Source organism: Phascolarctos cinereus, unplaced genomic scaffold (genome assembly GCF_003287225.1).
Source record: "Phascolarctos cinereus isolate Bilbo 61053 unplaced genomic scaffold, phaCin_HiC Scaffold_2;HRSCAF=192, whole genome shotgun sequence".
Taxonomy (NCBI): Eukaryota; Metazoa; Chordata; class Mammalia; order Diprotodontia; family Phascolarctidae; genus Phascolarctos; species Phascolarctos cinereus.
Genome location: NW_027555625.1, coordinates 159,832,766 through 159,965,291, shown reverse-complemented (window position 1 = coordinate 159,965,291; position 132,526 = coordinate 159,832,766). Strand labels below are relative to the sequence as shown.

At 40.0% G+C, this 132,526-nt stretch overlaps 1 protein-coding gene across 3 annotated transcripts; it reads right to left on the bottom strand.

Moving 5' to 3' along the window:
* Positions 1-30,455: 30,455 nt before the first annotated feature.
* On the bottom strand, positions 30,456-80,503 carry OVOL2 (ovo like zinc finger 2). 3 transcript variants are annotated; one of them, XM_020986525.2, is made up of 5 exons: positions 80,424-80,503; positions 79,863-79,952; positions 78,711-78,982; positions 60,392-60,581; positions 30,456-31,553 (listed from the first exon to the last, which is right to left on the bottom strand). In XM_020986525.2, exons 3-5 carry the CDS (start codon positions 78,966-78,968, stop codon positions 31,243-31,245), a joined length of 759 nt encoding a protein of 252 aa, XP_020842184.1. In that variant the 5' UTR covers positions 78,969-78,982; positions 79,863-79,952; positions 80,424-80,503; the 3' UTR covers positions 30,456-31,242. The 3 variants fall into 3 exon arrangements, with proteins under 3 accessions (XP_020842184.1, XP_020842177.1, XP_020842190.1); XM_020986518.2 differs by lacking the exon at positions 80,424-80,503 and having other exon boundaries at positions 79,863-80,397; XM_020986531.2 differs by lacking the exons at positions 78,711-78,982; positions 79,863-79,952; positions 80,424-80,503 and adding an exon at positions 78,394-78,509.
* Between the last annotated feature and the right edge of the window lie 52,023 nt (positions 80,504-132,526).

Below are 132,526 nucleotides of genomic sequence, written 5' to 3'. Positions count from 1 at the left end.
ATGAGGGACAGCCAGAGAAAATGCCTGATCCAAGAGATGAGTGTCTTGTACATAGATCAATTAAAAAGCCAGTGTCACTAGTTCAATGATAATTCTTCCATAGAATTGAGAGAGGATCCACCCAATGCCTGGAGGCCTTTCTCTAAATTTTTTTTTTTTGCTTTTTGTTGAATGATATATCCTGGGAAAATTACTGAAAAGGCTAACTGGTTCAAGTACTCATTTAACAAATAATATGTACTCACTTTAAAAAAAATGTGTGTTTCAAAACAATACCAAAATGGAGTTGCTTCTGAATTATCTTATCCCGTGAGTGCATGTATCTTACATTTTGAAACGTTTCCTTTGGCAATAGGCAAGGAACTGCATTAAGGACTGCTGCTGGTGCTCTTTTAAAGGAACAATACCTTTATACTTATGGCTGAGGACTTTTGAGAAACTGCAACCATTATACCTTAATATACAAAAGCTAACAAAAAAATGTATGGTGCCTTGTTTGGGTACGGTTTATATACAGAAAAGTTTGGGTCTGCATTTTTTCTTCACTATTTTTTTGGGTCTCCTTTAGCAAGCTGTTAACTAGATTTGTATGATTTTCGTGCATCCCTCGCTCATTTCTCTTCCCAGTTTTTCCTCTGCTTCTCTTGCTTCTCAAAAACCTTTTTGAGCTCTTACATGGCTTGGGACTCATTCATATTTCTCTTGGAGGCTTTGGATGTAGGAGCTTTGACTTTGTTGTCTTCTGATTGTGTGTTTTGATCTTCTTTGTCACCAAAGAAAGATTCTAGGTCTGACTTTTTTTGTGCAGTTTGCTCATGATCCCATCCAATTACTTGAGTTATAAACTCTTTGTTAAGGTAGGGGTCTGCTTCCAGTGTGGAGAATGTATTATCCCAAGCTTCAGGGGTTTTGTGCAGCTGTTTTCAGAGATACCTCTAGGGACCTGTAAGTTTCAGTTTTTCCAAGGTAGTATGATTAAGAGCAAGGTGTTTACTCCTTTCCTGGCCTGTGCTCTGGTCTATGAGTGACCACAAGCACTCTTCTGCCTTGGTACTATGAGGAGGATTCTTCCTCACCACCACCACACAAGCTCCACTACACCAGCAACTCCTCCTCACCCAGGACTGCCACTCAGAACTGTGACCCAGATCCAAGCACAGGCAAAGCAAGAGAATCCTGCCTCAGCACCAGCAAAGAGATCCCTGCAATCCCCCTCTGATCAGCCACTCAATTATTCCCCCTAAGACTGTGGGCCAGAAGCTCTAGAAGCAGCTGCTGCCCTGGGGCTGCACACAGGGACTGGGGCTGGGACTGAGCTTCTACCTCACCACCATAGTCACAGACTTTTCCTACTGACCTTCCAAGTTGTCTTTGGTGTTTGTGGGTTGAGAAGTCTGGAAACCTCCACAGCTGCCTGTGACACAGTACTCTAAGCTCCTTGCTCCAGGTTCACTGAGGCCTGGTCTTTAACTGCATGCCCATGCTGAACTGCGTTTCTCTCTCAGCAGGTATGACAGACCTTTCTAATCAACCATCCAGGTTTTCTTGGGCTAGAGATTTGTTTCACTCTGTCTTTTTGTGGATTCTGCTGCTCTAGAATTTGTTTATAGCCATTTTTTACAAGTATTTGAAAGGGTTTGGGGGAGAGCTCAAGCCAGTCACTGCTTTTACTCTGCCTCCGGGTCTGCATTTTTTGAAGATAGTTTAGAACAGTATCTACAACTTTACAATGATAGGAGTTTTTTAAAAATCTCAGTTTATAATACTTGTAGACACCTTTTTATTTTTGTGATATAAGATTCCAAAATAAGAGCTTCAGAATGAAACTTTGGCAATGAAAAAAAAAAAAGGCTACTGGTCTCAAGGAAATCTAGATAGCAACTGTGGCCCTATGAGCTTATCCTCTTTGGGGCAAATCTAGCATTTTTGTTTATGTCAGTTTTGCAAACATTTTAATAGGTACAAAATCAGAAACCACACAGACGTTCTCTAACCTGAATGGCTCCAATGACTAAAATTGATTTGCCAATTAAAGGGAGGTTACCAAAGAAATATGAGCAAATTGTTCCATGATCCTATTAGAACCTTACTTCTTAGAGTTCTAAAACTACACCCAAAAGGAAATAAATTATGTGAGTTTCATCACAAACTCACCTTTAGACACCATCATTTAATACCAGTATATAGTCCTGTAAACTATAATCCTGACAACTCTGAAGCTTAATGGTGGCAAACTGAGTTGTTTTTTTTTTAAATATGAGAACTTCATAGAATAATAATGTCCTTGCCAAAAAAAGTCCTAAGAAAAAGATAAATTTCTATCTCTAAAGTTTTTTGAAACCCCTTTCCTATAAAATCCTATCTACAATTGTTTATATAAATAGAATTTCTATATAGCTCATTCACAGCTTTTTTGGAGTTGGCACATTTATGTCACTGATTTGGGACACAGCCACCTCTATTAAGCATAGAATGAAAAAAAAAGCATAGAATGTGAGTTTTACAAAAGCTCACGAATTGGTAATCTGTGGCACTAGGAGCTTTATTTTCCATTTTTAAACACAGACTTTTCTACAAGCCTATTGGCCAGGCCATTGTTATCATGCATGGCTTTATTTAAATCATGCTTCACATCCCATCCAGCCATCTCTCTTGCTGGTATCCCACATCTCCCCACCTAGAATAGCACATCTAGACCAAACATCCCTGAGGGAGTTACCCACTCATCTGAGATTCTCATGCCAGGCTGAGCTGTCTTATTGCATGACTGAGTGAGTACATATCCAACTAGCCTACTTTTATTAGCCAATCCAGACCAGACTGCCTTCACATGCCATCCATCAGTCCATGCTGGCCAGGTTGCCATCCACCCTATTCTGTGATCATCTCCTCCTCCCCTCTTGTTCAAGTCAATTCTACTTCATTATCATTGGACCTTATTGATTTTCCTGTGGATCAACTCACCCTTGGTGTTCCTCCCCAGCCTATTTCCTGCCCAACTCCCCTAGATAAAATGGTCTTCTTTAATTAGAATAGAAGATCCTTGAAGGCAGAAACTATCTCATTAGTATCTCATTAGTATCTCATTAGTGCTAATGCTTAGCACGGGGCTTGGCATATAGTAAAGACAAATAATTTTTCATTCATTTATTAGGACCTGAGGATATTTCTTTCCATAAGCATATTATTATGCAGAGAAAAATTATGCTATTTATGTCTTTCCAGTTAACTAATTTGCATGTCAGATCCAAAAGTGGCAGAGATTGATAAATTCATGCATTATGAAAATCAGAGCAGCTGCAGTTTATGGGACATCTAGGTGTCATAGTGGATAGAGTGCCAGGCTTGAAGTCAGGAAGACTCATCTTCCTGTTAAGTGTGACCCTGGACAAGCCACTTAACTCTGTTTGCCTCAGTTTCCTCATCTGTAAAATGAGCTGGAGCAGGAAATTGCAAACCACTTTACTGTCTTTGCCAAGAAAACCCAAACAGGTTCCCCAAAGGTCAGACACAAGTGAAACTGCACCAACAAAACAAGATTAACAAAGTTGCAGTTTAGCTAGGCATGCAGTTGGCAGTCCAGTTCTCCAGAGGACACACCTACTTTCAGTCCCTCGTGATCAGGCGAGGGGGGGGGGATCAAGGGAATAGCCATGTTCTACAATTGCTTTGAGATGGGATTCTGAGAAGATAAAAATGAAAACTACAGCTGCCTTACGCAAATTAGATGGTAACAGCAGGGACTTTAAGACAAAAGACCAATTAGCTAAATGAAATGTAAAATGTAATTCTCACCATACACTCAGAAAACTTACCTGCAGAAACCAATCATTGTAAATAAATGAGGGAATGTCAGAGAATGTGTTTTTGGAGTGCCTTAGATAAATAAGGCCTTGTACCCAATATCAGAGGGCTCAAAAGAACTCAGAAGACTGGCTTAAATCTTACCTCTATCACTTATTACTGAAATAAGTAGGTCCTAGCTTTCCTTTTCCACAAAAAAAAGGGGGGGAGTATAGATCAGCTGCACTCTTAGTCTCTAAAGCTATACTTTGAAGTGGGCTAAGTGACTTACCCAAGGTCTCACACAAATAGGCAGTGTTAGAGAGGTGAGTTTTGAACCTGAGTCTTCTGAATCCAGGTCCCTTGCTTTTTCTAATGTATCCCACTGCCTTCTCAGAGTGGGCACTCAAACAGTTGTCAAATGAAGATGTTTCTCTCTGCAATCACCAAAAATGTGTTTAAAGTCAGTCAATAAACATTAAGAGCCTACTAGGTGCCAGGCACTGTGTTAATCAGTAGAGATTAAAAAAAAAAAAAGGAAGATAAAAGGCAGGCTTTACCCAGAGGAACTCACAGTCTAATGGGGGAGGACCACATACAAACAACAATGATGTACAATCTACATACAGGATAAATAGGAAATAACAGAGGGAAGGCACTACAATTAAGAGGGATTGGGAAAGGCTTCCTGTAGAAGATGGGACTTTAATTGGGACTCAAAGAACCCAGGGAAGCCAGGAGGTAGAGACGAGAAGAGTGAGCGTTCCAGGCATGGGGCGGGGTCAGAGGAAATGCCGGGATGCAAGAGACAGAATGCCTTGTTTGAGGAAGAGCAACTGGGCCAGTTTCACTGGATTGAAGAGTACCTAATTTGAGTCGATTGCTCTGGAAAAAATGATAAACTCCTTAAATTCTCTATATATACCCACTTTCTTAAAAAAGAATAAGCCTTTATTAAAAACTTCAAAGACTCTTGTGTGCCATCTAGTGGTAAAATAAGCACAATGTAGATTAAAGGATGGTCGTTACAAAAAACTATCATTAGGTGTAGGTCATTCAGACGTTCAAGTTGCAGTAGTCATTTTAATTAAAGTACAGATTTTATGGACTGGGTTGAATTAGTTGTAAGAACCTATATGATCTATTTCCCATCCTCAATCAGTAGTTTCTAGGTTTATTCTATCCTTATATGGTAATATCCCTGGCTAATTTTTTAAAGGGAAAGGTCAGTGAATGTTAGAACTACAAGAAATCTTGGAAGTCATTTAGTATACACACCTTTTGCTTTAAATAAATAATGAATTAATGAAAAGAAATGCAAGGGAAGGTGGCCTAGCCATACCAGATCTAAAACTGTATAATAAAGCAGTAATCATCAAAACTACTTGGTACTGGCTAAGAAATAGAGTAGTATATCAGTGGAATAGGTTAGGTACACAAGACGCAGTAGTCAATGACTATAGTAATCTACTGTAAACCCAAAGACTCCAGCTTCTGGGAAAAGAACTCGATATTTAACAAACACTGCTGGGAACACTGGAAAATAGTATGGCAGAAACTAGGCCTAGATCGGCACCTGACACCATATACCAAGACAAAGTCAAAATGGATGTACAATTTAGACATAATGGTGATACTATAAGCAAATTAGGAGATTGAGGAATAGTTTATCTGTCAGATTTATGGAGAACAAAAGAATTTATGACCAAACAAGAGATAAAGAACATTATGAAATGAAAAATGGATCATTTTGATTACCTTAAATTAAAAAGGTTTTGCACAAACAAAGCCAATGCAGCCAAGAGTAGAAGAGAAGCAGAAAGCTGGGGAAACAATTTTTACAGCCAGTATCTCTAATAAAGGCTTCATTTCTAAAACATAAAGAGAACTGAGTCAAATGTGTAAGAGTACAAGTCATTCCCCAATTGATAAATGGCCAAAAGATATGGACAGTTTTCAGACGAAGAAAATTAAAGCTATCTATAGTCATATGAAAAAATGCTCCAAATAACTATTAATTAGAGAAACAGAAACCCTGAGGTACCATATCACATCTATCAGATTGGCTAACATGACAAAACAGGAAAACAATAAATGTTGGAGAAGATGTGGGAAAATTGGAATACTAATACATTGTTGGTGGAGTTGTAAATTGATCCAACTATTCTGGAGAGCAATTTGGAACTATGCCCAAAGCACTATAAAACTGTCCCTTTGGCCCAGCAATACCACTACTAGGTCTGTATCCCAAAGAGATCATAAAAAAGGGAAAAGGATCCACATGTACAAAAATATTTGTAGCAGTTCTTTTTGTGGTAGAACTGGAAATTGAGGGGATGTCCATCAATTGGGGAATGGCTGAACAAGTTGTGGTTGTAATGGAATACTATTGTTCCAGAAGGAATGATGAGCAAGTGGACTTCGGAAAAACCTGGAAAGACTTACATAACCTGATACTGAGTGAAGTGAGCAGAACCTGAAGAACATTGTACACAGTAACAGCAACATTGTACAATAACCAACTTTGATGGACTTAGCTTTTCTCAGCAATGCAAGGATCTAAGACAATTCCAAAAGACTCATGATGGACAATGCTGTCCACATCCAAAGAAAGAACTATGGAGTCTGAATGTAGATCAAAGCATATTGTTTTCTCTCTCTTTTTTTTTTTGTTTCTTCTTTCTCGTGGTTTTTACCTTGGGTTTTAATTCTTCTTTAAAACATAACTATGTGGAAATATCTTTAATATGTTGTACATTTATAGCTGATATCAGATTATATACTGTCTTGGGGAGGGGGGAGGGGAGGGAAGGGGAGAAAATTTAGACCTCAAAATCTTATAGAAGTGAAAGTTGAAAACTACACATATATTATATATACATATATAGATATAATAAAATAAACAAGGAAATTGAAGTACAGAAAATGAAAGGTGTAACGGGAAGAGCACTGGATTTGGAATTAGAGGATCTGGCTCTATCACTTATTATCTGAGTGACCTTGGGCAAAATCACTTAATCTCTCTGGGCCTAAATTTCCTCATTTGTAAAACAGAAGGGGGATAGGAGGAAGTGAATGAACTCCCAGGTACTTTTAGCATGAAATCTATAGCTCTAGGAACTAACTAGTAAGTGACTGCTAGGACTAGCCCGTAGCTCTTTTTTTAAAAAAGTTTTTCTTCCTATTATCATGAACTTGATAAACATCAACAAACATGAACATCTGTCTCTGCAAAGAACAAAGAGGACTGAACATGAAGTTGTGAATCTACGCCATATACATCTCTCATGTTCGGCTTTTTTTGGATATACTTCCAATTTAATATGGTATTAGAACCAGGTTCTTGACTCAGTCCAGGGAATTTTCCTCCACACCAGAGGTGTCAAATACCCTGCCTGCATGGAAGCCCCGGCTTTGAAATACAGCCCAAACCAGTTTAAAATTTGATTGGGAAATATTTCACAAAGTAAAAAATGCAATAAAACACAGATGATGTTAATTTGTGGTTTTCTAAGTCAGTATTTAGCCCCCAGGATCCTTATATAGGGTTTGGTGGGCTCTATTTCTGTTTGAGAGTGCTCTACAATGCATTACACTGAGTCTTCTGAAAGAAAGTCTCCTGTGAGGAAAACTGTGCCCTTAGAACCCTGATCATTTCAAGTTGTACATGGTAGATTTGCAGTTTTATGTATAATCATCTTTTTTATTGTACTATGCTATGGAAAGCTTGCTTTATTCCATACATTAAAAATAAATTTTAAAAAAATTTTTAAACTGATAGGGAAGGTAAACTAGGAGTTAAAACCAATCCAGACCAACAAACATTGTGTATTAAGCATTGTATACAAAAAGAAAGTGAAAACCTGTCCTCAATGGGCTTACTGGGGGTTGGCAGGGTCCAGATGGGAGGAAACTCTCCCAATGCTCATCCACAAGAGAGTTTCCTATGGTGAAGAGCAGAGTCACATAGCCGTGATTTATTAGAGTTAGAATTTCAACCCCTCTTCCTAATTCCAAGTCCAGCTCTCTCTATGCTGCCTTTCCTGAGCCAGGACTGCCACCTGTAAATAGGGGATTATGTACATGATAATTTGAGGGAGATTAAGAACACTAACAGTTAAGGGCATTAAGAAAGACATCACCACCAGAGATGATGTCTGAGCAGAGTCTTGAAGGAAATAAGAAATTTTAGGAGGCAGAAGTGATGAGGGAGGGCATTGCAGGCAGGAAGGAGAACCCGTTCAAAGATGCCACGGCAAAAGATGAAATGTTTAGTACTGACAACAGCAAATAAGACAATTTGTCAGACTGTAGGTTGCATGAAGGGAAATAATGCGCAATAATCCTATAAAGCAGGCTGGGGCCAAGTTGTGAAAGACTGCACACCAAGCTCTTTTTTCATCCTAGAGGTAACAGGCAGCAAGGGATAGTTAATAAACATTATTAAGCATTTAGTAAGTGCTAGGTAGCCTGCTAGCCCCTGGAGATACAAAGGCAAAGAAAGACAAGGTCACTGCCCTCAAGGAGTCAGCGAAAATCTCCCTTCTTGCCTATGATATGCTAGTGCTAAGTGCTACAAAGAAAGGCAAAAACACAGTCCCTCATCTCAAGGAACTCATATTCTAATAGGAGAGACAATATACCTACAAATGACATACTTATATGTAAGTACAAGATATATACAGAGTAAATGAGAGGTAATCTCAGAAAGAAGGCACGAGAAGTGGTGGAGATTGGGAAAGTCCTCTTGCAGAAAATGGAATTTCAGTTGAGTCTTGAAGGAAACCAGGGAAGGTGGGGAGAAAGCATTCTAGGCATGGGGAATCACCAGGGAAAATGCGGAGGTTGCCTAAGTCTTCCCTGACCATCTCACAGATCTTTCTATTCCCCCAAATACTTTTTAAAAATCCATTATTTATTTATTTATTAAATTTTGAGTTCCAAGTTCTGAGTTCTCCCTCTCTCTCACCCTTCCCCCAACCAACGAGAAGGCAAGCAATATGATATCAATTAAACATGTGAGAAATCATGCAAAAGATATTTCCATATCAGTCATATCAAAAAACAAAATAAGAAAAATTAAGAAAGTGAGAAAATTATACTTCAATTTGTACCCAAGTTCATCAGTTCTCTCTCTCTGGAGGTGGATAGCATTTTTTCATTAAGAGTCCTCTGAGGGGTAGCTATGTGGCTCAGTGGATAAAGCATCAGCCCTGGATGCAGGAGGACCTGAGTTCAAATCTGGTCTCAGACACATAACACTTACTAGCTGTGTGACCCTGGGCAAGTCATTTAACCCCATTGCCTAGCCAAAAAAAAAAAAAGTCCTTTAAAATTGTCCTGGATCATTCATTGTACTGATCAGAGTAGCCAAGTCTTTCATAGCTGATCATCATTACAACGTTGCTGTTACTGTGCTCAATGAACTCCCAGTCCTTCTCACTTCACTTTGTATCAGTCCATATAACTCTTGACATGTTTTTTCTGAAACCACTCCTCTTATCATATCTTACAGCACAATAGTATTCTATCACAATCAATGACACGACTTGTTCAGCCATTCCCCAATTGATGAGCATTCCCTCAGTTCAAATTCTTTGCCAATGTAAAACAAGCTATTATAAATATTTCTGTACGTATAGGTCCTTTTCCTTTTTTTCTTTTAATTTTCTTTGGAGTACAGACCTAGTAATGGGATTGCTAAGTCAAAGGGTATGCAATCCTTTGGTCATAGTTCCAGAACACTTAGATCAGTGCATTAATGTGCCTGTTTTCTGCTATTTATCCCTACCCAGACTACCACGGCCTAGAGCAATCTAAACAAAAGGGGTCCATCTCCATTCAGATCTATCTGACTAGAAAACAGTGGGCCAGAATTCACCTAGACTAGAAATCTCTTTACCTTTTGATCAGATCTAAGCTTTCTCAGTTGAGTAAGTCTCACCCAAGATTTCATCTGATCATTAGCCCCACCGTTCAGGGAACTAAGCTTTGACCTAATCTCCAAATGAGGAAATAGGAAGGGGAAAAATCCTGGACCTCCCTAATATTAACAACTGGTTTTTTAATAATTATGTCTCTCATTGGACACATATTTTAAGCCCTCCATTCCTTTAACATGGAAGCAGCTAAATCTTGTGTGATATTGACTGTGGCTCGACAATATTTGAATGGTTTCCTTCTGGCCGCTTGCAATATTTTCTCCTTGATTTGGGAGCTCTATGGAATTTAGCTATACTGTTTCTGAGAGTTTTCATTTTGGGCTGTCTTTCAGGAGGCAATTGGTGGATTCTTTCAGTTTCTATTTTATCCTCTGGATCTAAGATACCAAGTAAATCTTCCTTGATAATTTCTTGAAATGATTTCAAGGCTCTTTCTTTGATCATGGCTTTCAGGTAGTCTAATAATTCTTAAATTATCTCTGCTTGATCTATTTTCAAGGTCAGTTGATTTTCCAATGAGGTGTTTCATATTTTCTTCTATTTTTTCATTCGTTTGACTTTGTTTTATTGTTTCTTGAAGTCTTGTGGAGTCATTAGTTTCCACTTGCCCAATTCTAATTTTAAAGAAATTATTTTCTTCAATGAGCTTTTGTACCTTTTCCTTTTTGGCCAATTTTACTTTTTAAGGTATTATTTTCTTCAGTATTTTCTGTGCCTCTTTTACCAAGCTATTGATTCTCTTTTTATGATTTTCTTGTATCATTCTCATTTCTTTTCCCAATTTTTATTCTCCATTCATCTTTTTCTTTAACTCTTCCAGACATTCTTGTTGGTTTGTGTCCAATTATCATTTTTCTTTGAGACTTTGCTTGTAGCTGTTTTTACATTGTTTATGTCTTTGTCTTTTATACTGTTACTTTTACAGTCTTTGTCTTCCATCCTGGTGTCATAGACCTTTCCTGCTGACCTCCTAAGTTTTCTCAGGCTGGAAAAATTTCTCACCCTGACCTTTTGTTTGTTCTATTGCTCTAAAATTTCATTCGAGGTATTACTTTAAAGTTGTCTGGAGGGAAATGTTAAGAGAGTTCAGGTTTACTGCTGCCATTAATCTACCATCTTGGCTCTGCCTCCTATCCCCCAAATATTATAGCATTCGTTGTCTAGAAGAAACTATTATGCCCTTAAAGGACAAGAATTATGATAAACTTGATTAAATACATTGTTTTCTCAGTGTTTCTTGCCTGTTCATCTTATTTTTCCAAATAGATTATCAGAAGGAGCCATATCTTTTCCTTTTTTGACCTCCATTGCACAGAAGTGGGTCTACAGGGGCAGCTAGGTGGCGCAGTGGATAGAGCACTGGCCCTGAAATAAGGAGGACCTGAGTTCCAATCCAGCCTCAGACCAAACACTTGACACTCACCAGCTGTGTGACCCTGGGCAAATCACTTAACCCCAACTGCCTTAACAAAATAAAATAAAATAAAAAAGAAATGGGTCTATAGAAGGTGCTCAGTAAATGAGGCAGGATTGAGCAGTGGATAGTTCTTTCATCTCATATCATATGGTAACCCCATACGACCAGGGTGGGTTTCTCAGACTTATGGGGGAAGGTAGCTAGTGGAATATAGAAGCAGCAGCAGTAACATGTAAATAGTACCCTCAAAAGGCTGTAAGGTCCAGAATTCCCCTGGCTAGGGAACCCTGTACCTCCCCCATAACTATGGGGTGAGTCTGATACCAAAGGAAGGGGCCAAGAAGCTCCAGATGGATTATAGGAGTTTAATCAATCATTATAAAACTTACAAACAGGGGCAATCTGGGATGGTTGCCAGGTGATTCAATGGATCCCCACCAAAGACCCTAGAAAAGCCCAGTGATAATTATAAAAATCAGACAAAGGGAGTCATAGGGTGCTTCACTGCAGATTGGTGGGTATGTTGAGTTTTTCTGTTTAGTAATGAGCTTGGGCATTAAGCCAATTTTTTTGTTTATTTGTTTATTTGTTGTTGTTGGGTTTTTTTAGGCAATTGGGGTTAAGTGACTTGCCCAGGGTCACAGAGCTAGTAAGCATCAAGTGTTTGGTCTGAGGCCAGATTTGAACTCAAGTACTCCTGACTTCAGGGCCAGTGCTCTATCCACTGCACCACCTAGCTGCCCCTATTAAGCCAATGTTATGCCCAAAGACAGGTTTTGTGTCCTGATCGTGTACTGGTCACATATGGGTTATGATATTCTTGTTATGGCTTTCATCAGTTATAGTATCTAAGCTATAATGCAGTGTCAAAATTATTTGATTTATTTAGATTCAGTGTCTAAGTTATGATTTTTGACAGGTCACCATGTCCAGGCTTCCACCTTTCACAGAATTTAAGTTAATGGCTTTTACTCGTTATTGTATATTATGGCTTTTCCCTAATCAGAACCCCACAAGGGCCTACATTCTACTTGGTGGGGAATAGGAATGGGATGAAGGGGTCCAGACATAAGAACACTCCCTCTCCCAAAGTAGATCTACGAGAATTCTGTAATTTACAGTCTTAGAGTTACCTGGGGTAACTTTTTTTTTTTAGCTTCAAAATACTTAATATAACATACCAGTTCCTTTTGATTATGAAAGCAACAAATTGGATAAAAATACTTTTGCAGCAATACTTTCTGCTTATAAGCTAAAATCAAGAAAGAAAACGTTGAAAAGCTCTAATGTTGAAAAATCAATAGCAAATTGTCAAATTATTCCATTATTTTAAAATAAATCCCAGTAACTGAATATTCTAACAGAATAAAAAAGAATAACATGCTTCTATTGAGAAGCTAAATGAAAGCTGGATATTAAATCCCCCCTGCCTCCCCTTCAAAATCTTAACCCAAAAGAGACCCCAAGGAGTGACTGCTTTGTCACTGGCAGATAGGTGTGCTGTGCAGACCCGACAGCAATGGTCCTCCTCTGAGGCTGGTTTCTGGTGAAAAAAAAAACAACTTGACACTCAAAAGACAAAACCAGCAAATTATGGGTAAATGTGTCTAAATGGCATAACTCCTCTTGTGAGTGTCTGATAGACAGCGGAAACACTGAGCATTACAAATGCTGTCACTGTGCTGGGAGCAGAAGGAGCCTTGTGTGTTAACACTTCACAAAAGTATCTTTTGCAAACTGCAAACCATATTCCAGTGCAATGGTCATGGGGCCTTTTGGAGTGACAGCTGTGCAGTTTGGGGTTACATCTCCAAGTCACATCATCCTTGCAAACAGAACACCTACTTAAACTGCCAAGGTTAAGTTTAAAAGGACTACTCTTTATTTAATTGCCCAGTCGTTGGCTTAGTTTCAGGACCACCACATACACCTGACCTGACTCTGCATTTCTCTTGCTACCTAAATTTTTTTTTTTAACTAACCATCTCACTTCCTGAAACTTCTTGGATGACAGTGGCGAAGATGACTGCAAAACACATTCATGTGCAGCTTTTGTACAGCTCTTGTGAGCTAGGATGGTTGCAAATGTGTGATTTTGTGTGGGAAAAGCCCACAAGGCTAATTTTAAGCGTGCAGGCAAAGCACTGAAAGCAGCCCAAGCAAACAGATGCCCGTGAAATAATAAAGGATCAAGCTCAGTCTAGACGCAAGCCATCAGGCTGTGCTGGTATTGCTGTGTGTGTGAAGAGCAGCATCACACTAGTGCTACAAGCTGAAGCGTCAGGGCCAATTAGACTTTGTAATCACGTCAGTGGTGACCTCTTCCTGATTCTGTGGGTTAGAATGAACAGCTAATTAGTTTGCATGACTGTCTTGTGGCTGCAGGCCTGGATTATATATAGCAGGAGATTTGTTTATATGAAATCAGAATCCAAGAAAGCTGGTGATGCAGAACTGGAGGTCCAGAGAGAGTTTAAGCCTAAATAAATAGATCTGAGAATCATCTATGTAGAGAAGATAATTGAATTCATGGGTGCTAATGAGATTGCCAAATGAAAAAATGTAGAAGGAGAAGAAAAAGTGACAAAGATAGACACTAAGTGGTGACGACTCGGGCAGAAGATCCGGCAAAGGAGACTGAGAATCGTCAGAGAGAGAGGAGGAAAAGAGCTCAGTGTCACAAAAAAAAGAGAGGAGGGAGCATCCAGGAGAAAAGGATGATTGATAGTCAAAGGTTACAGAGAGATCAATAAGGATGAGGACTGAGAAAGGCCAGTAGATGTGGCAACTAAGACATCATTTTTAACTTTAGAGAGAATAATTTCAGTTGAATGACTTGATCTTAAGCCAGATTACAGGGAGTTAAGAAGAGATTGAGGAGGAGAGGAAGTGGAGGCAGCAAATGTAGATAGCTTTCTTATGGAGTTTATCCATGAAATAGAGGGATATAGAATGACAGCTGACAGGGATAGATGAAATAAGGATTTTGGAGGGTGGGGAAGATACAAGTATGTTTGTAGACAGCAAGGAAGCAGCCAGCAGACAGAGATTGCAGATTAGTGAGAAAGTGGTAACGACAGAGGGGGCAATCTGCCTGAGAAGGCGAGATGTAATGGGATCGAAGGTTCACGTAGAGGGGCTTGCCTCAGCAAGGTGAAAGGATACCTCTTCATGTGAGACAAGGGTGGAGGAGGAGATGATGGGTGGAAACATCTGAACGACATAAGATGAGGAGGAAAAAAGAGGCAGCTTCTGGCCTCAATTTTTTCTGTGAAGTACAGGGCGAAGTTTTCAGCTGAGATAGTGGATCAAATGTAAAATCTTCATAACCTGGCCCTGGCCCATGTTTGTAGTCTTCTGGCACACAATTCTCTCTCCTCTCCTGACTCCAAGTGTTTTCACTGGATGTCCCTCATATTTAGAACACTCCTACTCCTCTACCTCCTGGCTTGCTTGGCTTCCTTCAGTTCTCAGCTAAAATTCTGCCTTCGCCAAGAAGCCTTTCCTGGTCCTCCTTCATCTTAAATCCTTTCCTCTGAGACTTCCCCCAACTGATCCTGTACATAGCTTGGTTGTACATAGTTGTTTCACGTTGTCCTCCCCATTAGACAATGAGCTCCTTGAAAGTAAGTCTTTGCTTTTTTGCTTTCCTTTGTATCCCCAGTGCCTGACACATAGTAGGAGCTTAATAAATTCAAGCTGACTGACTGACTGAGTGGGGGGGGGAGGAGTGGCAGGCTTTAGAAGGGAGAGAAAGGTTTGGAATGGCTAGTGTATTGAATGGGATGGTGAATCAATTACAGAGGCATAACATCAAATATATAGGCAACAGGTTTGCTGCAGTGAGGAGAACCCAGTTGATATTATACATCGTAAATTTATAGTGGACCCAATCAGTTGGCTTTATGATCTTCTCTGGCTCCATTGTACAAGTGGAATCTTCAAGAATTGTAAGTAAGGGGGAAAAGCATTAAGGTTACAAACCTGCATGATAGGAAGGATCGTGGTGCTTTCAACATAAAGAGGGAAGCTTAGAGAAGTGGGTTTAAGGAGGAAATAACGAGTTCCATTTTAGACATTGTGAATTTAAAAGACCTATGGAACATCCATCTGGAGATGCCCAAAAATCTTTTGGTGAGGTGGAACTGAAGAATGAGAGAAACTAGGGTTGGATATTATTAAACATGGGAGCTTTCTGTGTAAAAATAATAATTGAACCTATGGGAACTACTGAGATCACCAAGACGGGTGTAAAAAGAAAAAAAAATAGGGTCTTGGATAGAGCTTTAGAGAACATTCACTGGTAGGAGCTGGGACATTACTAACAGTTCAGCAAAGGAGAGTAAGAAGGATCAGTTAGACAGATGGGAGGAGAATCAGAAAAGAGCATTGTCAGGAAAATTCATGGAGGAGGAGCATGCTTAAGTGTTTCAGATGCTGCAGAGAAGTCAAGAAAGGGCCAGGACTGAGAAAAGGCCATTAGGCTGAGCAAACAAACAAGAGGTTTTTAAAATTGTAAAGAGCAGTTTCAGTTGAGTGATGAACTTCCATACTGGAACAGGTTGAGAAATTAGTGGGAGGAGGGGAAATAGAAATAACCAGGACTAAGGTTCTTTTTCACTTAATATAATTGTAGTCAGAAATCTGAAGGAGATTTTCTTAAGCATTTTTCTTAATATTCCAATGGGAAAAGCTGTGCAAAATATGCATTAGTCCAAGGCCTTCTATTATATACCTTTAATAGGAATTAAACTGTTAAAATAATCTACCCTTTTTAATTCTTTATTATAAGAAATGTTTCTCTGGGTAGGGCAAAGAGCAGGTATGTATTGGGAAATGAAGGTGTAAAAATAAAAGATAGCAATAAAAATTAGGTCTAAAAACTCTGCCATACCTATTATATTTTAAAAAAATAATCTGCTTACATAGATAGGATTACTGTGCCAATGGTACTGATTTGGGTCATGTACCTATTATTTTTTTTTAACTTTTTTTTTTTGGCTAGGCAATGGGGTTAAGTGACTTGCCCAGGGTCACACAGCTAGTAAGTGTTATGTGTCTGAGGCCACATTTGAACTCAGGTCCTCCTGGATCCAGGGCCAGTGCTCTATTCACTGCGCCACCTAGCTGCCCCATACCTATTATATTTTTTAAAAAATAATCTGCTTACATAGATAGGATTGCTGTTCCAGTGGTACTGATTTGAGTCATGTTACTATAGCTCTGGAGTCAGAGGACTTGGGTTCAAATTCTGCCTCTGAGGCTTCCTACTTGTGTGACTTTGGGTGGATGTCCTAGTCATCCATCCATCCATCCATCCATCCATCCATCTATCCGGATATCCATCAATGGTCTTTGATTGGCTCTAGATCTCTGATCCTACAGTTGAGTAGCTGTGATTAAAGCCCTCACCCTTCAGGCAAGCTTGGTACATCACTGTCCAAAACACCAGATTCATTCTTGAATCCAAGGCTTTGCTAATACCCTCCCTTCTTCCCTCTGCCTATCATTCCAACCTACCCATTCTTCAAGACTCAGCCCAAGCCGAGTCTAGATCTTCTCCATCTCTGGACACTTTTGTCTATACCATTCATCTTGGTAGTTAATCACATACTTCAGAGGTTCATAACATTTAAAGCTAGGAGGCACATTCGTGTACATCTAGTCTAACACCCTCATTTTACAGAGAAGAAACTGAAGTCCAGAGAAGTTAAAGGATTTGCTTTAAGTCACACAGGTAGTAATATAGAAAGTCACTGGAAAAGCCAGGGTTCCAATAGAGGTCCATGATTTTTTCCTACTGGACTTCCATTACTTCCCTTTCATGGGTGATATGTGATAGTTCTTCAAATGTATTATAAATACTGAGATAATATCTAAGTTCTTTGCATCCCTCTCAACCCTTCTAGCACAGTACCGTGCACAAAGGAACACTCAATAAAATATGGCGTCTGTTGAATAAATTTTCCAATATTTTAATAATTAATTTCCCTGAACCCTAATACCATTGATAATCAAGACCTGCTAGATTTTTATTCATGACCTGGGTAGTAATGACAAGGAACGCTTATTGAGTTTATCAAAAATTCTTTAGCATCATTATAGATTAGAGTTTAATCCCAAGCCCTCATTTTACAAATGAGAAAATTTAGGTCTAGAGAAACTGGACTTAAAACTAGTTCTTAAAATGATTTACTCAAGGTCACACAGATAGTAAATGAAAGAACTGGAATTTGAACCCAAGTATTCTGACTTCAATTTTAGTGTTTTCTTCTGTATCATATTGCCTATTTAGATTAGAATTCAAAGACTATGAAAAGTGGGAAAAATCAGGCAGTTAGGTGGCACAGTGGATAGAGCTCTGGCCTTGGAGTCAGGAGGATGTGAGTTCAAATCCAGTCTCAGACACATGACACTTACTAGCTGTGTGACCCTGGGCAAGTCACTTAACCCTGATTGCCTCACCAAAAAGCAAAAAAAAAAAAAGTGGGAAAAATCACAGAAGCAAAAAGAATGAGGTTTCCGTTGGATGGAAGTATAGTAAGATAGCAAAATAGGGGAAAAGGGTGGGGGGTTTCTTGATCAGTTCTTCTGGAATGTTCTGAGAATCGTGTCCTAGGCTGTCACTGTTTAGGATTAGAAAAACAGGGGAGCTGTGTGAGATTGTATAATGTGGATAGAATCTAGTCCTCTTAGCTCAGTGTGATGAGCGTTCCTGATCTTCAAAGTGATGAGATTAGATCTGTTATATTTCAAATCACTTCCATCTCCCGCATGCTATGACTAACACCCAGCTAGGCACATGCTACAATTTCACAGAACATGCCTGAAATTGTGTTTAGAACACGTGGATGTATGGCCACCACATAAGTCTCCCAATGGTACAGGAAAAAGCAGTTCTCAGCTTTAACCACCATCCTGCTATTTGTCATCCCATCCATCTGCTGCCCCCATGAAATGCTCACCCACGTCAACTAAAATGGTAAGTAAGTGGTACCCAGAATCTGTCTGGTAAATGTCAGGCCAGCCAACTAACAAGATGTATACAATAAAGAAAACCAAAATAGCAATTGGGCAGAAGAGTGGGGCTACAGATCTGTCCGTTCATGGGAAAGCCATAGAGCCTCAGTTTATTGAACCATTATCTGATGAGGTCCTTAGTATTAGGAATTAGTCAGAGAATCCCATATATTGGTTTCCATTTCCTCTCTCCTATATAGAGGCCTCTTGATGGATGTACATCTGTTGTTCCTACCTCTAATTGGCTTTAAATCAGGCTACCGTGTAACAGCCCTGACCTATGGGGCACAAGGACAAAAGCAGTGGTTTTTGTACAAAGATTTGGACCCCTTGACTTCCCAATAGTACTTTGCTCAGTAGAAAGGCAACCTGGCAGAGGTTTTCAGCACTTTCATGCCAGACCTATAGTCAAATTTAACTCATACCTTCTATTAACAAGTGTTAATTGGGAAACGCTGGGTGAAGTGACTTTATCTCTAAGCCTCACTTTCTCCAACTGAAATATGTGCATACTTCACAGAGTGGCTGTGATGATCCAGGATATTTGTAAACCAATATGTAAAAGTATAAGTCTGATCTCTCAACCCCCTATTCAAAAAGCTTCAGTTTTTCCCCATTGACTTAAAGATGAAATACAAACTTCACAATATGGCTCCAACCTATCTTTCCAGACCGATTTCACCCACTACGCCTTCTAGCCAAACTTGCAGTTTACTGTCCAAGGCATTCCACTCTCTGCCTCTACTTTTGCTCAGGACTATAATGGGTTCTCTCCTCCCCTTCACCTCTTCTAACTCTAAACTCCTTTAAATTCTCAACTTGCGTAGCAACTCCTACAAGAAGCCATTGCTCATGCCCACCACCTCAGCTCATGTTACTTTGTAAACATTTCATATTTAGTAAGGCAGCATGGTTGAATAGAGAGCTGGCTCTAAGTCAGGAAGACCTAGGTTCAAATCTTGTCTCCGAGTACACTAGGTGCACTCAACTCTCTAAGACTATGCATTGAAAGTAGTTGATTTGGGGGCAGCTAGGTGGCACAGTGGATAGAGCACCGGCCCTGAAGTCAGGAGAACCTGAGTTCAAATCTGGTCTCAGACTAAACACTTCACACTTATGAGCTGTGTGACCCTGGGCAAGTCACTTAACCCCAATTGCCTTTAAAAAAAAAAAAGAAAGAAAAGAAAAGAAAAGAAAATAGTTGATTTGCCCTGGTAGAGAGAGTTTCCTCCTGGGAACTTTCAGTGGTAAGGGGTTGACAATGATGGGCCAACAGATTAGCACTGAAAATTCTTTAATGGTGCCTTAAGGAATAAATAATTGCAGAATATTATGAGTAGTATATTAAATTACACTTTTGTCATGGTTGTTGTAAAGGGTTCAAAAAACAAAAAAACACTGAGAAACACTGTAACTTACATCAGTGAAATCTCTAGTCTGAGACTATATTTTCAAAGGACTCCAGATGAAGTATCCCATCCATCTTCTGAAAAGACATGATGGACTCAGGGAGCAGATTGAAGCATACATTTTTTGGACTTGACTGACATAGGAATTGGTTTTACTTAATTACGCATATTTATCACGAGAATTTTTTTTTAATGGAAAGAGGTGAGAGATAGTGAAAGTAGGTTTTCTGTTCATTAAAAATAAATGAAATTTTGAGGCAGCTAGGTGGCCCAGTAGATAGAGCACCAGCCTTGGAGTCAGGAGGACCTGAGTTTAAATCTGGCCTCAGACACATAACAGAAGTGACTCTGGGCAAGTCACTTAACTCCAATTGCCTCACCCAAAAATGAAAAAAAAAATTTCAAAAAAAGAAATCACAGAGGCAGAGCCAAGATGGCAGAGTGAAAGCAGTGACTTGCTTGAGCTCTCCCCCAAACCCCTCCAAATACTCGTAAAAAATGGCTCTAAACAAATTCTGAAGCAGCAGAACCCACAAAAAGACAGAGTGAAACAAATTTCCAGCCCAAGACAACCTGGATGATTGATCAGAAAGGTGTATCATGCCAGGCAGGGAGCGCAGGCCACAGCAAACCTGGAGCAGGCCTCAGAGGACTGAATCGTGGGCAGCTGTGGAGGTTTCCAGACTCCTCAATCCACCAATGCCAAAGACAACTTACAAGGTCAGTGGGAAAAGTCTGTTTCTGCGCTGCTCAGAGAGGAAGGTGGGGTTTCAGCTCCATTCCCCAAGAGCATGGCCCTGGGTGGGGCAGCTGCTTCCCCAGCTTCAGGCCCATAGACTGAGGGGCAATCCAGTGGCTGATCAGAGAGGGATTGCAGGGATCTCTTTGCCAGTGCTCAGGCAGGAATCTCTTGCTTTGCCCGTGTGTGGATCTGGGTCACAGTTCTGGGCGGCAGGGCTGGGGTGAGGAGGAGTGCTGGCCTGGTGGAGCTTGGAGTGGCTGTGGAGAGGAACCCCTCCTCACAGTTACAGGACAGAAAGGAGCACTTGTAGTCACAGGCCAGGAAAGGAGTAAGCACCTCACCCCTTATCATACCACCTTGGAAGAACTGAAAATTTACAGGTCCCTACAGGTATCTCTGAAAACAGCTGTACAAATCCCCGAAGCTTGGGACAGTACATTCGCCACATTGGAAGCAGATTCGTACGTTAACAAAGAATTTAAAACTCAAGTAATTGGCCAGGATCATGAGCAAGCAGCGCAAAAAGAGTCAGACTATATTATCTTACTTTGGTAAAGAAGATCAAAATATACAACCAGAAGAAGACAACAAAGTCAAAGCTCCTACATCCAAAGCCTCCAAGAAAAATATGAATCAGTCCCAGGCCTTGGAAGAGCTCAAAAGGGATCTTGAGAAGCAAGTAAGGGAAGTAGAGGAAAAACTGAGAGTGATGCAAGAAAATCATGAAAAACAAGTCAACAGCTTGCTAAAGGAGACCCAAAAAAATACTGAAGAAAATAACACCTTAAAAAATAGCCTAACCCAAATGGCAAAAGAGGTCCAAAAAGCCAATGAGGAGAAAAATGCCCTAAAAAGAAAAATTGGCCAAATGGAAAAGGAAGTCCAAAAGATTACTGAAGAAAATACTTCCTTAAAAATTAGAATAGAGCAATTGGAAGATAGTGACTTTATGAGAAATCAGACACAGTAAACAAATCCAAAAGAATGAAAAATTAGAAAACAATGTGAAATATCTCATTGGAAAAACAACTGACCTGGAAAATAGATCCAGGAGAGAGAATTTAAAAATTATTGGACTATCTGAAAGCCATGATCAAAAAAGAGCCTAGACATCATCTTTCAAGAAATTATCAAGGAAAACTGCCCTGATATATTAGAACCAGAGGGCAAAATAGAAATTGAAAGAATCCACAGATCTCCTCCTGAAAGAGATCCCCAAAGGAAAACTCCTAGGAATATTATAGCCAAATTCCAGAGTTCCCAGGTCAAGGAGAAAATATTACAAGCTGCCAGAAGGAAACATTCAAGTACTGTGGAAACACAATCAGGATAACACAAGATTTAGCAGCTTCTACATTAAAGGACAGGGCATGGAATATAATATTCCAGAGGGCAAAGGAGATAGGATTACAACCAAGAATCACCTACCCAGCAAAACTGAGTATAATCCTTCAGGGGAAAAAATGGTCATTCAGTGAAATAGAGGACTTTCAAGCATTCCTGATGAAAAGACCAGAGCTGAATAGAAAATTTGACTTTCAAATACAGGACTCAGTGGAACATGAAGAGATAAACAGGAAAGAGAAATTATAAGAGACTTATTAAGATTGAACTGTTTACATTCCTGCATGGAAAGATGATATTTATAACTCATGAGACCTTTGTCAGTATTAGGGTAGTTGGAGGAAAAAAATTATATGTATGTAGATAGATAGATGGCACAGGGTGAGTTGAAGATTAAGGGGTCATATCTGGAGAATAAAATTAAGGGATGAGAGGATTATACTCAGAGAAGAAGAAAGGGAGAGGTAGAATGGGGTAAATTATCTCACAAAAAAAACAGAAAAGAAAAGTCTCTTACAGTGGAGGGGAAACGGGGGAAGGTGAGAGGGAATGAGTGAATCTTATTCTCATAGGATTTGGCTTAAGGGGAATAACATACACATTCAATTGGGTATGGAAATTTGTCTTATCCTACAAGAAAATAGGGGGAGAAGGGGACAAGAGAGCAGGGGGATGATAGAGAGGAGGGCAGATTGGGAAAGAATAATCAGAAGTAAATACTTCTGAGGAGGACAGGGTCAAAAGAAAGAATAGAATAAATGGGAGGGCAATAGGATTAAGGGAAATAGAGTTAGTTTTTCATAACATGTCTACTATGGAAGTGTTTTGCATAACTGCACATGTACCACTTATATTGAGTTGCTTGCCTTTTCAATGAGGGTGGGTGGGGAGGGAGGAAGAGAGAAAATTTGAAACCTAAAGTTTTAAAAAACATATGTTTAAAAAAATGTTTTCACATGCTACTGGGAAATAAGAAATACAGGAAATGGGTACAGAAGTCTATCCTGCCCTACAGGAAAATAGAAGGGAAGGGATAAGAGAAGGGGGAGAATAGAAAGAGGACAGACTGGGGAAGGGATATTCAGAATGCATGCCATCTTGGGGTGGGGGGACAGTGAGATGGGGTGAAAATTTGGAACTCGAAAACTTGTGGAAATGAATGTTGAAAACTACAAATAAATAAATTTACATTTAAAAAAAAAGAAATCACGCATCTGAAAAAAATCACTTTGTATGGAATTTACCTACCAACATGTAGTTTCCACTCAATTGAGTTTAAGATCCTTTAAGGCAAAGAATGTTCAACCTTTGTATCCCCAGTACCAAGCATAGGGGACACTTGAATTGTAGGCTCTAATTTTATGTGCCCCATGAATATTTTTTTATTTGACTTCCTGAGGGTAACTGTAGGACGAATTTTTTAGTAGACAAGGACCTGGAAGTTCTTCCTCTTACAAATAAATGCTCCAAAGTTTGGAGCAGATGTTCTCCCTATTGATGCAGTTTACAAACATCTAACCTGGGAGGTGGTTTTGAAAGTTGCTATGGCTGAAAAATGTATCCCCCTGAGGCTAACCTGATGCTGAGCTTCTGTGATTAGCCAGACAGCTGATGGAGAGCCCAGCATCTCCACTTCAGGGTGTGTCTTAAGTTCTTCTGGCTGACTCTAGGATGTCCTTCTGGGCTATGTTCTACTGATACATCAGCAGCCTTTGGGAGGCCAGGTTCCCCTCCACACCATGATAGGCTTCAGAGTGATTGCCTCGGGAAAATGAGGATAAAAGTTTAGCTGCTTGGCAGGTGTCCAAAATGCTTTGGGTTTAGAAAGTCATTTAAATACCATGAGTTACTCCTTCATCTTTTCAAAATCACAAACTTAGAACTTGGAAGATCTTAGAGAACCCCTAGTCCAACCTCCTCATTTTTGAGATGAAGGAATTATTGATTAATCAATTATTAAGACCCAGGGAGGTTAAGTGATTTGTCCATGTCACACAGTTTGAATCTAGGTCCTCTGACCCTCACAATGCCTCCCTTAGTCCACTCCCTCTCATGTCTAGCCCACTGCTCACCATAGTCCACTTTCTCCTCTTTAAAAGGTCTTGGCTCCACCGGACAAAGTCCCATCAGTGGGCACGGTGGTCCCCAACAGCATGTCCCTTGGAAACCTTTCTTCTCATTTAACCCTGATATAACCCTTCTCTCCCAAGTGCTACAACTATCATTGAACTTTTTGCCTTCATGTTATACTAAGTGCTCTCTTCATTCCTCATATGTGTCACTGGGGCTGAGGCAACCCCCAGTGTCTCCAATCCCCCGAGGCCAAGGTGCCCCAAACAGGAGAGGGTGGCATGGGCTGAATGAAACCTCACTAATCGGCTAAGGATTCCACAAGCTGACAGCACAACTGTCGGACTCTCAAACCACCTACAGTGATTGCCTCAGTCTCATTCAGCTCAGTCTGACGACTGTCCAGGAAAGAAGGAAAATAAGCATTTATTAAGTGCCTCCTATGTACTAATCACTATGCTAAATGCTTTACAGATATCTCATTTAATCCTCGCAACTCTGAGAGGTAGGTGCAATTGTTATCCACATTTTACAATCCAGGAAACTGAGGCAGACAGTAGTTGGGTGGCTTGCCCAGGGTTACATGCATGGCTTTGGATTTGAACTTGATGGTTTTGCTGACTCCAGGTTCAGTGCTCCACGTATCACTTAGCTGTCTTTCTAGCTCCTCACGAATTTTTTGTTTAGTTGTTTTTTTAGGGGGATGGGGGGAGACAGTTAATGGTAGGGAAGGAAGAACAGAGAAAAAAAGACTTTAGCTGGGGTTACTGCAACAGGAGTAGAAGAAAACATACGTAAAACCAAAGAAGGGATATTGTCTGTGAGAGGAGAACAACTTACCTCACCCAGTGATCAAAGGCTACATCTCCATGGGACCTCCCCCAGCTCCCAAAGCTCCTATAGCACTTCAGTTCCTCGGCTCACGTGGGTGCACGCCCATGAATCGGGAGCACCTGTGGCCCCTTCAGCCCGAGCCTCTGCCCTCTTCTCTGACACACAGCTCTGACCGTCCCGGTCATTCCACAGTCTGAGCTCACTAAGGCTTAGCATCAGGTAAGTAGAAAATAGGGGGACGGCGAGTTAGGCACGTTGACAGCAGTGAAAATAATACACGACAGACCAGCAGAAAATAAGGCAAGAGATGAGAAAGCAGTAAGGAACAGAAGACCTCAAGAAGCGGAGAAATCTGAGGATGTTTTACGTAGGAGAAAGCTAGAGGGCACCATAATCACTGAGGGCATTCCTCCAGGCCTTGGAGTCAGGAGCCTTCTCAGCTGTGTGACCATGGGCAGTCACCGCCGTTTTTTACCCGTTTCCTCATCTGTGCAAGCGAGATAAGTATAGTATTTACCTAGCAAGAATCAAATGAGAATGTCTATGTGAAATGCTTTGCAAGTCTGCTCTCTTTATGTAAAGTCCTGGTATTCATAATTAAGGTCCTAAGCTGTAATGAATTAGGATCTGAACCCGGGTCTTCTGAGTCCCGAACCAGTACTTACTCATCATCACGTTAGTGCTTCAAGGTTTACAAAAGCCAGAAAGAGGTTAAATTATAACTATAAATTGCTTGGAGTGTAACTTAATTTTTGTTGATGGGGTTTTTTTTTTAACAATTATTTTATTTAAAAGAAAAGGTCAGGTTTTGTTCAGTGCACTGTCTCAGGAGGAAAGGGAGAGGCTGACGTATTTTAGAATGATTTCCATTTCCAGTAGGAGAAGCAGGGTGGAGCGGATGGAGCCGGTCCTGGAGCCATTTTGAGGAAGGGCCCCGACCAGCCATACACCCTCTCTGGACTTTGATATCGTGTTTCTGCTGCCTTCTCCCTCCTCCCAGATTAGCCTTCCTTCACTCGCTGCACTTTGCCACCGGGCGCCTGAAGGTTTCTCCTTCCCAGTCCTACCCTCAAAACTCCCTTTCTTTTGTTGCCATCTCCATTAAAATGTAGGGCCTTTGAGGATAAGGCCTGCCTTTCTGTTTGTATTTGTATCGGCAGGCAATGCTTAGCACTAACACCTGGTTCGCAGTAAGTGCTTAATAAATGCTTAACTTGACTTGGAGCCAGGAAGACCTGGGTTCAAGTCCCACTTACCTCTGAGGGAAGCCAAATCACAACTTTTCAGTACCCTAGGCCAGCGATGTCGAACTCAAATAGAAAGGCCTCCCCCTCCCCCCACACTAATCAGTACGGGATTCCTCAAGGTCACATATTGGCTTAGTTTAAAAATATGACATTCGATATATTTTATTGAATCTTCATTTATTTTGCCAAATACTTCCCTATTACATTTTAATCTGGCTCCCAAGGTTGGCGGCCTTATCTTTGATGCCAAAGTTGCCTCTGGACGACTCTTCGAAATTATCCTTTGAAAAGGTGCTCAAGTGTTCCTTGGGAAGAGTTCCCTCTGATGAAATCACATCACAGGTCCAGTCTCTATCTTTCCACCCAAAATAATGTTCTTTCTGAATGTTGCTGAGGCCATTTTTTTTCTGATTTCCAGTCTAGTGCTGTATCCAACAGCAGCAGTCCAAACATCTCCTTCCAACAACACCCCTCTCATTTCCATATTTACAAAGAGATTCTTAGATTTGTGTTCTCAAGTCTGGTCTTGATTAAAATACAAAAAAGAAAAAAAAAGAAAAAAAACCCCACATCCCTAAGAAGCTTAACCTGAACCAGCTTAACTGATCCCTAAGAAGTTAGGAGGAAGGAGACAGGAGGAAGACTACTGTAGAACAGGAGATAGCCCTAAAGATAAACTTGCAGACTGCACGATTTTGCCCTATGTCAATACTTCCCTTTCCCTAAGTTACTGTCCCACTGTTCTGCATTATTTGGTGTTACCTATTGCCCCAAATCTCTTCCTCTTCCCAATTTTCCTATTTCATGGAGGGCACCACCGTTTTCCACATCCCATTCATATTACCTCCCAATATCCAACTGTTGCCAAGTGTTCTCATTTCTACCTTCAAACCACATCCCCTTTTACTTCACTACAGCCACAACCTTGGTGTAGACAGTCCTCAGACATCATCTCTCCTGCTAGAATGCATACTCTTTGTGATCAGGAATTATTTTAATCCCCTGCACCTAGCGTTCTCTGGCACATAGTAGGCAGTTAATAAATATATTGATCAATAAATCCCTTCAGTCCTACTTCCTCCATTTAACTAGTTGTGTTACTTCGTATTAGCATCTTGACCTCTCTGGGCCTGTTTCCTTAGCTAAAATATTAAGGAGCTGGATTAAGTTTCCTTTCTAGCTCTAAAATTCTGTGACTTATAAGGTAAAATTAATTTATGAAGGTTAAATAACTCTACCTCATCTTAGATGTTGGGGAAAGGGAGGCAAAATAGAAGTCAATCAACCAACCATATAAAAATCTGTTGCTTTTGCTGGAATTGACCCAATCGTAAATAAAACAAGGTTTGGCTTAATTATCCATCATCTTACCAGTTCTTCCACTTTGTACTATCAAGATCTGACCATATTTTATAGTGTTCTGACCCACAGTACCCTTAACCTGCAGATAGAGAGACAACCAAGCAATGTGCCCAGGAAAAGATGATCAGTCTTATGGAGCCATGAGCTACAGTTCAAGGATTACCAGGAGCTCCCAGTCATCCCACCATTGGCCTAGGGCCTCTGCTGCTGACCTAGGTATATTTAGGCTGCAACAAGTTTCAGCTTTCAGCCCTAGACTGACTTCTGAGGTTCTTGGAAACTTCTGTGGGCTCAGATGAGGATAGGCAGATGTGAGAGGACCTTAAGTTAACCCACAGGTTCACTCTGACTTGTGGACTGGCATTAACAATACAGAAAAGCTAGAGGGAGGATGGGAGGGCTCCTGGGAAGCCTACCCTTCATTCAAGTCAATAAGCCTTTATTATTACTGTGTGCCAAGCCCTATACTAAATGCCAGGGAAAACAAAGAATGGGGTGGGGGGAGCCTTTTCTCCAAGAAGCTCACAATCTATTGGGGGAGATAACATACAAACGGCTATTTACAAACAAGGTCCACACAGGATAAACTCAAGGTAGTCTCCAATGACATTAAGGAGGATCAGGAAAGTCTTCTTTCAGAAGGTTGGATTATATGGTGGGGAGTCAGATGTAAAAATACAAGAAAGGTAGGAAATGCAGGGCCACCAGGTCTTAAAGAACTTTCAAAGCCAAAGAGATTTTTCAGGGAGCCAAGGAAGTCCTCAAAAAGTGTAAAGGACGGAGGCAGCTAAGTGGCACAGTGGATAGAGTACCGGCCCTGGAGTCAGGAGGACCTGAGTTCAAATCCAACCTCAGACACATAACACTCATTAGCTGTGTGATCCTGAGTAAGTTATTTAACCCCAATGCCTAGCCAAAAAAACAACAAAAAAAGTCCCTAAGGGTAAAGGGGAAAAAATGGTGTTATTATTGATACCAAAATTCAATAGCAGCTCTTGATAAACAAGACAGCAAGATAGAGTAGAAAGGGCAGTGGTTTTAGAGTCTGAGGCCTGGCCCTTAGCCTCAAATCATTAATCTAGAGGCAGCTGGTGGTATAGTGGAGAGAGTGCTGGGTCTGCAGACAGAAAGACCTGAGTTTAAATCCAGCCTCAGTTAGCTGAGTTAGTCAGTCAATAAATTTTTAGTAAGCACCTACTATGAACCAGGCACTGTGCTATGCACTATGGATATTAAAAGAGGCAAAAGACAGTCACTGCCCTCAAGGAGCTCACAATCTAATGGGGAAGACAACAAACAAATACATAGCAACAAGCCATATGCAGGAGAAATAGGAAATAAGAGAGGGAAGACACTAGATAGATTTAAGAAGGATTGAGAAGGGCTTTCTATAGAAGATGGGGTTTTAGTTGGGTCTCAAAGGAAGCCAGAGAAGGCAGTAGACAGAGGAGAAAAGGAAAAATAGGGGAGATAGCCAGAGAAAATACCCAGACCGGAGAGACTGGAGTGTCCCGTTTGTGGAACAAGAAGACCAGTGTCACTGGATCAGAGTATGTGACAGGGAGTAAGGCAGGGGTGGGCAATCTGTAGCCTTCTAGGTCCTTGGGTGCAGCCTTTTGACTGAGGCAGTTTTACAGAACAAATCTTTTTATGAAGGAGATTTCATCTGTGAAATTTGGATTCAGTCAAAGGGCCAAACTTGAGGACCTAGAGGGCCACGTGTGGCCTCCTAGGTTTCCCACCCCTAAAGTTAGGTATAAGACTGTATGACCCTAGGCAAGTCATACAACCTGTTTTCCTCAGTTGTAAAACAGGAATCATAATAGTACCTACCTCCTAGGGTTGCTGTGAGGATCAAATGAGATATGTGTAAAGTTCTTATTAGCACAGTGACTGGCACATAGTAGGTGCTTTCCACCCCTTCCCTCTATAAAACAGTTACTATTTGTAAAGTACTTTGAAACTTTAAAGCACTATATAAATGCTAGTTAATCATTATTCACTCTGAGTGTGATCTTGGGTAAGTCATCTTACTTCTCTGGGTCTTACCATTCCTTCTCTATAAAATGATGGGGTTGGACTAGAAACCAGACGATGCCAAAGGCTTCTTTTAACTCTAAATCTGATGCTTTTCTTCCACCAGTTTCTTTCTCAAGTCATGAATTCCAGAGATTTCCAAAGATTTGCATTCTGGTTCCACACTATTGCCCAACAAGTATAGTGGGAGATTGAGACCACACAGCCTGAGGCCACTAGCACCTCTCACTCTGTCTTGGTCAAGAAAGGCTTAATTTGTTTTTCTTCCCAACGTGGGTTGGCCTCATTCCAGGCACAGAAAAAGATGTACACAAAGGTCAATTAACACACTTGCTAGTGGTAAGACTGCTAACCACGTGTGGATTCTCCCTCCCCCCCCTTATTTGTTTAGTCATATAAATAGGCTTTACAAACGGAACTTTTGAACTTTCTTAGAAAAACGCTAGCTTTTGAGCTGGAGGAAATCTCAGGGATCATAAAGTCCACCTCCTATCTCCCCAGATCTCAGCGGGGCGCCAGAGGGCCCTACCACAGCTCTTCTCCCCAACCTTCCAGCCAATGCTCTCTTTTCCAACCCTGTGGAAGGGAACCCCGAGTTTCCTTTCCATTCTGACATTCAGATGCACTCCTTCCCTCCCCGTAGAGGTGGCCTGGATCCCTCCCCATTCCCCTACCATGATGGCCACAAAAGACCACTCATAGCAGTTGTACAAACAAGAATCTCCTATCTACCATCCCTCAGGCAAAATGGAGGCCCACCAAGCCTAACCATCTGCCCTGCTATTGAAGGCTCCAGACCTCTGAAGACTGTCTCCCTCAATAAGAATATGAATTTCACGAGAATAGGGATTGTCTCAATTTTCTTTTTGTAACTCTGGAATTTTGCATGTAATAAGCACTTAAATGCTTTTTCATTCATTCCTCCTTTTCCAGATGAAGAAACTGGGGCATAGGAAGAATAAGTCAGTTACCCAAGTCACATAGGAAATATCAGACTTTAGTCATTAGGGATCGGGAATTAGGAAACTAGCAACACAGCGCAATGGAAAGAGCTGGACTAGATGGGCCCTAAGGTCCATTCCAACCCTAAATCTAAGAACTCAGACACCCTGGCCTCCGTAACAGGTACAGAATTACGACCCATTCTGCCTACCTGTGGGATAGTACAGACAGTGAGACTGTTAAGTCGCAGCAGTGCCTTATGTACAGTGTGGAGCTGCTTCCATGACAATAAAGCAAAATGAAGGGTTTGTGAATTTACCTTCCTTTATTTTATTTTATTTTTTTTTACAGCTGCAGCAGCACCTTGCCAGCATGACAATAAGGTGTGCACACGACTGTCAAGACAAGGTGGGGGAACGGATGCTGCACATTTAGCTCTGATTTTTTTGCCCCAGCTCTCAACTCCCTCAATTTTTTTTTAAAAAAAACTCCCTTCCCAAACAATCACAAAAACAATCAAAACATAATCTTAAGTCAAAGTTCACACCATAAAGCCTGACATGAAAATATAGTTGGCCTCTTCTTAGAAAAAAAAGGTTCATGGGGCCATTTCATTTATTAAAATAATTTCTGTAAACTTGGTTAGAAAGGAAATAATCCCATTCTCATCTTAACAACATTAGAGTGAGGATACTTTCCTTCAAGGTACCAGCAACTCAGGATCTTGTAGAATAAAACTGGTAATGTCTTCAAGAAGACCTTTAACCCCTTTTACTGAGTCCTAACAATGACTGTACAAAACACAAAAGCGGCCCCTGTTTAAAAAAACAAAAAACTAGCTTTTTGCAAGTCTTTCCTCAATTTCTCTCAGTTTCAAGACTAGACACCAACATCACAAGTGGTGGTATCACAAAGGATCAAAAATGAATGAGGCCACTATCTTGAGGGAAGCAGAAGAGACAGAGAGATCTCTGAACTTTTCTTAATTTAAAACAAAAAACTATAAAGAGAGGGGGGACAAAACCAGCATATGAACTTATCAAACATGTAAACTTCAGAACATCAGTCCCTCTCTTTTTCTCCTCCTTTCCCCTCATTTGTCCTCCTCGTTTAGTTTAGCATTTCTCTGGAGAACAGAGGTTAGCTTCGTCTGTAAAATGGCAGCCAGTTTTTTCGATGTCTTTTTGAGGAAAGCACTTCCTGGGTGGGCACTGTTCACATGCAGGTACAAGTCCTCTTGTGTAGGGCCTGTATAGCCGCAGTCCTCACAGACGTACAGCTTGTCCCGACGTTGTTTGTAGGCATACTGCTGCTGCACCCCATGGATCTTCTTCAGATGAGACTCCAAAGAGCAGCGCTGGGTGAAGGCCTTATTACAGATCTCACATTTGTAGGGGCGGATACCTATAAGAAAAGAAATCAGAAAGGAGTATGAAACTCATCAGCCACTGATTGGGAAACGGAGCCAACTGTTCAGTTAATGTTCAACTTTGAGGAAACCAAGCCAGGCTGAGTATCTGAGCTCCTGCATATACACATATACTTCCTTTTCGAGGGGGTTAGTTTTTTCATCTTTATGCATTATTTATTTCATTGAATATTTCCTAACTAAATTTTTTAAAAAATTAACATTCATTTTCTAAAATTAAGTTCCAGATTTTCTCCTTCTCTCTCGTACCCCTTGAGAAAGCAAATATGATCTTGATTATACATGTGAAATCATGCAAAACACATTTCCATATTAGCCATGTTACGAAAGAAAACACACACCAAGAAAAATTTTAAAAGTGAAAAAAATATGATTCAATTTGCTCTCAAAGTTCATCCGTTTTCTCTCTCTGGAAGTGGATAGCATTTTTCATCATCGGTCCCTTGGAATTCAACGGCTTCGATATTGACTTGATTAGAGTAGCTAAGTCATTCACAGTTGATAATTGTACACTATTGCTGTTACTGTGTACAATGTTCTCCTGGTTCTGCTCACTTCACTTTGCATCAGTTCATGTAAGTCTTCCCAGGTTTCTCTGAAACCATCCTGCTAGTCATTTCTTACAGCACAATAGTATTCCATTACAGTCCTATATCATAAGTTGTTCAGCCATTCCCCAACTGAGGACATCCCCTTAATTTCCAACTCTTTGCTACCACAAAAATATTGTGATAAATAATCAGGGGAACTTCTCTTACATCATCTCTTCCACTTACTACCTGTGTAATCTTAGGCAGGTCCCTTTACATGGACCCTTCGATTTCCTCATCTTTACAATGAACGCTTTGAACTATTTGGCCTTTGAGGTCCCTTCCATCTCTTCATTTATGCTGCAATGAATTATCACCCACTAATTCCTGAAAGCTATGTCTCTCTTAATTTAGTTTTTGTGGCTTCCATATTCGATTGGTAATTTGAATTAAACATGCAGTGCACTCTTTTTCCCCTGCATCTTTTTCAGGTGAAAGGTCATTTGACCATCTCTCTCCCATCTTGTATGTGTGAAGTTGATTTTCTGAACCCAAGCTCAAGACTTTATGTCTATCCATATTAAATTATCTCAGTAGATTCAACCCCAGGAACACAAGAAAATAAGACCAGTCCAGAGTTTTTGGGGTACAGGGAGGGGTCCAGAGGACTCAAGAGAAAATGATCATTAGAAAATGGTCTTGAGGGGCAGCTAGATGGTACAGTGGATAGACCCTGAAGTTAGGAGGACATGTGTGATTCTGGGCAAGTCACTTAACCCCAACTGCCTTAAAAACCAAACAACAAAAAAGAAGAAGAAAAAAAAAGAAAATGGTCTTGGGCAGAACCAAGATGGTGGAGTAAAGGCAGGGACTCACCTGAGCTCTCCCTCAAACCCCTCCAAATACCTTTAAATAATGACTCTAAAATTCTAGAGTGGCAGAACCCACAAAAAAAAAACCCAGCGTGAAACAATTTTCCAGCTCAAGACAACTTAGGTCAGCAGGAAATGTCTGTTGCACCAGGGCAAGAGAAAAGTGCAGTCCAGTGCAGGTCACGCTAGTGAAGACCAGGCCCCAGGGCGACTGAATAATGCTTGGCTGTGGTGATTTCAAGACTTCTCAACCCACAAATGCCAAAGACAATTTAGCAGGTCAGTGGGAAAGGTCTATCAGACTTGGGTGAGAGAAGACCACAGTGCAGCCAGGGCAGTGGCAACAGCAGCTGCTTCTACAGCTCTCAGCCCACAGACAGTAAGGGGATGGAACAACTGATCAGAAGGAGATTACAGGGTTCTCTGGTGGCACTAAGGCAGGAGTCTGTTGCTTTGTGCATACTTGGATCTGAGTTGCACTCCTGGGGCAAGAAGGAGCACTGGCATAGCAGACCTTGTGGCAGTAGTGCAGAGGGAACCCTCCTCACAGTTCCAGGGCAGAAAGAGTGCTTCTGGTCACTCACAGACCAGAGCAAAGGCCAGGACAGAAGTAAACACCTCTCCTTAGATCATACCACTTTTGAAGAACTTAAAACCTACAGGTCCCTAGAAGTATCTCTGAAAACAGCTGCACAAAACTCCTGAAGCTTGGGACAATGCACCCGCCACCTTGGAAGCAAACCCCTACCTTAACAAAGAGTTTAAAAGTCAACTAACTGGCTGGGAAGATGAGCAAATAGTGGGAAAACACTCAGACTACAGAATCTTACTTTGGTGACGGGGAAGATCAAAACATATAATCAGAAGAAGACAACGTCAAAGCTATTACATCCAAAGCCTCCAAGAAAAATATGAATTGGTCTCAGGCCATGGAAGAGCTCAAAAAGGATTCTGAATATCAAGTATAAAAAGTAGAGGAGAACAGACAGGGTTAAATAAAGAGAGGGAACAGGATAAACAAGGGGAAAATAAATAGGTGGTAATCATTACTGTGAAAAAAACTTTTTACAATGGCTTTCTCTCTGATAAAGACTTCATTTCTCAAACATATAGAAAATTGAGTCAAATTTACAGAAATAAGAGCCATTCCTCAATTGATAAATGGTCAAAGTATATGAACAAGCAGTTTTCAGACAAAGTAATCAAAGCTATCTCATCACTATTGAGGAGAGAAATGCAAATTAAAACATTCTGAGCTATTATCTGATACCTATAAAATTGGCTAATATGACAAGAAAAGCAAAATGACAAATGTTGGAAGAGACTGGGAATTTTTTTTTGTAAGTCCAGTTAAGTGACCAATTGGAGTTGGGTGACTTTCCCAGGGTCACACAGCTAGTAGTGTTATGTGTTTGAGGCTGCACTTGAACTCAGGTCCTCCTGACTCCAGGACTGGTACTCTATCCACTGCTCCACCTACCTGTGGGAAAATTAAAACATAAATGTACTATTGGTGAAGTTATATGCTGATTCAACCATTGTAGAGAGCAATTTGAACTATATCCAAAGGGCCACAAAACCATGCAGACATACCAAGCAATACCACTTCTAGGTCTGTATCCCAAAGAGATAAAAAAAAAAAAGTAAAAGGACTTACCTATACAAAAATATTTATAACAGTGGTGGCAAAGAACTAGAAATTGAAGCAATGTTTATCAACTGGGGAACGGCTGAACAAGTGGTTGTATATGATTGTGATGGAATACTATTGTGCTATAAGAAATGATGAGCAGGATGCTCTCAGAAAAACATGAAAAGACTTATATAAACCAATGCAAAGTGAAATGCGTAGAATGAGGAGAACATTGTACACAGAACAGTATTGTACAATTAAAGATGCTATCTCCAGAGAAAGACCTGGCCAAAAAAGACCACTCATATCAGCTGTACAAACAAGAAGCTCCTATTTCTTCACTTTCTTTATTTTCCTTAGGGTTCTTTTGTCTGTGTTTTCTTTCCCAGAATGACTTATGGAGAAATGTGTTTTGCAAGACTACACATGTATAACTTATGTCAAATTTGCTTGCCTTCTCAAGGGAGAGGAAAAGGGAGGGAGGGAATTTGAATGTTAAAATTGTTTTCACATGTAATTGAGAAAAAATAAAATATTATACAATAACAACAAAACAAAATGGTGTTTCAACCTGCTTACACAGTTTACCCTAGCTGAACTCTTGGTCGGTTCCTAGACATGAAATAGGGGGATGGGGTTGCAAAGGAGAGAAAATGAGCCAACTCCATGGAAGATAATTTGAACTCAGGTAAGCCGATAGCCTGAAAAACATGGGCTTTGCAGAGTAGACAATACTAAAAGGACAAGAATTTAAGAACGCTTTCATGGATCAAGCAAATTTTTGCATCATCAGTTCTTCCACTGCCCCACTGACTTCCCCGGATCTCTTCCTGCCTTTACTCCATCTCAGGGTTCATCTTTTCTTCCCAACCCCTTCAGAGGAACATACAAACTACCATAGGCAGGAAGCAACCTTGCTCTCTCCTCCATCCTGGAACATGGGACAAAGCCACAGCAACTCCACCCCCAATGAAGTGACCCATGGCCGTCATCTCACTTCCTCAATTCATTTTTAAGTTCCTGGGGGGCAGGGGCTCTTATCTTCTTCTAAGTGCTTAACATAATGCTGGGCACTGTTATGTAATAGCCCTTACATACTGAATTGAATTAGAATAAAGGGAACTTGTGCTTCTGCCCAAATGCCTGAATCCTAAGCAGACTTCGCTACAGAATGACTCCTTAATTCCAAGCACAAATCCTTTCAGATTACTTGCCAACTGTCTAAAAGGTGGGTAACGACTGGGCCAAGTCCCTGGCTTGTGGCCATCACCTCCAAACACTAGCTTGTATGTAACCTGGGGCTCCCTTAGCTGCTTCAGGTAATTAATGAAACCTTCTTGTCACCTTCTAGTCTATGAGAAGAGTCAGAGCAAGTTAGAAACTAGGTAACAATATTCCCTATGATATATAAATTGAGAAAGCATGGGAAAATTTGGTAACCAAGGGTGAAATACTTGGCATATTCTGCCAGAAAACATACAGTTTGGGCTGCAGATTCTTGCTCAGATACTGAGGGACTGTTAGGCAAGCTAGTTTAACACAGTTAAGGAACCTGAGACCAGATCTCCAGACAGCTTGAACTGTTAGAAAAGTCTACTATATAGTAAGGAGCCAAAAATTGTAACATCCTTCATCCAAGCTCTCTGAAGCCAAAGGCAAGGCAAGTCAACGAGCATTAATTAAGCACCTACTTATGTGCCAGTCAATGTGCTAAGTGCTAACAAGACAAAGAAAAGGCAAAAAAACAAAAACAAAACCCCAAATCGGTGAACTGCTCTCAAGGAGCTCACATTCTAATGGGGGAGATTACATGCAAGCAACTGTCTCTTCATTCATTCATTCATTCATTCATTCATTCATTCATACATACATACACACACACACACAGAGCGTTTTCTCAAATTAGATTATAAGGTTATATTATAATTATATTATAGATATTAGATTATAAGTTATATATTAGATTATAATTTAGATTATTAGATATATTAGATTATAAAATCAGGTCAGGGCCTGTTTTTGTCTTTTTCTTTGTATTCTCAGCTTTTAACATAGTACATGGCACACAGTAGGGACTATATAAATGCTTATTCCCTTTTACCCTTCTCTCCCTTTATACAAAATCTGAACATAAAAACAGTGCCATAAATGGTTCATGTCACCAAAAAGGTGGCAGATTTTGGAAACAGAGAAATATCCCAATTAAATAGATCACAACTGTTTTTCCTTCACATTATCTTCATTCCATCTTTTGGACACCAGACTTTTTTGCTTTAGACCACTCTTAAGAGCCTTAACATCTTCCATATTTTTAAGGAAGAAGCCCAAAGGACTATAAGTATATGCATACCCTTTGACCCAGCAACACCACTAGTAGGTCTATATCCCAAAGAGGTCAAATAAAAAGGAAAAGGTCCTATGTATACAAAAATATTTACAGTAGCCTTTTTTGTGGAGGCAAAGAATTGGAAATTGAGTGGATAGCCATGAACTGTATAGCTGAACAAGTTATGGCATGTGATTGTGAAGGGGCACTACTGTGTAATACGGGAAATGACAAGGGGGATGGTTTCAGAAAAACATGCCAAGCTCTGTATGAACCGATGTAAAGGGAAGCGAGAAGCACCCGATCACTGTGCGCAGCAACAGCAATACTGTGATGACAACCAACTGTGAGGCAGTTCTGATCAAGATAATGATCCAAGGCAATCCCAAAGGAGTCATGATGAAAAAATGCTATCCACCTCCCGAAAGAGAACTGATGATGAACGGACTATAAACTGAAGTATAATTTTCTCATTTTATTTTTCTTGACTTTTGTGTTAAAATATGGCTAATATACAAGTATGTTTTGCTTATTTCACATGAAGAATGTATATATTGTTTCTCAGTGGGTGGGGGAGGGGTGAGAAAAGAAGAGAATTTGGAACTCAAAATTTTAAAAAAGAATGATAAAAATAACATTTTTTTTTAAAGGAGAAGGCCTATCAGATTATGAGATAGCAAAGTTATACCTTAGTTCCACCAGAGTTTGTTTTTAATTTGGTTTGGTACGTAATATATTCTGACCAGAAAATTCTTTACATTCAAGGCTTAGCATTCAAAAAAAAAATGCTATCAACACTTTAAAACTTTCTATCACTTTTCCTCTTTAAAAAAAAGAAAGGCTGACATTTATACAGCACTTTAAGGTTTGCAAACTGCTTTACATATTATCTTAGCCTCACTAACAGCATATTCTCTCTCTCTCTTTCATAATTCCCATTTGAATTTGAGGCTTAAAGAGGCTAACATCTGTTAGTCAATAAGCATTTATAGAGCACCTACTGCATGTCTGGTACTGTGCTAGGCTCTGGAGATACAAACATAGGTTAAAAGCATTCCCGACCTCAAGGAGCTAACAGTCTAATGAAGGATGGGATGACAGGCGACATATAAATGAGATTTGTAGGGGCAGCTAGGTGGCAGAGTGGATAGAGCACCCAACCTGAAGTCAGGACGACCTGAGTTCAAATGCGGCCTCAGACCAAACACTTGACACTTAACTAGCTGTGTGACCCTGGCAAGTCACTTAACCCCCAACTGCCTAAAATAATTTTTAAAAATATACACATACACAAAAAACAAGATTTGTAGGATTAGTTGGGGTAGTATCAGTTGGGGTAGTACCAGAGGGAAGTCACTAAGATTAAAGAGGACTGAGAAAGCCTTTTGCCCCAGATGGGGCTTTGGCTGAGACTTGAAGGAAGCTGGGAAAGATAGGCTTCCCACACTAGCCTCTCTACCTTTCCTCTCAGCTTATCTCTTACCCCAAAATTTTACTAAAAAAGAGACCATTCCCAAGGAGTTCCCTCCTTTCTGTCCCCTTCACTTCATCTTGACATAATCACCCCTGAGTAGGTCTATTAACCAACATTTATTGAACTCTTACCATGTGGCCAAATAAGAGATGTGATTACTTCCTTCCACCTTTCATAAGGGGGCAGTGAGGTGGCACAGTGGAGAGTATGCTGGCCCTGGAATCAGGAAGACTTGCTCCTCCTGAGTTCAAATCTGACTTCAGACACTTATTAGCTATGTGACCCTGGGCAAGTCACTGAACCCTGCCTGCCTCAGTTTCCTCATCTGTAAAATGGGCTGGAGAAGGAAATGGCAAACTACTTTAGTAGTTTCGCCAAGAAAACCCCAAATGGAGTCACAAAGAGTCAGACGTGACAAAAAACAACAGAACACCCTTCGTGAAGTTTGGACAAAAACACTTCAACTACTATTCCCATAAATTCAGCTGGAACTACAAGGTTACCTAGTCCCATTCTCTCATTTTATAGATGAGGGGACACTCTCTCATCATCACTCTAAATTACATATTTTCTATGTTTAATAGGAATGTATATGTATAGCCTTTATCAGCTTGCACACCATGGTGGGGAGGGAGAAGGAGAAAAATTTAAAACTCAAAAGCTTATGGAAGTAATTGTTGATAATTCAAAATAAATTAATTAAAAATTTAAAAATAAATAAAAATAAAACAAATTATATATTTTCCATGATATCCAAAAATAAACTTAAACAGACTTACTCTGACCTTTATGTGACATTAAAGTTTTACCTGGTTTCAACCAACTATTTTATTCCCTGAAGGTCTACAAGCTACCTAAGTCTGTCTTTAGATTAGTTTAGAAAGCAGAGACTGCATAATTTTCATTGTGGCGGGTTTAAGACAATCATGCACTTAGTAATTGCTTTTTTATGAGGCTCATGATTATAGACTTAGAGTGGAAAATACCCTTAGAGGTGATCTGACCAGATTCTAGATTGGACTAGATTATCTTCCAATCTTTTCATTTTACAGATAAAGAATCTAAGGACAGAGAGATTAAGTTACTTGCCTATGGTCACAAAAGTATTCAGTAGCTAAGGTCCTTAGATTCTAAATCTCTCTACAGGGGTCCTTAAAAAAAAAACTTATTGATGTCTTTTGCTTTTTTACATCATCTACTCTACCCAGAGCTCTTTCACTGAGTCAGGAAGACCTAAATTCAAATCCTGCCTCAGACAATTTAGTAGCTGCATGACCCTGAGCAAGTCACTTAACCTCTGTCTCAGCTTCTTACTAGGTAAAATGAGGATAATGACAGCACCTAGCTCCCAGGGTTGTTATGAGGATAAAATGAGATATTTGTAAAGAGCTTTACAAACCTTAAAACACTGTATAAATGCTAGCTATTATCATTATATAACAAAAATAGTATTTTGGAAAAGAAAAAAAATCAACACAACTCATCAATACATTAACAAAGTCTGAGACTAAGTGCCCTTCCATCTCAGCATTCTTTTCATTCATTCTTTTTTTTGGGGGGGGGTTGGGCATTGGTAGTTAAGTGACTTGCCCAGCGTCACACAACTAGTAAGTGTCAAGTGTCTTGGGCTGGATTTGAACTCGGGTCCTCCTGAATCCAGGGCCAGTGCTCTATCCACCGCGCTACCTAGCCACCTTTCTTCTCTTCATTCTTACCACATTTTGTTCTTTATAAATTCTTCTTTTTCTTTTTCTAAATTTTTTTTTCTTTATAAATTTTTCAAGGAATCATTCACTTTTGATTCTGTCTAGATTGTTGTAGTCGCCATATATAGTTTTCTTGGCTCTTCTCCACGCATCACCAGTTCATGCAGATGTTGGACTGCATCTCTACACTCAATCACATTTCTCATTTCTTACAGCACAATAATATTCCAATACATTCTTTTACCACAATTTGTTTAGCCATTCCCTAATTGATGGCCATCTACTTTGTTTCCCATTCTTTGCTTATGCACAAAGTGCTGCTATAAATATTTGGTGTATATGGATGGGGACTTTCCCCATCCTTATCAATGACCTCTTTAGGGTATGCCTCATAATGCAATCTGTGGGTCAATGGGTACAGACATTTTAGTTACTTTATTTACATGATTCCAAAGTGCCATCCAAAATGACTGACCTGATTTACAGTTCCACCAACAATGCACGTAGTAATACTACGACTATGTTCCCATTACCCCTCCAACACTGACTGTAACTCATCTTTTGTAATCTTGCTCCTTGACCTCCCCTTTTCTGTTGTGCCTCACTCTTAAAAATAATGACTTCTACAGGTAATAGAAAGGATATTGTCCCATGACAGTAATTTTCCTACATCCCTGATTGTGCAGTTCATTATTAACCTTTGCCCTCTCCATGGTTATTTTCCTGCCATTTACCATGAAATATCCTTCTGGGGTTCATGCCCTCCTACCTTTCTGGATGTCTACTGTCCCCAAGAAGCTTGAACTACTCTTTTGAGACAGGACAAGTGTCTCTCTAGGCACTAAATCTCTGAAGATTATACCCACTGTAAGGTCCCCATCCCCTCTTACATCTTTTCCCCTCCATGGAAGCATTAATCAGTGGTACTCCTTTCCCACCTATGAAATAAGATTTTCTCCTTATCTTTCATCATTGCAATCCTTCCCTTTGTATCTTTATCTCCTCTCCTATAGGCTCTCTTCTTCTTGAGAGACTATAGGAATTATTTTGCCTTCATTGTCAAACTTTGACTTGATTAAAGTCTTTTATATGTTCCTCTCTCTTTTCTTGTTCCCCTTTATGCTCCTTCCCATTCGGAAATCAATTCTTTCCTACAAAAAAATATAAATTTGCCTATAGACGAGGCATCATAAGGTTTAGTCCATGATGTTTTAGACCTATTTCTCCATCATCATTTCCATTTGCCTTCTGTTCATCCTCGTCTCCTTGTGTACTGCCGAAAAGACGTCTCTTAATGATCTCTCTGTCATCGTTTTGTTGTTGTCCTTGGCTGCTGTATTTATTTACCTTTTTTGCGTTTCAGTTGTCTGGGGTATCTGCAAAGTATTTTGTTCAGGTCTCATTTTATTTCTAGAGATGCTTCGAAGGACTCTCTTTTATTTAACATCTCACTTAAAGGTTAGGTTCAGGTTTGCAGGGTAGGTTCACTCTGGGTGGCATGTTGAACTTTGCTCTTCCAAAAACATTACCCCATCCCCTCTACGGTGGATAGTTTTATGCTATTCAGATTAACTTTCTCTTATATTTGAAGGTCTTTCTCCAGACAGGCAGAATTTGTTGTCAGGCACTGGAATTGTTAAATTTAACCACTCTGGATCTTGGAGTTTATAGCACAAAGTATTTTCCTGGAGGTGATTTGGGGCTTCTTTCAATTGGAACTTTGCTTTCTGTGCTCAAAAGTCTTGAGCAATTTTCTTGTATTATTTCTTACATGTGCATAATAATACACATTCTTTCTTAAGATGTTTAGGTTTTCTTTTAACATTAAGGCTTTTTGTTTCTTTTCTTGTAGACTGTCCTTTACTTCTGTGTATTTTCATTCTCAGTAAGTTATTCTCTCTTTGAGATTTTCTACTGTGGATTCACCTTTTTCTATTCTGCCAATTATTTCAGCTATGCAATCCATAACTTCTGTCTTCATAATTCTGATTTCTCTTTTAAACCAGACTTCTAGGGGTGGAGCCAAGATGGCAGAGCAGAGGAAGCATTCAACTGAACTCTCTCACCCATTCCCTCCAAACAACTTTAAAATAATGCTTGAAATCGAACTCTGGAGTGGCAGAGCCAACAAAAAGTATCTGTGATACAGTTATGGAAGTTGCCCTGGAGCCCACCAGTGGTGGAACCAGGTGGTGGTGACAGAAGCTACAGCAGCTTCAGGAGCTCTCAAACCAGAGACAGTGAGGAGACCTAGCAACTTGTCAGAAAAGAGATTACAGGGGTCCCCCTGTGTTAGCACTGGATGTATGACTACAAGCTGTCTGGCAGCTCCATTGCCTATATGCGCTTCTGGGTCATAATTCAAGGGCAAAGAGGAGCACTCTTGGTCAAGATGGAGCAGGGCTCCTGTGATCTCAAGGGAGCAGAGCCTCAAAAGAGCAGTATCAATTGCAATCCCAAGAGTTATGGGGCCCTTCCTAAATAAGGTTTAAAACACAGATCAGAATAACAATGACCACACCTTTCCCCAGATCACACAACCTTGGAATCACTGAAAACTTCCAACCCCCCAGAACTAGCTCTGAAAATAGGATGAAAAAGTGTGAAGCTCAGGATAGTGTTCCTCCTGGCCCCACCCCCCATACCAGGGACAGGGACCAACTTTAACATAAATTCAAAATCAAGAAACAGGCAACAACTGAAAAAGAACCTGCCCATAAAAAGCTACGATGGTGACAGGGAAGATCAAGACACAAACTATAAATAACTGTTTACATCTCTTTTAAACCATTCAGGAATATCCTGCTGTGGTTTCATGCTCTCTTGGGAATCCACAGGGTCTTCTGCCTCATCAGGTGTTGCTGTTTTCCCTTTGTCTTACAATATTTACTGATTCCTGAATAAATCTTTTCCTTGATCTGAAGATTATTTTACCTTCTATTCATATGCCTCCTGGTGTTTTGTTTGCTTATGCTGATATTGCTGACATTTTTAACTGAGTTTTCTTCTTCCTGAGATCTTTTCAGATTTTTTCCCCTTCTATATTCCCCTATTGCTCATTTTCTGACTCCCTCTCCTCTGGTGGTGGTTTCCCTTGGGGCTAGACCTAAAAGTTATCTTAGCCTCCTCCCATGCTGGGCAATTCACATTTTACTAGCCCTCAGTCTCTGCCCCAGGTGACCTCTGAGGGCAAAGAACCGGCCCTAGCTGGATTCTCAGCTTTCTCCTCTGACTTGGTGGAATGCTACACACATCCTTTGTTCCTCAGTTCTGTGGCTGAGCTCCACTGCAGCAGAGTACTGCCATACTCCTGTCCCGGCTAGGATAAGCATCTGCCTTTTGGATTTCTGTACCTCTGGTAAGAGCGCGAGGAGAGAGGGTTGGATTTTGTTTGAAGCTGAGGGTTGATTTGTGCAGCCCTGCAGGGTGCTGAGTAATAATTATATTAGGGATAAGCAATCTCTGATGTTAATAGAACAGACTGTTACCTCATTATGGTTCTTGGTAACATGGACCAGAAGTTCAAACTTGTTGCCTGCAAAACTCCCCAGTACAGCCCAAATCAGCTTAAAATATAATTGGGAAATGTTTAACAAAATAAATAAAGATAATATTAGTATGTAGTTTTCTAAGGAATTCATATCTATTTGAGTTTGACATCACTGTTCTACATCACTGAGAAAGCTAAAATTGCTTTATCTTTTATACATAATTTTTATTTGGGGGAAGTATGAGAGATCATAAGAATCTAAGAAAATGGCTAGTCCTTTATCTTGTTGACACAGTAGAGCATAAGGCCTAGAATGAGGAAGTAGGGAAGATTAAGGGAATCCTGGAAATAAAGAATAAGAATGCTGAAACGCAGCTAGCCAAAATCAGCTAGAATTTTTTTAATATCACCTCCCACAGTCTCCTTCTCTTTGTCTATACAATTCTCACCCTCTATCCTGCCAATGTGAATTCCCCAATATCTACCTCTCTCCTTAGCAGACCATCTGACTCGTCCTTCAATCCCATATCCTCCATGCATGAGAAACAGGCCTATCCAGAAAGATGTACACATTATGACTGTGTCTTCCTTTCTTTCTTTTAGGGACAAGTGATGTACCTTCTTCTCCTCATTTCCAGGGTTTCCCTAGCTTCCCTACTTCCTTCCCTCAGCACTATAAACAAAAGGTATCGATCACCTTCCCAGGGTCACAGCTAATTAAGTATCTGAGGCCTGGTTTGAACTCAGGTCTTCCTGACTCCAGGCCCAGCGCTCTACCCACTGCACCATAGCTGCCCAAATAATCCTCTGCATTGGCCTATTACAGATAACAGTTATTCTCCCTCCCTTTATGCCACACAGCTCAGTATTAGTGAATAAACATCACTTGAGGCTAGGTACGGAAGGGTGCAAATGGAACTGAAAACATGCCAGCATTAACAGGTTTAGTTAAGTTACTGAGAAAGTTGTTGGAAGCGAAGCTTACAGGGTACAATAAAAATGTGAGTTATTGTGATTATAAAAACACAGGCAGTATAGGGTGTATTGTAACTATGAATTGGAATGCAGAGGACTTTGTCCACTTTACCTCTTGGACTCAAGTTTCTTTATCGGCAAAATGGAGACTAAAAACTATCCTCACGTAGCTCACAGTTATTGTGAGGATTAAATGAATAATAAACAGAAAAAAGTATTCAAAAGCTTTAAAGTCTATATTCTATGTCTGAGCAATATCAGTGATATGAACTATAGCCCAGTTTAAGAGCTAGAAGGAAACTCAGCTGACTAACCCTCTCATTTTACAGGTGAGCCCAAGAGAAGTTAAGGGATTAGTCCAAGGTCACACAGGTAAGCAAGTAACAGATTCTTTCATTCCAAAAGCTCCATTCTTTTGATTGTATTACAGTAAGCTTCCCCCCACCCAAAAATGGAGTTCTTAAAGCTATTTCAGAAATGCATTACAAAAGGAAAGTCTTTCTGAATTATTTTTGTTCTAGCTGTTAGCAAATCCAGACATTCTCTGAGTTACACATCATTTAGCCAAAATGAGGGGGGAAAGATCTGTTGCTTAATAAACTTCCTGCTGGATCATTTTTTCCTCTTTTTTTTATAGGTAAGAAAATTAGAAGAATTAAGAGATTTGTCAAAATTCCACTGGTAATTAAGTGGCCAGCTAGGAGGTACAGCGGATAGAGGGGGTGAGGTTTAGAGTCAGAAAGACCTGAGCTCAAATCTGGCCTCAGGTACTTACTGGCTGTGTGACTCTGGGAAAGTCACTTAACCTTTGGTTGCTTCAATTTTCTCATCTGTCAAATGAGCTGCCAAGAAAACCCCAAATGGGGTTATGAAGAGTGGGCCACTACTAAACAAGAGCAAATAAGTGGGCACAGTCAGGCCTTGAACCTAGGAGGGTCTCCAAATCTAACCAGTCTAACATGTAGCCTCCTCACCTCAGTATGAATACTTCTTTTTTCCATTTTAAAATGGAGCTTTTGTTCGTCCCTCACGGTGGGCCAGATGGTAAATAAAGGTGGCCATTCTCTCAATTAATGTGTTTTGTTTTTCTCATCTTTTTTTTCCCCTCTCACCTTTTTTATATCTTTATTACAAGGGATGGCTTACAGGTAAAGGAAGGAGAAAAGATATATTCAGAAATGAAAGTGGTTAAAAACAAAAGGCTTCATTAAAATAAGATTTTAAAGAATTTTTTAAAGAGATGGAGAAACATTTTTAAAAAAGAATTGTCATTATAAGCTATTAAGTGGGAAGAGGACCATTAGTGAAGATTAAAATTTGTTTAATTTTATTATTAATTTATTATCATATAATGTACATAATATGACATATAGTATAAATAATAATTATTCATTTAAATTTAAAAATTACTTTGCTCCATTGGCAGCCTGTAGTTAATTCTCTCACCCCAACCTTTCTTTTCTTTTTACAGTACCTAGCATCTCATGCCTACAGTTCTAGAGAGGTAGTCTCAGGGCAAACCGTGTTTACAACCACCAACTTTACCAAGACTATTCATTTACCTTTTTAGCAATCCCATTGTCCCCTGACCCCAAACCCAAGCAAGATAAGGCAAGCTTGGAGCACCAGCATCAAAGCAAAAGAGCCAACATTTCTGTATCCACCAGCCCCGTGACTCTTCCCAGAGACAGCCTCGGCCGCTACACTCTCTCCAACAAACTGCCCCACCTCTGAAGTGAAGAGGACAGAGCTAGGTTTATATTATCTAGGCTAGGGTTTGAAGGCTGGATCCTCCTGCCCTCAGGCTCCTGAAATATCAGGAGGGACAGTTGGCTTTTTTTAAGCTTGCAAACATAGCCCTTATACACAAGGCTCAACCTCTCAGAAATGAATGACCCCGGGCAAAAAAGGAACAGAGTGATCCAAGCAAGAATTTCTATCAAGGCGCCAGCAACAACAACAAATAGGGCCAACCCCTCAAAGAACTCACATTCTATCCTGGGGATGGGGGAGTTCGCTATAAAAATGGGTACGTATATTATAAACATGTTAATGAGAGAGGCTGCAGGAAAAGCTCAAGCTGAGGAAGAGATGGCACTAAAGCTGAGTCTCTCCAGGGCAAAACCAACTCCTGATGGCTAAAGGTAGAGCAGGACAATCCTCTTCATGTATTATTAAAAAAACACACACACTGAGGAGGGATCACTGGTGAAATAAATTACTGTGTGATCTGGTGTGGCCCTTGGCTCTGGCTTTGAATCTGCCTTCTAAAACACTGATTCTTCACCAACTGGTCCGTACAGTTGCTCTTTTCTTTAGTTTTGACAACTGTATCCCCATATAATTGGCTTCCCTCGTGATATTAGGGATTATATTTTATGCATTTAAAAACATTATTCTGAGAAGGAGTACATAAGTGTTACCAGACTGACAATGGGGCCCATAATACAAAAAAGGTTTGGAATCCTAGCTCTAAAACAAACCAGACCTAGACTCTTACAATTAGCACCTCTTTGCTGCGCCCCTGGTTCTCACACACCTGCCAGCCTGATATGGGCCCCCACGCCCCAAGCTACATTGTTGGAAAGTCCCCAGCTACCTTGACCTTGGAAGCAGGATCTCTGGTATCAGTTCCTCAATTATCCCTTTGACTCCAGTGCTAAACTGATCCCAAGCTGACTTTATCTCTGCATCATACCTACCCAAAAGATGGTGCCCACAGGCCTCAGGGCCCCATAATTTGTGACCGGCTACCTTTTCTCATCTGCACAGTGCTCTGGCTGAGGCCATGGTAAAGCAAGAGTTGTAGGTTCAGGCTGCCACAATAACCACCTTTTTGTGGTGAGAACACCATTCAATCCTTGTTAATACAATGGGTTCCCAAGTGAAGTCCTTCAGCCAATCCAAGCTCCCAGGTTTTCTGGCCCAAACAAAATGGTCCATGGACCCATGTGTGACCCAAGGAATTCTATCCCAGCTGGACAAAGGTGGCCTATGTTACACAATGATTACTGGGGCAGGCTGCTCACTGGCACGTATCCTGAGAACAGTGCCCTTGTGAGCTGTTTGAAGGATTTCATCCAAAAGTTCCACACTTTTGATGCCCTCCTGCAATCAATCAACAACAATTTATTAAGCACTTACTATGTGCTGAGCACTGTGGTGACAAAGAAAGCAACGGGGGCAGGGAGGTCTCTACCTCCAAGGACAGCACATTCTGAGGAAGGAAGCAACTTACGTAAATCAGCACATGCAAGATAAACATAAAGTAAACCAAGATGGCCAACTGCCAAGACAGAAGTCAGTCACTAACTTCGCCAATGCCTTCAGGAGTCAGTAACAAGATCTGTCACAGAAGAAAAAACAAAACAAAACAATCCCTGATCTATTAGTTCCTGAAGACCCATCAGAATCCTCAGGGAGACAACCGAAAACCCACCTATGATCATCAGAGTGCATTCTCCAGTTTCTCTGGCCCTACCCCAATGGCCAGAACACTGTACCCTGACGACCCCAAGCCCAAACCCACCTCACACCTGAACCTGCTTGATTACAATTCCTTTATAACACAGAAGCTGTCTCTTCTGCTGTCCGTTTGTCCATTTTATTAGCAAACTGCCAATACAATGGTGATTGTCAGTGAATGGTAATAACTAATACATTCTGCAGTGCTAGCTCAGGGAACCACAACTTAAGAAGGTTATTGAGAAAAGGTGGCTAGGTGTTGAAGTAGATCAAGTGCAGGGCCTGGAGTCAGGAAGACTCAGTTTCTTGAGTTCAAATCTGACCTTATTTACTAGTTATGCGACCCTGGGCAAGTCACTTAACCCTGTTAGTCTCAGTTTCCTGGTCTGTAAAACGAGGTGGAGAAGGAAATGGCAAACCACTCCATTATCTTTCCCAAGAAAACCCCATCACAAAGAGTCAGACACAGCTGAAAAAATGACTGAACAGCAACAAACTGAGAAACAGGAGAGATAATGTGGCACAATAAGTAGAAAATTGATCTCAAAGTCAGGAAGACTTGGGTTCACGTCTTCTCAAAGCAAATTGGGCTTGTAACCCTGGGCAAATCACTTAACCCTTCAGTGCTCTAAGTTACAGAGAAGGTGCCAGACTACATTTGTAGAGAGTTTTCTCCTCCTCTCCATACTGATGGAATCACAAGCTCAGTCCTTATCAGTATCCCTAAAAATAAAGTGCAGTGTCCAGAACAAGGCAACCAGGACAGCAGAGAGAAAGAGCTCTGAGTCTATGACATGGAAAGATCAGTTAAAGGAACCAGGCATATGTAACCTGACAGAAAGAAGACTGAGCTGAGGACATGAGAGTCATCTTTGAATATCTGAAAAACTGTCATGTAGAAAAGATAATAGGCTTTTTTGTTTAACCTGACAGTAGAACAAGGAGCTATAGGTATAAGTTGCAAAGGGGAAAATGTACTTTTTTTTTAAACTTTATTAATTTTGATTTATCATCAATCACTTTCATAAGCTTTTGAGTTTTAAATTTTTCTCCCCCTCCCTCCCCCAAAATGGCACGAAATCTGACATAGGCTATACACATACATTCCTATTAAACATAGTTTCACATTAGTCATGTCGTAAGGAAGAATTTGAACCAATAGGAGGAACCATCAGAAAGGGGAAACAAAACAGAAGAAAAAAATAGCAAATAGTATGCTTCAATCTGCATTCAAACTCCATAGTTCTTTCTTGGGATGTGGATAGCATTTTCCATCATGAGACCTTTGGAGATGTCTTAGATCCTTGCCTTGCTGAGAACAGCTAACTCTATCAATATTAGTCATTGCACAACGGGGCTGTTACCATGTACAACGTTCTCCTGGTTCTGTTCACTTCACTTAGCATCAGATTATACAAGTCTTTCCAGGTTTTTCTGAAGTCTGCCTGTTCATTATTTCTTATAGTACAATAGTAGGAAAATGTATTCTTAAGATCTAGAAAGTCTTAACCATTAGAGCTATCCAAAAGTAGAACAGCCCCCTTAAGAGAAAGTGCCCCTGCCCCCAACCTTGAAGGTCTTTAAACAGATGGTGGGTGACAACTTGTCACTTGTTATCCTAAGGATTCTTCATGTAGGCAAAGCTGACTGAATTCAATGAATGTTTATTAAGCACCTACTATGTGCCAGGCTGTGCTAAGTGCTGGGGATACAAAAAGATTTTAATTGGCATTTAAAGAAAGCCAGGGTGGTCAGTAACTGGAGTAGAGGACAGAGAGCATTATAGGCATGGCAGATAGCCAGAGAAAATGCCAGGAACTGAGAGATAGAGTGTTTTGTTTTTCAATAAACGGGCAGCTTCTCCAATTGGTATGTAGCTCCAGTACAGCAGGAGACCCCATAACCATGGGGGTGGAGTGGGGAAACATCCGGAGTACCATAGACATTGCATATTCCCCCATTCCTGGTTGTATTCTGGCCTTCCATCTAAATGACCTTTGGTTTTATGAATTTCCAATTCAGCCCCTCACCTGACCTACTGACATACCAAAAGGAATTTTCATGGGCTAAGGTCACTTTTTTTTGTGCAATTGGGGTGAAGTGACTTGCCCAGGGTCCCACAGTTATTAAGTGTCAAGTGTTTGGTCTGAGGCTGGATTTGAATTCAGGTCCTTCTGACTTCAGGGCTGGTGCTCTATTTACTGTGCTACCTAGCTGCTCCCTAAGCCACTGTTTTGAACTCTAATGTAGTTCATGTCTCCTCCCCACCCTACCCCCAACATACACCCACACCGTAATTTATGAGAAGTTTTTCACGGTGCAGAATGATTTCTGCAAGGTTGTGGTAAGCACCATCCTCAGTCTGGCCAGTATGTCCTTAGACCTCTCTGGTCCTACATCTATTTTTCCTGAAAGTTAACCACTAAAATGAAGTATCATACCTTGGGGGACAGGGAAAGGAGGGGGAGGAGAGGAAGGAAGGGCAAGAAAGGGAGAAAGAACCTCACAGTCAAAGCTACATTTTAGAGGAGGAAATGAAATGTCATAGCCCATGCAACCCTATTATCTTACGGAACTACCATATAACCTTGAACACATTCAGATTGTCCACCATCTCAACGAGCAGTAGCTCATTGATGGACATTATTCTTTATAGCTGCTTTAGTTTTTTTCAAACAAAGTAATCAATCCACATTTATCAAGCACCTACTAGCTAGGACTAGTACAAAGACAAAACCCACAACAGTAGCTGCCTTCCAGAATTTTATACCCTACTGAAGGGATACATCCCGTACACAGATGAGTAAACACAAAATGTATACAAACTAAATTAAAGAGGTAGAGAGCACACTGGCCTCTTGAGCCAGGATTATGATGCGGCAGTGGGAGCGGGGCGGGGGGGGGAGGAGTCAAAGAAGGTCTCACTTAGGAGATGGCACACTAAGCTATAGAGATCACATTGGTTGTTGCTACTGTTCAGTCATTTCAGTTGTATTTGACTCTTCATGACTCAATTTAGGGTTTTCTTGGCAAAGACACTGCGGTGGTTTGCCATGTCCTTCTCCAGGTCATTTTACAGATAAGATACTGAGGCACCATAAGAGACGGAAATTAGTTAATGTGCATTCTATACTTGAGGAATAGACTGCAAAGCCCCACAGGTAGGAAATGGAATGCCATGGATGAGAAACAGTAAATAAGACGGACCATTTGTCTTCCCCCACTGAACACTGGACTGAAGAATGTGTGAAAAGAAGTAACGTAAAGCTACAAGTTTGGGGCAACCAGCATGTAATTGCCTTACCCTGGAAATTAAAATACAGATTCTCCACTGGCCAGAAAGGATGGCTGGGCAGTAGACTTAAAGTTCTGTCAATCTGGCAGCAATTTCTGGGCCTGACACGTCAGCAGTAACATCCCAGGCTCAACTAGCCATTGCTGTTCAGTCATGTCTGACCTCTTGGACCACACTGTCCATGGGGTTTTCTTGGCAGATAATGGAGTGGTTTGCCATGTCCTTCTCCAGAAGATTAAGTCAAAAAGAACCTAAGTAACTTGCCCAGGGTCTCACAGCTAGTAAGTGTCTGAGGCTAAATTTGAACTCAGTTCTTCCTGACTCCAGGCTCAGCACTCTGCTTTACATTCTATAAATACCAGCTGCCACATTCAGGTTGCCCATCTGTTGCTCTTCACCTTTATTATACCTCTAAGAGGCAGCTAGGTGGATAGAGCACTGGGCTTGGAATCAGTAAGACCCAAGTTCAAATTTAGCCCCAGACACTGTCTAGTCTATCACTAACTGGCCAAATCAATTAATTAACCTCTCTCTGCTTTAGTTTCCTCTGTAAAATGAGATGTTAAACTCAAGGTCTTCTAAGACAGCAGTCGATCATTTTGAATTTTACAAGACATGGCTATCAGAAATGTTCTATCATTATGGGACAAATTTATCTGATTAAAGATGAAAGATAATTTGGTTACTAATCATAAGCTAAGGTGTGGTTGTTCACAGTGTGACCGAACAAGATAAGATGAGAGAGAAAGATGAAAGGGAAGTTTTTAGAACGGCATTGGCTGAATTTGAAGCCAGAAGTAATGGATACTACAGTTGCTGTTTCGGAGTTAAGTTCAGCTTAGCAGAAAAATAGTTTGAAAGCAGAGAACCAGAGAATTCCCTGGGTAGATCAACTAGTTTGGCTGAAGCCTAGTAAGATATTAGTAAAGTTCAGCATGGACCAAATCAACTTAGCAATAGAAGTACTGGTTCAATACAGAGGCTATGTTCATCAAGAAACTTTTTTAGACCATGCCCAAGACAGGAAAAAGGACACTGACTAAAGTTTACAATTCTAGAGTTGTAGAATTCCTTAAGCATATAAGTTTTCCTCATTTTGGGGCATTTTTCTCTGTATGCCCACTCTCCTCAACAGCTATTGGCTTCATTGATGAAAAAGTGCAACCCAGGATTATTCCTTCATTTGCTTTAATATGAGTACCTGTGATGTTACACTAGGTTTCAGATCTAAAAGTGTCATGATTATGAATGTCTGCTTTTGTGTAAGTGGAAACACACTGGCAAGGGCCAAAGTGGTGGTCAGAGAAATTATAATCCCCCACAACCAACTATTCTCTAATACTCTGAGAGAATACGACTGTAACTGTGTGGTGGTAGGACTTCTCCATGAACCTAGAACAGCCAGCATTAGGAGGCTGACCAAGATAACTTAGCACTATGCCCGCATGAGAGATGTGAGACACTTCTGGACACTGCATTCACCCATTACACTAGCAAAACATGACTGTAAGTTTCCTTATTTTATAACCTAGTTGATAGTGACAGTCAGAGCTTTAATGAATAATTATTTTGTTTTTTCATCTATGCAAGGAAAATACACCTTGTTGAAAGAAAGACTTTAAGCCTACATTTGCTCTACCGAGTCCATTTGTTTTGTTAATCAACATATCACAATTACAATGGGAAAGTGGCAAATCATAAAACAAAGAAAATAGAGAATAATAAAGAACAAATCCTGCTGTCTCCTCTGACCACAGTATTAATTTCCCAGTAATTCTGATTAGGTATTTGTGGGTTAGTGGTATGGCTTATAGCTCCCTGGATACTGAGCTTGAAAGAAATGTTTGAGGCCTACTAGTCCAGGTCTTTCATTTTATCGATGAGGAAACGTAGACATTACTTGCCCGAGACCACATGGGTGACTATGGCAGAGTTAGAAATTCAGGTACTCTGGTGAGAGAACCAGTGTTCTCACCACTACAATACGCTGCCTTCTGGTTAACCCATACTGGGGTCTTTGGTGATGGTCAAGTTGTACACGGCCCAGAAAATATGCACAACCTCCAACTTCCACCCTTGATCTACTGGTACCATTTTATACCAGAGTAGAACTAAGATGGCAGCTAGGTGGCACTGTGGAGAGAGAACCAGGCCTGGAGTCAGGAGGACCCGAGTTTAAATCTTATCTCAAACACTTGCTAGCTATATGACACTGGGTAAGTCACTTAACCCTGTTTGCCTCAGTTTTTTCACCTGTAAAATGAGCTGGAGATGGAAATGGCAAACCAGTCCAGTATCTTTGCCAAGAAAATCCCAAATGGGGTCACAAAGTATGAGACATGACCGAAATCACTCAACAACAATAGTGGAGGATAAGTAGTGGAGAGACCCAAAAGGGTCTTCTCCTGATGCCAAGAAGGAATCCCAAGTGAATATTTTTTATACCTGGAGCATAATTTTTAGTTGTTTCTGGGCAGATTATCCAGGCAGACAACAAAATTTACCAAGCTCCTTTCAACACGCCAGGTAAAGAATGCCAGGTGAAGAAAGCACTGGGGACCACCTAGGAGGCACAGTGGATACAGCTCTGGCCTTGAAGTCAGGAGGACCTGAGTTCAAATCCTGCCTCAGACCACACACTTGACACTTACTAGCTGTGTGACCCTAGGCAAGTCATTTAACCCCAATTGCCTAGAAAAAAAGAAGGCACTGAGAATACAAAGAAAGACAAAAAATAATCCCTGCCCTCAAGGAGCTTATAGTCTGATGGGGAGGACAATATGAGAACAACTATGTACAAACAAGCTATTAGACAGGACATATAGGAACTAACTGATAGAGGAAAGGCACTAGAAATAAAAGGGATTGGGAAAGGCTTTCTGCCAAAGGGAGAAGCCAAGGAATCCAGGAGGTGTTTATGAGAAGGGAGACTATTCCAGGCATGAGGGCTGGCAAGAAGACATTCGAGGAGTCACGGCATGGCATATCTTCTTTGAGGAACAAAGAGGCCAACATTCCTGGATGGAAGCTTATGGACCACTTGAGCCCCTCTGCTGTCTCTTTTTTTTAAACCTACCATTTCAATACCTAATAGCAAGTACACCAAAAAGTGAATCCAGGCAGGAAGAAGAGGGGAAATTCATTTAAGTCAATCGGCCTATTTATTACAAGCTCTGTTAAAGTTACAATTGATGAACAGTGAAATATCTTAAGCTGTAAAATTTATTTGTTTTCTGTTATCCATGTTTTGCAAACTTTCTAACACAGTAATGTCAAACTCTTAGAAACCAGCCACTGAACTCTACATAAGGATCCCTACAGGCCACATATTGACTTAGAAAACCACAAGTTAACATTATCTATGTTGTATCGTATTTTTATTTGTTTTTTTTTTAATTTGTTTTGTTAAACATTTCTATCTTGTTCTGAAGTTAAGAGCTGGACATCTCTGCTCTACACCTTCTACCAGTGAAACAGGAATTATCTTTTCTCTTCCAATAAGATTGTACATACAAAAACCTTTTAAAAAAAAGAAAGGTAGGAAAAGGACTCTATGTAAAGGTGGTGTATTCTTTTTTATTTAATACTATACATGTTAATGTATCCTTTTGAAAAGAAACATCAGCATTATCCTCAAGTGAAACATGCAAAAGCAAAATTCCATCACGACAAGATCTCTATGATTTATCTGCATGTTTCAGCTCCAAGTGGGACTCAAGAGGACCAGGCTGTGACTGTGTATTCAGACCACACCTTTCTCTCTGTGAGCCAGCCATGGCCAAAGAGCAAGAATGGGGGATAAACTGTACTTCTCCAACTCACTCTGAGTGTCAGGGTCAACCCAACAGGTGTTAATTGGGGCTTTTTTTTTTTTAAACCTTGAACCTTAAAGTGAAACCACATAAGTAAAGTGGGGGAAACAGAGCTGAAGCTCTGCATTTACTGGCCCATCATGGAAGTCTTGGATCCAATGTGCTGAGCTTCCAGGGCTAGAAATTCTAGCCTGGGTTGTCTATCTCCCAGGATTGACTTTTTTCCAGGCAAAAACAAAAACAAAACAAAGACAAAAAAATTCCTACTTGCTAATCATCTTTCTAAGAGGTCAGTTTATTTCCTCACTCCATCCTTGACTCTTACACACACTTGCTTTCTACTACTTTGACATTTATTTGTTTCATTCTTTGCATTTGTAACTTGCCTTCCCAAGGCTAGCATAGTGACTGGCATACTGCAGGCAAATATTAACATTTGTTGGTTGACTTACTGATCATAATTAAAAGTTATTTGTTAACCTACAGTTTTTTACTATCTCCTCTTCTAGACTGTAAGCTCCATGAGCGCAAGGATCCCATCCAATGTGTATCAACCTAGCAAAATAGCCACTTAATGAATGTTTGTTGAATTGTTTGAACTAAAATAAAATTAATTTAATTCCAAGCTGTTTCCCCATCTGGAATGCCTTCTCTGTTCCTCTCCAACTCAACTATGTCCTTCTCCCTCAAGACTAATTCTCATTTAACCTCCTTTACAAAGACTTCTATAATACCAGCTAGTTTACTCCAATTTAACCCCAATTCCTAGGATAACAGATTTAGGACTGGAAGGAACATTAGAGGTCACCTAGTCCAACCCTCTTCCCCCATTTTACAGATGGGAAAACTGAGGCCCAAATATTAAAAGTGATTTGCCCAAAGTCACATAGATAATAAGCAGCAACAAAGCCAAGATGTGAATTAAGGTACTGTGATTCAAAATCCAGTCTTCCTCGTTGACTCTCCCATACACATATTTTGGGGCATCTGAATTAAGTTTACATTTCAACTTAGCAAACTAATATGTGAACATCACTGTATTAAGCTAAGACTACGGAGACAAAAAAAGAAAAGGCCCTTGCCCTCAAGGCCTTACAGTCTACTGGGGAGATGGCATATACAAAGAAGAGTAAATATTTAGCGTTCTATCTTCCTTTTCCCTTGTTGGACTATAAATTCTAGCCTAGGCACTCAGCTCATTTTTTAATCCAAAGAACTTGAAATGCAATAAACACTCAATAAATGTAAACCTGAGGGGCTAGCTAAATTCTGGTTGCCTCACGTTCTGTTGGAGGGGGATGCAGATGGACAGACTTGAGATCACACACACACAGAGCATTAAACACCATTAATGGAGCTCTACATCCACACTGAAAAGAAAAACTTTTCAATGAGGACCTTCTACTTTCATATGCCCTGAGAGTTCAACTTAGGCACAATAGATTTTAGCCAATATGGTCTAAGCAATGTGGAGTCTTTATTGATCAAAGGGTGACTCGATCCACTGTTCCATACTGCAACTGAAGTAAAATGTAATTAACTGTATAATGAATGTCACATGGGAGGCAGCTGAATGGTAGTGTAATAGAGAATACAGGCACAACATAGACTGGCTCTAAGCTCCTTATTAGTCACCTAACCTCCATCTCAATGTACCCCAGCCAATTCTCTAAGACAATAAATTAGAACAGTTGCTGACATGCATCAGCAGAGGGAGTTTCCTCACTGAAAAAGCCCCATGCCAATGAAATCATAAAAAATAATGTCACATATCCTAATCACACACAGAGATTTTTCTACATCATCATGATCACTACTGACATTTATATAATTCTGCCAAGTGCTTTACATAATATCCAATATGATCCTCACAACATCCCTTTGTATAAAGTAATGTGCTACAGATATTTTATCACTTCCATTTCACAGATGAGGAAAATCAGGTTGAGATCAGCAAAGTGCCTTGCCTTGCCAATCATCAGACAGCTAGTGTTTGAAGCAGGATCAGACCCAGGCTGTCCAAGTCCATTATTCACTGCTATCAAGTCTCCTGCTATCCACTCTGATGAAGAGACAACTATTGAAAAAACTCGGATTCTTTCGTTACACCCATTGAATGCCAAGAGAATGACCACAGAAGACCACCAAATGGAGAAGAGCAAAGATCTGGGGCCTTCAGATGATATCTGTACTGAGCAGAACCCTCATCATACTGCTTGGAGTCTACAGTTATTTTAATTAAGTCCTTCTTTTTCCTGAATCAGTTGTCTATACAATCCAAATACAACGACTACTGGCTTAGTCCCCAGTCTCCTTGTCTACTGTACAAACATCCTCGGAGAACCCTTTCCTTCACTTGTGTGCGTGAAACACTTTCCCATTATCATTGTCAAACACTGGCAAGTGCAACTAAAACCACATTAAAATGTAACTGGGAGATGTTTAACAAAATAAATAAAATACAATAATACCTTTACATTTTAAGACTAAGTCAGTATTTGGTCTGCAGGGATCCTTACGTATGTATGATTAGTGGCCCCCACTCTATTTGAGTTTGACACCATTGGGTTGGGGCAGGCAGTTTGGTGCAGTGGATACAGCACTAGCCCTGGAGTCAGGAAGACCTGAATTCAAACGGGGCCTCAGACACTTATTAGCTGGGTGACCCTGGGCAAGTCACTTAACCCTGTTTGCCTCAGTTTACTCATCTGTAAAATGAGAAGGAAATAACAAACCACTCCACTATCTTCACCAAGAAAACCCCAAATGGGGTCAGGAAGAGTCGGACACGACTAACTGACAAAACGCCATGGCCACTGAGTTAGAAGACAAGGAAAACTTAATGCCTTTTCCAAACAGGGACATGAAGGGACACGAAGGGACAAGAAGCAGTGTATGCCAGGTCAGAGTGGGAGGCTGGGGCAGAATCTCAAGCAGAACTAAACTCTCCCTTCTTCTGTTTTTGTCCTTTCAAAAGGAACAGAGCGCCATTTAGAACTAGGCTCATTTCCCAGGAAAGTTGTATAAAATATCAGTGGGAACAGTGCCATCAAGAACTACTATCTTAGCAGTCAAAGAAGACAGAAGAACATGGAATAATTAACAGTAACTTGGATTTGTCCGGTTCTTCATAATTTTCCAAATATTTTCACCTGTACATCCCACTTTGTCCCCACACTAACCATGAGGCAGAGAGACCAGGGTCTTATTATCCCCATTTTATAGACAAGGAAACCAAGGCTCAGGTCACATGACTTGCCCTAAACCCTGTAGCTGCTGAGTTGCAGAGCTTGTAATAAAAACCAAAACCTTCTAACTTCAGATGCAGTGCTCTTTCTTCCATACTGAGGGGTGGGAGAAAAAGGGGAAGGAGAAAACCATTAAATACCTACTTTGTGCCAGGCACTATGCTAAGCCCTTTTCAAACATCTTATTGGTTCTTCCTAACTCTGTGAGGCGGGTGCTGTTATTATCCCCATTTTACAATTCAGGAAACTGAGGCAGAAAGAGGTGAAGCAACTTGCCCAGGGTCACATGGCTAGTAAGCATCTGAGGCTAGATTTGAACTCAGGTCTGACTCCAGGCCTGACACTCTCTACCCACAGCATAATTTCCCCAAAAATGTTCCTTCCAATAGACTTTGGGACTGGGAAAAGACAAGGTTGTAAGAAATGATGACTGAGAAGTTTAAAGAAGGGGAAGATCTATATGAAACAATCCAAAGTGAAGGGAAAAAAAAGCAGCATTAAGCAAACAACATATACAAGCCCTAAAAATAACAACAATGATGCATCAGTATTAACAGCTGTCATATTTCTTGCTTTCTCAACGGGTGGGGAAGAAGGTAGACAAGAAAGGGGAAAGAATCTGGAACTGAAAATAAAAAGAAAAAAAAACTATAAAGAAAAGCAGCCTAAATTCAGTGGGCAATCTTGGCCCCAGAGAACCAATGATGAAACCCAATTCCTCATCTCTTAGTCAAAAAGTAAGGGACTAGGAGACTGTGAATACAGAATGGAGCAAATGCACCTGACCTTGCCCCTACCTTGACTGGTTTTGTTTAGCTATTAGCGGTTTTTTCCTTAGTAGGCAGGCTCAATGGGCCAGAAAGAAGCGTATCAAAAAAGGATTGCTTCATAAAACAAGAGCATTAATAAAACTTTCAAAGAAAAAGAATGTGTCCCTTCTATAAAAGACCACTGAATCACCTAAACTTTTTTCTTCAATAGTCTAATGATTTTTCGTTGGCTTGGGCACTTCCACCAAAGCAGACCACTACACTTCAGGACCTTAGTAGAAGGAAGACTTTTAAGAGCTGCTATGGCATATAATGGAATGCTATTGTGCTATAAGAAATGATGAGCAGGCAGACTTCAGAAAAACTGGAAAGATCTGTATGGACTGATGCTGAGTGAACTGAGCAGAACCAGGAGAACATTGTACACAGTAACAGCTGCGTGTGATCCATGACTGTATGATGACTAACTTTGACAGACTTACCCTTCTCAGCAATACAAGGATCTAAGACATCTCAAAGGTCTCATGATAGAAAATGCTATCCACCTCCAAAGAAAGAATTATGGAGTTTGAATGTACACCAAAGTATGCTATTTGCTATTTTCTTTCCTTCTGTTTTATTTTGTTTCCCCTTTCTGACAGTTCCTCCTACTGGTTCTAATTCTTCCTTATAACATCACTAATGTGGAAATATATGTTTAATAGAAATGTATATATATATATATATATGTGTGTGTGTGTGTATATATATATGTACACATATATATATATATGTACACACACACACACACACACACACACACACACACACATATATATATATATATATATATATATATATGTGTATATGTATATGTATATGTAGCCTACATCAGATTGTACCCCATCTTGGGGAGGGAGGGGAAGAAAAATTTGAAACTAAAAAGCTTATGGAAATGACTGTTGATAAATCAAAATTAAAAAAAAAAACTGCTGTGCCCAAAACATGAACCACCTAGGGATGAGTCTGCACTTGGCCAGACTTATATTGAGTAGACCACCACGCCCAGAACTCTGGCTTAGTAGAACCAGTCAGGGTTTCTGTGAGCCTCAGCACAGCCCTGAGATTCCAGGGTCAATTTCATACCAGGAAGAGACATGAAGTGACTTGAGCAGACGATGCAATATCACTATCACCATCACCCTCATCACCACCACCACCACCACACTCTTCCTTACCTGTGTGAGTCCGGACATGCCTTTTCAGGTCAAAAGTATCATTGAAGCCTTTGCCACAGAAGGTGCACAGGTGCCTTTTCACCTGGTTGTGGCATTTGAGATGCCTGTTGAGCATCCGCTGGAGTCGGAAGGCTTTGCCACACAGCTCGCAGCTATACACCATGGCTTCATTACAGGTCCCTGTTGTGAACTGAGAGGCAGAAAAAGAAGCCAGGTCAGCAGAGAAGGAGAAACTGACTAGAAAAGAGAGGATGCTGGAATGGAGGGAGAGGATGTCTGGGTTCTAATTCAATAAGCAACCAATAAGCTCCCACTGTATGCACTGTGCTAGGAGCTGGATATATAGACAAAAAAAAAAAGGGAAAAAATCCCTGCCCTCAAGGAACTTTACACTCTATTGGCTTCTAAAGTTCCCCCCAAAAGGCCTTATTAAAAAAAGGTCGACAATCAAATGGAGGAAGTGTAGGCAGGGGCTTACTTTGAAGCATGTTCTGCCTAAAATAAGCCTCTAGCTTTGGCTGCATGTGGTTTCCACTATCTAAAAATACCAGACAAATGCTTCATGTTGCATCAGAATCCAAATGGGAATGAGAAAGGCGTAAATTATTTGTATTCTGTTTTTCTTCATCTTAAAAGTGAGTCTGAAAACCAGAACAGTGGCAGGGACAAATCACAGATCCTAGATTTTGCACTGGAAAGGTCTTCTCAGGTGAACTACAGATGAGGAAACTAAGGGCTGGAGGGTAAGTGACTAGACCAAGGTCAACAGTGAGAAAGCATCACACACCAGTCCTTCTTGAAGAGTCACAGGAGTTAAAACTGAGGCCATATTATGTGATTTAAAACAAAACACCAGGAATCCAAAAAGCAACCTATTTGGTAATAACCACTGCTCTTCCCTGGTTTCCTACTTACTGAATGAGACTGAATGACTGAACCAATCACTTATCTAAGGAATCAGTCTTTGCCATCATAGATGGCCAGAACTGGAAGAAATCCAAATGCTCACCTAGCAGCCAGATGAAGAAAGACCCAAGGAAATAAAGTTAAGTTGCTCAAGCTAATCAGAGGCAGAGGCCAGATTGACTGCAAATAAACTGTTCTTCCACTATACCACAAAAAGCAACTGCCAGAAAAATTATTGTCCTATGAATAACTATGACTGTCTCAGCAGCAGGATGACTGTGTCTTATGCTGGTATTACCCCCCCAGCCTGAAATGCCTCCTCTCCCATTTACACATAGTGTGCCCACCCTTCAAAATGCAGCTCAAATTCTTCCCCCTCCCCCCTCCCCAAAGCCTTCCCTGACAACCTACCCCCACACACTAAACCATCGAAGTTCAGATTTGGAAGGAGAATCAATGAAGCTCAATTGGTACTGAAAAAAGTATCCCTACAACAACACACCTGATAAGAAGTCAGCTTTTTCTTGAAAATTTCCAATGAGAAAGAAACGTACCATCTCCTCAGGAAGCCCATTCCACTTCTGGATAGGCCTAAGGGCAGCAAGGTGGAGAAGTGGATAGAGTGCTGGGTCTGGAATCAGGAAGACCTGAATTCAAATCCAGCCTCAGACATTTACTAGCTGTGTGACCCTGAACAAACCACTTCACCTTGTTTGCCTCAGTTTCCTCATCTCTAAAATGAGATGGAGAAGGAAATGGCAAACCACTCCAGTATCTGCCAAGAAAACCCCAATTAGGGTAACAAAGAATGGAACAGGAATGAAAACATGACTCAACCAACTTCCACCAACTGTTGCTGGTCCAGCCCTTCAGGGCTGAGTGGGAAAAGTCTCTTCCACAGGACAGTTTTTCAAAACAGACCTCGGCCTCCTGTAGGCCAGAAACACTTCCCATCTGTGCCACCAAATGATCACTTCATTACCTGGTGTGCATTACTGCAGTCTAAGGGCTCCACAACTGTCTAGTTTCTGAAACTAGATGATAAACTTATAAATGCCTCGAAGACAGAACCTTCTCTTATATTTCTCTGTATCCCCAATGGTGCTTAATCCAGTCCTAGCACTGAACAGACTTTCAGTCAATACCTTTACTCTAATTAGTGCCTTAAATTCAACATCTTTCCCCCAAAACTTCATTCCTGTCCTTTCAAGACGGAAACTGAACCCTAAGCATCACCTCTGACTCTTCCCTCGCCTCCACATCTCATTTACTGGTCTTCAAGAATTGCCGATCTTAACTCCACAACATGCCTACCATGCACCCCTACTGCTCCGACCCTAATTCATAGTTCTTTTGATGGTTCTGGTACAGGTATGTCTCTAATCTATCCTATACGCTACTGCCAATTTAATCCTCACAAAAACCTTCCATGGCCCCCATTGTTTAATGAATAAGGCCAAAACTCCAGTGTTTCCAGGCTTACCTTACAATATACTTCTTGTACTCCAGACCTAGAGTGAACTCCTTCCATCTGTTTACTGCCATCTGAACCAGCATTCAAGGCCAAGTTCAAATATAATATCATAGTATTGGGGGGGGTAGGAGAAGTAATTGGGGTTAAGTGACTTGCCCATGGTCACACAGCTAGTTAGCGTCAAGTAACTGAGGCCCGATTTTTGAACTCAGGTCCTCCTACCTCCAGGGCCAGTGCTCTATCCACTGCACCAACCTAGCTGCCCTCCTCCTAGTATTTCGTACTTCCCTTTTGTATTTATCTTTTTCTTATTTGCATTACATTTATCTGTGCATGCACTAAATGGTAAGATCCTTGAGGACAGAGGCAGTGTCTTGTTTCTTCTTTCCCAGTGCTTTAGTACGGTGAACTATACATAAAATGTATTTAACAAACTGTGTTCTTAGTGCAATCCTTGGCACATAATAGGCATTTAATAAATGCTAGGTTTTTTGATTGATTGGCCAAATGAATAGCTATCAAGTCACTTGTGAAAGGTCTCCACCTATGACCCTGTGCAAGCCACAGTCCTGACTGTTTATGCTCTCCCTATCCATGTGAACTTCTCTTTCATATGGATATGAAAGGACTGATTTATAATGGCTAATTTATAATCAGAGTTGCCTGAGGCTCAGAAAGTTTTAAAAAACCTTTAGTCTATAGTCAGATAGTATCAGAGGCAAGATCTGAACCCAACTCTTACTAATTTCAAGTCCAGCTGTCTTCTTTTTTTTTTTTTTTGCCATACTGTCAAAGGTCCACATTTTAAGGAAATGCACAATCAATCACTTTTGGCTTTTTCACCATCCCGGTAACTTCCTAGACCAAAGCACAGTACCCTGGGCAACAAATCCCTGTTTGTTTTATCTCCCCTTATTAGAATATAAGCTTCTTGGGGGAAAGGTTTTTTGTTTTTGTAAATGCTTTGCCATTTGTAACCCCAGGACTCAGAACAAAAGTGCTCGGCAAAAAAACAAGCTTCAATAAATTCTTTTTCATTCATTCATTTACTTATTCATTCTTTAGCCCATAGGTAGTCTATAGCATGTAAAGGCAAACAGAGTTGACAAGTAATCTAATAAAACTGAGCTGCACTGAGTAAAGAAAGCAGAGGAAATGCACAGTATGTAAAGATAATGCAAATGAAAACACTAGGAGGCAACAGAATTCAGGTCAAACACAATGGACGCTATTTGCTCCAAGTTACTGAAATTCAAACCTGTATCCTTCCTAATAATCTGTTAACAAATGGTAAAATACACGACTGTCAGTCACAATTGTTGTACTGAAAAGTTTGGCTTAACGGTTTTTTTTTTTAATGGAAAGTATTTATGGGGGAGGTAGGGACTGTGTTGTTTAATTCTTAAGTAACTGAGGTGTGCTCCAAAGAGGACAGGGGCTGTTTCATTTGTCTTTGTATCTTTAGCACTGGCGATGGCACCAAGCACATAGTCAGAGCTTTGTCAAATGCTGACTGATGTGCTAAAATAAATTATTGATTTCTAAAACAATACATAACCAATTCGTATGAGACGTAAAGGAATCCACCAAAAAAACCCAACGCTTATGATTATAAATTTTAAAAATTCAAATAAAGTTAAAAAGTTAAATAAAATAAAATAAAGACAGCTGATGTAGACAGAGCAAGGCATAACAGACAACTTGAACGTTGCACTGAAATTAAAAGAATACTGACAGTAGCAGCAAGAATAAAACCAGAGAAAAATCTCCACTAGGTTGAGTCCTCTACATGGAACTTCCTCCGAAGATAAAATTTGGGAGGGGGAAGGAGAATAGAGTCAGATAATAAGCTAGTCTTGGGGGTTTTAATGACTTGCAAGCAGTCCACAATGTAACATGGCAGCTCCACAAGTCAACTGGATTTATAAACAACATTTAGAGAGGCATAGCATCCAAGACAAGGAAGGTGAGAGCTCTTCTGTACTCTGGTCTAGTCAGAATCTGGAATGTGGTGTTCAGTTCTGACCTAAATTTTGGGTAGGACATTTGATAAGCTGAAGAATGTCCAGAAAATGACCTCACTGGAAGTCTTCAAGGGAAGGCTGGATAGACTTTGTTAGGTATTTTGCAGAGGAGAGTCTCGTGTAGGTACAAGAACATGTTAAGCTGTATGTAGATGGTGGCCCGGAAGGCCTCTGAGGTCCCTTACAACCTTTAGATTTTATTATTTATGGAAAGACTTAGATAAAAATTGTATAGGGTGAAGAGTAGACCAGTCGTGGTCTGAAATGGCAGACGTCTCCAACTAGATCCATCCAGATAATTCAGTAAAAAAAGAGTGGGTCAACTGAAAATCAGGGTAGACACTACAGCAAACTGATGAGGTCTTCACAGTGGAGAAAGAGTCCAAAACGCCAAAATCCTCAATTTTCTCCATTCAAAGTCTGTGGTGGTTCACTGTCACTTAGGAAGACCCAATAGTATACGTATAGAATCATCTATGGTCCTCATTTTGGTAAATCCCCATGTAAAAACAAACAATTCAAGAAATATAGTTTCTTTCTCTTCACAATCTCACTCGTTCAGATCAAAAAAGACACTTATTCAAACCAAAAAAGCCCAAAGAAATGACATTCTCTCAGTAGTAAAAGCTGAAGGGAAATCACAGCCAAGAGAGCAAAGGCCCTTTAGAATGCCAGTATGTAATCAGCATCAGGAAAAGATAACAGCCTCCAACTGGGAGAAACAATGACTATGTATTCCCATTCACAAAGTGTGACCTTTACTCTCCTTCCTAGGATAAAGACTGCACTTCTGCATTTATCCCTCTACAAAGACCTGCAGGTTCTACAGTTTTCTCAGGCCACTAAAAGTGGGCAAACAGAATTATCCCCATTTCAAAGGAGAAAAAAATAAGGTCCCAGGATGTAACAGCCAATCACTAAGCTATATATGTAGCTTTGTATTAACTCAGCAATCCTTTCGTTGGTGGTTTCTGGAAGTATATTGGCTAGTAACTACCCAACTTTACTCCCAAGTTTCATTTTTCCTATTTCACCCACCCCATTCCTTATCCCTATGTTCCGAGTAGGTGACCCTAATCCCATCATCAGATTTATCTATTCATTATAATCTATTCATCTTCATTATTAGCTTTGTATCTCTAGTGTCTTGCATGGCTCCTGGCACTTAGTAACTCTTTAACAAATATTTAATACAATAAAAATTCTATTAATCTGTTATTATAACTACTTTTTTTTATTAGTGAATCAAGAAGCATTTATTAAGTGACTACTGTGTGTCGGGCAACCCTGCTTCATGATGTGGAATCAAATACAAAATTTGAGATAATCAACTCTCAAGAAAGTTTTTTTATGACAGCGAGAGTTAGGTGGTGCAGTAGATAAGATTGCTAGGCCTGGAGTCAGGTAAACCCGAGTTCAAATTCAGCCTCAGACACTTACTAGCTGTGTGACCCTGGGCAAGTCACCCAACTTAGTATGCCTTAGTTCTTCATCTGTACAGTGAGCTAGAAAAGGAAATGGCAAACCACTCCAGTATCTTTGCCAAGAAAACCCCAAATGGGGTCAGGAAGAGTTGGACATCGAACAACAACAGGGAGCTACATGGTCAGTTAAATAAATACAAGATATTGTATTTAAGTAAATATAAGATTGTATATATAAACTAAACATGAAGTGATGGGAGTTAGGGTGGGACACAATTGAGAGAATAAGGAAATGCCTCTGAAAAGAAGTGAAAATTTGGCTGTCTTGAAGAGAGCTGGCGGTTTGGGGTTGGTTTTTTTTTTTTTGAGGCAATCAGGGGATAAGTGACTTGCCTAGCAGCCAATAAGTATCTAAGGTTGCATTCGAACTCAGATCCTCCTGACTGCAAGGCTGGTGGTGCTTCATTCACTGAGTCACCTAGCTGCTACGACTGCTAGCAGTTTTAAGAGACCAATGTGAGCCAGGAGAGCCTTTGGACAAAGATAAGGGAGCAATCCCTAAACATTTATCTTTGTTTTGATTCTATAACTTCATTGCGGTTTTGGTAGATTTTTGTGAGCTCACATGGCAACCGAATCACTACGAAAAACATTCTTTCAAGGGGAAGAATGGTTTTCAAGGTGCAACGCTGCCTCTTCCCGTCCTCCTTGACCTGAGTGCCCTCCCTCTGAGATTCTCTGCCATTCATCTTGTCTGTACCTTGCTGGTGCATAGTTGTTTACATGCCGTCCCCCCCCATTAGACTCCGAGCTCCTTGAGCGAAGGGGCTGGGTTTTGTTTGGTTGGTTGGGTTTTCTGCCTTTCTTTATACTACCAGTGCTTAGCACAGTGCCTGGTATATTTTGTTGGAGTTGTTTCAGTCGTGTCCACTCTCTGCGACACCATTTGGGGTTTTCTTGGCTTGACACACAGTAGGCACTTAACATTTGTAGACAAAGACTAGACCTGTCTCTCTCTGCTGTGACACAATCTCCTTGTGGGAGAAGTAGGGCATTGTAGGATCAGCACTTGGTACTGTGGCTGGTACAAAGTAAATGCTTTCAATGAATGCTTGTTAACTGAATGATGGCTTCACCATCTTCCCAGTCATCTGACTTGACTACTCAGTCACCTTTGACTTTTCCTTCTTCCTCATTCCCAACATCCAGTCACTCTCAAAACAATCTTTCTAATGCACGGGTCTCTCCATGTCATTCTAAAACTTTCACCGGCTCACTCCCTTCTCAATATAGTTTCTCTTCTCCATCCTTATTCCTTCAGCCAGTTGTGATGTTTAAAAAGGTTCAAAAGACATAGTTTGTACGTAATTTAATCATGTTATTAATAAGACCAGCAGGGTATCAATAAAGGATGGTCATTTGGCCGTCCCTCCAGATCAAAGACCTATTAACTACTTTCTCTTAAAAGGCCCAGTAATATTAACAAAGTACATTAGAAACAATCTCACCAACCTCCCTCTGACCATTCTACTTTTTTTTAAACTCCAAAGGTAGTTAGTTGCTCTTGAAATTCTTTCCAAACATTCTCAATTTTTCTTAAGTACTGGTTATCATTTTGTCTTTGTACCCCATCATACCTACCATAGTAACTGCCTTGCTTAATAAATGTTCAAATTGAATTGTACGTGGTTCCCTCCCCACCTCAATAGAGACAGTCAGTCCCTTATTTCCTAGTGTCTACTCACTTCCTTTAGCACACAGGCTTACATTTTTTTTTAACCTATTTAGATGTATACATACCTACCTTCCCAAAGCTCAACATGAACCTTCCAACCATAGTCTCTGGTTTCTGTGAGTTGTAGACTTTTTCAAGGCAAGCATATCTTAAGTAATCTCAGCTCCAGGACCAGATTTCACAGGAATACACTCTCCCAGTTGCTTAAGACACGGCCCTCATAGAGCAAAGGTGTCAACAGAAGGCCTTTAGCTCTACCCCTTATTATTACAGAGAAGGAAAATAACGATGCCAGGGTTTTTCAGTTACCTGAAAGGCAGCTAATGTAGTAAAGTCTGAGTGGGGTAAAAAAAAACCTCGGTTTCGGTACACTTTTTAGCCCTTTGAGATGCCAGACAATTTCCTCATCTGTAAAACTGAGAAAATGATACTTTTACTGGCCCTGAGAAGGGTAACTGTGGGAGAAGGTCCTCCTTCTGAAAGCCCTAGGAAACTGAGTTACTATTACCATCTAGGCCAAGGTCATCACAGAGAGAATGACACAGGGCCAAGTTTCAAACCCAGAGCTTCTGATCCCAACTACAGTGCTGTCCAAAAGGCTCATTAAGTGAAAAGGACACACTGTCCTGAGGGTAAAAAACAAACAGAGACAGTCCAATGGGACCAAGTCTCTCTCTAGATACAGGGAGAGAAAACATAAAAGATGAGTAGTTAGTTGCAAAAAGCCCCAGGGGCTTAAAAGTTTTCTTGCAAACTGTCCAGCTTGCTACAGAACCTCAGCTTTCATTTTAAAAAACATGCTAAGTTTCTTGCTTGCTCTTCTCACAAACAGAATCTCTGCGGCACAAACAGATGTACTATTGTCTTACCTGGACTACAGAAACAATAGCAGCCAGAAAGTGAGGGGAACACATCAAGTGGCATTTTACTTCAAAGCTTCCCTAAGAACTGACCGACAAACCACAAAACACCAAAACCCACCACCTTTTTTTTTTTAAACCAATGATCTTTGCACCATTTAAGTTAATTAAATTAATGGGCCTATTTCCAGAGGGTGTACATTTTATATCTCTTTCAGACTGCTTCAGTCACCCTGGGATGTAGTACTGGGCCTTACTTTCACTTTTTTATGATAAGGATGGCTGTTCCAAACATGCTAAAATGTTTTAAATGTTTTTCCTTAGGTGTACCCTCCCTTCAAGCTCTCAGGATCACAGAACTAAGTCTACATAACATTCTAAGATTCTTTACCTACCCCGGGGTAGAAAGTGACATTTAAAGAGACCTAAAAGGATTGGTGGGGGCAGCTAAGTGGCACAGTGGACAGAGTTTAGGGTCTAGAGTCAGAAAGACTCAGCACTGTGCACTGTGGTTCTTGGATCCCATATTAAAAATCCATTCTAGGGTTGTCACAGTAGTGTTAAATTTAGGAAAAGTTTGTGATACAACAAGAAAGCTTAGATCTAGTTCTTTCTGGGGTCAGTGAACTTATTGCTTTTTTATATATTTTGATAACTATTTCAATATAATTGGTTTCCCTTGTAATCATGTATTTATGAATGTAAAAAACATTTTTTCCCCAAGAAAGGGTCCATACATAGGCTTCCCCAGACTGCTAAAGTAAGTCCCCCAGAAATCTTTCCTTTGCCACTCTGGATCTTTTACTCCTTTAAATTATATCATCCTCTATAACCCAGTGCCCCACATCAGGCATTCACTTGTTAATACCTGATAAATGATTTCATTCATCAGAGGGATTTTATCTTCACTTTTGATCGATCTGACAAAGCCTTTCAAAACAATTAATTGCCCTCCCTCCACCTAGTTAATAAGATATATAAGTACTAGGGCCTTACACATTTAGAGGAACCCATTTATAAATGGTTTGGCAAAGAACTGTTGTAGCTATTCCCAAATCCTTTCCTTAGATTTGGCCAGGAAGGTCTCCTTCCCCTCCCCCCATCCCCACCCATGTCATCAGTTTCCCAGTAGAGCCTCATGAGAGTTACCTGGGACACTGAGAGATCCCATAGCCAGTATGGGTCACAGCCAGTAAGTATTAAAATTAGGATTTGAAGTCAGGCCTTCTTGGCTCCAAGGCTGTTTTCAAGTCCACTATACCGTAAGTGCATCTTTTTACCATAGAAAATTTCCACAGAATACTTGGATTCTGTATCCCTCTTCCAAGGCAGTACATTGTCATAACCACTAGGGGAAGGGAGGAGCAGCATTATCATTGATATTTTATACTCAGTGGTTTTATGAGGTGCTATAATCAAAGAATTCATCAATATCTGGTTTTTTCCCCCTAGACTAGATTTTTAATATGGGATCCAAGAACCACTATAGGGTTTATAAATAGACTGGGGGGGAGGGGTGTCCATGAATTTGAATGCAGAAAAAAATTACATCCTTATTTCCACGAAAACTCTAAATAAAATTTATCATTTCCTCCAATTATGAACGTGGGCAACAACCCACAGTATAAGCAGTAACTGGGACTGTCTCATCAACAGAAATCAGATATTTTCATTATCACATTACAGTTTTATCTCAAAATCTTTTATCTCATTACATGCTATATTATTTTATCTCAAAATATCTTTTACCTCATTACTACTTCTAAGTTACTTGACCTGCCACTAGAATGTGCATTTCAGTCTTCCTGTCTAAGACTGTATTTCAATATAATATCCTTGTAACTCAATAATTTTTCTTTTATGCATTTTAAAAACATTCTGAGAAGAGATCCATATACTTTACCAGACTGCCAAAGGGGTCTGTGACCCAGAAAAGGCTAAGAACTTCTGCTCTAGGATCACAAAATTTTCGAGTTAGGTCAAATCTTATAAAAATCATCAGTGTCTATCCTACTGTTGGCCAGTGTTTCATACTTAGCTATGGTCATTAGAAAGCAGACAATTCCTTTCCAGCATGGCAGATCCTGCCAGGGTACAATAAATACAGCTAGAAAAAGGTTCTTAACCCTAGGGTCAGTGAAATAATTTTTAAAAGTCTTTGATAACTGTTATTTGATAACTTTGATAACCAAAATAATTGGTTTCCATTGCGATGCAATGCATTTCATTCTGTGCATTTAAAAACATTCTGAGAAGGACAACAGTCTATAAGTTTCTCCAAAATGCCAAAGAAGTCCCTGACACAAAAAAAGTTAAGAATCCCTGACTTAGACAGAGGTAGGGATAGCAAGTCGTAAGGGGGAAAGTACAGAAATAGTAGCAAGGTGGCCTGGTTTCAAGTCTTACCTCTTTTACTCATACCAGAGAGATCATGGGCCCCCAGCTTAGGCGCTGAGAACTTAAAAAAAAAAAAGATAAAAGCAAAATAGTTCCTGGCCTCAAGGAGCTTACGATACAATAGAGTAGATAGATATATACCAAACCACAGGGCAGCTAGGTAGCACAGCGGATAAAACACCAGCCCTAGAGTCAGGAAGACTCATCTTGCCATTCAAATCTGGCCTCAGACAGATTAGCTATGTGACTCTAGGAAAGTCACTTAACCCTGTTTGCCTCGGTTTCCTCATCTATAAAATGAGCTGAGGGAGGAAATGGCAAACCACTCCAGTATCTTTGCCAAAAAAAACCCAGATAGGGTCATAGAAGAGTCCAACATGACTGAACAAAATGCCAAACCACACATAAAGCAAATACGTGGTAACCTTGAAGGGGAAAGTTGGGCAGTTCAGGAAAGGCCTCATGTTGAAGATGGTACTTAAGCTAAGTTTTGAAGGACGTCAGGGATTCTAAGAGGTAAAAGTGAATTAGACCAGAATAGTTGGAATGCAGAGACAGATAGAATGACAGATCGAATGATCGACAGGATAGATACAAACAGACAGAAGGATAGATAGGGTACAGACAGAAGGATGGATAGTTAGATAGCATTTATTAATACCAAGTGCCAGGCAGGCTCAACAACACTGAACATGGGGATGGAAATATAAGTGATCAAGAGAGTTTACCCTCCCTCAACAGGCTTACATTCTAAAGGGGAGAAGAGAATATATGAAGGGGGACTTGGAAGGCAGTGGGGTGGTAAGCTCATAGCATGGTGTGGTTTTCCACAGGAAGTGACACAGAGGGCTAACACATCAGAATCCATCCAAAAGTAGAATCCAGGGCAAGTGCATGGAGGAGACAATAAAGCTGGAAAAGTAGGCTGAGGCTAAGAGATTTAAAAGCTAAAAAATCGTTTGTATTTGCTCCTAGAGTTAAGAAAGAGTCACCAGAGTTTATTGAAGTGGGGAGGGGAAGGGAAGATTGACATGGTCATATCTTCATCTTAAGAAAATCATTTTGGTAGCTATATAGAGAGTGGACTGCATGTCTAATAAGTCTTTTCCCCCCTTACTTTTCCTTCTGCAAACTTCGATCCAGTCATACTGGCCTCCTCACCATTCCAGAACACAATTCTCTCAAGTCCAGGCATTTAACTGGATTTCTCCCATACCTAGAACTCTTTCCCTCTTCATCTCTTGATTCCCTAATTCCCTGGTTTTCTTCAAGCCCCACCTTTGGCAAGAAGCCTTCCTCTCTGAGATTATCTCTAATTTATCCTGTCAAAATCTTGTTTGCACGTTGTCTCCTGCATTAGACTGTGAACTTCTCGAGGGCAGGACCTGTTTTACACCTTTTCTTTGTATCCCCATCACTTAGCACAGAGCCTGGCGCACAGTTGGTCCTTAATAAATGCCTGTTGACTTGGGTTGAAGTTCAAAATTAAATACACTGAAAAAAGTGAGAATAGGTTAGAGTAAGAAAAGATAGGAAGATCAATTAATTCAGAGGCAATTTGTAGCACTATAGGCTAGAGGTGATGAGGGCCTAAAGCTAGGTTGATGGCTGTAAGTAGAGAGAAGGGGATAGATAAAAGATGTTGTGGGGACAAAAATAAGACCTGGTAAAGGACTGGATATATAGGATGAAGGAGTGTGTTGTTATTATTTGTCCTTCATTCTTAAAGAGGATCATGACATCAGAAAGGTGATGACATGACATGCAAATGAACTGGATTTAAGTGAGGGAGCGCTGTGCAAAGTCACCAGCCTCACTTTCTTCTCAGAAGCCATCTGGGTCCAGTGGCAAAACATAGATCAGGACAAACGGAGATGGCCTTGGGTGAAGTGGGACACTTTAGACTTTCTAAGCTAAGTTCTTTAACATGTCTCAGTTTGACTGAGGCAACACCTATTCAGGTAGAGAATGGCCTTTTTTACCAAGTTAAAAAAAATCAATCTGGGAGGGGAAGACCCTCAGGATTTCTGGACAAAACAGAAACAATTGCTATTTACATTCATTGAGCCAATCAGGGCCCAAACAATGACCAACTCTGGTGTGGCCTAGCACTGTGGTTGACCAATCAGTGAGAGCCAGAGAAATGTAAATTTTGATCACCGAACCTCAGAAAATATCTTGGGGTTTACAGGCTAGATTTCTTTCTTAAGGACAGTCTCTGTAGAATCAAAATTGAAGAAAAGTACACTGAATGAATAGGAGCAGTCTGCAAGACTTAATTAAAAAAGATCTCCAGAGAAGAATAGGAGTAAATGATGAAAAAAAAAACCCATCAAATAAAATCAATTAGCATCTATTATATATGTATACATTATTATTTATCATAAAGTCAATAGGCATCAAACTATGTGCCAGGCACTGTGCTAAGCACTGGTCATGTCATGAGCGTGAATGACAACTCTTAGACTATACTTCCGGTATCCTCGAGGTATTAAGAAAAAAAACTGGGATGCCCTCCAACACATTGGACTGACCCCAACGTTCACGGGATGGCAGGGACAAGTGTGTCATAGGATGAGTTGGCACGGGTGGGTGGGTTGTGATCTACAATTCGACAGAACATCCACTTGCATGTCCTATCTCCATTTTGTATCTAGTGCTCTGCCTGGCTGACGGGGTGAGAAGAGTCAAGAATATAACTACGTTTTGAACAGGGAAAGATAGTGATGCTCCAGAGAGCTAACAGACAAGTTTAAGTATGGAAGGTTTTTGGGGAAAGGTAACAAGTTCTATTTTGAATATAATGAGTTGAGATGCCTACAGGATAGCCTAAAATGTGCCAGTGGCATTAGTAATACAAAGGAGTGGAACTTAGAAGGAATACCAGGGATGGATACATAGATCTGTGAGCCATCTACATAGAAGGGATAGTTGAACACATGGGATTTGATGAAGTCATCAAGGGTTACTGTAAAGAGAGCGCCTTAGGGTACATCCAAGGTTAGTGGGGGATGGCACAGAGGGTGAAGTAGAACATATAGTACTAGTATTAAAGTGTCACAAAAACCCAGAGAAGGATAATATTCAAGAGAAAGATGATCAGTAACTTCATATGCTGCAGAGAGGTCAAGAAGGATGAGGACTGAGAAAATGTCACTGGATCTAGCAGTTAAGAAATCACTGGTAACTATGGAGAGTAATTTCAGTTGAGGGAAAAATTTAGAAGCCACATTACAGAGGACTGAAGAGTGAGAGGAAGAGATGGGTTAAGAAAACTTTTTTCCAGAAGTTTGAATGAGAAAGGGACATCTAGCAGAGATGGGTTTGGTTTTTTCCTTTTTTTGTTTTAAGGAACAGATCTGTGTGGAATTATGCAAGCTCTTAAAGAGCAGAAACTGTTTCTTTTATTCTATTCTATTTATGTTACAACCTGGCCACATAGAACTGAATGAACTCAGTAAGATTCCATCTAGCTCAAAAAACACCATAATTCTAAACCAAATGTGACTAGGTGTGAGGCTGGGATGAGGAGAGAAGGGGGGGTGTTGCTAGGAGTCAATGAATCCATATTCAGATCAACCCTTCTTCTAGATTTTCTTTTGGTCCTGATGCAAATTAGAAATACCTCTATAATTTAGAGACTTAGAAGGGCCTCAGGCACTAAAAGATTAAGTTAGTTACCTAGGATTGTAAAGCCAGTTTAAGGTTGGAAGCCCCCTAGAACTCAGGTGTTCTGGACAAAGAGGCCAGATCCCTCTATCTATTCTACTCAACTCTAACAAACAAAATACACAACTTGACCCAGTGTAATAAATAAGCATACATACCTCCAGCAGAGTGAATAAATAATGCCTCCCACATATACTATTTTCAAATATGTGTAAATATTATGACTAATAAATGCAAATTCACTTAAAACTTTCTGGGATGCATGGTAGCTTTTTGGTATCGAATTTTTCTCGCTCAAAAAATAATAAAAGTATCATTCATGCAGGGGTCTACATTTTCTGACATGGAAAAAGAATCCTTCATACTTGGAAAAAGTAGCTATGGCACTTGGAGACTTAGGCTATCCATTAATCAAAGAAATGAGCTGGCCTCCTGCTATCAATACAATGCCCACTCCCACCAGAAATTAGCACTGTCGGTAGAAACACCTGAAAAGGCATTTTTTAAACACTTGGTTGGCCAAACAGGTTTCTGATATTTTTGTCTTAAGTTACTTAAGGAAAAGTAGAGCAAGGAAACCGCGCTGAAAAAAAAATTCCTCCCTATGGAAAATTTTGTATAAAGCCAATGGTTTATCTTGGACCTGAAGGGTCAATTGCCCAAGTAACACAGACTCTGAGATGATTTTAATATCCCAGTGCATATGTTTGGGATGTCGAATGGCTTCAGTAGCAATGCCTTTTTTTTGGGGGGGGCGAGAGAGAGAGAGAGAGAGAGAGAGAGAGAGAGAGAGAGAGAGAGAGAGAGAGAGAGAGAGAGAGAGAGAGAGAGAGAGGGAGAGAGAGAGAGAGAGAGGGAGAGAGAGAGAGAGAGAGAGAGAGGAGAGAGAGAGAGAGAGAGAGAGAGAGAGAGAGAGAGAGAGAGAGAGAGAGAGAGAGAGAGAGAAACTGAGACTACAACAAAAGAGTTCCTCTGCTTGTCGGCAACAATTTCGTTGGAAAAAGTTAGGAGGCCCAACACTCTTGGGACAGCTATTTTCCTGGATTAAAAAATATATACATGTATTTTTAATATATTAAATAGATGTAGATATATATAGATATATTTAAATATATGTGCTACTTCTTTCTTGGAGCCTGAAGCCAGATGATTTCCAAATCTTAAATCTCTAGCCCAGATCACTCTCCAACTGCACAGAGAAGATCCCCCTACCTGGATATCCTACTGCCATCAACTCAAACCCAAGTCATCTCCAATCAAGCTTACTATCTTTCCCCTAAACCAGTTCTTCCTTCTGACCTCATTATTTCTGCCATCATTCTCAGATGGCACCCATATTGAAACCAATTCTTTTTTTTTTCTCTCTCTCACTTTTCCTATCCAATTAGTTACTAAATGCTACGTGATATTTCTCAAATTTGTCTCTTCTCTTTTCTCTCTGCCACCACCTCAGTAGAGGCATACTCTTTACCATCTGTTTATACTAGAATAGCTTCCAAACAAATAATTTCAACTATCTTCCCCCTCAACTATCCTTCCCACCTCTGCTAGGTTTATCTTTGTTACAACCTGGGCAAATCAATCCTCTTTACTCATTACCCTTCTGTTGCTCCATGACCTACCAATAAAGCTCCACCTCCCTTCACTGCCATTAAAGGTCCTGCTCAACCTGGTTCCTCCCTACTTTTCTGGCAGTATACCATCCTGCTCCCCTCCACATATCACATGCTTCAACCAAAATGAACTACTCACCATTCCCTACACACAGTCTCCACCCTCCAAACCTTTGCTCTTATGCTGTTCACTATGTCTGGAAATCTCTTCCCCAGTTCCACCAGTTGAAATCCTACATCCTTTTCTTTACTGAATATACAAATTAAACTTTCTATCTTCCCCCAGCAAACTGCACAATGCTAGTGTACATTCTGTTAACACTTAATAAAATGTTGGTGAAAACTGCTTCCACTTTCCTGAGTCCTTTTTATCATAATAGCTGGCTGTCCAAGCAGAATATTCAAACTAGACACACAATTCTTCCATTTAAGGCAGTATTTCTTAGACAAGTTTCAAGTGATTTAAAGATTATGTAGTTAACATGATAGACTGAAAAGAGTTCTAAATTTCTGGAAATTCACCCAGTCACATGGGTTAATGATAATCTTATATTTACCACGATCTCACAGGCCATCCTTCTGAGATATTCCTCACACTCTGAACTACCTAGTACTGTGGCTGCATAACAAAAAAGCAAGGAAGAAATCTTTTCTTTTGCTAGTGGGGGCTAGGAATTCAGATGAGAAGAGACACAATTAGTTGAAAACCCAGAAAAGCAAAGAGGGAGAAGAATTCCTATTCTATTCATTACGGGCTTGAGGGAAATGGAAATTATTCTATAAGGACACAAGGTGCCACTAAAACTAAATTTGCACTACAGCCAAATCAGGAAAAATGCTTTAATCCCTAGCCTTATTCCCCAGCAATTTATTCTCCCTTTAACACAAAGCGGTGGGGAGGAGAGTGAACAGGACAATTAATTGCCCCAATCAGAAAAAGATCTACTAATTCTGGCAAGTTTATGGATAAAGTGATAGGGATGCTCTCCTGTATTCCCACACCTCCTATCGATGCCTTTCACTTCCATCAAGTGGCAATAGTGTGGAGGGAAATTGGAAGTATGGGGAATAAATAAATTCCTTCCTCTCTTCTGGCCCAAAAAAAAGAATTTAAAAATCACTGAATAAGACCAGATGAATGTAATCAAAGATATAGAGACAGTAATTCAAGACAAGGCAGCTCCGGCAAAAAAGACTTTGCACAACCAGAAACATCACTTAACGACTCCAGTATTTGGTGCTACTGGCCCCCTCCACCCCACATTCTCCTAACAATGGTTAAAAGACTCAGTACCAAACAGCCCCAGCACACATCCAACCCCTCCCAACAGAAAACACACAGAATTAAACACTATTCAATTTCCTCGGAAATAAAGTTCTTCCCTTCTGAAAATAGCTTGGTCTCACCAATTCGCATGGAACCACATAAAGGGGGAGGCTTGATCAAGGCTGGAGTACGGAGCATTGAAAAAGTTCTGTAGGAAAGCTACTATCCCATTTTCCAATTAACTGATTTGCTCGACCTTTGGTAGGCCCCTTTGTACTTCCATTCCTTTTAAAGGAGAATGTCAGAGTTTGCCCTCGGCGGAAGGGTGGGAATTCCCTCCACCTCCTACTCTACTAAACACCCCGAAACAACAGAGATCAATGGAAATGCAAACTACTTCAGATTACAAAGCACACCGGGAACCCAACCCCTTCGGTGGTCCCTGCAAAATCCAAACATTTTCAATATGGATTCCGGGCAACTTTAGATGTTCAGACTGTGTGGGGTCTACCTCCGCTACAAACGACAGTTACTGAACTGCAACAAAAATTGCACCCGACGCCTTCACCAAATGACGAGAGGGCCATTTTGTAACAAGCAGAAAGCTACAAAAGGTGCAATAAAAACACCTACTACTCGAGTGTACGTGGCCACGCTCCCCTTTGTGCATACATCCATTTGTGATGAGAAAGCAATCCATCAGGGATCATGACGGTGCCCAAGCCCCGGAGGCAGCTGCTGTGGCTGCCGCCCTGCAGGAAAGCGCAGCTGGCCCGGGCCCAGAGTCAGGTGCACCGAGCCGGCGACGCTTGCGTGCACAGGTTCCCGGGCGCGGCGCAGAGCGGGCTTGGGGGCGGGGAGGGGCGAGGAGCGGGAGAGGGGTAGACGCCAGGGCGTGGTGGTGGTGGCTGCGCGGCGGGGGCGGGGTGGGGGCACAGTCTATCTAGTACCTTGATTTTAGACCTGGCGGTCGGACGCTTTCCTGCCAGGTGCAGCACTGGCTCCTCGTTGGTCCTGGGCTCCGGTGCTCCCGACTGGGGAGCGAGATGATCCCTGGGCTCCGGCTCCTGCAGGGAGCCGCCACTGCTGCTCTCCAGGCAGCAGAGGTCGGCGCCCCCGGTGTCCCCGTTGCTGCCGCTGCCGCTGCTCTCGCTGCTGCTACTGCTGCTGCTCTCGCTGCGGTAGTCCTCGGTGCTGTAGTGGAGCATGCAATCCAGGCTCACTGACGGGGGGGGGAGGGGAAAACACAACACCGAACATGGGCGAGTCAGTCCCCGCGGGGGTCCGTCCTGGGAGCCCGGAGGGTGGGGAGAGGACTAAGCAAACTGTTTGACCTCCGGGCGGTGCCTTAGCTGTGGCCGCCACAGCCTCGGCCCCAGCCTGGGACCTGGGAATAGTGCCAAGTGTTCCCAAGTGGGAAAGGCGTTTGGGTGGGGAAGCTAGGAGCCCCGGGGAGACGACAAAGTGGGTTCTCTTGCTTTGTCAACAGGGGACGAGAATGGGGTGGGGGAAGCGGGAGCACGGTACTCCCCCTCCCAATTTTATCCCAACAGCAGCTCTGATGGGCGGCTCTGGGGGTCGCCACCGAAGCTTAGCAGGGTAGCGTTGCGTAGGCACACGGGTGGGCACTGTGCGCCAGGGTCTTGAGAGCAAGCTTTCTATGAGAGGCAGCGGGCGAGCTGCAAGGGTCTGATCAGCTGAATTGCATCTCCCGCTTCTAGCGGAGATGAGTTAGGGGAAGGTCCTCGGGTAGGAGTGTTCGGGAGGTGGAAATCAAATCAGGGAAATAGGTATCTCCCGTAACCCCCCCCCACACAAACATTTAATTCTGTGTCGGCTCTCCCCCACTTCCCCCGCCCCAATCTACAGCCGGGGGTCTCGTCGTGCCCGGGTAATAGCGCCCACTGGGGGCACTTTGTCCAATGTCCCCGCCTCCCCCTCCTCTGCCCCTCCTTGGTCTTACCAGTCTTCCCCCCACCCCAAGCCCCTCAGCGGGGATGGGAAGCCATGCCCTGGCCCATCAGCGCCCCCGCTTCCTTCCCATTTGGGGAGAGGGGGCCCACGCGGTGAGGTCCCATCCCCGTTCCGCTTTCCCCGCTCACCTGGGATGTAGGTGTCGGCTCTTTCCTCGTCTGGGAGCTCATCCCAACTGCGGATCGCAGCCACTGGGTTTCTTCTCTTCACCAGGAAGACTTTGGGCATGGTGGGGTTTGGAAGAATAGGGGAGAACGGTTCGAGTAACCTCTACCTTTACCTGGTTCAAGCTTCCCCGTCAGACTGGCGAGCTCGCGTCCCTGAACTTTTCCGGGCGGGTAGCAGCCTCCTTCTCCCCCTCTTCTCTTCCTCTCTCTCAGAACTCCGCAAGAGACGGCTGCTTCTCCTGCCCGGGGATTCCAGGGTTCCCCACCCCACCTTCCCGCCTTGCCTTGCCTTGCCTCGCCTTTCCCCTACACTCCCCCCAGGGCCCCGAGCCCTCTAGTATCCCAGCTGGGCCCCCACCCTGGCCTCGATCTCTCCGCCTGCTCCTCGCTTATTTCTTAAATCGTGGGTGAGACCACACGGAGAAAAAAAAAAGTTTCATAAGGTGGAATAGAAAATGCACCAGGAAACTTGGGAGTGAGCATGCGCCCTGCAAACATAACGGTGTCAACAAGCCTCCTTACCTGTCTGACCGGTTCAGGCGGCTCAGGTTTGTTCCAACCCTTCCTTAGGCATGAATGTTTGCAAAAGAATTTAACGTCTGAAAAAAATTTTTTTAAAAGGGAAGAACATTTTTTTCATGATTCCCCCAACACACACACACACACACACACACACACACACACACACACGCACGCACGCTCCTTCCCCCATTACATGCATAGTCAATGCAAATCCCAGAAGGAAATCCCAACTCAGATTATTTTTTTTTAAACCGTACATCGTGCTCTCTTCCCCACCCACCCACCCCTTTTGCGAAATGGCCGGGGATATGAGTGGGTTTGTCTCAGATCGCCTTGCAATCGAATGGTTCCGTTCTTTCAGGTTCCCTGGGCTTGCCGAAATCATGGCGGGAGGGGGAGAGGAGAAGGAAGAATTTCACCAGATTGCAGATGCAGTAGCTTTCGGTGGGGGGGAGGGGGGTGCGGGGTGCAGGAGAGAAATCTGGAAAGAAGGGGCTGAGAAATGCCCTCTCCAGGAACTTAGGGACGGGGATATATACTTCTCTCCCTTCTCTGCACCTCTCACCCTCAATGATGATTGTGGGGTTCTGCCTCCTTTTTTGCCTTTTGGTAGAGCACAAGAAATGGGGGTGGGGATGGAGAGTGGGGAAATAATCCTGAAGTTATTTTTATGTTTAGTAAAACATTCTTCGAGGGAAATTGACGCAAGTTTGGGATCACAGGTCTGCCCCTTGAAAGAGGGCATGAGGGAATTGAGGCAGCTCTTCACCTTCTTGAGTACACCTCAAGGGTCTGGAGGAGGGAGGGAGGGAGGAAGGAGATGGCCAAGCTTCTGAACCCATGTGCACACACATGTGAGATCACGGCTGACTTTGTGGGAACATACAGTACATTCCAAACTTATACAGTAGCAGCGTGGCTGGAGTTGGAACCCGACCTCCGCAGCTCCAGGCACTTTGCCGTCTGCTTTGCAGGGAGCGATCTTTAGATGTCTGTCTCCTCCTAAACTGGGTGGCTAGAGGTGCCGGCCCTGGGCCGGAAAGGAAGGCTGGATTCTCTAGCTCCCAGATCTAAAAATCTCACCTGTCTGTGTTTTCCGTAACCTGAGAGGCTTCGGGCCCTTGCAAACACAACAGGGAAATAAACACAGCGGTTTTTTTTTTCTCCCTCTCTCTTCTTCCGCCTTGAAGTGAACCTTTAGAAACGGCAAACCTGTTAACGGATTTCTTTGCTTTGTCCTAGGCTGAGTCTTTCCTTGTGTACTTTGAGCCCTCAATGTACAGGTCACTGTGTTTGAGAACAGAGCATGCTTGGTCCCTTTCCTCAAGTAGTTTACGTGCTGACAGGATTCCTGGCCTAAGAAGGCAAAGAGAACAAGTGTTCACCCTGCTCGTTCGTGCCCTTTTTTCACCTCAGCTATGAAAACTGAGATATTGTTTGGATCCCAGATGTGACCCACGAAATTCTGCTGACAAACAAAAGGACTTTGATCTCAAACAAGCCACCCAAAAGATGTATAATATTCAAGGCAACGACGAAACATCCTATCTTCCTCAACACGGCATATTTATATAGAACTTTGAGTTTTGCAGAGCATTTACCTAGCAACAAGCTGTGTGTTGTTATCTTTGTGTTACAGAGGACAGAACTGAGGCTCAGAAGTTACTTATCCTACTGATCTTTCACATAGTAAGTAAGCAGAGTTGCAACTAGAATGCAGGCCTACCTACTGATAGGAGAGGGCATTCTTTCTACTATCCCACAATACCTCTATTACAGCTGATCTTTCAGAGGTATTCCCTCCACCCACCCCCACTTCCAATGAATAGGGAAATAACCCAAAAACCATCAGCTTTGGCTGGATGAAATTGCATAAAAGTAGCACAGAATTATCAGGTCATTTAATATGAGAGAGAGCTGGGTGTGAACTCTGAGAACATGTAATCCGACCTCTTGGTTTTACAGAGGAGCAAATCAGTCAAGCCAAAAGCATTTATTAAGTGTTTACTGTGTGCCAAGCCCTCATATTTTTTAAAATGTTTTTATTTTTATTTTTTGTTAATTTATTTTGATTTATCAACAATCACTTTTCATAAACTTTTGAGTTTTAAATTTTTCTCCCCACCTGTCCTCAAGATGGCATGCAATCTGATATACATTCCTATTAAACATATTTTCACATTACTTATGTTGTAAGGAAGAATTAGAACCAATAGGAGGAACCACAAGAAAGAGGAAACAAAACAAAACAAAAGAAAAAGCAAATAGTATGCTTTGATCTGCATTCAAACTCCATAGATCTTTCTCTGGATGTAGATAGCATTTTCCATCATGAGACCTTTGGAGATGTCTTGGATACTTTCAGTACTGAGAGCCCTCATATTCTTTAACACGGTATTTGTGGCTTATTGCACCTAATATTTGACAATGATATATGCTGGTAAATGTTTAACAACCTGTTCTCCAAAAAAAAAAAGTGTACACACTTTTAAGTTTAATCTGCATTATTATTAACATTTTCTCCAGCACTTTCTGAAGACTAGATAATCAACAAAACAATAAATCAAGCCCTGATTTTTGTCAATTTCTGGGGTGTAAATACACTGAAAATTTAAGTCAGCAGATGGGGAGGTAAAAGCTGGCTCCAGCATACACAGATACTAGAGTCATGAGTCCTTTATTGCTTTATTTTTTTGCCAGATGGTTAGCACTTACCCCTTCAGCAAATGAACTCAGACGCATCAAGACATCATTCTCATAAAACACGGAGAAGAATAATCTGAGAAATCTGTGAATGTGACATGAAGATTAGCAGAGCAAATTCCCAGAAAATTCATAGACTAAAACAAACTTTTTGGATTGTGCACACCTAATAGTAAATCTTTTTTGAGCACACACCCTAATTTGGTATCTATAACATCCCTAAGTCTTAGTGAAGTTTTTAAGCTATTTATAAATCCCATATATGTACTACTGTACTGCTAACTGTAAGTGTATATCATAAAATACAAAATAAAAATGAAAAGAGCATGAGAAAAAGATGAAATTGTAAATCTGATCCCAGAGTCAGTAGGGAGCTACTGGAGTTATTGAGCTGAGGAGAGACATGTTCAGACTTGGACTGAGAAGGATAACTGTAGGGGCAGCTAGGTGTGGCAGTGGATAGAGCACAGCCCTAGATTCAGGAGGACTTGAGTTCAAATGCTGCCTCAGACCACTTACTAGCTGTGTGACCATGGGCAAGTCATTTAACCCCATTGTCTAACCAAAAACAAATTAAAAAAGAATAACTGGCAGCTGTGTGGAGGATGGTGGATTGGAGTGGAGAGAGGCTCTAGTCTCAGTTAACAAAGAGGCCTTCACTGTGGTCCATTGGAGAAGTGACTAGGGCCTAGCTGTATGAATGCAGAGCAATTGGATATGAAAGATGTGGAAAGGGAGTTTGTTAGACTTGGCAGTTTCCTCAATGAGTAGGATAAGGGAAAGGGAAGAGTCAATATTGTAAAAACCTGGGTGACTGGGAAGACGGTGGTGCCTTTGACAGTGATCAGGAAGATGGTGGGGGTAGGGAAAGATAATGAAATATCTATGCCATAGGTCATAATCCATTTCTACCTCCTGATCCTGTGTGACTAATCTATCTCACCTAAAACTAAAAAGGGGAAGGCTCCCTGGTCATTGCCCCATGAGTGTAGAGGTGGAGTTTTCCTAATGGCCATCTCCAGAGCTGCTATGGAGAGGGTTGGTTTAGGCCCTATTGGTATTTAGGCTGAGTAGTAGGGGTGGGGTGGAGGGTTAGGGGTTTGCAGAGAACTGGGAGGGAACTGTAAGGGTGGTGGAGATAAAGGTAGATATGATTGTGTTGGAGACAGGCCCCTGGATTAGCTATTGATTTGCTATTCAACTAGGGTGAGATGAGAAGCCTTCTGATTGTTTGATAACACTAAGGTCTAAAAGTCCCACTGCCCCTTCTCTTTCCCCCAACTCACCAGGAGACCCTGGCCCTCGAAATGGGGACCGTTGGACTAGAAAACAATCATGGGGTCATAGCTGAACTTTTTCTTTAAGCCTTCTGGAACTTTCACTACGGCCGTTTATCACAGGCTTGAGGTTTTTTATCTCCCTCATATTGATTTGTCTTTAGGTTTGGGAGCTGGGTTAACTTGAAGAGCTTGATAAAATGATAATTGCCTGAAAAGTTCTATAATACCTTTTTTTTTCAACATGGTATAAATATAGAAGTCTTTTTGAAAGATAAATTTTATTACCTTTTGTTTTTAAATCATTCACTTCCAGATAGCCTGACCATATAACAAAAAAGTTCAATAAAACCAAACAACACAGGAACTATGTCTCATAGTGTATGCAGCATTCCAGACCTATAATCCCCCACCTCTCTCAAAAGGAGGAAGGTGCATTTCATCATCTGTTTTCTTGAACCACAATTGGTCATTACGAACTAAGGCTTAAATACTGATCCAAGGGTATTGAATTTATGATTGATTATATGTGTTATGACTATTCTGGTATCTAATATCCATCAGGCTGGTACTATCCATTATGCGATGGTATTATCTGTTTCATTAAACATAATAACACCTCATTTATAAAACATCTATTTCTGAGGAACTCAAAGCATGATATAGATTTTTTTTAAAAAAGGTAATCCATCCTCATCATATCTCTGTGAAGCAGACAGTGAAGAGGGTAATACTGTTCACTCTTTACAAATGAGAAAACCCTAGGCTCAGAGAGATTAGGGCTCTCATTCAGCCAAACATTGCAAAGCCAAAAATACAACTTCTGTGGCTAAATTAGAAGTCTAGAACAATAACATTCATTCATTCATTCAATAAACATTAAGTTTGACCCAAAAATATTTAAGTTCCTACTATGTGCAAAATACTGCATATCCCTAATTCTTACTCCAATAATTCCTTTGTCAACCAATAATGTTTCAGGGACAGCAGTATTTTTCACAGGTTGGTTTTGCCTCCGGTTATCTCCATCACCAAGATCTGGCAACCTTTCCAATAACCAAATATTGTGTAGCTGCTCAATTTGTGCCTACTAAAGAATGTGGAATTACCTGCAAGTCATCTCCACCTGGATGTAACATCATCTCACAGTTATTATGTCCAAAAATGAACTCCTCAGCTTCCTCTCAAAACCTTCCCCTTCCCCTAAATGCCCTGTTTCTTTTGATGGCACCACCTTGGAAGCCCAGGATTACAACCTCAATCAATTTTGGCTTTTCTCCATTTACCTTACACATCCAAACCAATAACAAGTCCTGTTGGTCCTACTTCCACATCTCTCAAATATACATGCTCTCATTTCTACTCCTGATACACCCTGATTGAAGCCCTTATTACTTTTTACCTAAATTATTGCAATAGCCTCCTAACTGGTCTGTCTGCCTCTCGTGTTTTCCCTTCTTCAATCCATCCTTCATGCCACTGCCTGAGCAATTTGGCTAACACAAAGCTAATTTCATACCATCTCTCTATTCCAAAACCTCTAATTGTTCCCCATAGTTATCAAAGAAAGTATAAATGTCCTTATCCCAGCATTCATGCCCTTCGTAATCTGCTTCCAACCAGATACTGCATCCACAGAGTTCTCAGCCTTATTTCAGGTTGCTTCTCTTTCCCATTCCTTTCCGTCTTTCTTCCATCTCCATGTATTTGCTCGTGTTGGTCCTCAAGGTTGGCATGGACAAGCCCCACACAGAGCTGCTTAAGTACCTTCTTTTCTTTAAGGCACAGCTCAGGTCCCACCAACCCCACGAAGCCATTCCTAACATCATTTTGCCCTTACTACCCCCCTGAACTCAGCTAAAAATGAATTTTCTCCTTCTTTGTACTTATTTTGTTCTCCCATGTATCATAGTTGTCTGTGTATTTACCTTCCTCAACCCCCCCCCCACTTGAATTATAAACTCTTTGAGAGTATGGTCCCTGGGACAACTCTTATCTTTCTATTCTCAGCACGTAGCCAAGTGTTGATTAGAATGTGAGTTGATAAAATTGGTTAGTTCTTGATTATTTGGTTTTCTGGTCTTATGATTCAAACCTTTGGGATATTTTGTTGATTTAAGTCATCATGACAGGACTGGACAAGCTGAAGACCAGGGAGAAACAAGCAGTTTGTTACCTGACTGACCTAAATCTGCTATATATTTTGCTTTTGTTAACCTTGTGAGTTCTAAATCTGCTTATCACTTTATTCTCTCTAAACAAGCCACAGATGACAAAAAGAGAATCTGTCAGTAAGGCTTCAACTGACAAAGATGGATTAATTTTATACTTAAAACCAGTGAATAATAGTGTTGCCAAGTAGTCAAAAGTATATGAGCTATTGACTCAAAAGAAAAAGCAATTTGCATATGAATTGCAAGTGATTCATTTAATTTTTAGAGATTTGTATTGATATCTTTTGTCTTTACTTTCCCTAGATCTTTCCCTGTATCCCTTCCTCTCCCCTCCCACCTACCCATTATTACAAAGAATTTGTATAAAAAGAGAAAGACTGGAAAAAAAATTTAGTGAGGGGGCAGCTAGGTGGCCCAAGTGGACAGAGCACCGGCCCTGAAGTCAGGAGGACCTGAGTTCAAATCCTGCCTCAGACCAAGCACTTGACACTTACTAGCTGTGTGACCTTGGGCAAGTCACTTAACCCCAATTGCCTTAAAAAAATTTTAGTGAAACCTATCAACACAAGGTAAAAAATCAGATGTTACAGGTAGTGAGGACCCCAACCTTTGTAAAAGAACAAGAGGAGGTATTTTCTCATATCTTACCTTAGGGGCCAAGCTTTCTTTTGCAACATTCAGTTTCAGTCGGTTTTGGATTCATTAATTTTAACTTTTAAAATGAACAGGGCTTATTGACATCTATCTCCAACTCTCTCTTTTTAATATTTTTGGGGTTTTTTCCCAAATTACATGTAAAAACAATTTTTAATATTTGGGTTTTTTAAGTTTTGAGTTCCAAATTTTATCCTTCCCTCTCTCCCTTTACCATCGACTCTTAAGTCTTTCCTCCTAGCAACCCACAATTCTTATTTGAGACAAGATGTGCACTCGTATGTAGTAGTGAGTGGCACTCTGAGTGTCAGCCAAAGCCAAAGAAATTCTTTTGCCTGGGACCAGGGTATTTTGGCGGGGTAGAGAGGAAAAAGCCCAGAAATTAATATTTTAACTATTCTTGCTCATTAAGTGCTAAACTTAATTTTTTCACATGCTGTTGAAGGACTTCCAAGTGTTTTCCACGCTCCCTAAATTTAGATGCCAAGGCTAGGAACAAAGTCTTGGTCACTGAGCTCTGCTTATGACTCTCTGTTTTTGTTTTGTTTTGGTTGGGCGATGAGGTTAAGTGACTTGCCCAGGGTCACACAGCTAGTAAGTGTTACGTGTCTGAGGCTGGATTTGAACTCAGGTCCTTCTGAATCCAGGGTCAGTGCTGTATCCACTATGCCACCTACCTGCCCCTGCTTATGACTCTCTGGAAACAGCAAAGTGGAGAATACTAAAACTAGGGACTCCCTGTGAAGTCAGAAGGACAATATTTTAAGAATACAAGGATAGGCTACTTTACTCAGTAAATAGCACACTTATAGAAGATATTACTTAAGGAAGCATTATAGACTTAAACAACAAATAGTTACTGAGCATCTACTGTCTGCCTAGTACAGTTTCTTCCTACAAGGAATTTACAATCTAAATAAATTTATTTGAAATAAATAAAGAAAGAAATGTATTTGATTTACAAGGTATCCTTTAGTTTCAACCATAGGATACACAGGAAGCTTTTAATGAACTGCTGCAGAATGAAATGAGTACAACTAGAAAAATCATATATATATAGTACAACCTGGAAAATGAAAAGATCTCTAAAAAGAAGATGAACTAGATGGAAAAACCAATAATGGTCCTTTACAATAGGTTAAAGGACCATAGAATTAGAGCTGGAAAGGATTTAGAGAAACTAGCCTCCCCTCCCTCATTTTGTAGATGAAAAATCTGAGTTCTGGAGGGGTTAAAGTAAGTTGTTAAGTGTGTATGTATATACACACATACAGAATAGAAATATTTTCAGTTGAATTCATGGATGATCAACCCATGCAGGATTAATAAGGAACACTAAGGATCTCTAACATTTTGAGGTTGATATCATGGAGGACAATTATGTCTTCCAACTAGGAATCACTCAGGGCTATTTCTAACCCACAGGGACAGAATGTTAAAATAGTCTGTGGATCTTCTATGGATCAGTCCTTTCATTTCTTATATCCCCCTCATCATCTACAACCAGCTGGTATTTATTAAGCACCTAATATGTGCTAGGCACTGTGCTAGGTGCTGGTGATGCAAAACCAAAAATGAAACACATCCTGCCCTCAAAGAACTTACAGTCTATCAGGGGAGATAATATGTACATATGTAAGTATAAAAAATAATTTGTCATTTGGAAGAGGGGAAGCAAAAAAAAAAAAAAAAGAAAACCAACTAATTAGAAACCCCAAAACACTCAAAAATAAATCCTGAAAATCAAAGGAGACATTAGCAAAACTGAAAGTTTAAAAAAAAATGAGTTAAGTAAAATCAGGAACTGATTTTTTTTAAGGAAAAATAAACAATAAAAACAGAAAAGTCATTGGCTATTTTAACTTAAGAAAAGAAGGAAGAAAACCAAATTACTAGTATCAAAAATGAAAAAGGAGAACAAACAAGGAGGCAGTGGAATTTAAGTAGTGGAGTGACAGGGTCATATTTGTGCTTTAGGAATATCAATTGAGCAGTAGTGTGGAGAAGGATGAACAAAAGATTTGAGGTTAAAAGGCTGTTTCTTGCATTAGGCCAGGTGAGAGGTGATTAGTGCTTGTACAAGGGTAGTGTTATATGAGTAGAGAGAACAGGACAGACATAATAGAATCTACAAGACTTGTCATATAATTGGATATGTTGAGTGACAAAGATGAAGGAGTAAAGGAGTACTTCCAATTTCCTAACCTCAATAACTAAGATAAGTGGTGCCCTCATCAGAAATATGTAAGTTTGCAAGAAGGACTGGTTTTGGGGAAAAGAGAGTGAGGTCTGTTTTGGACATATTGAATTTGAAATTCCTATAGTATATTCAGTTCAAAATGTTAAATAGGCATTTGGTACTATAGGACTGGAGCTCAGGAGAGAGAATAGTACAGGATATTTTTGGGAGTCATCTGAATAGAAATGGTAGTTTAACTATGGGAACTGATGAGATCAGCAAAAAAGTAGCAGCTAGGTGGTATAGTGAATAGAGTATAGGACCTGGAGTCAAGAAGACCTGGGTTCAAATTCAGCCCCTGATACTGTGTCACCTTGTGTGACCTTGGGCAAGTCACTTAACATCTCTCATCTTTAGTTTTCTTATGTGTAAAATGGGGGTGATAAAAGCACCTACTTTCCAGGGTTATTATAAGGCTCAAAGGAGATAATATTTGTAAAGCACTTAGCACAGTGCCTGGCACATGGTAGATGTTCCATAAATACTAGCTATTATTAGAGTACAGGGTGAAGGTTCTTAATATTTTTTCTGTCATAGACACCCTTGGTAATCTGATGAAACCTGTGCATCTTTTATTATAGAATTATATTTTAATACATGAAATAAAATGTATAAGATTACAAGGAAATAAATTATTATTGGAATACAGTTGTAAATTTTTTTTTAAATTTCATTAAGTCAAATTAAGAATACCTTATATACCAAGAGAAGAGAGCCCAGGATAGATCATTAGGTTATACTCACAGTTAGGGGGTGGCATATGGATGCTGATGTAGCAAAAAAACGGAAGAAGGAACAAGCAGGTGGGAAGAGAACCAAGAGTATTGTTGTAAAAACTCTGTACTCTTAGGGAGTTATCCAGAAGTGTTGCGGAGGGGTCAAGAATGATGAAGTCAAAGACGAGGATGTCATATCTGGCAGTTTCAAGATCACTGATAACTTTGGAGAGAGCAATTTCAATTTAAGGACTAGGTTCGAAGCCAGACTGCAAAGTGTTAAGAGATGAATGAGAGAGAGGAAAGGAAATGAGAGTAATTAGTTTTTTTCAAGGAGTTTTGCTGTGAAAGAGAGGACAGATATAGTACAATAGTTTGAAGAGACGGTAGGTAAGGATGGGGGAGACCAGAGTATATTTCTAGGCAGCAAAGGAGTCAATAGAAAGGGAGAAATGAAAGATTGGAAAAATAAAGGGGATGATAAGAAGAGGTGGAGTCTGTTGGAGGACATAGGAAGGGATAGGATCTAGAGTATGTGTAAAGGGATTGTCTTTGTCAAGAAGGGCTACATCAGGGGATCATGGTAAAGGGTTGTGAGCTGTGGAGAAGGGGAAAATGGTGGCTCACAGTGAATGCTCTCTATTTTTTCAGTAAAATAATAGTTGAAACCTCCTGTTGAGACAGTAAGTGGAGAGAAGAGAGAGTTTTGAACTGTTGTGGGGAATTCTGTAGGGAATTAATTAGGGAGTAGATGAAGCCTTGCTGTAGTGAGGGCCCCATTGAGATTAGATAACAAATTTTTATAGTATTTTGACTTTTTTTATTCTTTGTTATAAGGGATGGCTTTCTGGGTGGGGAAAGGTAGAGAAATATATTTGAAAATAACTATTGGAAGAACGAACTACGTCAACAAAAATATTTTTAATTGTTATAGTAAGTTAATTATCTGAGTAAAATAATCATTCTAATTTCATCACCATCCAACACTTACTGAATATTTCTAACAATTAAGAGGCTGTATAAATTCAGATTAAAAAGTCATAGTTTTTGTTCAAATGATTTTATAATTTACTAATATGAAATATGTCCAAGTGGAAAGAGCTCAGGGAGTTTGAGTCAGAGGATCTGGATTCAAATCCAAGGTCTCAGAGCTTCCTGTGTGACCTTGGATAACGAACTTAATTTCTCTAGGTTTCATTTTCCCCATCTATCAAATGAGGAAGGTTGAATTTGATGATCACTAAAGTCCCTTCAAATTCTTAATCCTATGCTTATTTGATTGATAGATAGATAGATAGATAGATAGATAGATAGATAGATAGATTTTTTTTTGGTGAGGCAATGGGGTGAAATAACTTGCCCGGGGTTACATACCTAGTAAGTGTCAAGTATCTGAGGCCAGATTTGAACTCGAATCTCTCTGAATCCAGCCGGTGCTCCATCTAGCTGCCCCTGTCCTATGCTTATTGAACTAGCTTATATGTGATAAGCCCTGACAGAGGGGCAACATGAAATAGTAGAGGGCTGGACTTGGAGTTGGAAAGACTTGGGTTCAAATTCTGCCCCAGACACTTATAGTCAGGTGACCCCTTGGTCAGTCACTTAACCTCTCAATCTCAGCTTTTTAATCTGTAAAATGGGATTTCTAGCACCTATTTCTGAGGATTTTGTGAGGATCCAATGAAACTATGTGTGCAGCATTTTGTAAAGCTTATATCACTCTACAAATATTAGCTAATATTATTTTATTATTATTGTTATAGTGAATAAATGGTTATCCTTGGAGAGAGAAAGACCAGAGTTAGAATCTGTTTCTCTAACACTTATTACCAATGGGAACATGGCCAAGTCACTTAACATCTCAATGCCTCCAGACAATAAACTCTCTAAGACTATAATTTACAAATGCTTTGTTGATCTGCATTGTTGGGGTTTTTATACCTGTAGTTCCTCACACAAATAAACCCAGACAACTGGATACCCTCTCCCTCTAATAAAAAAAAAAACAAACCCTAAAAAGCCATAATATGACTCCTTCTAAAAAAAGAAAAATCATATTCGATCATTCTTCTAGACAGTGTGAGAGATGATCTCTCAGAAGTGAAGCCTCCTCAGGGAATCAATGGTTCTTGTTAATATTTCTTCATTGTTGCTTTCAAAATCCAGACCCCTGTTTTTTTAAATGCTTAGCAGAAAGAATAACCCCTGCTCCCAACCTGACTGTTTGCCCTTGCAAAAACTTCCCATCATTTCTTGTCTCTGGGCAAACTTGTGTAACTGTCTCTGTTCTAGATTTCCGTGAAAAGATTGTGGCCCTCCCCACCCCCCCCAGCAAAGCCCAGCCAATGGGATTTGGGGAAGGGGGTTAGGGAGAAGGAGTTAGGGTATAAATAGGGTATAAATAAGCCTTTACTTCTGTAAGGAATTCGCACTCTCCTGGCCCATAATGGCGACTAAGGGGGTACCCTTTCTCATGAGAAAGCAATAAACTCCTTTCTACTTTCAAGTTATGTAAGTCTTTGCTTTTATTTTTGAATAAATGGTCTCTGTCCCACACAATAGTAAGGTCTTCCACATGCTCCTATTTGCAGATGACATTGTGCTGATTTCATCAGGCTTCAGAATATTGCAGAGCCTCCTAAATGAGATCCATGATCATGCAAAAGAGATTTATCTCACACAGGAAAAACTGAGGGGATGAAAAATACCTATTGTTCATGCTATGATATTCAATTGTATGGGCAACCTATCTAGTATTTCTACTTCTTCATTTATCTTAATCAAACCTTCTCTGCAACCTGTAATCTTATTTTTTTAAATTTTATTAATTTATCTTGATTTATCAACAATCACTTCCATATGCTTTTGAGTTGAAAATTTTCCTCCCCTTCCTTCCACCCACCCTCCCCAAGACAGCGCACAATCTAATATAGGCTTTACATTTACATTTCCATTAAACATATTTTCACATTAGTGATGTTGTAAGTAAAAATTAAAACCAATAGGAGGAACCATCAGAAAGATGAAACAAAACTCAACAGAAGGTAAAAATAAGTGATAGCGATTCGACTTCCATAGTTCTTTCTTTGGATGTGGACAGCATTTTCTATCCAGAGGCCTCTGGAGATGTCTTAGATTCTTGTAATGCTGAGAAGGGTTCAGTTTAACAAATATTAGTCATCGCATAACGTGGCTGTTATTGTGTACAAAGTCCTCTTGGTTCTGCTCACTTCATCACTATCAGACCATATAAGTCTTTCCAGCAACCTGTAATCTTAGAGAAGTACCTGGAACACTCATGGGTAAAGTGACTTGCCCAGCATTCTTCAGCCAGAGGTGGGACTTGAACCCAGGCTTTCCTAGCACTGAGGTCAGCTCTCTATCCACTATGCCATGCTGTCTTTTGCATGCGTTATTTAATATGTTAATATAATATATATTTTAGACAGACATTGCAAATGGGCAATGAGCTGGGATCAAAACTGAACAGGAGAGCAAATTGAATTACTTTTGGAAAATGGTGAAATTCTTTTCATGATTCCAGACTTCTTGAAACAAAGATTCATCATTTGGGGGGAGCAAGTAATCAAGCTTAAGTGACTTGCCCAAGGTCAAGTGTCTGATTGGATTTGAACTCAGATCTTTCTGACTCCAGGGCCAGTGTTTTATCCACTATGCCACCTAGTTGGCCCTAGATCCATCTTTTGAACACCTGTATTCTTCTTCTGATGTTGCACATCACTGAACAAAAGCACAAAATTTCAAAGCTGGAATAGCCAAAAGAGAGCTATCTAGCCTAACCTATGCTTGAAAATGGATCTCTGAATTAAGTCAAATTTATAAGAATACAAATCATTCCCCAATTGAGAAATAGTCAAAGGATACGAACAGGCAGTTCCCAGATGAAGAAATTAAAGCCATCTATGGTCATATGAAAAAATGCTCTAAATCACTATTGGTTAGAGAAATGCAAATCAAAACAACTCTGAGGTACCACATCACACCTATCAGATTGGCCAAGATGACAAAACAAGAAAATGATAAATGTTGGCGAAGATGTGGGAAAATTGGAAGCATTGTTGATGGAGTTGTGAAATGATCCAACCATTTTAGGGAGCAATTTGGAACTATGGCCAAAGGGCTACAAAAATGTGCATGACCTTTGACCTAGCAATAGCACTTCTAGGGCTATATCCCAAAGAGATCATACAAATGGGAAAAGGACCCACATGTACAAAATTATTTATAGCAGCTCTTTTTGTGGTGGCAAAGAATTGGAAATTGAGAGGATGCCCATCAATTGGGGAATGGCTGAGCAAGTTGTGGTATATGAATATAATGGAATACTATCGTGCTATAAGAAATGATGAGTAAGCAGACTTCAGAAAAACCTGGAAAGACTTGTATGGTCTGATGCTGAGTGAAGTGAGCAGAACTGGGAGAACGTTGTACACAATAACAGCCATGTTGTGTGATGACTAATATTGATAAACTTAGCTCTTCTGCAGTGCAAGGATCTAAGACATCTCCAAAGGCCTCATGATGGAAAATGCTATCCACATCCAAAGAAAGAACTATGAAGTTTGAATGCAGATCGATTATACTATTTGCTATTTTTTTTCTTCTGTTGAGTTTTGTTTCCTCTTTCTGGTGGTTCCTCCTATTGGTTCTAATTCTTCCTTACAACATCACTAATGTGAAAATATGTTTAATAGTAATGTATATGTGTAGCCTATATCAGATTGTGTGCTGTCTTGGGGAGGGTGGTGGGGAGGAAGGGGGAGAAAAATTTTAAACTCAAAAGCATATGGGAGTGATTGTTGACAAATTAAAATTAATTAATTAAAAAAAAAGAAAATGGATCTCTGCTACACCTTCTGCAACAAACAGCCATTTAACCTTTTCTTTTCCATTCTTTTCTTTTTTTTCTCTTAATTCCCTCTTCAGGATCAGGAAGTTTGGCTTTTATACTGAGTGGGAATGTGCCCTTAGGGTAGCCCCAAAGGAACTCATTCCCCCTTTTGTTTGTTTTTTAATTTAACCAATAAAAAAAGAGTTGGGTTTTTTTAACACAAAGTAAAAACACAAAAGATGATTATACATTAAACAATCTCCACACCACTTGCTTTTAATGTACATATATATAAACTTGTCACTTTTAAAACTGTCCTGCTAGTCTTTGCTTCCTTCTGAACTTTTTTCCTGTTCTTGTGCACTTTCTTCTTTTTTTTAACATTACCATCACTATCTCCTTCTCCATGTTCCCCCAATTAAAAACAGAAGGAAAAAGGCCCTCATAATAAATCAGCATCATCAATTTAAAAAAATCCAAACTATGGCCATGTCCAAAAATGTAAGTCTCTCCCTATGCCTGGGATCCATCAGCTCTCTGGTATTACCTTCCCTCTTAACTGCCACCCTTTACACACACACACACACACACACACACACACACACACTCTTCTGCCTATTTCCCTGTTGAGTTTTACGTATTTCTACAACGAATTCTTTCAGGGTGTGTGTAAATGTGTGTATATGTACAAATGTTCAATCCTCCTCTGTCTGGTTTAGGTAAGAGTGAAGTTCACCTGATGCCTGCTTCTCACACTCCTTCCTCCATGGCTGTATACTTTTCTTCTTTTAATCCCCAAATAATGAGGAATAACAAGTTCCACCCCCTTCTTTTGCCTTCCTACACTAATGTATTCCTTTTACCCTTCCAAGGCTTTCCCTTCTTAAAGCCCTCAGAACAGAATCAATGTATTCCCAAGTTCCCTATGGTTCTTATTTAACTCCCCCATTACCCTTTAAAAACCTTAAGGTTCTTTAAGGATATTTGTTTCTTTTCCTGTTAGGATGTTAGCACTTAATCATCACATGGCCCCTAGTAATGGTCAAATAAATTTACCTTTTTTTTAGAGAGGGAAAAGGCATTTCCATAGTCATTACTATGTGCCAGGTGCTATGCTAAATGCTTTATAGAGATAGATGCTGATATTTTCCCCATTTTACAGTTGAAGAAACTAAGGCAAATAAAGGTTAAGTGAATGAAAACTACACTAAAAGGTTCTGAACTCAGTATAATTGGAGTTACCAGTCTTGTTCCAGGAAAGCAGAAGAAATAGGATTTTCTCCTTTTGTTAGGGAAGTAAGGAATTATGAGTACAAAATGTCAGACATGCTTTTAGGTATAGAATCTTTGTTGATTAATTTAACTTAGCTACTTTGACACACATTGGTTGTGTGCCCCTAGGCAAATTGCTTAGCTTTTCAGTTCCCTAGGCCCTCTTTAGAACTCTGTTTCAGAAAAGGTAACCTGCATCTGGTCCAATTCCTATCATTCTATCTTTTATATGCTTTAGTCAATACATAGTAACCACAGCTTGGCTTTCATTTTTTTACTTTGAACTATTTTGTTGAGATTTTTGCACATTTCTATACATTATTTATTTTTGTAATAAACAAGAAACCTAATGTAGTTTAAGAAAAAAACATGAGACTTGGAATCAGAAGACTTGGGAACAAGGTTTGCCTCCTCTATTTCTGAGCCTCAATTTCTCCATCTATAAAATAGTGATAGCAACACCTGACCTATCTTTTTCAGGCTTCTTATGAAGATCCAACGATGGTGATAATGACACTGATAATAATGTTGTTGCTAGCTGACATTTATAAACAGGTGACATAATAGATAGAGTGCTTTAAATCCTCACTGTCTAGTACAGTCTTGGGCAGAACACAGACCCATCTTGTTATCCCAAGATTGACTGAATCCTTCAGTTGGACTTCTGCACCACATTCCTTCATTAAATCTATAAATTTTATTTTAGTTTCTGGTAATGACTTCTGGCTTCCATTGCAGACACGACCTTTTTGCCTTTGGCCCCTGATCATGAATACTGGATCTAGCCTTGCAAGCCCAGTCTATGTTTCTGGCTCTTTCAGAAGGGAGTGGGAAGGTTCCAAGCCTGGCCAATCTTTTCCCCAGGTCTTGGAAAATTTCAATATTATCACAGAAGACCCAGCCCATGGAAATTCCAGGTCCCAGGACCACTGTAAGGCAAAGTTAGGATCAACACTACAACTTTACCTATCAGAAAAAGGAACCCTTAGGTGCTGTCTTTACCGTCAAGGAGCTTACTGTGTAATAGAGTTGTAAGAGCTATATATGAATAAATATGTTAGAATAAGAAAAGTGCATTGGAAATGTCATAGAGGCATGACCGAGATTGAATAGAAAAAACCTCTTTGTGTCTAGAGAAGGAGTCCTTAACCAAACAAGGGATAGAAGAGATTACAAGTGATGAAAATCAGTCATTTTGGTTACATGAAACTAAAAAGCTTTTATTTATTTGTTTGTTTGTTTATTTATTACATTTACATACCCATTAAACATATTTTCACATTAGTGAAGTTGTAAGTAAAAGTTAAAACCAAAAGGAGGAACCATCAGAAAGATGAAACAGAACTCAACAGAAGGTAAAAATAAGTGATAGCGATTCGACTTCCATAGTTCTTTCTTTGGATGTGGACAGCATTTTCCATCCTGAGGCCTCTGGAGATGTCTTAGATCCTCATAATGCTGAGAAGGGTTCAGTTTAACATTCTTAGTCATTGCATAACGTGGCTGTTATTGTATACAAAGTCCTCTTGGTTCTGCTCACTTCACTCAGCATCAGACCACATAAGTCTTTCCAGGTTTTTCTGAAGTCAGCCTGTTCATCATTTCTTATAGCACAATAGTATTCCATTACATTCATATACCACAACTTGCTCAGCCATTCCCCAATTGATGGGCATCCTCTCAATTTCCAATTCTTTGCCACCACAAAAAGAGGTGCTATGAATATTTTTGTACATGTGGGTCCTTTTCCCATTTGATTGATCTCTTTGGGATATAGCCCTAGAAGTGCTATTGCTGGGTCAAAGGGTATGCACATTTTTGTAGCCCTTTGGGCATAGTTCCAAATTGTTCTCTAAAATGGTTGGATCATTTCATAACTCCACCAACAATGTATTAGCGTTCCAATTTTCCCACATCCTCTCCAACATTTATCATTTTCCTGTTTTGTCATGTTGGTCAGTCTGATAGGTGTGATGTGGTACCTCAGAGTGGTTTTGATTTGCATTTCTCTAATCAATAACGATTTAGAGCATTTTTTCATATGACTATAGATGGCTTTAATTTCTTCATCTGAGAACGGTCTGTTCGTATCCTTTGACCATTTATCAGTTGGGGAATGGCTTGTGTTCTTATAAATTTGTCTTAATTCTCTATATATTTTAGAAATGAGGCCTAAAAAGCTTTTATTTAAATAAAAAGATCAGAACTAGGACACAAAGGGAAACTTTTGAATGGGAAAAAAATCTTTGCCTCAAATATCTCTGATAAGAATCTGATATCTAAGATAAATAGGGAAATAACATAAACATAAGACTGAAAGTCATTCTTAATGGAGTAGTCAAAGGATGTGAACAAAGAATGCTCAAATGAAGAGCTGCACACTGTTAATAAACATATGAAAGGAGGTTCTGAATCACTAATAATAAGATAAATGCAAGTCAAAACAACTTTGAGGTTTTATTTCATACCAAGCAAAGTGTCAAACATGATATAAGATGGGAATAGTTTATTTTGGAGGGGTTGTGGGAAGATAGGCACACTAGTAGATTGTTGGTAGAATTGTGAAGCGTTTTGGGAAGCAATTTGGAAGCATGCAAATAAAGTGACTAAGATGTCCATGAACTTTGACCCAGAGAACCTACCATTAAGCATATACCCCAAGGAGGTCAGATAGATGGAGGAGGAAAGGTCCCAAATATGTCAAAATATACATAAGCAACATTTTTTTTTGTAGTAGGAAATAAAGTAGCTAGCCATCATTTGAGGAAGGTGTGAAGAGAAAAGTTTGTAAGATGACTCTTAGATTTTGATACTCTGTGACCAGGAGACTGATGGTTCCATCAACAAAAATGGAATAGTTAAGGGAATGGGCAAAATTAGGTTTGTGGGAAGGATTGGGAAGGGAAAGATGAATTCTTTGGTGGCATACTGAGTTTGAGTTGTCAGTGGGACATCCAGATAGAGATAGAGACTATCAGTCAGTTGGAAATTTGAGACTGGAATTCCTAGGAGAGTTTAGAGACAGGCTATATATTCCATGTAGCTGGGACTGTTTTATCTGAACTTTCCATCTCCCCTAGCACCTAGAAAAGAGATATTAGCACTGTAAGTCCTAATAAATAATTATTGAATTAATATAAAAATTAATATACTGAGAGTCAGTGTTCTGTGGTAGAACACTGACTCTGGAGTCAGGAAAGACAAAGGTTCAAGTCCAAACTCTGATACTTGCAAGTTATGTAACTATGAATAGTCAATTGACCTCTCTGAACCTAGTTTTCCTTATCTGTAAAATGGGGATAATAGTAGCTGTTTTACTTAGCACAGAGGATTGTTGTAAGGAAAAAATGAAATATATACATATTTATAAAGGGCTCTGCAAACATATAAATGTCAGTTATTATAATTATTACATAGGTTATGGAATTGTCTACACAAAAATGATCTCTGAAGCTACTAGAGAGGATAAGATCACCAAGAGAAAGAGGATAGAATGTAGAGAGAGAAGAGAAGGGGCCCTAGAATAGAGGCTTAGAGTATGTCAATATAAGAGTAAAAGAGAAAGGAGAGTCAGTGAAGGAAATTGAGGTGGAATAGTCAGAGGAATTGAAAGAAAGCCATAAAAAATAAATGTCATATACCTCTCACCCATGAAATAGATGATGAAGGACAAAATAATTTAATTGGGACGGTCTGACATAAGGCAGACACACCAATTCACTGTTCAGGGCACAATGAATTGGTCCAAGTATTCTGGAAAATAATCTGCAATTATTCAGGAAAACTCATTAAACTATTCATGCCTTTTGATCCAGAATCCCAATAGTGGGCATATTACCTAAACAGGGGGGCGGGGGGCGGCGGCAAATATACCAAAATATTGATAATAACACTTTTTCCAGCCCAAAACTGGAAACAAATTAGAAGTCTATCAACTGGGGAATGTCTGACTCAATCATACTATATGAACACAAAAATATTATTGCTTCATGGGAAATGATAAATGAATTCAGAGAAACATGCATAGATTGGTATATGAGTGAAGTAAGCAGGACTAGAATAGTATAGTAACCGATCAATGAGCATTTATTAAGCTAGGTACTAGAGATTCAAGTACAAAGAATGAAACAATTTCTGCTTGCTAGGAGTTTACATTCTATGACACAAGTATATTTCCCACTATATATAACGACTGCAACAATCTGGATTACGAGAGCAGTAAAAAGCACACAACCCTGAGTAATTATAATAATCTTGGGCCCAGAGAAGAGGTGATGAAACACATCTACATCCTCTTGGTAGAAAGATAGAGGATTAAGGGTATGGAATGTCATGTAGACTGCCAGACAATAACTGGGTCAGTTTTTCCTTTGTTACGAGGGAGAGCTTGATGTATGTATTTGTGTGTATATGTGTATATGCATGTATGTGTATGCATAGTCAAGTATGCATGCTTAGTATGTGAGTGTGGCAGGGTTGGGGGCAGGAAGGAACATATTCAGAAATAACTATAATGTAAAAAGTCACCAGTAAAAGGTTTTTTTCCTCAGTGCTGCAGAAGCCAGAAAGAGAAGTATTTAGAGAGAAAGAGATAATCAACAGTGTCAAATAATGCAAAAAGCTCAAAGAAGATAAAGACAAAAAAAAAAGGCCATGGGATGAAAAGGCCATTAGTGACCTGGAAGAGACAAATTTCAGTAGGATGGTGAAAATGGAAGCCAGTTTACAAGAGGGTGAGGAATGAATAAGTACATGAGAAGTGGTCAGCATAGACCAGTCTTTTAAAAAGTTTGTCAGTGAAGGGAAGAGACATAGGACAATAGCCTAAAAGGAATAACAGGATCAGTGGAAGTTTTTTTTTAGAATAGCAATGACTTGATCATGTTAGTAGATTGAAAGGAAGGATTTTGTAGAAGGTAGAGCTGGAAGATGGAAGAGGCAATGGGGATGATTTACTAAGAGTGATTCCGATAACTATCTGCATAATTGACCATATCAATAACAAAAAACCCCAAAATCTTAAGATTATATTAATAAATGCAGAAAAAGCCTTTGACAAAATACAAAACCCATTCCTATTAAAGACACTAGAAAGCATAAGAATCAATAGAGCCTTTCTTCTTCTTTTTTATTTTTTAGGCAATTGGGGTTAAATGACTTGCCCAGGGTCACTCAGCTAGTAAGTGTCAAGTGTTTAATCTGAGGCCAGATTTGAACTCAGGTACTCCTGACTTCAGGGCCGATGCTCTATCCACTGCACCATCTAGCTGCCCCAATAGAGCCTTTCTTAAAGTGATAAGTAGACTCTATCTAAAATCAAGAGCAATCATTATCTCTAATGGGAATAAGTTTGAAACATTCCCAATAAGATCAGGAATGAAAGAAACAAGGATATCCATTATTACCAGTATTATTCAGTATTGTACTAGAATTGCTAACTATGGTAATAAAACAAGGAAAAGAAATTGAAGGAATAAAAAATAAGCAACGAGGAAACAAAGCTATCACTCTTTGCAGATGGTATGATGGTACACTTAGAGAATCTTAGGGAATCTACTAAAAAACTAGTTGAAACAATTAACTTCAGCAAAGTTGCAGGATATAAAACAAAATAAATAAATAAATAAACTTAAATAAATCATCAGGATTTCTATATATCACCAACAAAACCCAGCAGAAAGAGATAGAAAGAGAAATTCCATTTAAAATAACTGTAGACAATATAAAATACTTGGGAGTCTGCCTCCCAAAACAAACCCAGGGATTATATGAAAACAATTACAAAATACTTTTTCACACAAATACAGATCTAAATAATTGGAGAAATATTACTTGCTTATGGATAGGCCGAACCAATATAATAACAATGATAATTCTACCTGTTAATTTACTTGTTCAGTGCCATACCAATCAAACTACTAAAGAATTATTTTATAGAGCTAGAAAAAATAGTAACAAAATTCATCTGGAAGAACAAAAGGTCAAGAATATAAAGGAAATCAATGAAAAAAGTGTTCAGGAGGGTGACTTAGCAGTTCCAGATTTCAAACTATATTATAAAGCAATAATCATTAAAATAATCTGGAACCGGCTAAGAAATTCAGTGGAATAGATTAAGTACACAATACACAATAGTAAAAGACTATAGTAATTTAGTGTTTGATAAACCCAAAAATCCAAGCTTGGTAAGAACTCAAAATTTTACAAAAATTGCTGGAAAACCAGAAAGCAGTTTGGTAGAACTTAGGCATAAACCAGCATCTCACACTATATACCAAGATGACATCAAAATGGATAAAAGATTTAGACATGAAGGGTGATATCGTAAGTAAATTAGGGGAGCATGGAAAAATGTACCTGTCGGATGGATAAGGGAAGAATTTATGAATAAACAATAAATAGAGAGGATTATAGGAAGTAAAATAGATACTTTTGATGACATAAATTTAAAAAGCTTTTGCATGGGGCAAAAAAAAACTACTGCAGCCAAAATTAGAAGGAAATTAGGAAACTGGGAGAGAAAAAATTTTATAGCGAGTTTCTCTGATAAAGGCCTCATTTCTCACATGGGGAACTGAGCCAAATTTTAATAAAAATAGCCATTCCCCAGTTGGAAAATGGTCAAAGAATATGAATAGACAGTTTTCAGAAAAAGAAATAAAAGTTATTAATTGTCAAATGAAAAATGCTCTAGGGGCAGCTGGGTGGCTTAATGGATAGAGCACTGGCCCTGAAGTCAGGAGGACCTGAGTTCAAATCCAGCCTCAGACCAAATACTTAACACTTATTAGCTGAGTGACCCTAGGCAAGTCATTTAACCCCAACTGCCTAAAAAAAATGCTCTAAATCACTACTGATGAGAGAAATGTCAAGTTTTTGACATTTTTTTTGACAATTTTGAGGTACCACCTCATACCTATTAGATTGGTTAATATGGCAGAATAGGAAAATAATAAATGTTGGAGGGAATGGGGGAAAATTGGGACACTAATACACTGCTGGTGGAATTGTGAACTACTCCAACCATTCTGGAGAACAATTTGCAACTATACCCAAAGGGCCTATAAAATTGTGCATACCCTTTGACCCAGTAATATCACTACTAAGTCTGTATTCCAAAGAGATCAAAGAAAATGGGAAAGGACCTATATGTATAAAAGTATTTATGTAATCCCTTTTTGTGGTCACAAAGAATTAGAAATCAAGGGGATGCCCATCAATTAGGGAATGGCTAAATAAGTTGTGTTATATGATAGAATACTATTGTACTGTAAGAAATGATTAGCAAGATAGTTGCAGAAAAACCTCAGAAGACCTAACATGAACTGATGCTGAGTGAAATGAGCAGAACCAAGAGAACACTGTAACAGCAATACAGTAAGCAATATAGTAATGATGTTCAACTATGAAAGACTTAAGTACTCTGATCAAGACAATGGTCCAAGACAATTCCAAAGGATCCATGATGAAAGCTGCTATCCACCTCCAGAGAGAGAACTGATGAACTCCTAATGGAGAGTGAAGCATACTTTTTTTCACTTTATTTTTATTGTTTTCTTTTGCAACGTGGCTAATAAGAAAATGTTTTGCATGACAACATATAATCAATGTAAAATTGTTTGCCTTCTCAAAGAGAGGTGAGGGGTGGGGAGGAGGGAACGAATTTGGAACTCAAAACTTTTTTAAATGAGTATTAAATTTTTTTACATGTAATTGGGAAATATATAAAAATAAATAAAAACAAATTTTTTAAAAGGGGAAAAATAATTATTTGAATGTGCCAGAAGAACTGAGAATGAAGACCATGAAAGGTACAAATAGACAAAGCAAAGTGATAGATGCCTCATCCTCTGAAACTGTAGAAATATTAAAAAACTAGAAGAAATACTGGGATGTGTTCAAAAAGAGGCTTTAAAGTACAGAGAAGGAGACTTAAGATAGGGGACTTCACCCTTCTCCATAAAGCTGGAAGCAAAGTCATTGGCTGAGAAAGAGGGGATAGAAGTAGAGTTGTAGACTTCAGATGGGAGGAGATGGTAAAACTAGCCTTCTCTATGAGACATGTGAGAGGGAGTCAATAAAAGACTAATAAAGAAACCATTAGGCCATGAGGAACCCAATTGAGGTTAGATTGCATAGACTTATAGGAGATCCACTCACTGGAGCTTTGAAACTCCTTCAATTTCTGACTACTTAGGTAGTTTTCTGTTGTTCTTTGTTATATATAGGGCAGCTGCAAACATTTCTGAACAAAATAGTTGGGTCTTGTTTTTAATTATTTATTTGAGAAATATTCACAATGGTGGGATTATCGAATAAAAGGTATAACTATTTTTTTTTAAGAAACGTATACAGCTTTTTAAAATTTTATTATTTTTCGAGGGGTGAGGCAATTGGGGTTAAGTGACTTGCCCAGAATCACACAGTTAGTGAACGTTATATGTCTGAGGCCAGATTTGATCTCAGGCCCTCCTGACACCAAGGCCGGTGTTCTATCCACTGTGCTACCTAGCTGCCCCCATAACCAGTTTTATAGGGACAGGAATAATTTTAATAAATATTTTTAGAAATATTATCTTATTTGATACTCATAACAACTCTGGAAGGACATTACCATTCCCATTTTACAACTGAGGAAACTGAGACAGGAGAGGTTAGGTGACTTACCCCTGGATCAACTAGCCAATAAATATCTAAAGGCATATTTGAATACAGCTCTTCCTGACCTAGCCCCAGCACTCCACATACCACAGTTGCCTCTGATAACTGTAGCTCCTTTTTACCAGGTTGCTTTCCAGGAAGATTACAGCAATTTGCATTACTATCTGCAGTGCTAGAGTGTGTGATCATGATTATGTAATTGTAGAAGTATTCGTAGGAAATACTGGGTCCCTTAATAATTTTTACTTGCCTTTCAAGTAACTAAAAAGTTTTTTAAAGAGTCCCCCAACTGAGATGGGCAACACATGAAGCTTCTTTGCTGTGCTATGAATTAATTATCTATTCAATTTCCTGTAAGACAAGTAACTGAAAGCTAAACAAAGAAAGAAAATCCACTCTGGGAGGCCAGTTTTGATGGAGAGGAGGAAGAAGAGAAAGGTCTGGATCTGGGTCCAGTGGGATGCCATACTTGTTGGGATCAGGGGAAGACAACTTATAGCGTGAAAGCACTAGGTTTATTGTGGATGTTGGAAAGAATTGCTAGTAGGTGAAAAAGAGATCCAAAAGTGTTCCCAAAATATGGGAAAGTCCTAGAGGCAAATTTCATCTCCATTTGACAAATATTATTGAGTACCTACCACAGTATATACAAGGTATTGTAGAGATACTTTATACTTAGTTGATTAAAAGGCAGGACCAGCAAACAATTGAATTAGATTTCTGAAGAGGATGTTGAGGATTCTAGAGCTAGCAGACAACTGGAGGAGGGTTCTAGGTGAAATATTTCTGAATTATAAGACCAGGGCTTCTTAAATTTTTCTACTTGAGGACCCCTTTTACCCAATAAATTTTTACACAACCCAGGTATATGGACACATAAAATCGGTATACAAATCAAACATTTACTGATAAAAAATCAAAAAGAAATTTATTTTAAAACAATTCTTTGGTATACATATAATTTTACCATTTATTAAAGACAAAAGCAAATTTGCATGCTAATGAGGTAGATGTGCTTTTTTAATGTTCACATAAAGAATTAAATTTTGGCAGAATATTTGATACTACAGGACGTAGAACATCTTCAACGTTTTGATATTTTGACTTTATAAACGTCAATACTGAGAATGCCTTTTCACATGAATATGTAGTACAAAATGGCAGAAATATGTTTAGGGCCATTTCAGAAAATGTTGGAAATTCTGTCCTAATCTCAAGCCAAAATTAATTTAACAATTTTTTAGAAAACTCAAGTTTTAAACCTGTGTCACTTGATAACTTGGTAAATTCTTCTTGAGCTTTTAATGGTAAGATGACTGACATTTTTTATTTCAATTGAGTATGGTTTATGAACCCAACTTAGTTTTTTAGAATCAAAATTTGAAGGAAGTATTTCTGAAACAGTGTCTCCAGACACTTCAGATAATCAATCATAACTCTTACAATTAAATCTTTGGGAAGGTTGTTTTCAATTGTAAAATCCTCTGTAGCTGTAAACATTTCTAAAGAACCATTTTCCACCCTATTCTTTCATATATTAACTTTCTGAGTAAAATTTTCAATTTTATCTTTTAACATAAATGTTACAATTTTTTCCTTGAAACATGTTTAAATAATTGAATTTTTCAAAAATATCTGACAAATACCACAGTTTTGAAAGCCTTAAGTCATTATGAAAATTAACAAAATCATATATTATTTGATAAACCCAAAGACCCCAGCTTCTGGGATAAGAATCCACTCTTTGAAAAAAACTGCTGGGAAAACTGGAAAAGAGTATGGCAGAAACTAGGCATAGACCCAAATCTCACACCATATACCAAAATAAAGTCAAAATGGGTTCATGACTTAGATATAAAGGCTGATACCATAAGTAAACTAGAAGAACAAGGAATAGTTTACCTATCAGATCTATGGAGAACAGAAGAATTCATGACCAAACAGGAGATAGAGAACATTATGAAAAGCAAAATGGATCATTTTGATTACATTAAATTGAAAAGTTTTTGCACAAACAAAGCCAATGCAACTAAGATTAGAAGGAAGGTAGAAAATTGGGAAAGAATTTTTACAACCAGTCTCTCTGATAAAGGCCTCATTTCTAAAATATATAGAGAATTAAGACAAATTTATAAGAACACAAGCCATTCCCCAATTGATAAATGGTCAAAGGATATGAACAGACAGTTCTCAGATGAAGAAATTAAAGCCATCTATAGTCATATGAAAAAATGCTCTAAATCGTTATTGATTAGAGAAATGCAAATCAAAACACTCTGAGGTACCACATCACACCTATCAGATCTGCCAACATGACAAAACAGGAAAATGATAAATGTTGGAGAGGATGTGGGAAAATTGGAACGCTAATACATTGTTGGTGGAGTTGTGAAATGATCCAACCATTTTGGAGAACAATTTGGAACTATGCCCAAAGGGCTACAAAAATGTGCATACCCTTTGATCCAGCAATAGCACTTCTAGGGCTATATCCCAAAGAGATCAAACAAATGGGAAAAGGACCCACATGTACAAAAATATTCATAGCAGCTCTTTTTGTGGTGGCAAAGAATTGGAAATTGAGAGGATGCCCATCAATTGGGGAATGGCTGAGCAAGTTGTGGTATATGAATGTAATGGAATACTATTGTGCTATAAGAAATGATGAACAGGCTGACTTCAGAAAAACCTGGAAAGACTTATATGGTCTGATGCTGAGTGAAGTGAGCAGAACCAAGAGGACTTTGTACACAATAACAGCCACGTTATGCAATGACTAAGAATGTTAAACTGAACCCTTCTCAGCATTATGAGGATCTAAGACATCTCCAGAGGCCTCAGGATGGAAAATGCTGTCCACATCCAAAGAAAGAACTATGGAAGTCGAATCGCTATCACTTATTTTTACGTTCTGTTGAGTTCTGTTTCATCTTTCTGTTGGTTCCTACTATTGGTTTTAATTTTTACTTACAACTTCACTAATGTGAAGATATGTTTAATGGGTATGTAAATAAATGTAAAGCCTATGTCAGATTGTGCGCCATCTTGGGGAGGGTGGGGGGGAGGAAAAGGGAGAAAAATTTTCAACTGAAAAGCATATGGAAAAAAAACAAAAAAAAGAAAATTAACAAAATCAGATTTCTGCTCAGTCACAAATATAACAACTTCATCTTTCAATTTCAATAATCTGTTTAAATTTGCCCTCTTGAGAGCCATATGATTCAACATATTTTCTTCTTCTTATCAGTTTAGGTGTACTACAACCTGGTAGCAAAGACTCTACTGCATTGTCATCAGTATTTTTACCTCTTCCGTCTAAATGTAGGCACTTATCTATAATCAAAAAATATTTTTGTCCTAAAATATAAATAAATATTGCTAATAATTTCTCAAATAAATACTAGTTTTAGTTCGAAATTACATTTGTTTGTGCTCAATTTTAAAAACTGATGTTCACACTTACATATACATACAGCGGTGATAGTGGAAAAGTATTATTAAAAGGGTTTTGCTTTTACTTGCTGCAATTAAACACGTTTCTGTAAAAGAAGGAGATAACAGCAATTTTAAAAATCAAACATTCTAACATAATACAATCCAAAGATATACTAATTTGATACACATGTTGAGGAATGATGATAGGAAAATATTAAAAGCCTTTATTTTCTATAATTAAACTATTATGTTTCTTTAAGAGCAGAAAACGTTGTACATACAGTAAAAACACTGCAATTCATAACATAGAATAGTCTTGAATCTGAGCCAAGGTGTTTCTTGCAGCGCTTTGGGTTGTTGTGAGGCGTGATGGCATGCGCAGTGCAAAGTGCACATGTTGTGTGTTCAGAACCAAGGCTGCAGTGAAGTCTCACGATGCAACACGGGCAGAAACATCTCAGATTCATTATGCTTTTAATTCTGAATTAATTTTCGGTCATTGAGCATTCAGAAGCCTTTTTTACCATTGCCAAATTTTTCGTGACCCCCACATTCAGTTACACAACCCTCACATTCAGCTATACAACTCCCATATTCAGTTTTGGGGTCATGACCCACAGTTTCAGGAGCACTGCTGTAGATGATGCCAGCCACCCTGTTGCTCCACTCTTTGGAAGCTGACATTAACCGTGGGCATCCATCACACAGCTAAACTCTCCTCTATGTTTGGTCTCTCCCTATTAGAATGTAAGCTACTTGAGGGCAGGGACTGACTTACTTTTGTATTTGTGTCTCCAGTACTTGGCATATTGTATGTATTCTCTCAGTCACTCAGTCAAGTCTTCATTCATATAATCTTTTCATTTAAATCTGACACTTAAAACCTTTCCCAATCTGCCTCCAACCAATCTTTTCAAATTTTTTGATATTACCCCCCTTGCCCCACTTCCTCCCAACCAGTTCTAGTCTAACTGGCCTACTTACTGTTTCTCTCCCCCCATCCCCACTCCCACCTCTACACATAACCTTCTATTTCCCTTCTCTGTTCCTTTATTTGCACAGGCTGTCTATGATATAATTTCTACCTCTTGGAGTCCATTGCTGCATGCTGGGCTTATTCAAGTAACAGCCCCCCCTCCTGAGGTTTCTTCCTCATTCTTCTAGGTATTAGAACTTCATCCCAGATGACTTTGTGTATATGAGGGCTGAGTTAATCAAGGGATTCTCACAGTCCTAGGGTGAAGGAAGAGGCCTGGGTCATGGATTATAGGTATTGAAGCATCTCTTCAAACTGCATTAAGACTGTTAGAATAACACTCTTACTATATCCTCCATGTTGTTTTCCCCCAGCAAAACATAAGCTGCTTGAAGGCAGGCAGGCATTGATTTCATTTTTCTCTCTGAGAGAACATTCTGAATTTCTTTTGTCTCCTGCCCTCCTTACCTCTATGTCGGGTCAATCGACTACCATCTCCTTTCCCTACTGCTTCTCTACTGTTTTCTTACATTCATTCATTCCCCACTGTTGTCCCAACCAGAACCCTGACTTTGGTTCCAGCCATTCCACTATCCTCTTGAATTAGTTACATCGTTTGGATTTTTGCACTTTAGGACCTAGGCAATGGCAGTGTAGGGTAGACTGGACCAGGAACTTCAAAACCAGAATTTTTACCTGCTCTTAAGGTACAGTAAAACGGGGATAATATTAGTACCTACCTCACAAAAGTGTTGTGAGGATCAAATAAGATAATAATTGCAAAGCACTTAGCATGGTGCTTGGCACATAGTAGGACTTAATATATTCATGTTCCCTTCCCCCCTCTCCAGTTGATGGGTAAATCTTGGGGTCCATCACATACTTTCCCTGAGCATTAGAAGCTCTCTCCTGCAACACAAGGAAAATACTGTCAATGAATATAATGTTTAACAATAGGCCAAGATCCTTACTTAAATGACCTAAGACAAAACAAAAAGAACAGAAAATGTTTGCCTTTTAATAATAACCTTTATTTTAGATTATGTCCATGATTTTCACCCATGTGACCTGTAAAACAATTTTTATTTTTTTGGATATTTTCTTTTCTAGAAGATCATGCAGGGAGGTAGTATGGAATTGGAGTCAGTCAGTGAGACATGGTCTCAAATTCTACCTCTTACTCTTACTAGCTGTGTGCCCTCAGGCAAGTAAGTGACTAGGCAGTTCCCTAAGGGTTCCCATTAAGTTATAGCCAGGTTTGAGTGAAGGAGCTCCCAAATCACAGGTGCTTGATTTCATATACTGTGAGGGCTGGCCTGCTCACTGTCTTCCCAACCTTTGCTCACAAAGTTCCCAAGCTGGAATACTTCCCTCTCCTCTCTACACATCCAATCTCACTCATCTTTCAAAGCCTAGTTTAAATTCATGAAACATTTCTCCCTCAGCATCATAGCCTCATCCTCAGAACTGCCCTTGGCAATAAGTCCTGGACTGCCTTTTGCCATGTTAATTTTTTATTCATTTTTGCCTTGCACCCCCAACTAGATTCTCAATTCTATGAGGAGTGCCCTGAAGACAGCAGGCATTCAATAAATATTTGTGTATGGATTAATTGATAAAACCCCTTACTCTTCCATGGATTGGGTTATATTAATGATAGATCAAATAATTCACTTCACTTTTTTAGGGATGAGTGGGGAGTGGGGTGGGGGTGGGGAACCCGAGATGACTCACCTCTTTCCCAAGTTGTGTGGGTATAGTAGGTATCTCTTTTGATGTAGGCAGAAGTCATCTTTTTAAATATGTAAAATGTAAATGGGGCTGCTTGTAAATGTTAATTTCTGTTAGGGTAGGGTTGACAGGAAATGTAACAATAGGTGACTGACAGCTTTGGATTTCAGTATCTTGGGGTTATGGGAAACACCAGAGGAAAAAAGCAAAGATGAGTCAGAGATGAGAAAAGAACGGGGCTGGAGGGAAGTTAAGCTATGCTAGAAATAAGCTTCATAGAATTTTAGAGTTGGGAGGGACTTTGGAGATTATCTTGTCCATCTTTTTACATATAAGGAAACTGAGGCCCATTGAAGCTAAGTGACTTATCAGTTAGTTAATTACAGTGATAATAGCTAATATTTATCTAACATTTCCGAGTTTATGAAATACTTTCTCCACAACAATCTTGTGAGGAAGGGAGAACATATTATTCTTATTTTGCATATGAAGAAACTAAAATTGAGAGAGGTTCAGTGTTTTGTCTGTGGTCAGATGGCATAACCAGGATTTAAACTTAGATCTCTGATTCCAGGTGCAGTATTTTCCAATACACCAATACTGTCTGATTAGTAATTCAGGAACAAATGAGTGTGGGGCCTAGGGGGAAAAGGGTAGTGGCTGCCTGAAATTGAAGTTAAACCTGGACCCCGTAGCTATACTCTGAAAACAAGCCATCCAAGGGTCTTGTTTTCCTGAAGCACCAATGTAGCCGAGGAACAACAAAATTAAACGTAGAACTAAAACTCAAAACCTGATTTCTAAGGATCCAGGCATGAGAAGAGCCCAGTGGACAAGGGGCTGGATCTGTAACTACACTACATTTGGCCTACCTGTATATAGTTTTTAATTCCTTAAGCCATGGTAACCGTAGCTTGTTAAACTATAAACAGTTGGCCGAGTGTGATTCTGTGGATGATTGACTAAGGACTAGGAGAGGTAGAGAGAATAATGGGGCATCGGTTGTATTCATTGAGCCTTTAGTCTAAAAAGGATTGGGCTCTTTGAGCCTTTGGGTGGACTGCGGCATTAGGTAGGCCAAGTAGCAATAAAAAAAAAAATTAAAAGGAGGTAAAGAGACTCCAGTTCACAGTGACTTTGATGTTTCAGCACAAAGCCTACAACAGGAGAAATCCTTAATGAAAGTGTTATCCTTATCTCCTAACATCAGCATTACAAGAAGGTTCCGGAAGCTGATCTTTATTTAGAGCTGAGGAAGGGAACCTGCAACCTTGAGGTCACAAGTGGCTTCTAGGTCCTTGGGTGTGGCCTTTTGACTGAGTCCAAGTTTTACGGAGCAAATCCTTTTATTAAGGAGGTTTGTTCTGTGAAGTTTGGATTCAGTCAAAGGGCTGCACAGGAGGACCTAGAGGGCCGCATGTGGCCTCGAGGCTGCAGGTTCCCCTCCCCACCCCTGATTTAGAGGACTTGTCTAACTGGGAAGAAAAGTGCTAAATTCAGGAATAATTAACAGAAGAACGACAGAAATATTGTCACACTTAATATCAAACCTGCTAACAGAGTGCTTATTTTCTCAAAGAAGGGACCCTAAAGAGCAAAGAATGGATGCCAATTCCGTTTCCCAGTGAGATAGAAGGCTTATAGTCCTTTCACAATCTGGTCTGTAAAGAAGAAAGAAATAAGAATTTTCCCTAGAAGTATGGACAAATGTAAAAATTCAGTACCCAAATGTTGTTTTGAGGAAACTCTTCCCTGTTTTGTAAATTGTTTCCTAGAATGCTCCTAGAGCTACAAAAGTATGCAAATTGAGCTATTTGATATTAACATTTTTTATTTTCATGTCTATAAGCTCATAAAAAAAGAACAAATGAAAATGAAATAGTGGGAATCAGTATAACAAAATAAATTCTCTACGTGGCCCCGAGCCTGACACAGATTGAATTTGATTTGTGGGGTGAGGTCTGAGGTCAGTTCTTACAATTCCTATCTTTGGATTATGTCTCTCAAGAGAACATCGTAGGATACTAAGATCATGGGAACATACACTGGGAGCCTGAAGGACACTTAGCGGGCCATTTAGTCTAATCCCTTCGTTTTACAAGTGAAGAGCTAAAGCCCAGAGAGGTTAAATAATTTGCCCATAGTCACACAGAACACAGGTAGAAAATGGTGGGACAAAGATCTGAAGCCATGTCCTCTGACTCAAAATGTAGCATCGCTGAGTTTTTCTGACACTGCTGTGTCCTGGTTCTCCTCTTACCAGTCTGACCATTCCTTCTGGGTATCCTTTGCTGTATCCATGTCCAAACAACTCATTATCTTCCCCTACCTATGACCACCAAGTCTTCCCCTCTTTCCAATTTCCCTATTACTCTCAAGGCAACAGAGCCAGGCATCATCTACTTCTCACTAGCCACATCCAATTTGTTGCCAAGTCCTTAACATCTATAACATCTCTCAGATATGCCTCCAGGCCAGGTCCTCATTACCTCTTGGACTATTCCAATAGTTTGCTAACAGTTCTCCCTGTTTTAAGACTCCTCACTCCAGTCTGTCCTCCACTCAGCTGTCAGATTGATCAAATCCAACCATGTCTTCCCCTATTCAATAACTTCGCTGGCTCCCTCTTACCTCTGGGATTAAATATAAAATTTTGTTTGACTTTTTTTTTTTGGAGGCAATTGAGGTTAAGTAACTTGCCTAGTGAGTGTCTGAGGGCAGATTTGAACTCAGGTCCGCCTGACTCCAGGACTAGCACTCTATCCATTGCGCCACCTAGCTGAACTCATTGGACTTTTAAAGCCTTTCTTACCATTCTCATCTTCTTCCACTTTACTCGTCTCCATGTACTCTGCAATCCAGTGATGATAGTTTTCTTGCTGTTCTTGCTCCTGACACTCTCACCTCCCCACTCCCTACCTTTTCACTAGCTGACTCCCATGCTTGAAATGCTCTCTCTCCTCACTTCTACCTCTTGGCTTCCCTTGTTTCCTGCAAGACTCAGATCAATACCCTAATTGATATGATGGTCAAAGGGTATGAACAGGCAGTTTTCAGATGAAGAAATTAAATCTATCTATAGTCATATGAAAAAATGCTCTAAATCACTATGGATTACAGTAATGCAAATCAAAACAACTATAAGGTACCACATCATACCTATCAGATTGGCCAATACAACAAAACAGGAAAATGATAAATGTTGGAGAAGATGTGGGAAATTGGAACACTAATACATTGTTGGTGGAGTTGTGAACTAATCCAACTATTCTGGAAAGCAATTTGGAACTATGCCCAAAAGGCTATAAAACTGTGCATACCCTTTGATCCAGCAATATCACTTCTAGATCTGTATTCCAAAGAGATCATAAAAATGGGAAGAGGATTCACATGTACAAAAATATTTATAGCACCTCTTTTGTGGTGGCCAAATATTGGAAATTAAGGGGATACCCACCAATGGAGGAATGGCTGAACAAGTTGTGGTATATCAATGTAATGGAATACTATTGTGCTATAAGAAATGCTGATCAGGTAGACTTCAGAAAAACCTGGAAAGACTTGTATGGACTGATGCTGAGTGAAGTGAGCAGAACCAGGAGAACACCGTACATAGTAACAGCTGTGTGTGATGTGTGATTGTGTGATGACTGAGTCTGATCGACTTGGCTCTTCTCAGCAATGCAAGGATCTAAGACAACTCCAAAAGACTCATGATGGAAAATGCTGTTCACATCCAGAGAAAGAACTATGGAGTTTGAACGCAGATCAAAGCATACTATTTGCTCTCTCTTTTTGTTGTTGTTGTTCTGTTTTTTCTTTCTTGTGGTTCCTCCCATTGGTTTAATTCTTCTTTACAACATGACTAATGTGAAAATATGTTTAATATGAATGTATACGTAGAGCCTATATCAGACTGCATACCTTCTGGGGAAGGGAGGAAGAGGAGGGAAGAAGAGAAAGTTTAAAACTCAAAAGCTTATGGAAGTGAATGTTGAAAACTAAAAATAGATTAACTAACTTAAAAAAAGAGACTCAGATCAAGTCCCTACTTCTGCAAGATGCCTTTCCTAGTCCACCCTCCCTACGCCCCACCTCCTGCTACTTGCACCTTCCCTCTGAGATTATTTCCTGTTGATACTACCCTTCTCTTGTATGTCATTGTTTGCACATTGTTGTCTCCCCTGTTAAATTATGAGTTCCTTGAGGGTAGGGACTTTTGGCCTTTACTGGAATCTCTAGCAGTTAGCCTGGCACATAACAGGTGTCTAACCAATGCTTGTTGCCTGACTTAAGGTATCATGATTCTGCCTGTCTTAATCAGAATATAGCTCATGTCTAGATAGATCTCTCTCTATGTTCATTCATTTCAGTCCTATCCAAATCTTTGTGACCCCATTTGGGGCTTTCTTAGCAAAGATACTAGACTGGTTTGCCATTTCCTTCTCTAGCTTATTTTAGAGATGAGGAAACTGAGGCAAACAGGGTTAAGTGACTTGCTCAGGGTCACACAGCCAGTGTCTGAGGCAGGATGTGAACTCCACTGCACCATCTAGGGGCCCATTTTTAAGTTTAATCAGCATTATTAACATTTTCTCCAACACTTTCTTAAGTGTAGACAATCAATAAAACAATATATCAAGCTCTGATTTGTAGTATTTGTCAGTTTTAGAGTTGAAAGTGGCCATACTGAAAATTTAACATTGTTTCTCAAGCTGGTTCAAGTTGCCTCTAGCTAGGATCACAGTACCTTTCCATCTCACTCACAGCAGAAACTTCCTGTGTGTGTTGTCTCTGCCCTTAGAATTTCAACTCCTTGAGAACAGGGACTGTTTCCACATAGTTAGCACTTAGTAAATGTTTTTTCATTCATTCGTTTATTCATAATTTTAAGCTCCTTTTTCTTTTTTCTTTTTTTAAAAAAAAGTTATTAATTTATTTTGATTTATCAACAATCACTTCCATATGCTTTTGAGTTGAAAATTTTTCTTCCCCTTCCTCCCCCCCACCCTCCCCAAGATGACGCACAATCTGCTATAGGCTTTACATTTACATACCCATTAAACATATTTTCACATTAGTGAAGTTGTAAGTAAAAATTAAAACCAATAGGAGGAACCATCAGAAAGATGAAACAAAACTCAACAGAAGGTAAAAATAAGTGAGAGTGATTTGACTTCCATAGTTCTTTCTTTGGATGTGGACAGCATTTTCCATCCCGAGGCCTCTGGAGATGTCTTAGGTCCTTGTAATGCTGAGAATGGTTCAGTTTAACAATCTTAGTCATTGCATAACTTGGCTGCTATTGTGTACAAAGTCCTCTTGGTTCTGCTCATTTCACTCAGCATCAGACCATATAAGTCTTTCCAGGTTTTTCTGTTCATCATTTCTTATAGCACAATAGTATTCCATTACATTCATATACCACAACTTGCTTAGCCATTCCCCAATGGATGGGGAAATCCTCTCAATTTCCAATTCTTTGCCACCACAAAAAGAGCTGCTATGAATATTTTTGTACATGTGGGTCCTTTTCCCATTTGATTGATCTCTTTGGGATATAGCCCTAGAAGTGCTATTGCTGGGTCAAAGGGTATGCACATTTTTGTAGCCGTTTCGGCATAGTTCCAAATTGTTCTCCAAAATGGTTGGATCATTTCACAACTCCACCAACAATGTATTAGTGTTCCAATTTTCCCACATCTTCTCCAACATTGATCATTTTCCTGTTTTGTCACGTTGGCCAGTCTGATAGGTGTGATGTGGTACCTCAGAGTGGTTTTGATTTGGATTTCTCTAATCAATAACGATTTAGAGCATTTTTTCATATGACCGTAGATGGCTTTAATTTCTTTATCTAAGCTCCTTTTTCTATGCCAGGTTTATAGCTCAGATGTAGGAAGGCAAGCCAGCCTAGTTGAAGCAGCAAGCAGTCCCTCATGGAGGGAGAGGAAGGCAAGTCAGACTCCCCGACCACCATCTCCCCTTAGATTCTGACGGACGTGGCCAGGACTCTGAACCCAAGAACCTTTAGAATAGCAATGCTTGCAGCACAGTGTCAAATGGTTCAATATCAGGAACGGATATGATTTTATCAGTGGAAATGATGTCAAAGAAGCACGGCCAGCTGCTTTGCTGCTGCACCCTAAGGACAATGGGGCCTTTCCATCGACTTGCAGTGAAACCTTCTGTCTGTCTCATCTCCCCCCTTAGAGTGCAAGCTTCTTGAGGGCAGGGGCTGTCTTGCTTTTTTGTTTGTATTTACACCCTTACCACAGTGTTTTGCGCATTGTTATTGTTGTTCAGCTCTTCCATCGTGTCTGACTCTACAGGAGGGGTTTTCCTCGCAAGGATACCAGAGTGGTTTGCCATTTGCTTCTCCAATGTATCCCTATTTTGCAGATGAGGAACTGAGGCAACTAGGGGCTCAGTGACTTGCCCTGGGATCATAGAGCTAGTAAGTGTCTGAGGCTGGATTTGAACTCAGCTCTTCCTGACCTCAGTGCTCTATCCACTGCCCCACCTAGCAGCCCCTTATTTTATATACATAGTGCTTAGTAAATGTTTTATTCATTCATTCATTCACCCATAATAGACTTGACCTAATCAATCATTCCCTAATGCCATGATTCCATTACTCATCCTCAGTGGGTCAGCAAGTGTCCAGGCCAAGGAACAGCAAAGAAGGACCTTATGGTGGGAGCCAAAGAGAACTGCACTAAGATCGACCACAAAGCAATGCGAGATGACAAGGAACAGTCATTTGGGATTGGGGGAGGCTTACTGGTGTTTCCGACAACTTAGACATAAATGTTTTCTAAATGGTTGCCTCTTATTGTAAGTTAGTGGCTATATAACAATGATGAAAACCACTCCACACGTACTACTTACATACCTGAAAAGAATTTATTTGGATAAAATTTGGAGACACAGCCAGCTCATCCTTGGTTTCAAATGAGCAGGAAGATGGCTGCAGAACACTGGGCCCCTGAGCACTCCTAGTTGAAACTAGTTAGTCCAGCCCGGCAGGGAATCTCTGGTTTCTGGCCAGAAGCTAATTCCTGGTGGTGTAAGTACTAACTTCTGAGAGGTGAGTCCTCAAAGGCTGAGGCTGCCTGAAGAAGGGGGAGTTTGGGCTTTTCCTTATAAACTGAAAGTAGTCTCACTTTCTCACTTTGGCTATAAAGTTGCTATCAGCTTTCCCCACTTCCTTGGGATCAGAGGCCAAATTATATAGTTTTTTGGCTTGAATCTCTAAAAGGACACTCCTATGTGCAAAGGTTCAGAAAGGGAGAGAGGACCTCTTAAATAGGTCTGTCTAGGGCCTCACAGCTTTCTGTCAAACAATGGTGGGTAGGCAAAGATTGAATCACTCTCCAGAATTCAAGGTCAATGATTACTGAGGAGCCACTGAAGCATTTTACCAACCACAACAAAAGCAGAATATGAAGAAATATGTTCACACATATATATATATATATATAATGTGTGTATGTACCATCCATATATATATATACCTATATCTACATATATAGTACATATATATACATACTCATATATAGGGTGTGTATATATATATTATATATATGTATATCTCACATATCTTCCTATGCTACCACAGGGCCCGTCTGACTAAAATTATACAAATAAAAAAGTATGTATATATACAAAAGGAGTGTACAGGAACTACTTTGGTATAGTATAATCCTTAGCCAGGAATCTTATCTGCTTTTAATAACTGCTAGTTAAACAGGTCTCTAAGCAAGAGGAATCATAAGTTTGCTTTCCTAATGCTCTGGACTTAGACTAATTTAGCAGAAAGCAAAGCAATCTCTTTACTCTTTAACAAGACAGACCAGTTAAGTACTAGGGTTTTTAGATTTTTCTTGCTGTTGGGCTGGCGGAGGGGTGGGGGTGGTAAGAGGATATAGCTTACTTGTTTTGCTCCAAACCAAAAAGGCATCTTGACTAAATTAAAAATACATATGTATCCACATATATATGGAGATATATGTGAAGATATATGTCGTGCGTGTGTGTGTGTGTGTGTACAGTTGTTGTTCATTTGTGTACGACTTTTTGTGACCCCATGGACCATAGCACACCACTCCCTTCTATCCTCCTTTATCTCTCAAAGTCTGTCCAAGTTCATGTTCGTTTTTCCGTAATACTATCCCATCTCATCCTCTACTATCCCCTCTTCCTTTTGCCTTCAATCTTTTCTAGCATCAGAGTCTTTTCCAATGAGTCCTGTCTTCTCAACATGTGGCCAAAGTATTTCGACTTCAGCTTCAGTATTTGACCTTCCCGTAAATAGCCTCAGTTAATCTCTTAGTATTGACTGATTTGACCTCCTTGCTGTAAGAAGTCTTCTCCAGCATCACAATGTGAAAGTGTCCATTCTGCAGCACTCAACTTTCCTTATACTCCAACTCTCATAGCCATACATTGCTACTGGAAAAATTGCATGTGTATGTGTCTGTGTGTGTGTGTACACACACATATAGTAAATATACATTTTGTTTGAATTTACAATTCCTTGTGCTTAGTAGATGATTAATAAAAGCTTTATTAATCCCTTGCCAGATTGTGTAGATTCAGTGCTGTACAAGGCACTGAGATATAAAGACAAAATGAAAAAGTCTCTGCCCTCAGGGCACTTACATTTTCCTTATGTTTACTTAATAAATATTTGTCTAACTGAATTTCCTTCTCTGGATACACAAACAATGCATTGTCCTTTATTCTCCAAAGGCTTGTAGTCTAGTTGTTATTCAGTCATTTCAATCATGTCTGACTCTTCATGATCCCACTTGGGGTTTTCTTGGCAAAGATACTGGAGTGGCTTGTCATTTCCTCCTCCAGCTCATTTTATAGGTGAGGAAATTGAGGCAAACAGGGTTAAGTGACTCAGCCAGAGTCACATAGCTAATAAGTGTCTGAGGCCAGATTTGAACTCAGGAAGATGAGTCTTCCTGACTCCAGGCCTGGCACTCTATCCATTGCACCACCTACCTGCCCATGACTAGCTACAATCTAGTAGGAAAAAAAAAATTGGAATTTTTTCCTAGAAATAGCTAAAGATATAAAATATTTGGACCCAAGTCTTGTTCACAGTAATAGGTTTTTTCCTGTTTCAAAAATTGCAGTTTGACATCATAGGAAAAAAAATGTTCTGGATTAGGAATCAGGAGACTTTGAGTCAAAGCTTTGTCACTCACTAACTACAGCTATCCAACTCTCTGATCCTCAGTTTTCTTGCCTTTAAAATGGGGATAGTAATACTTGTATTATTTTGTAACTTTAAATTTTCTATATAAACATGAGCTATTGTTATTAAAGTCAGTGGTTAGATATTTTTAAAAACCTCAAAGATAATTTTGCATTAAAACGTAAGATTATGTCTTTGTGGATATATTCTTCAACAGCTTGAATAACTGAGTAATGTGAATGAGACCCCCTCAGCACTTTATCAAACCATCTGTTGTCCTTACAAATGGAGTTGTGATGAAGTTTAGATAGGAGCCAGAATGTAGCAATCTCTTATGAGAGGGAATGTTATAATAAAATGTAGAGTTGCTTTCATAGCCCCCAGATTTTAAAATTCTTCAATGATGCCTTGCCTAGTAAGAAATCTACATGCATTTATGTTCCCTGATGCCATGTGGCTGGAAATTAAGAGGAGTCACTAGGCTAAAGGTAATGTTTTATTGCTAAATATGGCAAGGCAGAAGGGGATTAGAGACTTCTCAACCTATGGTAGCTTATGAATGACTATTTTCAAGGCAAATAAACATTTGTATAGTTCATTTGCCTTGGTAGAATGGTTAAATTCTTGGAAGCCTTATTGGCAACCTCTGGGAATTCAGATGAAACCCCCTAGACTATGACTTTAAATCAAGAGAAGTCAGCATGAAGGGAGTGTAAATGTCTGATGTGTGGGTAGGGGATCCATTATCTCTCAGTTGGGAATGTATAACATGGCAGGGATTGCTTCCTTTCTTCTTTAAATTTGATCCAGCAAATACTTATGAGCAGATAACTTCTAGGAATGGGATAAGATGCAAATTTTAAATATACCTTGTCTCTTCCTCATTGGAATTATAATCTAATAATGAGATAGTACACAAACACAAATAGATAAAATAGAAAATGATATTCATTAATAATAATAATAGCAGTGATATTCTCTGATGATGCTGTATAGATACATAACATGATTTACAAAGAATGGAAAAAAACACAGATGATCAGAAAAGGAGAAACACATGGAGGTTGTAAGCAGGCTGGTGTGTCTGGAGCTAGTGTATCTATTTCCAACTGTAACCACCAGGAGGCATTGTTAACCACTTTCCTGATCATGTTCAACAGGAAGTTTCCAAACCTGGATGCTCCCACACTCACTGTCATGGTTAAGTGCACTCACTGCACTAGGCTGAAATGGTCCCAAACACTGAGTCTCAGACAGTGAGCTATGTTCTTAGTTTTGCTTAGTTCTACCTCTTTCTATGGGATACCACCAGCTATTATCTAGAATTAGGTATGGACCATGGTGAATTTACCTAAACAAAAGTCAGCTCCCACGCCCTTATCCCTGGCAAACTCTAAACTTGCTGTGGAGGCAGCCAGGCAGCACAGTGAATAGAGCGCTGAGCCTGAAGTCAGGAAGACCTGAGTTCAAATTTGGCCTCAGGTACTGGCCATGTAACTCTGGGCAAGTCACTTAACTTCTGTCTGCCTCAGTTTCCTGAACTGTAGAATGGGGATGATAACAGGACCTAACTTGCAGAGTGTTGTGAAAATCAACTGAGATAATATTCGTAAAGCACTTAGCAGAGTGCCTATCATATAATAAGCACTGTATAGATGCTTATTCCCTTCTCTTCTCCCTTTCCTTTTCTTTCCTCAGCCCTAATCACGTGACTTTGGCAGAATGGAACAACTCTACAGAAGCAGACATATGCTTAATTGTATACAGTTTAAAAAAAATTCTTAGCATACAATCAATAAGCAAATAAATAGTACTAAATAACAATAAAACAATACACGATAAAACATCTACCAAGTGATTGTGCACCTGCTGGTCTAGATTCTGGTTGTCCAGGACAGGACGGAATTTGCTTTGAATCAAGGCATTATAAGGAAAACACAATTTGAATTTATTGAGTTCCCCACAACAATCCTATGAGTGGTCAAGGGAGGTGTAGACAATACAGCACAGCTCCCACTCAGTGTTCTTCAACTCATGCTTCCAGGAGGGCCAGTGTTTAAATGAAGACGAAGAAACTCTGGACCCAGGACTCTCCCAGCACAGGGCAGGGAGCTTGGAATCCAGTGTGGGCTAGAAGACAGAAGCTCCCTCAGCTGGTGCTTTTCTCTATCTGTCATTGAAAGAAGCCACTAAATGCTTCTCCCCAAGACTAGTTCATTGTAGAGTAGGGTGAGCAGAGCCAATGACCAGCACCAGGGAGGAAGCCTGCTGTTACCATGCTGCCCAGGTGTCTTTTTCTGACCCTGACCTTGCAATTCCTCTGCTGGGGCCCTAGGGAGCCACTTCCTGTGGCAAATTTTCTTTCTTGTTTCCTCTTCCTCACTTCCTATAGCTAAAATGCTACTGTTTCTCAAAGCAGTGGTAGAGAGGGGGAGATAGTGTGAGAGAGGCAGCTAAGTAGTGCAGTAGATACAAAGATAACAAAGAATAAAAAATACACATGATCCGAAAGGCAAAGGAAAAACACACGGAAAGGAACAACAAAGGGAAAAAAAAAACAGCATTGGACCAGGAGTCAGGAAGTACTGAGTTCAAATCCAGCCTCAGACACTTATTAGCTGTATGGCATTGGGCCAATCACTTCACTTCTGTTTGCCTCTATTTCCTCAACTGCAAAATGGGGAATAACAGCCTCCCATGGTTGTGAGGAATAAATGAGCCAATACTTGCAGTGTTTAGCATGGTACCTGGCCCATAGTAGGAGCTTAATAAATGCTTGTTTCCTTCCTTCCTATCCAATAATATTTGGGACTAAGACAGCCTAACTTTGTGGAAGAAAGTTTTTGGACTGCATTTCCTGGAAGGTTATGTATGAACCCACAATGTAGCAAAGTCACTCACTTACAACTCTGAATGTGGGCTCTCATTCTGGGTGGTTTAAAAGCATCTAGAGAACTCTGTCCTGGTGAATGAGAAGCCCACTGGGGTGACCAAGCGGTAGATGCAGGTAGCAATGGAGATAGGAAATGGAAAAAAAAAATGGTGACTATGTCTGTTTCCCACTAACGGCAGCAGGAGCTATAGCACTAACTTTTCATATTCTTCTAGTAACTCTAGTTCAAGAAAGCTCAGGACTGCCATGATGAGAGACACCAATGCTCCATAGACTGCAATTCTGAGAGTGAAAGGGACTTGATTAATCAGAGTAGCTCCGGACTTTAATCTTCATCCTGGTTCCATGAGTGACCTGTGACTCTTTTCCATTGAGTGGGTTAGACAGAGAGATTATGTGCGGAGTGACTGAAGGCTTGGGAAGTAGAAGTCACTTTATGTGGGCACAGACAATACCCTTACTGTAAGATTTAATTCCTTGTTATTGACCTTGCTATTCATTTTCATTGAATGCCTTTCATTCTGAATTCGTGCATCTTTTGGCATGGGGCATACAGAGATATTGGAGACTGCTTGGACACATGGAATCAGAACAGTGCCACAAAGTATGTTTAACATGATTGTACACCTGTATAGCTTATATCAGATTGCTTGCCACCTTGAGGAGGGGAAGGGAAGGGAAGGAGAGAGAAAAAATATCTGGAACTCAAAATCTTATAAAAGTGAACGCTGAAAGTTATCTTTACATGTAATTGGAAAAAATAAAAAGCTATTGAGTGGATAAAAAACAAACAAACAAATAAACAGGTAGATAAATAAATAAACAGATAAATAAGAAACAGAAAAAAAACCCAGTGGTACAGGGACAGTGCCGTGGACTTAGGTGTAGCTAAAAGAGGTGCTACCTACATACAGGAACAACTTTCAGACAGGAAGGGCCACAAAAGACATCATCAAGGACAGGTAGGCGGGACAGTCATGTTTCCAGAACAGAGTATAAAACGATAGCCTAAGTGTTACTTTGGTATCAATTTTTTTTTTTTTGCAAATATTTCTAAAATGTTTTGTAAATTTTTTTTATAAACCAAAGGAGGTAGATCCTTTATAGAGGAGATATTGAAAAGCATAAACAAGAACGGCATAGAATGAGAAGGGATGGCAAATAATAGGCTATTTGACCCAGCCTATTGACTAATTGGGTTTAGCCAGAAGAGCTAACAAAAAGAAGACAGAGGTAGCATAGCACTGGCTTTGGAGTCAAGGAAGACCTGGTTTCAAATCCTGCCTCAGAGACCAGCTGTGCTTAACCTCTCTGTACCTCAGTTTTCTCATCTTTAAAATTAGGGGGTTGGACTGGATGGCTTTTACAATCTCTTCTGGGTCTAAATTTAAGGTCCTAGGATCCTATGACTATGAATCTCACTGACAACATAGAGGGAAAAGAATTTTGTAGTGACTGGCAGAGACTGCTTTGTGTGAGCTGCTGTCTGCCAAGTAATAAAATCACTGTTTGCACAAAGTGTGAGTTAGGCTTGATTCTAAAGGAGAAAGTGAAAGGACTGGTGGAATTCCTCTTTACCCTCCAAGTTATCAAGAATAACATGTTCCTTGAAATAGTAGACATTTCTAGAATCTCAAGGTAAATAATGAAAAAAAAAAGAAGGCATGAAGAACTCGTAAAATTACCAGGCCTCAAACTACAGAGCTGCAATCATTAAGACTCTTCAAAATTTTAAAAATAGATGAGTCTAGATAAGCAAGACCTACAAGCCTTTGAACACAGTGACTAACCCAGTGTTTAACTGTTGTGGGCTTTGACCAGACCCTCGACAATCCCAACTAAGTCCCTATTATATACAAAGAATTTAGATAAGGAAGTATCTCTAGGGCAACAGCCCAGTGGAAAATTAACTGTGAGAAACTAGATTCTAAAAATAGGGAAGGAAAATCTGGAGACACAAGCTCCATCATCAAGTCTCTGTTTTGTCAACTGCATCTGTGACCCCGAATCTGATGTGACACCTAGCATTCTGGGGGGATAAAAGCAGCCTGAGGAAAGGAATCCTTGTTCCTTTCACCTGGCTGACTGGGTGAGACCTCACTTTGGCCAGGCTACTGCTACCACCTGGATTGAGGACATGCCTCTGTGAGGAACTAGGGAGGCTGGGAGGCCCCATCCAATTGTTATCCCACCTAACTATTCGTTCTATCCTTGACCACTAATGCTGCATATCCTTTGATAACTTTAGTAAAGGTCTATTTAGTATTATTTTAGTTTGAGTACTCTTTAGAGCCAAATTACAAACCTGAAGCTGAGCAGAGCAATTTCATTTGGTGTTGTCAGCAAGATGCAATCCAAATGACCTCTTGGTTTAGAAAGAGGGATAGTGCTGGATGCCCAAGCCAGGAAATCTGGAGGGTATCATAGAAGCAGGAGAGAAGGCAGTCCTGGATTGAGGCAGCCCAGTGGACAACAGCTCTGCCTTGAGTTGCTCTGAGTTGAGAGCTAAGTATGCCTGCAGTAAATTCAGACGGTTCAGGCTTAATTAATGGATCTCATTAATGCTTATTTGAAAGCAGTACTGGTGTTGTTGATGGCATCTTATGGTTGGGAGGAGAGATTCAGGCCATCTACCAGCCCCAATCTACTGAATAAATAGAACTGCCCAATTTGACAAGATGCTGCCTTAGAAGACATTAAAACTTCAGTGCAAGGAGTTTTACCCATAAGCCATTGTGACCTACATGGTCCCTCCTCTCTGAAAGACTGTGATGGTAACGTCCAAGTACTGTGGTTCAACTACCCTTGATGGAAATAAGATACTCATTGAACTATGGGAAGACTCCTATGAGGTAGGTAAGTGAAGTTAGCAGAACCAAGAGGATAACATGAACTTATGAATGTTTTTTCATGACATGGTCCCCTTTGGCAGCCTGGTAAAGCCTATGGACACCTCAGAATCATGTTTTTAAAAATAAATAAATAAAAATTTAAAAAATAAAATAAAATACAGAAGATTACAAGGGAAATCAATCATATTCCCAGGTTAAAAACCCCTGATACAGTTAATGCTGTAAGTGACTTTCTCAGGGACACAGCTAGTAACTGTCTGCGGCAGATGTCTATAATGTAAGCTAAGATGAAGCTAATGGGCAACCAAATGCAGATTAACTGAAATCAACAATCATGGCCCCAGGGAGTAAGCAATGAAACTCACTAACCCAGCAGTTGGTAGAAAGACAGGGAAAAGCGGGGATGTATCTCAACAAATGAAGGTGCTGTAAAAAATAACTCAAACGACAACAACAAAGAAATACCTCATATTTATGTAATAGTTTAATGTTCACCCAGGACTTTACATTTATTTATCTCATTTGAATCTCATAACCCTGTGAAGTAGACAGTATATGCATTAGTATCTGGATTTTATAGATGAGGAAAATAGGTGAAAGAGACTAAATTATTTGCTCCAAGTCATGTATGTAGGCCCCTAAGTGGTGAAGTGGCTAGAACACCTGGACCAGAGTTAGGAGGACCTGAGTTCAAATCAGGCTGCAGACACTAGCTGTATGACTCTGGACAAGTCACTTAACCCCTATTGCCTAAACCAAACCAAAACAAACCAAAACACAAAAATACCTCAAAGTTATATATGCCACATATGTCAGAGACAGAATTTGGACCAAATCTTTCCTTACATGAAGTTCAGTGCTTTTTCTGGTATACCATACTCTATTTATTTATTCATCCATTTATTTATCTAATCATTCATTCATTCACTTAATTATTTATTTGTTTATTTATTGGAACTAGGCCTTTCTGAACTGTTCAGGCTGAGAGTTCCCAGGTCCAATCCCATGACTGATCTGCATGGGAGCTTTCACCTCCATTTCCAAAGTCAACCAGTTTGCCCCTTCTTATGTAACCTGGTGTCTCCCCCTCCCCCCCCCAATTCTGGGGGCTCACCATACAAATTCCAAATTTTGTCAGGACGCTCTATTAGCCTCACCCATTGAAACTGAGAACTCCTGACCTCAGGAGATGTGTCAGCCTCAGCCTCTCACATAGTGGGGATTACAGTTGTGTAACACTATGCTTGGCTAGACCATGTTATTTTGGAAGAATAGAAGGACTTCAAGGAAGATACCAAAAAAAGAAAAAAACGTGAAGGAACAGAGGACAATCCTGTTGTTATTATTTAGTCAAGGCCAACTCTTTGTGACCCAATTTTGGGGTTTTCTTGGCAAAGATACTGGAGTTGTTTGCCATTTCCTTCTCCAGCTCATTTTACAGATGAGGAAACTGAGGCAAATAGGGATAAGTGACTTGCCTAGGGTCACACAGCTAGTAAGTGTCTGAAGGCCAGACTTGAACTCAGGAAGACTGAGTCTTCTTGACTCCAAGTCTGGTACTCTATCCACTGAGTGACCTAGCTGTCCCAGAAGTGGGCCCATCTAGGACAATCCTAACTTCTGTCAAAAAGTTCGATGATGAAAGAATGATGACAGGGGCAGCTAGGTGGCACAGTGGATAGAGCACTGGCCTTGGATTCTGGAGGACTTGAGCTCAAATCCAGCATCAGAGATATAACACTCACTAGCTGTGTGACTCTGGGCAAGTCACTTAACCCCAGTTGCCTTGCCAAAAAAGAAAGAAAGAAAGAAAGAAAAAATAATGACAGAAAAGAAAAAAAAATAGAAGAAAAACTATAAGCATTTGGTGTTAAGTCAAAAATATAAATGTATGTGTGTATGTGTGTACATATATGTATATATAATATAAATATAATTCTTCCTATGGCTGGGAGATCTAGACAGTCCCAGGTGAAAGCAGATTGTTGTGCTTCAAGTAATGATGCTGCTGCTGCATGGATCTACAGGTGTCATCCAGTCAATAATCATTTATCAAGAGCCTGCTATGTTCCAGGAATTGTACAAAGGATTGGGGATAAGAAGAAAGACAAAAAACAAACCCTGCATTTGAGGAGCTCATAGTCTAACATGGGAGATAATGTGCAAACAACTATGTACAAATCAAACATATGCAAGATAAATGGGAGACAGTCTAAGAAGGAAGGAATTAGCAGTAAGGTGAAAATTCATCCAGGAACGGTCAGAGGAAAAAGACTAGTGGTGATTGGTGGTTTCCTGTTAAAGCTATCAATGCAACTACTTAAAGACCTGATATAAACAACAGAGAAGTCAACTGAATACAACTGGGGCATGTATACAGGACTTGACGGAGAGCTTCCTGAGACATACTAAACATGCAGTCAAACAACTACCTGCTTTTGGTAGTTCATGCAAGGATAAATGATACTGTCAGAAAGGACCTAAAAAGCACTCCTAAGGATTAGGATCCAGGTCAAATAAATTAATAATAACAGTAATAAAGAAATAAATGATGAAAATAAATAAAGACTTTACAGGTACCAGTGGCATTCTTATCACTGCTGTCATTTAAAGTAGGAGATTTGGGAGAAAAAAGGAGTCTGGGGAGGTGAATACATGCAAAGAATATGTCTGAGAATGGGATTTGGATTTCTGGATCACAGCTTGAAATATAGGAATGAAAGGCCCATCACTTTGGATGGAGTGCACCTTAGGAGGGCTAGGAAAAAATAGCTTTGTCTGGTGGGTTGCAGATATGATCAAAAGGTCTGCAAGTTGAAAAGAGAAAGAGAGAAAAAACTGACCACAGTAGTCAGCCAACCCTAAGACCATAAAGAATAGAGGAGGTATAGCTTAGGAAGAGGAATGTCAGAAGAAAGGACCAATAATTCAGATGATAACAATCTTCAGCGAGAGAGACTGTGATTAAAATCGTGGCTTTAAACATGTATAGACCACAAAATATGGGTCATAAATTGATCTAAATTCAAGGAGGCAAATTCGACCTCATATATATAACTGAAACTAAGTAAGATGGGACCCTGCCTCTTGGCACAAAAGCATGATAATAAAGTGTGGCACTTCAACTATACAGACAGCCACTGGCATTCTATCTCTGCCAACATCAGAACAGCTAATAAAATTGTGACTTGTCTAAATAATAATTTTATCTCTCAAAGAATGGAAGAAGTGACAAGGGCAACTGCTATTCTGAACCTTTCTCTAAGTGCTGGACTTGGAGTCAAGAAGACCTGAGTTCAAATTCTGTCTCAGACACTTAAAAGCTTTGTGGCCCTGGCAAGGTACTTAACCTCTGAGTCTCAGTTTCCTCTTCTGTAAAATGGGGATAATAATAGCATCGACCTTACAGAGTCATGAGGATTAAATGAGATAATATTTATAAAGCATTTTTTAATCATTAAGGTGCTACTATTCTTAATTAGTTGCTGAAACTGATACTACAGAAACCTAGGAGGTAAGTGACCAATTCGTCTGAGAATTTGTGATGGAGAGGAAAGCCAGCAGTGTCTGACACTCATGCTAGATTTTGGGAGAGTAGATTACAAAGGTTTTAATATCAAATGGCATAATATTTTGTAGTGGAGGTGGCCCAAGAAGAATGAAAAACTCTCAGGAATGAATTCAAAGATAAAGGCAAAAATTATTCTGATAGAAAGGAAAACGGTGAACTTCTTGAAGATACTGATGTGGATGCCCTGGAAGTGTATCAAGTAACTTAGATTTTTAAGACATATACACTTAAAGAATTGATCAGGGGAGTTCTCCAATCAAAGGGAATGACTTACAGGATGATGAGCCTTTGTTCCTTACTTTTGAATACCCTCCCTATAGAAAGGGTGGAAACACCCATTGGCACCTTATGCAGAGGAATAAAGACATTTGATTAGGTTTTTGACTGGTATGGCCCCCAGAGAAACTGGACGCTTTAGGGCTGCCCCTTGGATGTCCTGGGCCCTCTTCTTCCTCTTTCATGTGGTGATCTCCTCAGCTCCAGTGGATTCAATCATCATCCCTGTTAATGTTAATCTACATATCCAGCCCTAATCTTTTTATTTTTTATTTATTTTTTATTTTTTTGGCTAGGCAATGGGGGTAAGTGACTTGCCCAGGGTCACACAGCTAGTAAGTGTTATGTGTCTGAGACTGGATTTGAACTCAGGTCCTCCTGAATCCAGGGCTGGTGCTCTATCCACTGCACCGCCACCTAGCTGCCCCACAGCCCTAATCTTTTACCAGACCTCCAGTCTCACATCTCCAACTACTTATGGGATATCTTGAAGTGGATATCCTGTAGACATCTTAAACTCAAAATGTCCAAGACTGAATTTATTATCTTTCCTCTCAATCCCTCCCCTCTCCCTAACTTCCCTATTACTCTTCCCTGTTACAACCTCCCAATGACCCAGGCTTGCAACATTGGTGTCATCCCTGACTTCTCATTTCTCCCACCCCCCTTATCTAATCTGTTGCTAAGGCTTGTCCATATTGCCCTTTTGTAATACCCCTTATATATGTCACCTTCTTTGGTGCAGGCCTTTATCACTTCATGCCTCCATTAGTGCCTGCTGGTTGGTCTCCCTGCCCCAAGTCTCTAGTCCATTCAGCCATCAAAGCCATTTTCCTAAAGCTCAGGTCTGACTATGTTACTTGCCTATTCCAACTCCAGTGATCAGTAAGATCAAATATAAAATTCTCTATTTGGCCTTCAAATCCCTACATAACCTGACCTCCTTTTTATCTTCTCACACGGCTAATGTACTCTGTAATCCAATCACACTGACCTCTTTGCTACTCCTGTCAAAAAACACTACACCTTCCCACTGTAGGAATTTTCACTGGCTATTCCCTATGCCTAATGCCCTCCTCATCCCCACCTCCTAGCTACCCTGGCTTCCTCCGAGGCCTAGCTAAGATGCCATCTTCTACAAGAAGCATTTCCCTAGCCCCCTTCATGCTTTCCCTCTGTGGATTCTTTCCAATTCATCCTGTGTTTATCTTGTTTGTCCATCATTGTTTGTATGTTGTCTCCCTTATTAGACTGTGAACTCTTCTTTTGGCTTTGTCTCTCTGGTGTGTTGCCTGGTACATAGGAGGTGTTTAATGTTTATTGACTGACTCTTAATAGCCTCCCCTTCCCTGGCTGAAGTCACTTGTGACTCCCTTGCAGTGAGGCAGACATGTACTCATCTTTGTAGACCAGGAGGGCATTCCTGGGTGTCATTTCCTGAACCTTGGCTTTCTAGGAGAGGGATTTCCTGGGTAGTGCTAGCCTGAGAGGTTACCTAACAGGTTTCAAAGAAAAATAATATTAATACTATGCTTTAGGATCAAGTCTTCCAGAGCCAATTTTATTTCATTTAGCATTAATCTATATCCAAGCCATTTCTAACTTGGAGAGAGAGATGGCCAGTCTGGCATATCTCTACCTACCTACCCCTCCCGTACAACTTTTTGCTTTAAGAAGAGTCCGAGTAGAAATTTTGAACAAGGAAAAGAGATCTTAAAATACATTGGGTTAACATCTCAGAATTGAGCAACCAAGACACTAAATGACTATCCCATTCCTATTGGAACACTCCCCCATTCTTGGAGTTAAACAGTGACCTCTTCCCTTCCTTGGATAGCTTAATCCTTTCTCAGTGGAGAAGGGGAGGGGTGCTAGCCCACCAGTTACTTCAGGTATGCAGGTGAAGGGAGCACAGCCCAAGAGTTGAGTTAATAACCAGCAATGATGTAAACAAGACCAAGAATTTTTCTTTGTTAAAACTGCCCTTCATCCACTTCTTTAAGCAAAACTTTTTTTCCCCCTAATAGGCTTTACAAAGGATTTTGGAAAGGGCTTTAGAGGAAAATATCATTTCTTAACATATTTTTTTTTTACTAAGAAGGAGGTCTTTAATATGCTTCCATACAAGTAAATCTAAGTTGGAGAGTTTGGAGATCTATTAGTCAAGATAGCCCTACCCTCAAGGAATTCACACTGTAACGGAGGAGACAACAGGCAAACAAATACATACAAAGCAAGCTAATTGTGGGATAAATAGGAAATAATGAACAGAGAGAAAGGTACTAGAATTAAGAGAGATTGGGAAAGGCTTCCTGTAGAAGGTGGGATTTTAGCTGGACCTTGAAGGAAGCCAGGGAAGCCAGGAGGCTGAGATGAGGAGGGAGAGCGTTGCAGGCATGGAGGACAGCCATCAAAAATGTTGTAGAGCTGACAGATGGAGTGTCTTGTTCAGGAAACAGAGAAGAGGCTGGTGTCATTGGGTGGGAGATTGGGACTAGGGGAGGGGAAATTGTGTTAAGATTCTATCAAGAGAAGAGGAATTTCTTAAGAAAGCCTTTCTTTGAAAAGAGGATCAAGCATATGACCCTAGTGAGAGAATGAAAAAAAAAA

What these genes read in the sequence shown, in the direction of transcription:
- OVOL2 (XM_020986518.2), bottom strand. Translation starts at nt 79,962, where the DNA reads ATGCCCAAAGTCTTCCTGGTGAAGAGAAGAAACCCAGTGGCTGCGATC. An exon ending in CCGCCAGGTCTAAAATCAAG is followed by an intron (nt 60,582 to 78,710) that starts GTACTAGATAGA and finishes TCTGCCTCTCAG; the next exon opens with TTCACAACAGGGACCTGTAA. An exon ending in GCATGTCCGGACTCACACAG is followed by an intron (nt 31,554 to 60,391) that starts GTAAGGAAGAGT and finishes CTTTTCTTATAG; the next exon opens with GTATCCGCCCCTACAAATGT.